At 49.7% G+C, this 136,510-nt stretch overlaps 10 protein-coding genes and 3 long non-coding RNA genes across 34 annotated transcripts; 6 read left to right on the top strand and 7 right to left on the bottom strand.

Moving 5' to 3' along the window:
• Positions 1-4,203: 4,203 nt before the first annotated feature.
• On the bottom strand, positions 4,204-5,623 carry DEFB125 (defensin beta 125). The gene is made up of 2 exons (XM_084512920.1): positions 5,494-5,623; positions 4,204-4,454 (listed from the first exon to the last, which is right to left on the bottom strand). Exons 1-2 carry the CDS (start codon positions 5,552-5,554, stop codon positions 4,333-4,335), a joined length of 183 nt encoding a protein of 60 aa, XP_084369046.1. The 5' UTR covers positions 5,555-5,623; the 3' UTR covers positions 4,204-4,332.
• On the bottom strand, positions 4,327-45,480 carry LOC311433612 (gallinacin-12-like). Of its 6 annotated transcripts, none has more exons than XR_014690862.1 (6): positions 45,380-45,480; positions 12,714-12,906; positions 11,350-11,466; positions 11,131-11,264; positions 10,248-10,645; positions 4,327-4,454 (listed from the first exon to the last, which is right to left on the bottom strand). XR_014690862.1 is itself a non-coding variant. In XM_084512914.1 (6 exons), the coding sequence occupies exons 4-6, from the start codon at positions 11,433-11,435 to the stop codon at positions 10,497-10,499; spliced, it is 369 nt and encodes a 122-aa protein (XP_084369040.1). In that variant the 5' UTR covers positions 11,436-11,466; positions 12,714-12,906; positions 13,769-13,862; positions 45,380-45,476; the 3' UTR covers positions 10,193-10,496. The 6 variants fall into 6 exon arrangements, 5 of the variants coding, with proteins under 5 accessions (XP_084369040.1, XP_084369041.1, XP_084369039.1 ...); XM_084512914.1 differs by lacking the exon at positions 4,327-4,454 and adding an exon at positions 13,769-13,862 and having other exon boundaries at positions 10,193-10,645; positions 45,380-45,476; XM_084512915.1 differs by lacking the exon at positions 4,327-4,454 and adding an exon at positions 13,769-13,862 and having other exon boundaries at positions 10,193-10,645; positions 12,714-12,833; positions 45,380-45,476.
• Positions 15,742-19,706, bottom strand: LOC311433617 (gallinacin-11-like). The gene is made up of 3 exons (XM_084512921.1): positions 19,416-19,706; positions 18,348-18,476; positions 15,742-17,382 (listed from the first exon to the last, which is right to left on the bottom strand). The coding sequence occupies exons 1-3, from the start codon at positions 19,471-19,473 to the stop codon at positions 17,255-17,257; spliced, it is 315 nt and encodes a 104-aa protein (XP_084369047.1). The 5' UTR covers positions 19,474-19,706; the 3' UTR covers positions 15,742-17,254.
• Positions 39,986-42,616, top strand: LOC311433614 (gallinacin-10-like). Its single transcript, XM_084512918.1, has 3 exons — positions 39,986-40,118; positions 40,351-40,483; positions 42,244-42,616. The coding sequence occupies exons 1-3, from the start codon at positions 40,061-40,063 to the stop codon at positions 42,257-42,259; spliced, it is 207 nt and encodes a 68-aa protein (XP_084369044.1). The 5' UTR covers positions 39,986-40,060; the 3' UTR covers positions 42,260-42,616.
• A 3,182-nt stretch (positions 45,481-48,662) lies between the features above and the next one.
• LOC311433615 (gallinacin-9-like) lies at positions 48,663-50,488 on the top strand (the record flags this gene model as incomplete). Its single annotated transcript, XM_084512919.1, has 2 exons — positions 48,663-48,819; positions 50,355-50,488. Exons 1-2 carry the CDS (start codon positions 48,762-48,764, stop codon positions 50,486-50,488), a joined length of 192 nt encoding a protein of 63 aa, XP_084369045.1. The 5' UTR covers positions 48,663-48,761.
• Positions 50,489-53,507: 3,019 nt separating this feature from the next.
• Positions 53,508-58,517, bottom strand: LOC311433926. 4 transcript variants are annotated; one of them, XR_014691057.1, is made up of 4 exons: positions 58,368-58,517; positions 55,546-55,633; positions 55,131-55,264; positions 53,508-54,112 (listed from the first exon to the last, which is right to left on the bottom strand). It is a non-coding gene; the product is annotated as an uncharacterized lncRNA (long non-coding RNA). The 4 variants fall into 4 exon arrangements; XR_014691058.1 differs by having other exon boundaries at positions 55,546-55,636; positions 58,368-58,464; XR_014691059.1 differs by lacking the exon at positions 58,368-58,517 and adding an exon at positions 56,923-56,981 and having other exon boundaries at positions 55,546-55,636.
• LOC311433925 (gallinacin-7-like) lies at positions 57,144-61,663 on the top strand. The gene is made up of 4 exons (XM_084513642.1): positions 57,144-57,278; positions 60,679-60,764; positions 61,136-61,262; positions 61,536-61,663. The coding sequence occupies exons 2-4, from the start codon at positions 60,707-60,709 to the stop codon at positions 61,549-61,551; spliced, it is 201 nt and encodes a 66-aa protein (XP_084369768.1). The 5' UTR covers positions 57,144-57,278; positions 60,679-60,706; the 3' UTR covers positions 61,552-61,663.
• Positions 61,664-65,604: 3,941 nt separating this feature from the next.
• LOC311434840 (antimicrobial peptide THP2-like) lies at positions 65,605-68,850 on the top strand. Its single transcript, XM_084515340.1, has 4 exons — positions 65,605-65,658; positions 66,901-66,979; positions 67,798-67,918; positions 68,622-68,850. Exons 2-4 carry the CDS (start codon positions 66,922-66,924, stop codon positions 68,635-68,637), a joined length of 195 nt encoding a protein of 64 aa, XP_084371466.1. The 5' UTR covers positions 65,605-65,658; positions 66,901-66,921; the 3' UTR covers positions 68,638-68,850.
• Positions 68,851-82,149: 13,299 nt separating this feature from the next.
• LOC311433346 lies at positions 82,150-83,590 on the bottom strand. The gene is made up of 4 exons (XR_014690694.1): positions 83,511-83,590; positions 83,251-83,341; positions 82,833-82,941; positions 82,150-82,306 (listed from the first exon to the last, which is right to left on the bottom strand). It is a non-coding gene; the product is annotated as an uncharacterized lncRNA (long non-coding RNA).
• Positions 83,591-88,309: 4,719 nt separating this feature from the next.
• On the bottom strand, positions 88,310-104,085 carry DEFB108B (defensin beta 108B). Of its 13 annotated transcripts, XM_084512381.1 has the most exons (7): positions 103,944-104,085; positions 102,645-102,883; positions 102,385-102,475; positions 101,961-102,072; positions 99,252-99,342; positions 98,827-98,938; positions 98,141-98,296 (listed from the first exon to the last, which is right to left on the bottom strand). In XM_084512381.1, the coding sequence occupies exons 1-5, from the start codon at positions 104,080-104,082 to the stop codon at positions 99,306-99,308; spliced, it is 618 nt and encodes a 205-aa protein (XP_084368507.1). In that variant the 5' UTR covers positions 104,083-104,085; the 3' UTR covers positions 98,141-98,296; positions 98,827-98,938; positions 99,252-99,305. The 13 variants fall into 13 exon arrangements, 2 of the variants coding, with proteins under 2 accessions (XP_084368507.1, XP_084368508.1); XM_084512382.1 differs by having other exon boundaries at positions 102,385-102,472; positions 102,645-104,085; XR_014690684.1 differs by lacking the exons at positions 98,827-98,938; positions 99,252-99,342 and adding an exon at positions 101,305-101,440 and having other exon boundaries at positions 98,141-98,160; positions 102,645-104,085.
• Positions 104,086-107,911: 3,826 nt separating this feature from the next.
• On the bottom strand, positions 107,912-110,451 carry LOC311435292. The gene is made up of 3 exons (XR_014692039.1): positions 110,276-110,451; positions 109,437-109,523; positions 107,912-108,027 (listed from the first exon to the last, which is right to left on the bottom strand). It is a non-coding gene; the product is annotated as an uncharacterized lncRNA (long non-coding RNA).
• A 7,313-nt stretch (positions 110,452-117,764) lies between these two features.
• XKR5 (XK related 5) lies at positions 117,765-122,420 on the top strand. The gene is made up of 7 exons (XM_084514254.1): positions 117,765-117,861; positions 118,312-118,495; positions 118,581-118,762; positions 119,416-119,625; positions 119,735-119,904; positions 120,132-120,243; positions 120,850-122,420. The coding sequence occupies exons 1-7, from the start codon at positions 117,804-117,806 to the stop codon at positions 121,905-121,907; spliced, it is 1,974 nt and encodes a 657-aa protein (XP_084370380.1). The 5' UTR covers positions 117,765-117,803; the 3' UTR covers positions 121,908-122,420.
• A 1,691-nt stretch (positions 122,421-124,111) lies between these two features.
• Positions 124,112-135,291, top strand: TRAM2 (translocation associated membrane protein 2). 2 transcript variants are annotated; one of them, XM_084514258.1, is made up of 11 exons: positions 124,112-124,389; positions 129,535-129,598; positions 130,321-130,430; positions 130,661-130,777; positions 132,175-132,233; positions 132,706-132,790; positions 132,909-132,979; positions 133,313-133,417; positions 133,637-133,795; positions 134,564-134,761; positions 134,938-135,291. In XM_084514258.1, exons 1-11 carry the CDS (start codon positions 124,270-124,272, stop codon positions 135,170-135,172), a joined length of 1,323 nt encoding a protein of 440 aa, XP_084370384.1. In that variant the 5' UTR covers positions 124,112-124,269; the 3' UTR covers positions 135,173-135,291. The 2 variants fall into 2 exon arrangements, with proteins under 2 accessions (XP_084370384.1, XP_084370385.1); XM_084514259.1 differs by having other exon boundaries at positions 124,113-124,389; positions 134,589-134,761.
• Positions 135,292-136,510: the final 1,219 nt, after the last annotated feature.

The raw sequence follows: 136,510 nt of genomic DNA, 5'->3' as shown, positions 1-136,510 counted from the left end.
CTCCAGGCCAAGAGCCACAAGCTTTTGTCAGTGTTTGTCTTGGAGCCCTCCACCGGCTCCATCCCTGCAGAGAGCTGAGCTGCGTGGCCCCCGCGCTGTTGTTCCTCCACGTGGCGCTCCCGAAAGAGCCCCGAGCGCCTCGCCAAGGGGATGAAGTCATTTATTTACGCCCGGACAATGCGTTTCGGGACATCAGCGCCGACCAACTGACACGCTTCTGCTCTGACGTGGACGGGGAGAGGTCAGCACGGAGCAGCCTCCGTGGCCGTACCCTTTCCCACAGGGGCATCCAAATAGGACATCCATTTATTCATGGTGCCAGGGCATTGCTGGCAGAAACACAGGGCTCTAACAGGCACAAGGGTCTCCGTGGTGCCTGGCTCCCTTCTCCTTCTGCAGAGATAAGAAAACCTTTGTAAGACGTGATTCTCGGTGCGCAGAGCCCATTCCTTTGGCTCTCAGGGGAGCCAGGGAGGCCAGAGGAAGCGGAGAGCTTTGTGCTGTAGGTATTTGGATGGGAATGGGAAAGGCTCTCCCAAAACAGCAGCCAGGTGTGGAGGAGCCCCTGAAGGTGACCCAGATTTTAAAGCATTCCTGGTTTTTCAATCTCTATTTGATTTTTACTCAAAATGTTGTTTTACTCAAAATGCAAGTGGAAAAAACATTTTTTTTATATATATTTCCATCTGGAAAGAGAACGCTTCAATGTTTACATTTATGCCCTACACCTTCAGCGCTGTCACCCCAAATCCCCTTTTTCCTCTGGAGTGGGGTCTCCAAAGTGGGTCATACACAAGACAACCCATTGGGGTGCAGGAGGAAAATATTTTCACACCATCAATAAATAAGATACTATAATAAACTTAATGCTTATTTCATCTCATCCTTTTTTTTAAAAAAAAAAATTCTATTTTCATGTGTTTGACAATGTATACAATATAGTAGCGCAGTATTATATGAGTATTATATGTAGATAATTTCATAAATACAGGAAAATATGTATATTGGAGGTTCATGCTCAAAAATATTTTACCGATGGGGTGCACAGTCAAAAACATTTGGAGATTATGGCTCTGTGGGGCTTTCTCTCTCCTAAAGCTGCAGCTCCCATGTCCCAAAGGCCATTCCCTCCCCACAGCAGTGTTGTAGGAGAGAAGCAGCATAGTCTGAATTTGGGTTTATCTAAAATTATTTCTTTATTTTCTGATCAAACCCCAGTTATGGAAGAGAGAAGAAGAATGAGTGGTGTTAGGGTTTATTGCTCTTTTATGGAGAATGAAGGTTTTCTGTCCCAAGATGGAAAAAAATTGCCAAAATCCTTCGGAGAAGGACCCGATGCTCCATCTCAAAACCATTTCCATGGTAAATCTGCAGCCAGCCCTGCCTGAGAGCACCTCCAGCCCCAGTTTGGGCAGGGGACGGATGCCACCACCTCCCTCCCTCCTTCCACCCGCAGGGCTTGGCCTCCTCCTTTGCTGCCAAGGGATCCTCCTGAACCCTTCACAGACAGTCCCGTAGGATTTTCCAGGTTGCCTGCCCGGAACAGGAGAGGTTAAACCCAGCAGGAGCAGGGCGACAGGGCACAGAGGCGCTTTCTCCTGGGCTGATAGCTGGCTCCATCCTGCTGGGAGCAATTTCCCGGTGCGGCTCCTGCCAGGAGCTGCTTCCAGCAGCGAGCACACACACTCACATACACTCACACACACTCACACGCGTCCATCCGGGCGTGCTTCTCACAAGGCTCACATTCAGGCTCTCCCCACCTCCTTCCCCTCGCAGCCCCGGCAATCGGCGCGCTCCCCGAGATCTCATCCTGCCCCTGATAAGGCGCGGAGGCGGCTGCGAAAGGAAGGCTCCCAGTTGCTCCCGGCGCCAGGCTGGGTAGAGACAGACGCGTCCAACCCTCACCTCCTCCTGCAGTTCCTTCTCCTCCTCAGAGCCAAAAACAAATGACATCAGCCCCTCGTGTGTGTGTGTGTGTGTCCCCAGCATCCCTATCAGCCCCACGGAGAGGCGAGCGCATGGAGGAGCGAGGAGGAAGAGGGGGGGGAAAGAAGGAAAGAAGAAGGCTGGAGCTGGAAGTTGGTTACTTTGGCAAGCGGACAGAGTTCTGCAAAACCTCACCGGCCAGACTTCAAAAAGGTGGAAAACTGGAGGCTCGCTGCCGGCAGGTCCCCTTATCGGGGGGAGCCTTATCTGCTCGATGGGGCTGATGGCTCGAGCCAGCCGGGGCGGCTGCTAACCTCTGGCTGAGCTTTCCGAGATCCCTGGGGAGCTGCACCGTCACTCAGAGGAGAGCAGAGGAATCCAGGAGATGGGACCACGTGAAGGCACGGGTTGTGCAGGCAGTGGGGTGAGAAGAGCCAGGCTGGGGATACTGCCAGCTCCGGAGCTCATGGGCACCCCGTCCCTCCTTGATTTAATTTGCGATGGTAGGAGGAACTCAGCTCCAGAGCTTCAAGCACAGAGTTTAGACAGAGGGGAAGGTAGGGAAGATCTCCTCAGGTGTCAACCAGTGCAGCCCAGTCACTGGTTTCACTGGTTTCCTTCTGTTTCCTCTAGGACAGGACTGGTTCCTCGGGCAGATAGCAGAGTGTGTTGGCCACTCTGGGCCTCTGCTGTGGGTAGCTGGGGGTCTCGCAGCCCCAGGAAGCTTTGGGGTGGAATTTTGGCCACCCCCAGATACCACACGTGGTGTTTCCAGGAGATGAACCTTCCAGCTTCTCTCTCAAGGAGACTTTTTATCCCTTGGTGCCCTCTCTCCTCACACCTCCAAGACATTTCTGGTCTTGCTCACCCTGTGTCACCTCTCCTAGATGATGCCCTGCTCCTGGGAGTCCTGCTCCAGAGCACATCGTGGAGGGCAGTTCCCCATCCTCCCATCCTTCTTAGCACCATCGTTGCCCACATTTACTCCCTGATATAAAGGGACCTGGCTGTGACCCATTCCCAGTCATACTTCCACCCACCAGCTCAGCATATGCAGGAGAAGAGGCAGCTCCTCGTGGTGTTAGGATATGGTCTGAAATACAAAAAAAAAAAATGTAATTTTTCACCTCCTAAAACTCCCTGCATGGATGAGAGGTAGGTAAAACTCTGCCCATGCTTCCAGCCTGTGCCAGATGTTCCTCCTACAGACACAACCCTGCCACAGCGTGGACCCAAAGCTCCTCCACCAGGCAGTTTCCACGCAGACATCATGTTTCAGGGTGGAAAAGGGAAAGTTTAGTCTCCTTTTTTCCTTCCTTTCCTGCTGCAGAAGCAAAGGAGCAGGCTGGGGCTGCCACCTGCTGTCACCAAGCCTGTCCTAACCCTGCCTGTGCTCCCTGGCTGAGGTTGTGGTTTGCTGGTCTCCTTCTCCTCCTTCATATCACAGAATTTCTAGGTTGGAAGAGACCTCAAGATCATCGAGTCCAACCTCTGACCTAACGCTAGCAGTCCCCACTAAACCATATCCCTAAGCTCTACATCTAAACGTCTTTTGAAGACTTCCAGGGATGGTGACTCCACCACTTCCCTGGGCAGCCTGTTCCAATGCCTCACAAATTCATGATAATTCATGATAATTCATGAGCATATCCATCACTTCTCCTCTGGGATGAGTTTTCTCATTTTTAAAAAAAAAAAAATATTATTTTTTAATTATTTTTTTTTCCTTCTAAGCAAACAGCATTTCTTCAGCTATTTAATTACCCCCCAAAAGGAGTTCTTCATAAATGTCAGCATCCAGAGGCCACCCAAAGCCCTGCTGGTGGCCTTGGTCCTCTTCTTCTGCCCCCCGTGCGCACAACCAGGCTCAGCCTGGAATGTCTCCTGCCAGCAAATGAAGGCAAAAATCTCCTTTTGGTTTTGTCATCAGCCTCACGGGGAGTTTCTCTTTTGATGTAAACCTCCCCCTGTGCAAGCAAGATCTCACGTGAGAGCTGCTCCATGCAGAAACAGAATCGTGGAATCCCAAAATCATGGATAGAGCAGGGACAGTGATGGATAAAGGCTGTGACAAGCAGTGACACAGGCCAGGAGAGAGCTGGAAGGACACCGACCTCCCCGTGGTGCTCTGCCACATCTGCAGACGCTTTGGCCACCCCGGTGCACCCCATCCTCCCTCCGTACCTCCGTGTGGGCAAAGGAACCAAACCCCAAGCATGAGGCAGGACAATCCATCTCAGGGGGGAACGCAGCCGCACTCCAGACTCAGGAGGATATAGAAAACCAAGAGGTTTATTGGTGATGGACCAACCCAGCTGTGGATGTGGATGGCAGTGTCTGAGAGCAGCTCCTAGGGACGGTTTTGGTGCCCAGGGTGCAGGATTTGTCCCAGTGTGGTCGCCCTCACCTGCAGCAGCGCAGGCGGCCGTTGCTGCAGCTCCCAGCCCAGCGCTCCATGTGGAAGCAGAGCCTCCGGCAGTGCCCGTGGTTGTGCCTGCACTGCTGGCTGTCCGAAAGGCCTCGTGCTGCAGGGGAAAAAGGGATGGAGACACGCTTAGGGGATCTGGGAACCCACACAGAGCCCCCCGTGGTGTCACTGGATGTGCAACCAGAGCTTCTGGTTAGAACCAGGAGCTTCAGCTGGCTTCGTGGTGAAAGGGCATGAAGCAACAGCTCCTTACACCAAGCCCAACAAGTCTCCTTACAGCCAGCCTAGGAGAGTCAGGGGAGGCAGATCCCTTGGGCAACACCAACTGTCAGATATGTGGCTTTTGGAGAAGGTGTTTTATCCACTGGATTTATTATTATTATTATTATTATTATTATTATTATTATTATTATTATTATGTTAAGTTTCCCTGTTTTGATAAAGAAGGTGTATGCTGCTTTTCTTTACACATAGCAGGAATACCAAGTTTGGGGTTTCTGGAGGGATGCACCAGTGGGTACTCACCACCAGCGTGGGCAAGCCCTTCCCTCTCCTCCTTTTATTCTTAGGACTTAAGTTAATTAAATGAGAGTGTAAATACACAGAGAAATGAAATCTCCTTGGTTATCAGGGTTGGTTTCCACAGCAGCTACACCATCATAGTCCTAGTGATACCATAGTGACCCTAAAGCCCAGCCAAAGCTTCTCTATTCAAACAGAATCCCATAAGAAAAGAGAAAAAAAAAAAAAAAAAAACTTTCAGATTTTCCCCCCACTTCCCTTCCCCAGAAAGATGCCTTTTGGTGTCATGGGGTTCTCCTTGTTTTGTAGGGGATCAGGCTTGTGCCCTGGTCAGGAGCAGAGCTCAGGCTCCTGGCTTAGGCTCAGCATTTTGGGGAAGGTTGTGAGAGGATGGAGAGGAGAAGACATACAGCCCATGAGCCTGGGACACCTGCATCCAGGAACTTCATGGAGATAATTTCAAAAGAAATTTGTTCCTGGGAAGCAAGAATTAGGTCAGCCTTGACTTGGTTAGATTTGAGGACCCTGTCCTGTATTTTTCTACCTGGGGGTAGGGAGCTGCCTTTCCTCTCCTCTCCGTCCTGCAGAAACCCCTGCAAATATTTCATCCTTACCGGGAACATCCTGGAGGAGGAGAATGACAATGATTGCAAAGAGCAGCTGGAGGATCCGCATGGCTGAGTGTGGGTGGGTGTTCCCTGTGGGGAGGAGTGAAGGGCCGTAAAGAGATAAAGAAGAGGGAAAATCCTGGATTTATAGGGCCGGGGGGTTGTGTAACGCTGCTGGACAGGAGGGAACTTTGTCAATCTCATGTGCATTTCAACACGACAGCAAACAGTGGCACTGGGATGTGCCCACTCCTGGACACATCATTTTACAGGGGGGGAAGAAGAAGGAAAAAAAAAAAAAAAAAGCAGAATTTTGTCAGCAAACTGCACCGAGCACTGGGGAGGCTGCTTCTGGTTGCTGCTGGAGCCAGGATGTTGGGGCTGACCAAGTCTGGCTCTTCTTGTGTTTGTAGGCTCGAGCATGAGATGTTGAAAACCCGTCCAAGCATGTGCAGGATCAAAGTATTCTGCCTTTTTATTTATTTATTTATTTTATTTTAATTTCCAGCTCCCAGTCTCTGTGCTTAGCATGGACAAAATCAAGCGTGAAAAAATCCAGAGTCTCCTCCCTAGCACTCCCTGACAGCACAAGGTTGGCTTGAAAAGCATGAGATCCTTAAAAATCAAAGGTCTGTTTGCATTTCCCAACTTCTGGGCTGCAAAGTGATCATTGGCAAAGCTTTTGTTTACAGCTGTCAAGAAAAATAGCAATTCCACATATTCCTTTCTGGATTCATTAAATAGGAAAGCTGGAGCCTGTCTCTGCAACGAACAGGAGCAGGAGCTTTAGGAAAAGCTTGTGTATCACAGCTCACCCTTGGTTTGTTTTAGTTCTCCAGGTCAATTCCAGGAAATTAGTAGACGTGGGACCTGAATTTCAACTTCAGCAAACAACACAAAGCAAACAGCAAGCAGAAATCTCCCATAAACAGAAAAGAAAAAGGGAAAAAAAAAAAAAAAAAAAAAAAAAAAGTGGAAGAGGGAATAAAAACCTTATCAAAGATTCTTTTTACAGCAGTGAAGCAGCAGAGGGCATCACTAACACCTTTGCAAGTCACTTTGATGGCCTTTTATTTGCAGGCTGGGTGCAAGTTGTAAAACTTGGGCTGCTTTAATGGAACGAGGATCACCTTCACCAAACAATGCAGTAAGGGGCTCTTTGCCAGATGGACTTTGGGTGATGGGACACCGAGCATTTAAACAGCGTGCCATGCAAACTGGCCACGTGCAACCTGGAGCGAGATTTGGGAAAAGAGAAGAGGGCCCTGGAAGTCTTGGGGTGCGTTGCACGTCTGGTGGCACTGCTTGGTGCCTGCAGCTGCGGCGAGTGTGCTTTGGGAAAAGGAGCCAAACCCAGCCAATACCAAAAAAAAGCAGATTTCCCCCAGAAACCAGGGGCAGGAAGTCTCTATCCCCCAGGAGATGGCTGTGACAGCAGCTGGGCTTGCTCCCTCCTGCGTGGTCCTCACGCCGTGCTGGCCTCAGCTTGTGCTGAGCCTCTCCCACCCTTCCTTGCTCCCAAACCTGCCACCAGATGGTTCTTTTCAGAGCCCAAAGCGCACAAAAGAAGGTTTGTGCTCAGTGACATAACTTTGCTCCTGGGTACCTCAGGGGTTTCAGGGCTGGGGAGGAGTCAGGTCAATCCCCATCCTCTCCAGGGCCCCATATGGGAGGGAAGTCTCCACTGTCAGGACCTGGAGAGCCTGGGCTTTAAAATTCAGCCTGGGGTATATTTACAGCAGTGCAGATGACCACAGCAGTGAATCTGCAGGACCAAATGGTTCAGCAATTGGAAGGTCTCCTGGAGCCCAAAACCATCTTATGATGCCTCCCCATCCCCCTTTTTCACCAAACCCTGAGAAAAGGCACAGGTACAGCACCTCAGAAGAAGTGATCATAAGCTCAGTTTGGGTTCAGATCTGTCCCACAAACTCTCCATGGCCATGTGCAGGATTTCATTACAGACCACAATGGCGTCCATCCTCACCAACCCAAGGGGCCATCCACCTCCATAACAACAACCACGAGGGAAGGCCTCAGTACAGAAAGAACAATAAATCTGTGACCTTTATCTGAGCTTTTCTTCCACTCTCAGACTTTTCTTCTCTTGGGAGAGAAGTTTTATATGGTAAATTATCACACTGTCATGAAATCAATTGCTAAATTTGGCTTCCCCTGGTTTCCCCATAGGTATTGCTCATGACTAGGCCTTGAGCAGTAAGGCCTCAGCACGTTTCAGGAGACTTTTCTGATCCTCTAGATTTCCCCTAAACCACCCAATGCCAATCCTACTTTGCAAGAGATGCTTCTGGTGTGAACCTCTGCCCAGAGGGCTGTCGTGCCTCCTGTCCACCATGAGCCTGCTGGAGATTTTGGGGGGATAATGCCAAAATCCTATGCATGCTCAGGCCTACAGACACATAGTCACACAAAACGTAGAATCACACAATGGTCTGGGTTGGGAGAGACCTTAAAGACCATCTAGTCCTAACTGCTTGCCTTGTGCAGGGATGCCACCCACCAGTTCAGGTTGCCCAGGGCCTCATCCAGCCTGGTCTTGAGCACCTCATGGGATGGAGCATCCACTACCTACATCCAGAACGTGTAGGTCTTCAAGTCCATGAGACGTCTAAGCACTCAGTGAAGTTAGTGGAGATCTAGCATTTATTCCAGTTGCCTAAACACAGACACCTATTACCATTTGGGATGCTCTGGGGCACCTGAGACATCTGTACTGGGCTTGTAGGTGTGGTGCCAGACCTGTGTCCCCAGGACGTGAGGAGCTTGCCCACAAGTATGAAGCTCACCTTGCCCACACAGAACTCTGTTTGACCATCGTCCTGGTGCTGATTACACAGCTCTGTTTAACAATGGCATTTTAAGAGCAGGATTTCTTTTCTCTGCCAAACAAACACTGCCGTGTTGCCTGGGAACAGCAAACAAATTCCAGTGAGTGGGACTTTCAGGCCACATGCTGGGAGCTAACATCTCCAGTTATTCAGGAGGCTCGTGCTGGTCAACACACCAGGCATGAGGGTAGGGCTCTACCCTGGCTGTCCACGTGGCTGCAGGTGCCTTTTTCTTCCTTTGGGTTACAGGGTTACATCCTGAGGGTAATCAGTTGGAGCAACATCCCCTACACTCACACCAAAGCATCTTATACTGCTGCTTAAGCAGCTCCTCATGGGCTGGTGACTGGGTTGTGCTGTTCTCCACACTCCATCTCTGTCCTTGGTCCTTCTTCTCTCCTGTCTGCCTGTCCATTCATCTTATTTATCATACAGAAATGACAACAATTTATTTATTTATTTATTTATTTATTTTGGATCATCTCTGGCCAGAACAGTGAGCAAAGGAGCACACAACTGGGGGAGAGTGGGATAGTGCCCTTTAGTAGCAGCTTGCATTTACTGTCATGTTACTGCCAGAGGTATAACGCTGCCTATAAGCTGCCTGAATACTTCCACCTTACCTTAATCAAAATTTGTCTGGCTGATTGCTTCAAAACCTACTGGGTGCAGGCAGCCTAGCGTCTGGCAGGGAGATTCACAGGATGAGCTGCATGAGCTCATCTGCTGCACTTTCTTAGGAAAACAGGCTATAAATATGGTGGCTAGCGGTCCCCAGATAAGAGGCGCGAACCACAAACTTTGTGGATGAAGCTGAGAAAGGAGCTGTTTGATTTGGAAGGGCGCCTCGATTTAAACACCCCTGCCTGTGCCGTGTCCACACAGCAGCGCGTGCTGGCGAGCCAGGCTGGAGTCGGTCGGATCTGGGGAGGAATTTGGCTCCAGGCTCAGCCCCATCTGTTTTCAGTGGCGGTTCCCAAGCCAACAGCCGGCACTCCTGTCCGTCTGTCCAGCCACTGGGAGCACCGGGGGAGCTCTGGCGTCTCCTCAGCGTCCCGGACCGTGCTCTGCCTGTGCTGGGATGACCCCAGGAGAGGATCCGGGCTGCTCGTGAATTCATCCTCAAGTCAGATGAATTCATCGTTGGACCTCTAGTGATGGGTCCTGACGCTGGTGAGGTCAATGGGAATTTTCCTGTTTGATTCATCCCAGCAAGAATTTCATCTCCCAGGGAGGACTTTTCCCTGGCTCTGGCCAATGCCTCAGCTAACTGGCATAGCTCCCTCGTTACATCATTGTTTGCTTGCTTTCACAGAACTGATTGACCCAGAGGGAAGTGATTTTACCTGGAAGGAGAGACCAAAAGCAATCTGGCAGACGGGGGGATCAAAATTTCACTCTGCAAAAACACAGAAGGGCCACTAGTGGATCTGGAGAGCTAATGGATTTTGGCTGATGCAGCTTACATGCAGAAAGCTGCATAAAATCTTTTTTTTTTTTTTTTTTTTTTTTTTTTAATGATTGCATCAGGTACAAACATTCTAATTGCTTTGAGATGTTGCTGGGTGACTACAGAGAAAAGGAGGAGCACCAGAAATGCAGCCTACAGGTGAGGAGAGCAGCCAAGGGCAACACTGCATTGCTTTCATATCCCTTCCTCCACTTCAAACAACCAAGCCTGGAGTCTTCCTTCTCTTGCTGTTTTGTGGAAGAAAGATGAACCTAGGACACCCCTACCATAGCTGTTGCACTGAAAGTGATGGAGAAGAAGGATTTGTCCCCTCCTGGAGAGTGGCAGAGCATGTCCCCAGCAGCAGCTGCGCTGGGTGCCATCCGCAGTCACAGACAGGCACTCATTCTGCTAAACCTCAGGTTTATTGTTTTGGAGTAAAGAGAAAGGCAATTCCTCACCTGGGCATGACAGGTAACAACCAGACGCCAAAGAGGGAGGATATATAACCTGGGCGGCTTTAAAAACTCACAGCAAAAGGGAAAAATGATGTGTTGAGAAGTCCACGAGAGAATGCACAGCCTCAGGGAGCTGGAGCAGGGAAACCACAGTCGTAGAAAGGCACAGCATTTCCTCCCCAGCTGCAGCCTGTTCCTTGTCAGCAGAGCCTGCAGCTCTCCACGTGCTGCAGCTTGCTCTTTTGGCCACCTTCAGCTCTTTGCAGTGGTTGGTGATAGACTTTTACAGCAGAGAATGATGGGCTCAAAGCAGTACTTGGCCAGGTATTCACCAGGGATGCAGTTCCCCACGCGGCACAAGCCCCCTTCGTGGTTACAGCTGTCCGGTCCGTGTGTGTGCCCTGTGGAAAGAAGCAGAAAGGTGGTGGGAAAATGCCTGAGCTGGCAAGGTGGGAAAATAAAAGTTGGTGGAGCTTCCCAGGGCACCGTGTGCCTGGCCAAGCCAACGCCGGGAGTGTGCACGGAGCCGGGCATGCATGACTGCAGTGAGCGCTGCCAGGATCCCCATCCCAACATCAACTGCAACCTCAGGAAGGGAAGAAACATTCTCCTGGAGCATCCAAAAATTGAGCCCAGAGCAGAAGGCATTTCTGAGGATTCCCTGGCTGGTCTGCTCCCAAAGAGGCAATGCATTGTCCCATATTTGCATTACCCCAGGGGATTAAATTTCACATTTTACCCTTTTACACCCTATATCATCCAGAAGCCTGAGGACACCTTCCCCCCTCAATACCTCTCTCGTTTTGATTTGATCACACAGCAAGGAAAGCTTTTTTTCCTCTTCCCAGCTACCTCTGCCTACCACCCTCAGCCTGCCTGGTCTTACCGTGAGCGATCAGGGAGATGAAGATTAAAACGAGCCCGAGGATCCCCATCGCTTGGGTTCTGCTGGAGAGCAGCAGGGCTGAGCAGGGGATTTTGCAGAAGCCTCTACGTGCTGTAGGCAAGCGGGATGGCATCCTGGAGGAAGGAGGGAGGGAGCAGGCAGGAGTTAATTATAGCCCCGTGACATTCCCTGCTCAGCAACCCTCCGTGTCGCTCTGACCTGGTGCTGCGTCTCCAAACAATGCTGCCTTGCTTCGTGCTCACCGGCAGTCGGCTTCCCCGTTTCCCCTGCCTGGCAGCTGGCATGTGGGGCTGGGAGGCTGCCAGCTGTAGACAGCTATGTGAAAAAAAAAAAAAAAAAGTAATTGTGAAAAAGAAAAAGAAAAAGAAAAAGAAAAAGAAAAAGAAAAAGAAAAAGAAAAAGAAAAAGAAAAAGAAAAAGAAAAAGAAAAAGAAAAAGAAAAAGAAAAAGGAAAGGAAAAGGAAAAGGAAAAGGAAAAAGAAAAAGAAAAAGAAAAAGAAAAAGAAAAAGAAAAAGAAAAAGAAAAAGAAAAAGAAAAAGAAAAAGAAAAAGAAAAAGAAAAAGAAAAAGAAAAAGAAAAAGAAAAAGAAAAAGAAAAAGAAAAAGAAGGAGAGGAGAGGAGAGGAGAGGAGAGGAGAGGAGAGGAGAGGAGAGGAGAGGAGAGGAGAGGAGAGGAGAGGAGAGGAGAGGAGAGGAGAGGAGAGGAGAGGAGAGGAGAGGAGAGGAGAGGAGAGGAGAGGAGAGGAGAGGAGAGGAGAGGAGAGAAGAGAAGAGAAGAGAAGAGAAGAGAAGAGAAGAGAAGAGAAGAGAAGAGAAGAGAAGAGAAGAGAAGAGAAGAGAAGAGAAGAGAAGAGAAGAGAAGAGAAGAGAAGAGAAGAGAAGAGAAGAGAAGAGAAGAGAAGAGAAGAGAAGAGAAGAGAAGAGAAGAGAAGAGAAGAGAAGAGAAGAGAAGAGAAGAGAAGAGAAGAGAAGAGAAGAGAAGAGAAGAGAAGAGAAGAGAAGAGAGAAGAAAAATAACTAAACTAAACTAACTAAATAAATAAAAATAAACAAAACAAAATGCAATAAAATAAAATACCATAAAATATATTAAAAAAATATGCAGGGTTTCTTCTGTCCTTTGCCAGCAGCCAGTGAAGTGCCCAGGGAGGTGCTTTGCTGGGTGGCAGCAGCCTCCTGGGACAGGCTGCTGAGGAGCTGCAGGGAGGAGAGCCTAGGAGCGATTCCTTTTGATCCGAGCCCATGTGAATATTTTCTCCAACTGAAACCTGGCCATGATTTTCCTGCCAAAAAGGCCACCCCAGCTCTGGCTTCCGAGGAATTTGGGAGGCTTCGTTCCTGAGTGTGTTGACCACACAGCACTGGTGGAGGTGGTGGCCAGTTAGCTCATCAGTGCTCCACTTGATGGGAATTATGTGACAGATATGTAGCTCTGGCTATAAAATCAGCATGCAATACTCCAGTTACCCTGTGCCTGTTCTGTTCCTTCAGCTTTGTTCATGTAATTGTTCCTGTGAATGCATCCTAAAACAGAGAGCTGAAGGATCCAGGTTAAAAATTACCTTTTCCATCAAAAAAATGTAGTTCAGATGCACTCAGAAGAGTCCAAGCGTGCTGTCCTGGATTGGTAGCCACAAGGAGCCTGATTTATGTCACTGGAGATGCCCAAATTCCGGGGATTTCTGCAAGGCAGTGGCAGACAGGACACTGAAAGCCCAGCATGATGGCCTGGGACAATTCAAGTGGCACCAGTGCCTAGGTGGGGGCAACAAAAGCCAAGAAGGACAAAAGACAAATTTTATTGAATCTTCTAAGGTCAAATGGGTTAAAACACCTTGTTCAAAGGCTGATACAAGGCAGTCAAGTGCTAGAACACCCCTCATTTTCTTTATCCATGTGCAGGAGAAGAGGGTACACATCTGAGCATCTCTTGTGGCTGAATGTCGGGCCAAGGGTTGACATGGAAGGGGAAAGAAAAATTGCAGCCTTCTCAAAAATAACTCCCACACTTCTTTTCTTTTAACCTCTAGGGCTCTCAAGTCATCAGGAAAACACAGGAACTTACAGCTCCATGCGTGCTCAAAAGCTTTGCTGAAGCAGGGCACAACTGTTTGCCCAAAGGTACTTCTATCCTCTGGTTATTTGTGCTTCAGGGTTTGATTTGCAAATGATTTCCCCACTATCTTCCTTTCCATCTCCAGTTTGACACAAAACACATTCATCAATCCCCTCCCCTCCAGAGCACCCTCCCCAGAAAGGAAGGATCATAGATGAAAAACACTGGAGCATGGCACAGAAACTTCACAAATAACACCCCAGCTGCACAGTCGTGACAGTGTGCCCACCTCTTCCATGCAAGGAATCCCTCTGGACTCATTTACTTGTGTCCCTAGGCCACCCATTCCATGTCAGTGTGGATACCCTGTCCCAAATCCCAAACTAACAGTGGGATTTCCCTCCACACCATGCTCCATAATGTACGTGGAAAGAACAACACCTCAACCCACAAGCCAAAGTCCTTGTAGGACAGCTGATTCCCCTGGAGAAGAGCTGGGTGTTCTCATCCCTCAGTGCTTTTGTGGACCTCGTTCGGTGTCTCAGCCATGTTCTTACTAACCATGGGTGGTGGGACATGGTGGGGACCTTGGTGACCCCATCCTGTCTCCATACACCTGCACCATGCTGGGATGTGCATGCTTCCAACAGTGGAACTAAGGAGAAGAAATGAGAAAGGGATCAGAGGCACAAAGCAGAAGGAGCTCAATGTCCCAAAACCCTTCTAGCAGGATTTTTTTTTCTTCAGTGAAAGCAGAACTGCAATGTTTCTCAAACCCAAACCAATGTCTCAGGATGACTTTCCAACAGGTGACCCATCAAGATTCTGGACCTGCTCTCCTGCTTGGTGTTGTGGCCTGCAAACAGCTCAGCAGGGCTCTCAGAGCCACTACTATTGATTGATTCAGCATTGCTTTAATCCTCCTGCCTTAGAAAAGTCACGTAACTCTAATAAGTAACTAATAAGTTGGCAGTGTTTGTGGCTGGTGTGTTGTGTGATGAGGGACGTATCTAAGCAGGCAGAACCAGGCAACAGTCCAAACCAGGCACAAGTGTAAACGTGTACAAACAATTGGTTGTGGTCCAAAATAAAAAAAAAAAAAAAAAAAAAGAAGAAAAAAAAAAAAAAAAAGGAAATACTTCATCACACCGCCTCCCAGTCTTAGGGGAAAGGAGAAAAACACCTTCCGAAGCTGGGCCTGGGAGCTAAAATTCATGGCTCTGGTGGTTATCTGATTGTCTGAGTCAGTAGAGAGGAGGTTCCTGGCTCAAAGAACTGCCTGGTTTCCACAGACCATCAAGTATCTGTCAGCAAAGGGTTTTCTCAGCTTGCACGGGGTTTTAGAGACACTGCCTGGTGAGAGGCAGGCAGCCAGGGACAGCAGCTTCCGACAGTGCCTCAGACGTACTCACTGACACACTTTCCTCAAAAACCTCAGTTTCTTGTGAACTGAAAGAAAAGAGGCTCCTCCTGCCCACTTCTGAAGCAGACGAGCCATCTGCAGCCTTGCTTCTTGCTCTTGCTTCTTCTTCCAAGACTCCTCCAGGAAGAGCTGCTGACATTTAAAGCTCCTGATATAACTCAAATCAACTGGTGCAGGCAGAACATAAGCTTGTTCTGACGTCTCCTACATAATACTTATATATTTGTGGCTTTTTTTTTTTTTTCTCTTGAGGGATTTTTTTTCCTCTCTGTGTAGCTGTATTAATTGCTCTCCTTGTTTAGCCAAAAATAAAAAGAGCAGCCCAACTCCTTAAAAAAATGCTGAATAATTTCTAAATCTTTCTTCCCCGTTACTAATCCATCCTAGATTAAAAAAATTGTGGCTTTGGGAAAGGTTCCACTCTTTCCAGCTGCAATACACACACATCTGCCTGATTCATGGCACAATCTCGGGGAATATATATATATAATATATAATATAATATAAAACACATCTTGAGCTGCCAGCAATAGACTTGGCAGAAAACACCCTCAGAGGTATTAAAAGAGTGAAAAGAATTCCTTGAGGAAAACAATTAAATGAGAAAATCAATTACATTGATTTAATTTGAAGTGATTAAACCCTTACACCAGCTGGAAGCTTTCTCTGGGCACCAATGCAAGAAGGGTGTTTGTAGGGTGGACACATGGGACACCATGTTTTTAGGAGGATGCCATGGGTCTCTGGATAGTAATGAGACACTGATTTGGGCTGAGAAAGGCCATAAATTTCCAATTTATTATTACATATAAGGGCATATTACCTGTGGGACACTTCTTGGAGAGGAGATATATGCATATGGCTTGTGTCCAGCTCACTGGACTGATTCAGCTTTGGAGACTGGCATCTGTATGCACCCATGAGACTTAAAATTTATCTTGATTTACATCTTCCTCACTTACCTGTCTGTCTATGTCTTCAGAAAGCTTTGGCAGGAAAGAAATACCAGTCATATTAACATTTGGGACCAATACACAAGCACAATCAAGTGGCATTTTTTTGGCAGAGAAGCAGGAGTTTTCGTATATAGGGATAAAGCACAGTGAAAAAAAAAAAACTTATAAGAATAAAGAATGTTGTATTAATTTCCACATTTGTAATCAGTGCATACACAGTTTTCTTTTCAGTACTTCCTTGTAAGAAATATTGCTGTGACTGAGTTTCAGAAGCATTCACAAGGCATGAATTTCAAGAGTGTTTGTTCAAAGATTTCTTCAAAAATACATTTTTATTTGACAATAAACCACAAATACTTGAGCTCTCAGGTAATCAGGAAGGGCGTACCATATGAACAGTATGGAATGGATTTGAAATATTCCCAGCAGGTGAAGCAACCCACAAAATACATCTGTATTAAGTAGAAAATGGACAGCATTCAACAAAATCACAGTTCCCTTCTACCAAGCCTGCATGTGTGGTATTCCTATGTCTGTTTAGGCAAACTTACATGGTTTCCTTTTTACACAGATTATATATTTCCATTAAGCCCTGTGCAAAGAGGTTTAGGCCTCTAAATCGAACTACAGAGCCAAAAAAAAAAAAAAAAAAAAAAGTAGTTATTGCAATAGCAACACCAGCGTGAGGCAGTCACAGAAAAGTCACTGTTCCTATTTCTTTAACAGAAGGAAAAGATTTCATCGTCACAAATGGTTGTCTTATTCCTGATACAGAATTATGCAAGGAGGCTTTGTCTGGAGCAAAGACGGGATGATCCTATAACATTTTCTGAAGAATAGCTCTCTAAAAAAGGCCAATTAAATCAAGTTTGCATCTGCCAGCACAGTTCTGCACAAATGACTGTAATGACCCAGAACGTGTGGGCTTTTTGCTCTGCAAACATAGGTTGCATCCTGAGAGGTGCTGAGCTCCCAAAAACCCTCTTTCCCAACAAAGGGCTGGAAAAGAGCTGAGCACATTCAGTATTTCCCAAGAACTGTCTAACTGCATCCAAGGAATGAGACCAAAGAGTGCATCTTGGAGGAAGAGGCCAACCAAAGGCTTCCAACCACAACAGAGCTGGGTTTTCCCACCACAGCCCGCTCCAGAGACAATGCCTAGCCCGGGATCCCTGGAGCTACTGAGCAGGGATCACCCTCGGTGCTGAAACTCAGAACAGCAGCCTCAGGAAACCTCAACGTGCCAGGGGCTTTGCAGGCAGAATGATGGCAGATGCCTTCCAGAAAGCTGCGAAGTCCAAGCAGGCAGGGAGCCCAAGTGCCGTGCTGCAAGCTGCAGGGCAGGACAGAAAACGGAGGGAGGTCGAATCTAGATTACGAGGGGATGTGGTTTCCAAGGGTGTAACGGCTATGCTTCTGTGGATTTCTCTGCGTGGGTGTAAGGCAGAGATGTTCTGCCTCTTTCTGAGCATTTATGTGACTGTTACACTCTTTGTTTAATATTTATTGCCTTCGTTATATAGATTAAAAAAACACGTTGCCTGTAAGTAATTATACACTTCATATGTTGAGAAAGCCAGACAGCTTTTCTATAACACCAGGAAGAAAGCTTGTTTGTTTTCTTGTCCATGCATTTCTGTGGTTTTCTGCAGTTCTGTGAGGTCTTTATTACATCTCTTTGCAGCACTTCCATCCTTTGCGAGGGCAAAGTCCCAGCTGCCCTCGCAGACATTTGATTTTTGGAGGTACGCAATGGCCCCCTTCTTCTTGACAAGTATGGAGGTTTGATGTAGTGTCTGGAATGAAAGGGATTTAAATCAAAACAGAAAACATAATTGCATCACTGTCTGAACCACTGGCACACTCATACATGGAGAGAATCATGAGGTTCTAGTTCCTATGCCTTCAAATGTAAAGACACAAAGGAGAATGGGGTTAATCAGAGCACGTCTGAAAGAAGAGGAATTTGTGATCTACCAACTGGGAATAGAAACAACTGAAGAAGGGATATTAAAAACTTATGAAGAAGATGGCTGCAGAAAGATTGTTTGTTCTATTTGCAATACAGAATAAAATCAGGAAGGAAGAGGTTTTAAAACATACAGAAGAAATTTGTAATTTAAAAGGAAAAAAACAGTAAGGACTCTTTACCAAAAGGGTTGTTAGACATTGGAACAGGCTACCCAGGGAAGTGGTGGAGTCACCATCCCTGGAAGTCTTTAAAAGACGTTTAGATGTAGAGCTTAGGGATATGGTTTAGTGGGGACTGCTAGTGTTAGGTCAGAGGTTGGACTCGATGATCTTGAGGTCTCTTCCAACCTAGAAATTCTGTGATTCTGTGATTCTGTTACTTTTAAACATGAGGGTGCCTAGATCTAAAAATCCTGAGCTGTATATTCATGAAAGCCAGGAGAAAGTATAGGAAAGTGTAATTATACCCTTGTGGTGCTCATTATTCTCATTTTGCAGCCACACAAACTAACTGTAGAGGAGCTTCCACCTCTGGCCATGGTCAGATACAGGATGCTGGATGAACTTTAGGTCAGACCAGCACAGCTGGATATAAAGCATGTATAGACGTAATGATATTCATTGACTAACGAGGGGCTCCAAAATAAGCAGGTCCAGAAAGGATTAGAGAAAATTACACAGAAGAGGTCAGCTGGGGCCTGTTAAACCCAGCTGTGTGGATGCAGTCAGATGGCCCCCAGCTAATTTCCTCTCCAAATGCTGCCTGCCCAGGCAGGGTTTCCACACCTACCTATGCAGCAGGTTTTCTGACGTTGAGAGCAAGTTCCAAATGCAGCAAACGGCAGTGGGCAGGCTTTTGGTTGGAAGCAGAAACCATGGTAGCGAACACAACGTAAGGTGTCTTTGGGCAAGCCGAGACCTACGGGAAGAATGGCATTCCCAGTTGTGCTGCAGGATCAGTCCATTTCACATGGTCTTCCTCCTGCTGAAACCCCATGGACCCCTATTAGGGGTCTGATACAAATACCCCAAAAGCACAAGACAGATTCTCCAAAATTTCTGAGAAGCCTCGTGGACCTCACAGGACTCCAAGGAAGGCCTTTGTACAACCAGCGAAAAAGATAGCTGTTGTTTCTGATCATATCCTGACCTTGATCATATCCTATCCCTGTAGCAAGTAGGGACAGCTCAGCCTTCAGATGCCCCTTAGTTCTGGGACTGCAGTGCTGCAGGCTGGTTGTGGAAGGGACAGCAAGGTGCTTGTATGCCCTGAGATGTACCTACACCTTACACAACACCCAGTGTTGGGATCTGGTCCAGTTACAAGGGACAGCAGATTTGCCCAGTTCCTTCCTTTTTTTTTTGAAAGCTTTACCCCAAGAAGGGGGAATTTCCTTCAATATGAAAAGAAGTTAGGCTAGAAGCACAATCAGTAAATGAATTGGTGCAACAGAAGGGCTGAGGAAGGGGAGCCAGCATATTCACAGAGCCAACACAAACTTCTCTGGTGTAGTTCAACCTGAGTAATACAAGATAATGCTTCTATCCCTTTCCTACGGTACATAAAGGAGAGGACTTGTGACCCTGGGTTATGAAGAGACAGATCATTTCCATGGTGCCTTCTTTCAGCTGTTCCACCAAACGCCATAAAGAAACTTCAAGAAGTTTTGAAAAGCCAGCAACCCCGTTGTGGTTTAACCCGTGCCTTCCATCAGAAAATTCTGGTTTGGTATCTGGTCACTTTGGCTTCATCTTTCCCTTCAGTTCCAGGACTAAGAAATAGGGAACATCTCTAAAAGGAGCAGCAACAAGACTCTGACCTCGTAAATGCAAACCCCACCTGAGTCTTGCCCCTTACCTGGAGCAGCCTGGAAGAGGAAGAGGAGAACAGCCACGAGGCAGGAGAAGAGCTCCATGGCAGGAGGTCCCAGCTGCAGGGGACAGGACCACAGCACCAGAAATGTGGAGCAGGGCAGGAGGGAGCACTCCTGCTTTATAGGGCTGTGGGAACAGAGCTGGCTGTCCAGGGACCTTGGCAGTGGTGAGGGTAGAAGGCGGGCCACGGAGCCACAAGTACAGCTTGACCGCTGCACGCTGCTAAACCCGAACAATGGCAGAGGGGCACAAAAGCAAACTGAGAAGTAGCTACACCTCCTTACCAAGCCACCAAGAAGGCTGCTTCTCAATATCAGCCCGCTCAGGGACGTTCATTATTTGTTAACCTCAAAGATCAAGGTGGTTGGGAATGGACCACCTGGAGAAAACACCTCATCGTTTTGGTGTGAGAGGACACACCCGGGAATAACAGGAGATTAATGATGATATTGGCTATAGGAGAGGACCCAAGATGCTGCTGCAGTGTTTGCAGTCCCCTTTCATCAATAACTAATTTTGTATGTAATTAGCCTAGCCTGTAATTAAAATTTGAACCAACTAAATAACCAATTTTCTTGCTGAAAATATTAGTTGGCTTGACAATCTGGACTCAATTCCCTTGCCCAGATGCATAGGCCTAGCTCCTTTGGGCTGCTCTAGGGTTTCAAGACTTCTCATGGGACTACCAGCTAAGACACAGAACCTCTGGGACAGTCTACATATGACTATGGGGCAACTGGATGCCATTCATACTGCCTAAGATTTGTGTGGCCAAATGCCTGATAGATTCAGACACCGAGATATAAGCACCTACATAGAGCTGAGTAAGCATTATTTAATAATAAGCTTCTCCTAGGCTCCTAACTCATTCAGGACATCTTGGACCCTTTCCTTGAAACAACAGTGGTTGCCTTGCACCCTCCCTGGTTTATCTTGGAAATCCTGGAAAATCAAGATGAGCAGAGCAATCTGAAGATGTGAAAAATGGTGAAATGCACAAGAAAGTGAAGATCTTGACAGATAATGATGTCTCCTGTATCCGGTGCTTGCTCGTTTTGCTCTCAGACACCTTGCAAAACACCCAGATGGTGAGTTAACCTATCCAGGTCAAGCTAGCACACATCACAGGGCATTTTCCATCTCCACTCTTATTTCACTTGGAGCAGGCACTTGAACTCCAGCAGAATGTAGAAGAACTGAGAAGAACTTACACCTCAGAGGTAGAGCAGCAGGTCGGTAAGGAAAGCTGCAGATTAGTTAAGGTTCGGGGGTTTACACTTGGATTCAACCTGGAAGTGTTGAGCATCATATGGAAAACGTGTCAGTCAGAATGCAGCAGCCTTTCTCGGCAAAGCCCGTTTGGTTTTATGATGCATTTAGGTGAAATCATGCAGAAAATGGCAAAAAGTCTTCCCAGGGAGGAGTCAGCGTGTACCACTGTTCTCTCAGGCATTGCTTCCTCAAGTCCAAAGCAAACTCTTGACGTGTTGGAAGTGGTCAGCACCACAGGATGCTGTAGCTATTGCTGAAGCTGTTCAACCCAGCATGCTTGTGCTGGTCCCTTCCCCAGCACCTAGTGTTTTAGGGATGCCCATATGCCAGGGTGTTTGCCCACTGACTGCTCTAAGGTGCCCTGAGGAAATGCTTTGTCTTTTTTCTGTTGACAAATGAAATGTGTGTTTTGTTTTGGTTTGTTTTGGTTTGTTTTGTTTTGGTTTGGTTTGGTTTAGTTTGGTTTATTTTATAAAACAGTGCCACCTACTTGAGCCTGTACGTGATATTTATGGATGTTGTTCTGACCCAGTGGCCTCGATGTCAACAATAGCAGCCTTCCCCTCCATTAACATGCATTGTTCTCTGCCTTTCTGGCTTCTTTCTTAGCTTTTCACTTCAGATTCGCAGGCACCATTGGGTCTCCTGGGCAGCCATGTGGCAGGAGGTCTGTCTGGGTCCCTTGCAGAGAGAAATGGATGAAACAAGGCTGAAACTGAAACTGAAAGGATGAAACTGATGGGGAAATGTCAGCTGTCTTGGATTCTAGTGGAAGGGAACATCTCAGCTCTCAGACAAGATCCAACATTGTATTTCATCAGGCTGGAACTGGAATCCAGACTTCCAGTTTTGCAAACTTATTTTTAAAATTGAAAAAAAAAAAAAAAAAAAAAAAAAAGTCAATGTTCTGCTTAATTAAGGAATAGAAGCATTTACCTTTTATTTTATTTTATTTTATTTTATTTTATTTTATTTTATTTTATTTTATTTTATTTTATTTTATTTTATTTTACTTTATTATTGTTTTACTTCATTTTTTTCCCATGGGAAATGAAGGAGAGGTACAATACCTCAAGTGTGTTAATCATCTGCTGGAAGAGGAGTGCTTTTCATACATTTAAAATCCTTCCCTATCACATCTACCAATTGCATGTGAATGTGCTCACTGTCAGGCTACAAGCTTTTGTACAATCCTGGTCCCCTTCAAATTATGACCATAATTTTTATCCTGGGGGAAAAAAAAAAAAAAATCCTCTTTGGATTTGGCACTAAATTAATTTGGGTAAATATTTGGAAAAATAAGCTGAATGTCCAGCCTGGCCTGGGGAAGGATGCTCGTTCACTGAGCAAAAAGCATCTCCTGCCTGGCTCTGTGGCTAGTGCAGTCCATGAGCTAGCTCATGGCTCCCTCTTGTGGGAGACTTGAGTGGGAAGGGATGGAAAAGGTCCTGGGTAGGGCTTGCTCAGGCTGACGGGCAGCTCCACGCCTCCTTTCTCTGCCTTCTGCGTTGCTAATTTAGAGGAAACATCTGATAATAGGTCTGGAGAGCAGGGAAGAGGTTTGGTTTCAAACACCGAGCTTGATGGAGTGAGTTCCCCACGTTCAGGACAAATATACAACTAGAATCTGAACTCGTTATAGCTTTATATAACTTTATATAGCATACAATTTCATAAAACCATGTAACTACAGTAATAATGGGAGATATGCTGCTCAGTGCACAGGTAGACACCTTCCTTGCAGGCACATTCAGGTGTCTAAGGCAGAATCCCACCCCAGCAGATGTTCCCCTAGCCCTTCGTGCCTTGCCAATCAATGATACCTTTCACAGTTGGAAATAGTCACCACATGATGCCAGTTACTTCATTTAAAAATTAAGATAATATTCAAAAACTTGGATAGGAAGGGTTTCAGACAGTGTTTTGCTCAGATTTATTTTTTTTTATATGAGAGCATTTCCATGTAGACTTGTACTAGTCCATTTGGACTAGATCTTGGAGGTCTTTTCCAACCCTAATGATTCTAGGATTAGCCCAGGTGAGAATGCTGGGATTTGTTCCCCCACAATTACCCGCTAATAGAAATACAATCAAATTCGGCAGTGGTCTTTTCCTCCAAATTAATATTCTTTATCTACTGCATTTATACACAGTACATACAAACTGTGGACAAGAAGCTCATGGACTGTACAAGTCAAGCAAACTGCTTTAAGCATAGTTAGAGAACTGTATCCATTGCAGAAAATTTATGTGTCTATTAAACTATCACTTATAACATTCCAGTAAATTTGGGATTCATTTTTATTTGCTTTTATGACCTTTCTCTCATTATTTTATCCTCATTCACCAAGGATTTACTGAAATGGGTCATTCTTAATAGCTCTGATAAATACTGCACTGCATCAAAACTTTTACACTCAAATGGTTTATTTTCTTTAGAAAGAAAAATAAATACTAGTAGCTGTGTCAGAGATTTCGTTTGAATGGTGTTAGCATGAGTTCTTGGAAAGTAAGAACTGACTGCAAACATGTCAGAATTTGTGACATTAGGCTGAAGGCAGAGTGATGGGAAATGGTGAAAGTGGTGCAAAACAAAGATGGGTTGAACAGGAAACACCACACTTTGAAAGAGGAAAGGTATGGGGCTGGGAAAGACAGAGGTGCTGCTGCCCTGCCTCTATCCAGTCCCGAAGGAGGTTCAGATTAAACAGGACATGTGAAAAGGATGTTGCACTTGCTATTTTTGAGAAAAATGCCTGATGGCTTTCTGATAGAAAAAGGTCATATTGTTGGCAGAAGGCATGACAACGAAAGGCAGTGAGGTAGAGCACAGGTTGGGTTCCCCACCACTTCCAGAGGAACACCAGGACAGCTGGATCCCCACCACTTCCACCATGGCAAGGTCGTAGGCAAAATATTAGGTCGAAACAGGCAAGAGTCAGCCTTGCAGTCTCCTGATCCCAGCCAGGTATTGTTCATGGCACCACCAGATCATTCTGCCCATGGTCACCTCAGGAAGGACATCGACACCATCCCAACCTCATGATGAGCCAGGGAGCCCCAGCCCAGCACCCTGACCTCGTGGCGCAAGGGCAGCGCGTCTGACTCCAGATCAGAAGGTTGTGTGTTCGAATCACATCGGGGTCAGCCCTGGGCAATGCTCCTCACCCTCTCTATTGCCTCCACTTTTAGGGATTCCTGCTTGGCCCGGGGGACGTCTCCCCTAACTCCTGGGCAACCCACGCTGGCCTGGCAGAGCAGCGTGGGGCAGCACTGACAGGGCCGGGCACTTCTGAGGGGCTGAGGGCACTGTCCACAAGGGGAGAAGTGGTTTTATCCCAGTGCCTCCTCTTCACCAGGATTAAGGGGGAGGATGTGGGGACCTCTAGGCTTTACCTCAGAGACTCCATGAACAGTGTGGGGTCCAAAAACTGTGTCCACACGCAGTAAGGATGTAAAGACAGCTACGAAGAGTCCACAAGGATCTCCCAAGGGCAGACCCATCCTGGACAACGTGGCAGGTTTCTTTGAGAGGTGATTTCTGCAGCAGGCAGGAGGGGACAGGAGAACCTTGATTCTCCTCACCTCGCACAGGATGGCCCCACAACGGCACAGCCTTGAAGCAGAACCATGAGGTGTCCAGACAGGGTCATGGACAGCAGCTGGGTGCCCAGCAGACATTCTTCCCTGCTTGGGATGATGCTGAGGGACTTGGTGATGGGCACTGAGGGGGTTTTACACCATGAGGGACATGGGTGGCCCAGAGGGGGCACAGGGCTGGCAAAGGGCTGGGGCCAGTGGCGCAATGGACAACGCGCCTGACTACGGATCAGGAGACTGCAGGTTCAACTCCTGCCTGGCTCGGCACTTTTACTCTGCTCGTGGTCCCCCTGCTCCATCCATCAGGGTCTTCCTCCTGCTGCCTCTCCTCCAGCCTCATAGGCTTCTTCTCTGCAGGGTAAGAGCAACATGGTAGCCTTCTGCCCTGCAGACCCTTATGGCAGAGCTGGGCATCCCAAAAGGAGAAGAGCTGGGCCCAAGGGACACCACAACAAATCCCACAGTAAAATGAAGATCCCTCCTTAACTCTTCCCCTTCAGGCTGAACTGACGCAGCACACACTTTGTTCTGGTAGATGACATGCTCCAGGCCCCATCTGCCTTTCTGGCTCATCTCGGGCTTGCTGCATTTGTCAGCGCCTTGCCAAGTCCTGTCTGCAGCACAGATGGGACCCACAGGGAGCATGGCGAGGCCACCTGCCCACAGGGACACCCCAAGTCCAACCGTGGTGTGACTTAGCCACCAGCCTCACCTGGGTGCCAGTGTGCTGCCCTTGCACCACCAGGTCTGGATGCAAGCACCCAAGCATATCAGAGCCCTCACCCCTTGCCCACAGTTACTCGTTAGCCTTCAGCTAGTTTTTGCTCAGCGGTGCTCAGTGGGAAAGCGGAGCTCATGATGAAAACAGAGCCGCGGAGACCTCAGCAGAAATTCTGTCATCCCACAGTACCAGCAAATCACTTTGCCAGGCCTAAAGTGCCCCGAGGAGTGGTTGCTGTTGAAGCACATGGCACTTACAGCTTTGACATGATAAGTTACAAGATGATGCTCCCATGGTACCGATGCCAGAGAGATGGGCAAAAAGCCTGAAGGATCTCAGGAGCAGAGCTGCCCCCTTGCACCTCCAGAACAGCCAAGCCTTCTCAGGGCGAGCCAGGCAGGAGTCGAACCTGCAGTCTCCTGATCCGTAGTCAGGCGCGTTGTCCATTGCGCCACTGGCCCTTGCCCCCAGCCCAAATTGGGCCCCCACCGCATTTTCTGCACCATCTGCTGGTGGGTGGAGGGAACTGGGAAGACCTCACCTCCTGGCTACTTCCATCCCCACTCATGACGGCCTTGCCTTACCCACCTCTGAGGGTGAGGGCAGCATCCATCCTGTCATGGTGTCTGTGCTGAGTCCTCCTAAAAGTTTGCTTTTAGTTCTCACTGCTCCAGTCTGTTAGCAGTAAGTACTAAATTACATTAATCTCCCTTGTGCTGAATCTGTTTTGCCTGGAATGGTGAGTGATCTCCCTGTCCTTATCTCAACCCACAAACCTTTTATTTTCATTGCATTTTCTACCCTTGTTCTTGTGGTGGGGGAGAAGCCCAGAGAAAAGAGAGAAAAGCCAGGAGAAGGCAGACCACGAAGGAGAAAGCAGTGCCTGTCACCATCATCATGGCCAGGATACGGAGAAAAGGAAAATGCCGAGCCAGGCAGGAGTCGAACCTGCAGTCTCCTGATCCGTAGTCAGGCGCGTTATCCATTGCGCCACTGGCCCTGGTCCTCCTGGGGTCCTGGGACCCCCATTCCTGCAGGGGATCTGCAGAGGGCTGGGGATGGGATGGGGCTCAGGGAGAGCCAGTTGGCCCCTACGGAGCACTGCTGAGTGAAAGCTAGCTGAAGGCTGATGAGTAACTGTGGGCAAGAGGTGCCTGGAAAACAGGGTGAGACATTGTGTTTGAGGGGTTATGGTCAGGGACTGAGATGGGACAATGCCATGCAGTACTGCAGGCTGGGTGACTGAAATCCCCAGACATACAGGGTCCTGGAGAAGAACAACTTGGACAGGAGCCAGCAGTGTGTCCTTTCACCTCTGAAGGCCAACTCCATGCTGGAATGGGATGTTAAGAGCAGTGACCCCAATTCCCTCCACCCACCACCAACACACCCAGGTGGTGCAGAAAGCAAAGTTGGGGCCCAATTTGGGCTGGGGGCAAGGGCCAGTGGTGCAATGGACAACGCGCCTGACTACGGATCAGGAGACTGCAGGTTCGACTCCTGCCTGGCTCGCCCTGAGAAGGCCTGGCTGTCCTGGAGGTGCAAGGGGGCAGCTCTGCTCCTGAGGTCCTTCAGGCTTTTTGCCCATCTCTCTGGCATCGGTACCATGGGAGCATCATCTTGCAACTTATCGTGTCAAAGCTGCGAGTGTGTGACCTGCTTCAAGAGCCACCACTCCTCAGGGCACTTTAGGCCTGGAAAGGTGACTTTCTGGGAGTGTGGGATGCTGACACTGATGCCGCTGAACATCTTCACTGACATACTCAGGAATGGGGTGGGATGATCTCATGACTGACACCAACAGGGACGACTGTCATTCACAGTGACCTGGACAGGGAGAAGGAGTTCAACAAAGGCAAATGTGATGTCCTGAACCTGGGATGGGACAATGCCATGCAGTACTGCAGGCTGGGTGACTGTCCGAAAACCCTGGACATGCGGGGTCCTGGTGAAGAACCACTTGGACAGGAGCCAGCAGCGTGTCCCTTCACCTCTGAAGGGCAAATCCATGCTGGGTTGGGCAGTTAAGATGGGGCAGTACCCCCAGCTCAAGATGAGGTGTTATTGATCCCTTCCAGCAGTTCTGAGACCATTCTGGGGCATTGCGTCCAACACCAGCCTCCACAGTCCAAGGCACAGACAACAGAGATCAAGTCTAGCTTCATGCATTCCCCTATTTTTCTGCACCTCTTTGAACTTTCCCCTAACAACTGCTTTTTGAAGCCCCTATCACAGGGATTAACAATACCCTGCAGAGAAGAAGCCCACAAGGCTGGACAAGAGGCAGCAGGAGAAAGACCATGATGGATGGAGCAGGGGGACCACGAGCAGAGTAAAAGTGCCGAGCCAGGCAGGAGTCGAACCTGCAGTCTCCTGATCCGTAGTCAGGCGCGTTGTCCATTGCGCCACTGGCCCCAGCCCTTTGCCAGCCCTGTGCCCCCTCTGGGCCACCCATGTCCCTCATGGTGTAAAACCCCCTCAGTGCCCATCACCAAGTCCCTCAGCATCACCCCAAGCAGGGAAGAATGTCTGCTGGCCTCCCAGCTGCTGTCCATGACCCTGTCTGGACACCTCATGGTTCTGCTTCAAGGCTGTGCCGTTGTGGGGCCATCCTGTGCGAGGTGAAGAGAATCGAGGTTCCCCTGTCCCCTCCTGTCTGCTGCAGAAGTCACCTCTCAAAGAAACCTGCCACGTTGTCCAGGATAGATCTGCCCTTGGGAAATTCTTGTGGACTCTTCGTAGCTGTCTTTACATCCTTACTGCGTGTGGACACAGTTTTTGGGACCCCACACTGTTCATGGAGTCTCTGAGGTAAAGCCTAGAGGTCCCCACATCCTCCCCCTTAATCCTCGTGAAGAGGAGGCACTGGGATAAAACCACTTCTCCCCACTGCCCTCCTTGTGGACAGTGCCCTCAGCCCCTCAGAAGTGCCCGGCCCTGCTGGTGCTGCCCGACGCTGCTCTGCCAGGCCAGCACGGGTTGCCCAGGAGTTAGGGGAGACATCCCCTGGGACAAGCAGGCATCCCTAAAAGCGGAGGCAATAGAGAGGGTGAGGAGCATTGCCCAGGGCTGACCCCGATGTGATTCGAACACACAACCTTCTGATCTGGAGTCAGACGCGCTGCCCTTGCGCCACGAGGTCAGGGTGCTGGGCTGGGGCTCCCTGGCTCATCATGAGGTTGGGGTGGTGCCGGTGTCCTCCCTGAGGTGACCATGGGCAGGGTGCCCGTACATCCCTCTGAAAAGCTGCCCCTACCTCTCTGATAGGTCTTGCACTGTCCTGAGAAACCCCAATTGCTGGAGGAAGTTTGCATGGGAATAAAAGTGAGGGCTCTGAGCTGGGTGGCTGTACACAGAGCTCCCAGGAGCTGTGGGGTAGGCTGAGTCCAGGGTCACCTGGCTTTGATGCCATCATTCACCCTATTTGGTGTATGCGAGAAGAGAAGTTGGTGTTACAAGATCCTGTCTTGCTGATCAGTTGGTCTGGGACAGCCTTTATTGGGGCAGCAGCAGAGCTACCCCACTGGGTCTGCAGGAGACACCACATTTCTCCTGGGAGAGGCCCTACAGGGATGCTCTGGGCAGTGATTGTGTCATATTCTCATCTCCTTTCTCATTTAAAGCCCTCCTTCCAGGTTTAACAGATCAGCTGGCAATGATGCTCCCACTCCTTCATCAGATCAAAAATCCCCTTCCATAAAGGAGCATCCTTTGGCCACAAAACCAGAGGCATGGGATGAAGTTTGAGGGGGACACCCCTCATCCCTGACCTCGTGGCGCAATGGTAGCGCGTCTGACTCCAGATCAGAAGGCTGTGTGTTCAAATCACACCGGGGTCAGCCTGTCCCACCACGGTGGGGTGGTGATTTGGGTTGGGCATCCCACAGACAGCTTGTTTTGCCCTCCTGGTCCATATCCCACAGCCCTGGTGGAGGGCAGAAAATGAGCTGTGGCAGAGGTCTGTCCTTGCTGGCCAGGTGTTAGGAAGTATTTGGGTAGCTTCAGCCTTCCCTCGCCCTATATTTGTTGGACATCCCAGCCGTGGTGCTGTGTCTCAGCACTGATTCTCCTGGCCCTGATAACCCTCCACAAGGACAAGTGCATTTGCCTCTAGACGAGGCATTTACAAAACGAATTACAGAATCACAGAATCATTAAGGTTGGAAAAGCCCTCCAAGATCACCTGGTCCAACCATCCCCCTACCACCAATGTCACCCACTAAACCATGTCCCTAAGCACCACGTCCAACCTTTCCTTGAACACCCCCAAGCCCAGCATGCAGACTCCTGATCCTTAGCAGGACATGTTAACATTGCAGCACTGGCATTTGTGGCCTTGACACCTTATGGGAATCTGACTTGTGGCTGCAATTTATATTTTTTGCCTCCCATCTTTTCAGTGAAAAAAGAACAACTCTCCCTGTTTCTCCCCATATGTCAGGTGTCCAAGTCCCCCACCACCTTGGTGGCTGTCACTGGACTTGCCCCACTGTGTTTTTCTTCTGATTGTGTCTTTCTGTTGACTCTTGAAACATCAGGCTGTGAAGAAACAAAACCTAGCTATTTGGGACTAGTCATCAGGAAGGGCAAATCTCTGCTTACTCTCCTCCTGGTCCCCCACGCACTTCTTGATGAGGTGGACAAAGGGCTGGAAAAAAAGCCCTGGATAGAGGGCTGGAAAAAAAGAAGACGTGAAGCTGTTGGAAAACACGCCCATAGTTATAATTCATTAAAAACAGCTGAACTCTTTTAATGGCTCATTAAAAGTGAACTTTTAAAGGCATAAACAGGGAACACAATGAAAAGAAACAAAGGAGCCCTGAGACAGAAAACAAAGGGTAGAAAAAAAATGAAAACAGGAATTTCCCCAGCATCCACAGCAGGTCCAGGCTGCTCTGTCTGTGCCAGCATCAGGCATATAGCAGGAAGTGAAGTCTGACAGTTTTGTGTCCTGCACACAGAGAAGAACATTGACCCCAAGGTCTCTGGGAACAGCACAAGTGTAGGATTCACCTAACAAAGCAGTCTTGAGCTCACATCCCTAATGAACTCAGGAATATTCCTGGTGTTTTGGACAGAACATAATACTGGACTAACATCTTCAAAAGTTCATATAGGCATGAAAATGCCCTTTAGCCAGGGAGGAAGATCAACCAAGGCAATCTGGTAGATGGGTGCATCCCAAAAAGGCATTATGAGTTAGCCCTGGTAGGCAGCGAAACACCACACAGGCATTCACTCACTTCCCTACTGCCCCCAAAGGGTGGAAGAAGAGGAAAGAAAGAGTAAAAACAAGAAAAAATGTGGATTGAGACAAAAAATGTTTAATAATTGAATAAAGAGTGGAAGAAGAGAGAAAGACAATGGAATGAAGCAAGACAATCACTCATTGCTGTAGACTGATGCCCAGCTAGTTCCTGAGTAAAAGATGGCTATCCCCTAAGGCCCATCTTTTCCAATTTTATTGCTGAGCATGATGTTATATGGCATGGAAAGCCTCTTTGGTTAGTTTCGGTCCTCTACCTGCTTGTGTCCCCTCCAACCTCTTGTGAACACCCAATCTATTCTTAGAGGGGGACAACGTGAGGCTTTGGGGCTGTGCAAACTCTGTTTGGTGACTTGGGGGATGGAGGCAGAAGGGAAAATAGAGAGTCCTTAGGCTTAGACCACCCCACATCTCAGCCTCACAGCTCTAGAGAGCCCCGGGGCTGCACCAAGCCTGACATTGTTTGGGAATCCCATCCACAGGCAAAAGACACATGAATCTGATGAAACAAGGATGGCAAACTCCTTCTGAGTGTCTCCACTGTTCCTATCCCTGTGCCAAAAACCTGGAGTGTGCACCCTCCCTCATTTTTCTGATGAACCTAGACCTAAAGGCCCCTGCTCCATGTCCCAGAGCTATTGATGCATCACTGACGGGTTGGGTGAAAATTCCTTAGTGGCTGTCCTCCAGATGTCGCTACCTCACTGCTGTTTATGACCTTGGCTCTTCCAACAACAAATGAGCAAGGAAAACACACAAAGGCTGCGGAGATGGCACCTAGCTGTGGATGGTCTGCATATAGCCATGCCATAGGGAGAGTGGCAGAGCTGGAACCTGTACATGTGAAACCCTGTACATTCTGGCTGCTTTTAAGACTTTTTAAAGTCTTTGTTTAAAAGATAAAAGTGATCTGAGTCACTATTTAGGCTAGAGCTGGTTGGTGATGAGGCTTAATCAAGGGGATAGTTTATCAGGCAGTAGAACTTGAGGTCTCCCATGCAAGAAAAGGAATTATTGGTTACTTAATAACTTAATTATTAAATAATATTAAGGCTCTTTGATTTTTTCTAGCTAAAGCTCTCCGGCTTGCATGAACAAGGAAATCTTTGAGGTAATATTTGATGGGAAGGTGCGAGGTGAAAAAGCTTACAAATATTTTATAAAAATGTAAATCCTTATACCAAATGCTGTTTCAGGTTATATCTTCATTTTCCAATGCAAATCCAGTTCTCAGAAAATCATGATCATTCCTACTGAGGTCTGCTATTACAAAACAGTTTGCTCTAAATATTGATATTCAACGAGCTTGGCTGGAGTTGTATGTGAAGCCTGAGTCCAACTTTCCTGACTTGGGACCCCTGCTCCCAGTACTAGATTGGGTTCAGCTCTGGATTTTCTTTGTCTGGTGAAAATGATAGCGTAGAAACTTGAAATATATTGTCAGGCAGCAAGGATTTTTTACACCTGTATAAGTATCTGTGCCACTTTTTTGTCACGGGGCTATGCTCACTTCCATCACGACCCCATAACTGCACTGGAAGCTGAAGTTTCATTTTCATTTCCCTCTGCTCTGTTGACTGAAGACACACGTTTGAGTTGAGGGCAAGGTCAAATCTCCCTGTTAGTGGTCAAGGTCTGGTCAATTTTGTTGTGCTGGACCTCTTCAAGGACAAAGATCCTCCTGATTTTGGATGGAGGCCAACTTCTGGGAACAGTGTCACTAAAAGCTTCTAAAGCCTCTTCTTTCCTTAGCATCTGAATACTGATGGAGAAGCAATGGAGGAGTGATCCAAATCCCAAGCTTTGGGTCTCTTGTTTTCCCTGAACAGGCCAAATAAAATACTGGTTTAAGTCTCATGCTTTACAGTAAGCTCAGTTGCAAAGGGGAAGAGCTGGTTGCCACATTCAGCTCTGGGGATGAAGATGTTCCAAACAATCCTTTCCTGTATGTTTTTGTTTGTCCCCTGCTCACAGTGCCCCAAGATTTCCAAGTTTCTCTGCCCATTTGATAACAGGCATATTCACAAGGACTCCTGTTTCCACGATGAGTTATTGGAAGAGCCACAGCCCAAAGCATTCAACATAACATTCACCCAACCACCACTGGTCATAGGGATGCTGCATTCAGCTGAATTTCTGGATTCATGATGATTTTGCAGCTCTAGCTGCTCAGAAATACCTGCCTTGTTTTCCGTGGATTTCCAAAATGACCAGCCAAAATGACAAAGCAATTCTTTTTAATTTCAGAAGCTTTCTATTTATTATTTTCTCAGGTGCTCTTTCTTGCATTATTATGCTCACCTTTAAGAGGCGTTCAGAAAACAAATTCAGAATTACCAGCTCAGGATCAAGCAGCCTTCATTCAGCTGGCACGATGGAGATGTCCATGGACCTCACCAATGTGTGAAGGAAAGCAGAAGACTATTCAGATACTTCCTTACCACCTTTGCCAGTGTGCTCGGTAGGGAACAGACGATATCAGAGCCATCATCAGTGAAGCATTAAAGTAAACAGGAGGAAAGATGATGCACATGGTAGATCCAGATCTGAGCAAGAGCAAAGGCAGCTCAGAGGACTTTGCCTTGCAGGTCCTACCTGAGGAGCAGTGATCCATGGGGCTGTGAAGAGGCATTGCATTTTATTTTTTTTTTCTGTAAGAGACAGTTTTTTTTTGCATTAATTTTCCTGTAATTCCATACCAGAGCCAAACACCTACGCGTGCTCTTTGTACCAACGCCCACGAAGCTGTGTGCAGTGCCCCTCTGAAGGGGCAGAGATGAGGGTGGGTGAAACCGTGCCGTACACCCCTAGCAAAGATGTGGGCGTGCAAACTGCACGGGGGGGGCTCTTGAGCAATGCAGCCCTGCCTGCTGCTAGCAAACCCTGGCCTTCCAAAGGTCATCCATCGCCTGCCGGCATCTGGGCTCATTACCCAGGAGGAATCCCGTCCTAGGCGGGGGGTTGAGGTGCTGCTGAAGGCTTGGTTTCTCAGCAAAGTCATGCTCAGGGGAGTGTGTCATGCTCAGGGCTTTGGGTGGCTCTGCAGAGACCTTTATGTGGCTGGAAGTGCCCCTCTTAGCTACCCTGGTGATGGGGCTGAGTCCCTGCAAATGGTCTCGAGTGTTTTGCCAACTTCAGGAGATGAAAGTCAGGTTGGTTTGGCCTGTGGGAGGAAGCAGGAGCAGGGAGAAAAAGAGAGGGCAAAGTGGTGGGGAAGCAGCATCCGTGGATGGGGAGATGAAGGAAGGAAGGAGGCAGAGAGCAGATTTCCATGGCACTCCCAGAGGCTGATAGATGCTGATCTGTGTCTATCTCCAGGAGATATGTAAGGGACAGAGACAGCAGATATCAAGGAAATGGTTAGGGTCCTGTTCCCAACCTCTGAGAAATAGCATAGTCCTATACTGAGCTATTTTCAACCCACAAAGTGTACATTTCCAGCAAGAAAGTGACTGAAACTAGCTGCAATGCCAGAAAACCCTCCCCAAGTCAGCACTCGCTGCTTATCCCCTGACCACAGCCATCACCATGTGTCCATCTCTGCACTTCCAGAGCACGTAGAGGCCTAATGCAACCAGCAGCAGGGGTAAAATCCCTCTTTGCTTCACCTGGGCTACCACTTTGCACAGAAAGATCTTAAGACAGCATTTGAGAAGCACACGCTTTGGTGATGAAGGCACAAGGATGGAGGGCTTGGTCTCCAGGCAGGTGTTCCCCTTTCTGTTCCTGTCCCCAGCAGATGCAGGCCCCTGGAGAGGGGAAAGCAAACGCTGCATCCAGCCCCCGTGCACCTTGTGCAATGCACTGATTTGTTAATTGGACATTGATTATGCACCTGATCACGTCATGGGTTGCATAACCACGGTTTGCCTCTGACATTGACCTCAGGAGATGGGAGCTGCTTTCCAGGGGGCTAGAAATGAAGTAACCAGGTAAAGTGAAGTGCATAGATACTTCATCTAAGGAAGTCCTTCATGTGGCTTGTTTTCGTTGTTCCTTGAAGGATAATACTTCAAGGCAGCTTTTCTAAATCCATGGATTTGTTGTCTGTTAGATTGGTAATGATCCTTCACAGTGCCAAAGAAGGGAGGCAGAGACCTGAGACACTTGACTTCCAGCATGGGATTTAGATGCCTCTCACAAGCACCTCATCAGGTGCTTTTTTTTTTTTTTTTTTTCTTTCATGACAGTGGCACCCAAGCAGAGACAGGCATGGAGAGGGTGCACAACTGCATAATTTAATCAGGATGCCAATCTGCGTGAAAGATAGTTAATTAATCCCAAATAAAGCACAGGGAAGACTTCTAGCAGCTAAACAAAGAGGTGTTGCAGACAGCTGAGCTATGGGTAGGTAGAAGGGAAGTGGCTGCTGGAGCAGCTTGTTAAAACTCTGCAACTGGTAGATAATATATATATATATAAATAAAGAGTCAATATAATTAGTAGCACAAAATATAATTAGTAGCACATACAGATTGAAAAACTACTTATACAGGTAAGCAGAACCTTTTTCTAGGTCCTGAGATCCTATGGTGTGGAGTGGCCATAGTATCGTGCACCTGCCTTAGCTGCCAAAACAAGGTTACCACATCAGACTGCCTGCCGGAACGGCTCCTAGCCCAGACCTATCACTGAAACAGCCCAGGAATTTTTGGCAGAGAGCTAGCAGAGGTCAAAACTGTCAGGGCTGTTCCAATAATTTAATATTACGGATGATCAGGTTTCAGTGCTCATGTCCTGACACTATTTAATCTGATAGTGCAGACACAGACAGGTCAGCTGAATCACTGTCCAGGCTCCACTGACTGTATTAGCCACACCTCAGCAGATTATAATGAGGTTTTGGACATGGCAGACACAACAGGCTTGTCTATTACCCACCAAAATAACCACACGTACAGGTGAAGGTCGATGCCATGCTGACCTATCTGATATACGTGACTCTGATTCTTGTGGCTACAGCATTAGCAGCTTCCTCCCTAACTAGAGATCCTATGGATTTTCTTTTTGATGACAATGGTGCAAAAATGAGCAGAAATCCTCCTGGTAGACCAGAGGAGCAGTCCTTTGGTGCTGCATGGAGAGAAGAATTCAGACACCACTCACTGCCTAATGAAAATGCTTCTGGTGTTTCATTTTCTAGTCAAATGCACACTAATTCTTAACATTCATATTTTTGGGCTACTTCTTAAGATACCATCCACACAGGATCCTTAGCGCCTCCAGGAATCTCCCTTTTGCACAGACTTTAGGAGCACAGAGGACATTGCATTCACCATGCCAAATTTCAGCACCAATGTGTACATGTCTATTTGACTGACTCACTGTAGGGGTTGCAACATGAGGATGTATGCAACGGAGATCAAAGCAAACAAGGGCAGCCAGGCTGCTAATAGATAATAATTGACCAGGTTCCCAGACCTCAGCACGTCAGTGTCCTTGAACCTTACGTGCACAGGTGGCTTCCAGCCTCTTCTGCCCACCTCAGATCTGTGCCTTTTTGATGATGCTAGGAAGTCTCTCACCCATTGGGATTCTTTATTTTCTCTTTGCTATGCTTTTCTTCCTCTAGAAAGTTTAAGGAATTTCTCTAATAGAGGACCTTTGCTCTGAGCCTTACAGAATTATAAAATCACAGAATGGTTTGGGTTGGCAGGGACCTTAAACCCTGCCTTGTTCCAGCCCCCTGCTGTGTGCACAAGCCCTGCCCCAAGCCCAGGCTGCCCCCAGCCCCATCCAGCCTGGCCTTGGGCACTGCCAGGGATGGGGATGAGGAATATGCACCCATCTATCCACGTGAAGTGGCATAAAATACTCTACTGATAAGTTATATGTGGGAGTATTTTGCTCAAGAGCAAAGTGTATCGAGCAGAGTGTTTATACTAATATGGATGAAGCTACACCAGACCTCATGTCCTCATTCTCATCATTCCCTTAGCAAGATGGTCCCAAAAGGCACCTCACGGGATGGGAAGTTAATAAATGGACATGGCAGTGGTCATAATGATACATGGATTTGCAGGCTGGTCGGTGTGAGCTACTCCTTCCCCTATCTATGTGTTATATGCCTACGTGTGAAGGGATGTAGATCCCTATAAAGGCATCCAGGTAGAGATGCAGAGTGAAAATCTCTTAGCACCCTGCACCTGAGGTCATCTACACTGCCAGAAAGATGGCTGTAAATTTTATTGACAATAACATCCTATGAGGAAAACTGTAAAAGTAGAACAATCAGCTACAAATGTAGGGAAAACTTAGTGTGTTGGTTGAAATTGCCCTATGTGCACATAGCGATGGTGATGAGAGGAACACAGGATCTCAGTCTTGTTCAGTCCAGTTCTTTTATCATTTTTCCTAAGTCTTGGAAGCTTCAAAGGTCAAAAAGAACAAAGCATTATCAAAATGCATTAATTTACTTCACTTTTGACCAATAGACTATGAAGCACTACAAACATAAATCACTCTGCATGTACTGTAAGGATTTGTGCTGTAATTAGGAATGTAAGGAGAATACTGAAGTGTGTGTTAGCATAAGCTTGGTGTTAGTGGGACGCAAATATATGCTTTTCTAAATAATCACATGCCTGTGTGGTTTTAAATACATACTCATAGTTAAATTGGCAAAATCAAGACTTATCATTGCCCAAATACATGTACCTCTTTATCAATAACCTCTCCCAAAAGCACAATGGTTCTTAGACCCTAAAAAACCCCCATCCCAACATTTTACTAGTCATTAGCTTCTAAGCTGTGCTTGAGAGGAAACATTGATGAAAAAAGCAACCGACACTGTATACAGTGCTTGTTATGAACTACGTTTAGCTGGAGGTAGTTTGTCATCCAAGGAAGGAAGAAGAGGAGAAAAATACCTGCCTTGCAGAAGGGGGGAAAATCTGCTCAGTCACTCTGTGCGAGCCTTTATCAGGACAAGATGACGTTTGCAAGGGCTGTTCCCACCCAACAATTCAGATTTTACTTGCAGTGATGTCTCTGAAAAGCTGTGCTGCCAGGGCAAAATTCAACAAAATTGGATTGAACCTAAATATCCATCCGTACCTTATGGATTTACAAACTTAAACCTATTTGTAAATGGAACAAAATAAAGAGAGCACCCTTCTGAGGTGTTGCTCCCTTCATGAGCATCCAGAGATCTCCATCTGAGGATGAACCAAGTCCTTTTGTGCTTAACTGCTGGAGCAGAGGTGAAGGAGCTTGTGCTGGGTTAATCTGACCATCTTGCTGATCTCAAAGACAAAACTAAATGTCTTCAGAGCATTGCATTTCTTCCCTGTCTCTCATTAGCTACCAATATTTTCATCAAATTCTTCATGTCCTGCTTGCATTGCATTATTCCTTTGTAAGATTTTAAGTGAAGTCCCTTTGAACTATTTGCCTAGGCTGATTCCTCTGGGGCAGGCACCTCCTGGAGTTCCCAGCTCCTGTTGGGAAGTTAAAGTTCAACAGAGATCTCTGTGGGGCTCCTTCCTGGCCCTGACTGCCTCAGGGCATAGCTCCGCTCTCACAGCATCGTGTCCCAGCCCCAGGTCCCTGCTGCACAAATGATTCTGCTCTTCGGGCGTTTTATACAGGTTTGGCCTGGTTTTAAGCAACCAGCTTGCACCTGTCTTTGTTTTTGCTAGGTGCCAAAAGTGGTGGAATTTTCCTCCTGAATGACATTCGCAGGCTGTGCCTGTGCTGGCGAGGCTTAAAATGGTGCTCGCTTTCCTGGAGCGCTGCTTTCCTTCTGAAAGAAATAAGGATTTTCGGCAAGGTCCATGAATACTCTAGCAATTTGCACCCCTGAGATTTTAAGTGTTTGACTCTGTAATAGATTTAGCTTGTTCCACAGGTGAAAAATGGTGCAGCCCTGAAAGCAAGAGGAGCGTGTTCAAATGCTGCACGTGGCAGCAGAGTTGTCACCACCTTCCCCACTGCCACGTTCTGATTTTGTCTGCAGAGAACTTGACTCACCCCTAATATGAACCCCCATCCCTAACATAAACCTCACAACGCTGTCAGCCCCTCCAAATGCAAGACAGACGGGGGAAAACCCACATTTCAACAGGTCTTCCCCATTAAAAAAATATATATAAATAAATAAAAATAAAAGTGGGGGTGGGATTTTGCTGGTTTCTTCGTGTTTATGTTGCAGGCAAGGTGTCTGCCTCTCAGCTGTTATCACAGGGTGTCCTTCACCCACTGACAGCTTGCTGGAAGAGAAAAGACAGGAGTGGCAAAGCTCAGACCCCTGCTCTCCTCTCCAGTAGAAACGTGGAAAGCTGGAGGGTTGCTGGCCAAAAAGGGCTAATATCCAAGGCAGTGGTATGCAAAAAGAACATTCTGGGGTATTTGGCAGTTCCTGGTGATTAGATTTGATGGCTGAAAGAGCAAAATCAGTGTTTATTTTATTGCTCTTCTCTGTGTTTGCAGGTAACTCACCTTGCTGTTACCTTCTTAGCTTGCTAGTTAGCACGTAGGTTAAACGTAGGCATCAGTAATGTATTCAACATGCTGATCCTTCTTAGAACAAACGTGCCATTAACTTCCACTTAAATCTAATAAATGAAGCAATAAGGAAGCAAACCACTGAAGCAGAATGCCAGAAGTAGGAACTGAAGGAACGCCTGGGCGTTGATGGGGATTAATCTATTCATGCATGGCAGTGTATGGACAAGGGGTAGGGGCTGTGGCTGCAAAGCTGCTGCAGTAGTTTGGCATCTACAAACCCAGGATTTCATGAAGAAGCTTCAGTGCTTTGATCCCCTAAATGATGTTTCTCAAAAAATTCACAGCCCCTGGGATCAGGCTCTGAAGTGAAGCCCAAGATCTTTCACGTCTGAGTTTTCTGTCTGCCCATTTCACCAAAACTCAGCATTTTAAAAGTCAGTGTCAGATCTGCACCTCTCATACGGCAAACTCAGCTTTGCCAGGGCTAAAGGTAGACCCTGAAAGGCCCTCCAGGAACTCAGAATCAGTCACTGGCTCCATCTGCTGCTACCTTTTCTCTTTGAATCTGGAAATCACCTTCCCTTCAGTCCAAGGAGAGCCAGCCCATCTGTATCAGCCATGAAGCTCTTATGAATCCAGCCCATTCTCCCAACATTTTGGGGCAATTAGAGGGGAAACAAAAAAGGACATCAAAATCTAGTAAAAATGCAAGGCACTCAAGGTGGGATATGAGTGGGAACTAGAGGAGGTAGAGACCTTTGTGTCAGCTCTCTGCAGACACCTTGGAACTTGTATAAAAGCAAAACCACATCAAAACTCAAATATTTCCCTGTGCTTTCTTCCAGTTACAGGGTTGGGGAGACAAAATGCTCTGTGACTAGCCAGCAAATGACAGACCCAGAGCCAGTGCTGGGGCTGGGCTCTGGCAGTGCCTGGCTCCCAAGACACTGCACGACTCATCCCCGTGCCCTTGGTGCAAACAGGTCTGCAAAAGCTGAGCAAATTGGTGCAGCCTGGTGGGGCTTGGTTGGTGGTCCCATTACACAACTGGCTGACACAGGCAGTGGAAATTCACTGCTGCAGGTTGCGACATTTTTGCTGCACATTTCGCTGCAGCCTGCGATAAGGGGGATAGCCAAACTGCTTGCCAGGAGGCTGGGCGAAGTTACTGATTGACAAAGGGCTCAGCCATCAACATTTCACAGCCTTTTCACGGGCCCTATAAATACCGGCTGCATTCCCTCGCCTCTTCCTCAGACAAACTTCATCCCTTGTCGGTCTTTGAGGAGCTTCGCACGGGCACGCAATCCACAGCTGAGCCATGAGGATCCTTTACCTGCTCTTTGCTGTTCTCTTCCTCCTCTTCCAGGCTGCTCCAGGTGAGATGCAAGCTAAATCCCACCAAGAACAAAAGGGGATGCAAGCAGAAAAGTGTGCGTAGAAGAAAAAGCAACGATGGGCAAAATGTGATGCTGTTGGGCTGGTACCCAGCATCCCAAGAACATCTGTGCTCATCAGAGCTCTCCTCCTTAAAATGAATGATTTATTGTGTATTTATCCTTAACGTTTTAAACAAAAACCTGAGATCTTAACATCCTCCTCTTCTCACAGGTTCTGCTGATGCACCTTTTGCAGACACGGCGGCATGCAGGAGCCAGGGGAATTTCTGCCGCGCCGGGGCATGCCCACCCACATTCGCCGCCTCGGGATCATGCCATGGGGGGCTGCTGAAATGCTGTTCCAAGTACGTGCTGCAGGGCTGAGGGGTGTCGGGGGGCATTTTCCTCCTGCCATTTCTCCTCCTGTTTCCTTGAGCAGGATACAAGTTTCTGTGGGTCTTGCAGGGCAGTTGTTTGAGAGAAATTTGGAGTTAGGGGGGCCACATATATGTGTGTTTAAGGAGATAATTAATTTTAATGGAAAATATTTATGAGGGTAAAAGTGCAGGAGAGCCAATATTTCCCATAACTCAGTATTTTTTACTTTATTTTTATTCATTCTTTTATTTTGAATTTTAATGGGAAAAAAATAACTTTTTAAAGGAGCTTATTAGGAAAATATCTCACAGTACTTTCACTTATCAGAGGGAAAAATGTGTCCTCCATCCCTCTGTTCTTTTCATTTCCAAAATGACCTAGAAATTCAATTTGAAATACAAAAAACATCTCTCCTTCCTCCCATAATTGTGCACCTCTTAGGTGAAGATCAGTGAATTTGTGGGTAGGTGGAGAAAAATTGCATGGATATTTCACTTCTTACTTTGGAGACCAGTTTCTAATAATGTCTGGAGCTTCCCTGATTTAAATCCTTTTAAATATGCATTCGGGGAGTGCAGTTTAGCTTAGGATAAAACATACTCCTTGGGCATTTTAGTTCTTACAGCAGTTTTGTTTAATTCATTGCCATGTGATGATCATTGTCCACTGCAGCAATTATCCCACAGACTGAATTCAGTTGCAAATTAGGAAAGGTTCCTGTGTCTTTTGAGAAAATAAACAGTTAGGGACTCAGATCCTTATTTTTCTGAGATTTCCAGGGTTCCTTATTCTGTTATTTACAGACTTGTCAGGGTTTAAATGTTCCCAGCAACTGAGGAGAGTGCGATGAGATGGCTCCAGGGAACAGCTTCATAGCATTTGCCCAGCAGATGGAGGTCCTCAGTTGTTAGGTTAGCACAAGCTTGCTCAGACGACAGGCTCAGTGGTTTCAAGGAACCCAAGTCACACCAATATTAGGATGTGTTCGCTGCCGTGACATCAGTGATAAGTAAGGAATTCACTTAGGAATTTGGGAGAATAAATGGTGCAGATGCAACCAACTAGTAGTTGGTTTTACAAAGGAATGATTTGATTCCTCTTGTCTCCATGAAAGCTTGTTCCCTTTAGGAAACATTTTCTACTGATATCAAACAGACTTGTAAGAGCAGATGGGGGATTTCCAACCCCGAATATCTGTAAGAACATCTGTTAGGCCTGCTCCAAGGAGAATTGGGGCTGGGAAAGGAACAAGACCTTCTGAGTTTGGTTTCAGCTGTAATTTTTCTGCAGAAATTCTCTTTCTGGGAAGAACATCCCATCTGTGATATCAATGGATGCTAATGTTCAGGATTAAATATCTTAATATTAATTAATGTCTTTAATGTCTATTAAATATTTATCATGTTGTTAGATTTACAGTTGGGTTGATTCACTACAGTGGCCAACAGGATATTCTGATATACAACATCATTATTTTTTTTTTTCTAGCTGAGGGTTGAACCTACTTGAAAACAAATATATGAAATACAGGTTTGACTCAGTAGACTAAATTGTGGTGTTTAATGGCATTTGAGATGCCCTGGAGTATTTAAAGCACATTTATAGGTCTGGCTGATATAGCACATGACCGAACCCACCCAGTACATTTATTCTGAAAGGTAATTGTAATTAGCAACTTTAGAGTCTTTTAGAGATTATGCTTCGATTCCACTTCAGCAAAACAACAAGAGCCTTTGTATCCTTACAGGATTTTGGCAGAGTAAGAAGAGAGGGCTGGGTCAGCACCCTCGTACCAGCAACGTCTCCACTGCCTTGAGGAGGTGATTTTGATGGATTCCTCCTCCGTCTAAACCTGCAAATGAGCATTCCAAGAAGCTTCCAGAGGGCACGTCCTGTTAGCACACTGCTTCTGGAGATCCAGGTGTTTCTTTGCTGAAGTCACTCCCTTTTTTTGCTTTTAATTAATACACAAGCCACTTTGGCACCTTGGCCACCTATTCCAGCCTACCTCACAGGGATGTTTGGTTGTTCAATCTGTTCCTGCAGCTCTTGGAGCATGTGAAGCAAAAAATATATTATTATTTTATTCACACACAAAAATAAATGTCTTCTTAAACCAATAACTATGATCTCTTATTGTTGCTAGCAGCAACTTTTTTTGTTTGTTTTGTTTTGTTTTGTTTTTCTTTTAATCAAGGCTTGTAGAGTCTAGCAATGTCTTTAAACAGATCAGCCCATGAACTTTCACATATTCTGAAGTGGATTGGAAAAGGTGAGAGCTAAAACAGAAGTCAGCTTTGATAATGGGACCAAAGTTGTTGGGAGGACAAGACTGAAAGCTGAGTGTGAAGAACTGTACAGGCATCTCTTGATAGTGGGTGGATGACAAAATGACAATCAAGAAGGTCTTACACTGTTGCAAACATGAAATATGACTGCACAAACACAATGATGGGGTCTGAACTATCTCTACCCAGAAATGAAGTTTTGGATGATATATAAATTATTTTCAAAAACATCAGACCTGTATTCATTAGTGGTCATAAAAGAAAATTAAAGGATATTAAAGGAAAATTACTCTAAGAAGAGTAATAGGAATAAAATCACTTATTATAATGATGCCATGTATAAACACATGGTGTATCAATAAATGATGATTTTCATGAAAATCAGGTTTCTCCATCTAATATAGTTTGCATTAGGTCTAGCCAGACCTCACTGCAGCCTTTCAGTACTTACAGGGGACTTGTAAAAAAGATGGAGAGCGAGTGTTTACACAGACTGATAGTGGTAGGATATGGGGGAATGGCTTCAAAATAAAAGAGGGGAGGTTTAGATCAGACATTGGGAAGAAATCCTGCCTTGGGCTTTAAGGTCCCTGCCAGCCCAAACCATTCTGTGATTATATCCTGTAGGAAACATGATTAAACACAATAAAAAAGTGATTAAGCACCCTGTCAGTCAGAAAAGCAAATCTCTGACAGATACTATGGCAGGAAAGATTCCTTCTTCTAAAAAAGACTCTTCTGGAAGAAGAAATGTGGCTTGGAGAATGTTACAAGGGGAGAGTTGTCCCATGCCTTTTCCCACACAGGAAGAAGGAGGTATAAAATGTAGGAGAGACTTTAAAGAAATACTCACAAGGAGCTCTGTCCTCCCAACACACACATACAAACAAAAAGAGAATCACTGCAAAAGGCTTTGTGTATGCAAAACTGACTTTTTTTTTTTTTTTCTTTTTTTTTTTTTTAGCACAGTCCCCAGCAGCAATTCCCATACATAATTCAAGGATATGTCAGACTATCCCCAGTAGATATTTTGGATATGGTTTCTCTGTGTTTTGGAAAATGCAGATTTAACCACAAGATCTACAGTGCTAGAGTACAAACCCTAGGTTTTTTTTTCATTGCATCCTCCTACAGTTACAGACTCACAATAAACTTCTTTTCTCCCCCCACGTCTAGTCATGGAAGCAAGAAGTCAATTATTTTGGAGTCAATTTCTTATGTTCTTAAAGGAGGATGGGGCAAGACAAGGCTGATTTCACCCAGGCGCATTAGAAAAAAATAAAATAAATAGGATTTTCCAGGCACTGGAGCCTACTTTTAGGCAATTTACTTGTTCTCTGAATCTGGGTCATTAGTTAGCTAAAGAGATTGTTCTTTACCCACAGCTGTAGCCTTTTTGGGGGGGTTGAGGTGGGTTGATGGTGGGTGGGTGGGTAGGGGAGGATATAATCACTTTAAAAAGAACCCCAATCAGAAACACAAAGGAAATGCAGAAATCAGAAGAGGTCAAATTAACACGGAGGCTATGTGGCTGTGTATTTCCTTCCTCTTGTCTTAACTTCCCCATCAAACAATCCTGTCTTGTTAGCCTGAAGAGGACAGGACGTCCAACTTTTCCCCATTACTTTGCAAAGATACTGTATGAGACTTCTTATTCAGGAAAATAAACAAATAATTGAAATAAAAACAACCTCTTGATTTCCCCCGCTCTGGATATGTCACATGAGGTTAGACCCCTTCTGAATTAACATCAGCAACAGGACTGTGCTCTGTCAGTGCTAAATGACACCACAGGGCTACATATTCCACCTATTTCTATGGTTTATCAAACAGAAAAAGCTTAAGAACATAGCGGTATCCCATGTTTGAATTCACCTCAAGTACTTTTTCTGGTTGGAATAACCTTACAGAATATCCAAACAATCTTCAGACAACTTTATTATTATTTGTTTTCCCCAGAACAGACTCATCTCTATTTTTAGATAAGATGGTATAAAGAAATTACAAAGTCTTCTCAGCTGCTACACAGGACCTCAGAAAACCTTTTGTTTGACCACCTGAATGAAGGACTGGTTTTCAAAATAATGATTGTCATAGGGACTTCCCCAAAATCTGCTGATGAGTGACTTCTCCCACTCACAGCTCTCTTCCATGGTCGGAGATGCTCCCGTGGCTGATCTTGGGCAGGCACTTGGGGCAGTGGCCTGGATACCCCCACTGAGACCTGGTTTCATGCATGAGCAGCCTCTACCGAGTGCTCCATGAAGGGGAACGAACACCCTGTACCTTCTGCCCACGGCCACCTCCTCTGTGCCTGGCTGTGTCCGTGCCTCCTGCTGACATTTCTTCCTTGCCCCTTGCTTTGGGATGGGGAAACTCAGCTTGCTGACTGCTTTTTATTTACTCCTAGGCTGCAAAGGATTTTGTCTAAACTGATTTTGCCTGTCTGCTCTGGTAGATTAGTTGCCCATCAGTTGTGATTAAAAGCAGAGGCTATTTCAGGTCTGGAGACATTTGCACTCCCTTGTCCTACCTCTCAGAAAACAGACTAAAAGTGGAAAATTCCCAAGATAAAAATAAAAACAACAAACCTACCAAGTTCCTGAAGGAATGGTGAGTCGAAAGGATGAGGTTACTTTTTCTGGGTGATGATTTTGCCTTTTTTCACAAGGGCAGGTCCTGTGTATACTCCCCCGCCTGCTCCTTCACTACCAGGTCAAATATTAACCCTAATGCACACCTCGGGAACGACGGCTTCCCATCAGTAGCAGCTCCACTGCCTTCCCTTTGTGCTGGGGGCTGCTTGCCAGCAGCTTCCCCTGGTGCCAAGGAGAAGGAAGAAGCGAGGCACCTCACCCAAAATCCCTTTCCCTGTCCCAAGCCATTTTTTGGGGGGCTGTTATGGCCCTGGTGTACCTACCTCCCAGTGGAGGAGCCAGTGGTGAGGAACATGGAGCTGTTCCCCCTTTCTTTCCCTCTCCTGATGTTGTTTTTTTTGGAGTCCAAAAAGCATTGAATAGCGTCTAACATGCTGACCCCATCAGGGTTTGCTCAGCAGTCTCACTCCCCCAAAACCAACACCCCTGGAAAAGGTAGGAGAAAATTTATTCAAGGAGAACACAAGTGCATTTTCCTTCTCCATTAAGCCTCGTGTTTTTGCAACGTGATGGCAAGCACCTTCACCCTTGGGGTCTTGTTTTTTGCATGCCGTGTTCTATGAACACGGACTGCCCCTTTCTTTTCCTCTGTCTGATGCTCTGCTATCAGAGATGAAGCTGTGTGTGTGTGTGAAACTTTAAGCAGGTGCACAGAGTATTTTGTTTTGTGGGGCTGCATTCATACCCTAGCTCACAGAGCAGATATCAGAGGGCTGGTCAGTGCTTGCTTAAAAAAAAACTATTTCAAGACATAGCGTGTGAGTGTTTTAACATAAAAGACCAATTTGGAGGAAAACAGTGGAGAAATAACAGAGGATTCCTTCCTGATTTCCTTCCTGAATCAAAAAAAAAAAAAAAAAAAAAAAAAAAAAAGGAGGCAATGCAGAGGGGTAGGGGCATAATTTCACCTTATGTACCTCTCATCTCCATGGATGGGACTGTGAAGAACCAGCTGTGAAGGCTGCAGCCTATTTAGGAACCTGTGCCTCTGCCTCAGCCACAGCTCTGGGCAGTGTGTGCAGACATACGTGCCCTTTCCATAGACCACCACTGCCCACCCCAATTCTCAGAGCTCCCTGGCAGAGGTCTGGAACTCTGTTTTCTCATCGTGTTTCCCAAAAACATCACTACAGCAACATATTGGGTCAACCCACCACTGTATGTCCAGGGGATGTGAAGGGAAGGAAATGTAGGCTTGATAGCCCAAGCATCTTCTTGATGCTTTGCCCAGTACATGAGACAGGAAGATTTGAGACTCCCTTTCCTTCCCTTGGACCTCACGGGGTCATGGCAGTGCTGTCAGTCCTACCTGTCCCACCAGCATTACATAATTTCCCAGTCTCTTGGGCAGGAACAACAGCTCGTGAAGCAATGAAGGGAATTTGTCCACTTTGCCACTTGCCTCTTTGTTTTTCTCCTCAATCTCCTCATCTGCCTTCCACTGTAAAGAAGAGCTTTGCTTGTTTCTAAAATCCTATTCCTGACATAGCAAACCAATGCGTTTTTTTCACAAGCTGAAGCACCCACTTCATGCCTGACAGCCAATTTCTGGCACCTGGTTTGCCAGACACAGAAGTCCATGCCCTCTGTGCTCAGACATCACTGAATTCCTGCTGCTTATTCCCCATTGTTTCAGCTTGCTGCTCGCACAGAAGCAGTAAAAAATTAAGCACCCTCCTGACTTGATTTCATTAATGATTCTTGGCTTATGCTGTTTGCAAAAAAAAACCCACACGTGCAGTTCTCGTATGCCTCAGGAGTGGCAATTCTGGGAGACAAGCACAAATATTAAGAGTGCTGTACAAAGCTCTGGTGAAACTTCCTCTGGTCCATCCTATAGATGATTGGTCCACCACATGCATGAGAAAAAAGGAAAAGAAAAGAAAAGAAAAGAAAAGAAAAGAAAAGAAAAGAAAAGAAAAGAAAAGAAAAGAAAAGAAAAGAAAAGAAAAGAAAAGAAAAGAAAAGAAAAGAAAAGAAAAGAAAAGAAAAGAAAAGAGAAGAGAAGAGAAGAGAAGAGAAGAGAAGAGAAGAGAAGAGAAGAGAAGAGAAGAGAAGAGAAGAGAAGAGAAGAGAAGAGAAGAGAAGAGAAGAGAAGAGAAGAGAAGAGAAGAGAAGAGAAGAGAAGAGAAGAGAAGAGAAGAGAAGAGAAGAAAATGAGATTTATTTATTTTCAGATATAGAAAAATGTTACAAAGTGATAAGAGATGTGAAGACATCACACACAATTAGACACAAGCAGACCTGATATGCTGAATCTTAAGACAGGGAGATGTGATTCTGTTTATAACCACATCAGGAAGGTGACTAGCCGCAAGGGAAAATGTTATTAAAATGAAGTCATTTGGGGCAGAGAATGAGTAGGTCTGAGGTCTCCACAGAGGCATCGGAAGAAGGCTGAAACCATCAGTGGGGTCCAGGAATTCAATGCTGGTAGCAGCAGTGAGCACACAGCCTCACTGTTTTCAAGACACAGTTGGGTGCTGAAAGGGATTTGGGATGCAGTCTCCCATAATAAGGTGACACAATGCACAGTGGTCTTCCTTCTAGTTCCATCTAGTGACTTCATCTTCCAGGCTTTTTAAAAATTCATGGCAAAGGTCTGAATTATAAGATGTAGATAATAATTGAGCTTTGAACCACGCAAGGAGAAAATCTGGGAGGACAGAGGTATTACCGTGCTGCAGATTTTATGGGCAGCGAGGGGGAATGTCCACAATCCTTTCAATCCCAGTTCCTCCAGTTGCAGCCCTACAATTCCCATTCCAGTGAGGACAGAAGCTCTGACCCACTCCTCCATAAAAAGAGGAGGGTCCATTGCCTCCCAGTTCAGTGCAGCCTTGCTACGCTAGCAGTGCCTTGGGGCTGGGGAGAGGACAGTCTGTCACAACACCATGGCCAAGAGCCACGGGGCATCAGCAAATCTGCATGGTTTACAGTGTTGTGGGTCACGGAAACCCACCTCTCTCCTCCTCCAATCCTGTGTCCTGCCCGGGTGCAGCCCACCAGCTGGCACCAGGCAGGCAAGCACAGGGTGTTTTGGCTCCTCAGGTCAGCTAACATGGTTTGGTCATCGTTCAGGTCAGGCATCTTCGAATGTGTGGGGTTGCAACATCTTCATACATCACCAATCTCTATAGTGATAGGGCAATGAACTCTCTGTTCTACAGACAACCACTTCTCCACCCCCTAATTGTCTGCACTGCTCAATCCCAGAGCCTTTATAAGTACGGGGAGTAACCATCTTCTGCCTCATTCATCAGCTTCCGTCCATCCTCAGGTATCTTCACGGCTGCAAAGGCTATCCCCAGCTGGCAATCATGAGAATCCTTTTCTTCCTTGTCGCTCTTCTCTTCTTCATCCTCCAGGCTGCTCCAGGTAAGAGACAAAAAAAGCTCTGCTCTTGGGCTCTGAGTGGACTTGCAGAGTCCACTTCCCCAGTTGTAGCCCTAATCTTTAACTTATTGAGTCAAGGTCCTTGATAGTCTTGCTGGTGGTCTCTCTCTAGCCCCATCCATCCCGTGTCCAGCTGTCTGATGGCATGACAGCAAAAAGATGTTCCTCTTGTGTATTCAGGCAGCTCTGTAGAGCTTAAGACCCAGCAATGTGTCTCACACTGTAATGTGAGAGTTTTCTCTTCTCACATTCACACCTGCACCTTCTCAGTGTGTGTTCTAGATTAGCAGCCCTGTACTTTTTGGAAAAAAAAAAAAAAAAAAAAAAAAAAAATTAGTTGAGACTGTGGGGCTTTGCCTGAACTCTACTGAAGATGTGCATTAAATGGGTTTGAAGCATATGCATCATTCCAGACTGTTATGGGGTCTTCAGAGAAATTTAATCTTTCCCCACTGTTTTCAGCAGACTCAAATTTGTACTTATATTCCTAGACCAGCAAATGCCAGTCTACTCAGTGAAGGGATGTAGGATTGCTTAGACCAAGAGCAGGCACTTGTAGGAGATCCGTTTAAAGAATACAAAAAGAACACAAATTGAATTTCTGCCTGAACATCCCAGCTGGAACAAGTAATGTTTAACCTGGAAACTCTCTGAACCCACTCTTGGGGCTAGCACTTTATCTGGGATAAGCCCAGGCAGCTGCCCAGATGAAGATGGACCTGAAGAGTTTGACAATACCTGGGCATTTGGTTCTTCAGTTCTGAACATATCGAGCATGGTAAAATCAGCATAACACCTAGCTAAAACCATACACAACACTAGTGACAATAGTCACTGGCTTTAGTTTATATTACATACTGAGCAGTATCAAAAAATCTAGTTGGGAATTCTAGTCCCACTGGTTTGGCTGTGATTAAGATTTACCTTTTATGACTTTTTTTTTGCCAACTGTTTTAGTCTTACCATATCTTACTTGGCAACTCAGTGCACAGCTTTCCTGTGAGCATGCAGAAAGCTATTGAAAGCAGCAGATAATGATAATGAATCATAAATATGCTTTGCATTTGCTGAAAAAGTCTGAAAAGGTCAAATTAAGACATTTTAATTTGAATAATATCACATTTTGGGGGTAATATGAGATTCATTTCAAGGTTGTTTTTTTGTTTGTTTTTGTTTTTATTTTCTTTCTGTGTTTCCTATGTTTTTTTCACATACTGTAGTATTCCTGTGTGTAACTGGAAAGACAAGCACATGTCTCCAGGAGAAATGCTAAGGAAGCTAGAAGTTATCTGTCATTGCTAATCAAGTAGACTGTCTCTCCAGACATTACAGCCCACTGTTCTAGCTAGTTTGCATTTTATATGGATGTAAAGACCTCAGTTACTCCAATCACAAACCTGCATGCCAAGCGCTATGTCATGATATCACATACTATGCCTGGTTAATTTGATGCTGCAACTCTCCTTATCCTGAGACTTGACAAATGAACATCAATTTTCCCTTGATTTTTTTTTCAGCTTACAGCCAAGAAGCTGAAGACACCGTAGCATGCCGGCAAAACCGTGGCTCCTGCTCTTTTATTGCATGCTCTGGTCCTCTGGTTGACATTGGAACCTGCCGTGGTGGGAAGCTGAAATGCTGCAAATGGTAAGATGAATTCCTCCAGTGCAATGCTCATGCAAGTACAAATAGATTTACTGGGCTTTCATTCTCTTTGGCATGCAGGACACCTTCTCCTGCTTCTTATGTCCTCCAAAAAAGTTAAAAACAAACAAACAAACAAAAAACAACTCTAATTGCTGGGCTTTTGGCTGATAACAGAAAAATGGAGCTTTGTGGAATTAAACAGAATATTTGCTGTTCAGGCAGCACATAGATCCGTGGAGCTGATACTGAATTAGCCTTTCTCAACCCTTAGGAAATTTAGTTTCAAAGGAATGTCCTGTCCTGCCTCCTTCATCTTTGAAGCCACTGGGCATTCTATATTATTCGGTCTCTGGTGCACCAAACGGCTTCATGTTTCAGAGATGAAATAAAACATAACCAAAGTGAATGTTACATTTCCTGTAGGTAGCTAGAGAAGCAGCAAAGAAAAATACCAATCTGCTTTCTCCGAAAAAGCCACAGGGAGAATTTGGTGATGAGCAGGGAAGGAGCTGGAGTTTGCCAGAGCTGGCTGTCTTTGCAGCAAGAGGGCTGTTTTCTCCCTGAGTTTTTTGCTTTATTGGGTCAAAGGGCCAGGTATTAGATGAAATTAGACTGTAGGAGATCTTCCACCCTGTAGAAGTACAATATTTTTTCCTCTGCACCTTTAGAAAGCTTCTGCACCTATAGGAGCTGTGCCATATGGAATGATGCTGTAATAAGTCATGGTCCAACTCTGCAGTTGGTGGCATTTCATATCAAAGGAGCTTTTGGATATTATAAAACTGTCGTTGCTGTAGTTTTTGCTTTGTTTAATTAAGTTTATTTTTAATTATTTGCCTTTATATTTAATTGAATTGGCTTTCTGTGAAACATCTTGTTGAAGGATACAACAGAAGTGAGAGGCCTTGTCACCCTTCTGAGGTCATGGAAGAAAGGGAGAGGATCAACCTCTCTTTATTCCTAACTTAGTTTTATTCTTAAGACATATGTCAGGCATTTGGGGTCAGCAGCAGCTGCAGCCAGCAAACTGTGGTGTGTGCTGAGTGGGAACATCCACACCCTCCATTTTATCTGGTTGTCCTTACGGCCCTTCTACTCAGCTCTGGGGAGGCAGCACCTGGAGTGCTGGGACCAGTCCTGGGCCCCCAGCACCAAGAGACCTGGGCCCAGTGGGGTACCCCCAGGGTGCTGCCGTGCTCAGAGCCCCCATGCTGTGAGAAGAGGCTGTGAGAGCTGGGGCTGCTGGGCCTGGAGCAGAGGAGGCTCCGGGGGAGCTCCCCCATGGCCGTCAGTACCCGCAGGGAGGTGCGGAGAGGCCGGAGCCGGGCTCTGCTCAGCGGTGCCCAGGGCCAGGCCCAGAGGCCCCGGGCCCAGCCTGGAGCCCCGGCGGCTCCCCCTGCCCCTCAGGCAGCACTGCTGGGCCCAGGGGTGCCCCGAGAGGGGACAGGGGCACCCAGGGGTGCACCCAGGCTCAGCCACACTGTGATTATGTGAGCACAGAGCAGAGTTCCAGATCCCAAGGATCTCCTGTTGTCTAACCACACATGTTACCAGATTTCTACACCAACCTGAGAGGGGAAATTATTATTTACTTGTTTGGACAGAGACAGGCAGAATAGCGAAGCACTTCATTTCTTTTTGCAGGACACCCAGTTCCTAAAACTGACACCTCACTGACCAGGCAGACAAGAGCTCTGGGAACCTGAGACATCTCCAGTCTTCTGATATCAACGGATCCCAGCCTTGGTGCAAACCCGAGGAGCCTTTCCCATGGGGTGAAGACTCCTGGGAGCACGAGAAGATCTGAGGAGGAGTTCTTGTAGCCATGATAGAGATTTGCAGCTTCAATTCTAATAAAAGCAAGACACTGTGAAACCACATTGCTGACATTTGCTCGTGTATGTCAGGGTGGTTTTTGTTGTTGCTATTGTCTATAAAAAAAAAATCAACTTGTAAATGAAACTTATTTAACTAAATTAAGTTAATTCAAGTGCATGTGTCATTGAGTCCTGTTAAATCATCCTGCAGAGTGTCTGGGTTGCAGCAGTCTGTGTGTGGCAACACATATGTCAGTAAATCATAAACCAAGGTGGGGTTCAGAAGTTATCCAGTTCTCCATCACCTGCCAACCCAGCGAGAAGAGCTGGAAACAGCAATGCAGAGAAACCCTAGCATGGCAGAAGGCCAGCTTCTTTAGGTCTTAAAACTGCCTCGCCACAGCCTGTCTGAATTTAAGAAGAGATTGGACTGTGCACTTAGTCACATGGTCTAAACTTTTGGGTAGACCTGTGCGATGTCAAGAGTTGGACTTGATGATCCTTAAGGGTCCCTTCCAACTCAGGATATTCTATGATTCTATGATTCTGCTCCTGTTACGTTTATTTGGTCTAGACAAGCATCACATTAGTGGGATCCTAAAAAGCCAAACTATTTACCACAGTGCTGTGCTGTCTGGATGCATGTCCGTCATCCTGAGCCTCACCACTTGCTGTTATGAGGTATAGAAGTGTGCCTTGCTTCCCCTTCCCATCCCCAGCATCCTTGAACAGAGGGCAAAAGGATTTGAGATGAGGGAGGGCTAAAGGAATCCGTGCTTTCCATCCCATCAGCTTCTATGAGCATTTTATATGTAATATAAAATATTTTATATATAATATTATATATAATATATATAATACATATATATTATATAATATATAATATATATATAATATATATAATATATAAAATATTTTATATATAATATAAAATTTTATTATTTTAAAATTTTAAAATTATTATAAAATTTTATATTTTAATATATTTATATTTTGGACTCCCATGTGCCCCGAACATGGACCTTTTGTTCCAGCATTTTACTAGCCTAATCACAGTGTGTTTGGGGAAATTATCCCTGACTGTTGCTAGCTAATCTGATAAGGAAGAGGCCATGCTCCTGTCTGTATATGGGTTTGGTTTCCTGGAGAACTTTACCCCATATCACACTAATCCTGGCCGAGATGGGAGCCAGATCTTCCAGCAAAAGCACAAACCAAGACAATTCCTTGCAGGTATAAGGACCAGATGCAAGTCTTCTGGAGCAAGTTTATTAAAATTTGTAGAGATATGTAGATTATGGAATTTGAAAACCTCAGCTGTGCATTCAGTCTCTCCTGGAGACTTTATCTTTCAGTGCTGATCCCATTATTGCTACTTTTAAATATAAAATAAAAAAACATGAGCATCTGTTCTGCAGGCCAAGGCGAGAAGCTGTTCTGTGTCTTCTGATGGGGACAGGCTTCTCTATGCTGATAATCTGTGCTCTGGGATGCAGTGCAGTTTTGTTAAGAAACTATTTTATTTTAGGAAAAAAAAAAAAAAAAAAAGAGTATTTTCTGGGTGGTCCAAGGATCACTTTCAGAGTCTTTTCAGGCCATTCAGTTTGTTTGCTGAGGTGTTTGTTGTCATTATTCTGTTGTTTGTGTTTTGGGGTTTGTGTGTGTTTGCATATGTGTGTGTGTGTGTGTGTGTGTGTGTGTGTGAAAACCATATTTTCAGCCCCAAATTCCAGATTTTCTAAAGGGATGATATCTCTCATTGCCAGAAGATCTGCTTAGCTGGTCTAAAACACTGGAAAACACTAGTCATACTGCAAAAGAGAAAAGAAACTTTCAGATTTTGTTCTTATAACCAGGAAAAGATTTGAATAATAATAAATAAAATAAATAATAATAATAATAATTAATTACTAAAAAACAATAAAAAACAGAAAAAGAAGGAACTGACAGCACCAAGCACTGAGAGCAAAATTGTTCCTGGATAACTCTTAATACTTAATTTTACTTAATAATAACATGCAAAGAAGCTTCTGTTCCTGAAGCTTCTTTTGCATCTTGAAGTCTCTGGAAGTATGGAGATACAGAATTTCTCTATATAAACCTGCTGCTTCCTTTTTATTTTTAATTTCTCTGCCATTACTATTGAACAAAGTTTAAATGAAAATGTCCGAACAAGGACTAGCTACAATATCTTACAGCAAAAAGAAACAGAAAATTAACTATAAGAAACAGTGGAAGCAGAGTGTACATTTACTTTTTTTTTTCTGTTTTGTATTAGAATAAATATGCTGGAGAAACTTGGAAATTCTGGTAAGGAATTAGATTATTATTTTTTTTTCCCTAGCAAGGGGACAATTACAGACAACATGACTTTCAGATTTTTCTTCTGAACATGAGCAAGTCCTGGTAGACTTTACTATATAAAACATGCAGGTTTCCTATGAACCTGATCCAAACATCCCAGGCCTCCAGACAACGTGCACATCCTATAGAGAAACATGTCCTCCAAAGCCAATATTGCATGTCACGAGGCATCTGGACCAGGTAATAGGAACTGCAGAGAAGAGTTAATTTCTTGCTAATTATTTATCTCTTCCAAAGAGTTTTGACTGTGAATTATCTTTCCTACAAGGCACTTGAGCTGCATCATTATTGACCCTGTGTGTTACACAGGGAGCAAGCGAGGAAACCTTTAGGAAATCCTCTGAATGTAGAGAGTCTCTGCTCCCTTGGGAGCTTTCACATCCAAGGGCAGACTGGATGTGTTAAAGTGAGTAATGAACCCATTCCCCCATGAAACACCCAGTCTTCATCAAATCCTCCACTCACCACAGTCCGACAGCAAGGGATCCCTTGCTGGCACCGTCCAAAGGCTCTTGTATTGGGTGGGGGGCAGTGGTCCGTGGAACAGGTACCCCCAGCCTGCTTGCATTGCACGGCGTTGTTAGGTGCTCGCATGAAACCTGTGAAAAGAAGCTGAGTCTTGATTTTCCTTCCCAAAGAAGACTAAGTACAAGTCAGGGCTGTATCATGACAATAATATTCCAGTCTGCCTGTGGTCTGGCCACATTCACACCGTTAAATTCTCTTCATGTCCAAAAGAGGGTCAAAAATCACACATGGAGTGTTTGACTACTACAGAAGTATCCCAAGATTTAAACCCATTTTATTTCTGTTTCTACTTTACCCTTTCCGTACTCACCAAATCGCCTCAGGGTTTCCTCTGCCTTTATGGATCTCTTACCTAAAGAGCTCTGGAGCACTAGGAGGAGCACAGCAAAGAAAAGGTAAATGATCTTCATGTCCGAATGCAGTGGCACAAGGTACAACAGCTACTAGGAAAAAGCACAGGAAAAGGTGCGTTGGCCATTACTTGACCCCAATATTATGTATGACATATAAGCCACAATTTGTAAATAAAAGTTGACATTTATGCAATTGAGTAAGTGTTCTAGAATCAATCTATTGAAATACCACTTTCTGAAGAAAGATATATTTTAAAGTTCATTTTAAAGTTTAAAGTTAAATATATTTTAAAGATATACTTTTAAAGTTCAGTTCATAAGATGAAGGAAATATATTTTACTCTCTTAAAAATTAAAAGAATAAAGTGAATATAGTGATTTTCTCTCCATTGCATGCAAAGACAGCCAACATCAATGCCTCCTACATTCGTATTTCATAGACCCTGAATGTTATAACTTACATAAGATATAAAATAAAATAAAATAAAATAAAATAAAATAAAATAAAATAAAATAAAATAAAATAAAATAAAATAAAATAAAATAAAATAAAAATCTTCCAAGTCTTATTAAGCAATTTTTTCTAGGTGTCTTTTATAACTTATATATAACATTGCCACATAAACAAAAGCATCAATACTTCTATTTACAGTTTTATTCTCTCTTTTTTTTTTTTTTTTTTTTTCCTTCTTTTTGAGCAACTGTTTTGGGTCTGGCTGGGACAGAATTAACTTTCTACATGAGAGCCTATATGGTATGGTGCTGCATGTTTGTGGCAAGATGATTAATGACAAAAGTGCCCGTTTTATTTAACTATCACAAATTTTGATTCAGGGATGTGTAGATAATGACTTAAACCATTCTAATTTCTCTGGATAATGAACACTCATAAACTTTAATTGTAGAAATAATAATAACTTTTGTAGCTTACAAAGCAGTAGCAAGTCCTTGAAAATATTTTAACAGAAAAAGCTGATATCTATCCCTTCTCTCCGTAACACCTCTATAACATACGCCAGCTGAAAGCCTCAAAGCATCTCCCCAGCATCAGTCCTTCCTGCAGGCTCTAATTAAATTTTGCAAATGATACAAACCACTATAATCATACAGAATCACCATTATTGACTACAATAATAATTCAAATGCATTGATCAAATACCAAGTATCATACTTTTCATTGTCCATAAGCTTATAATTAAGCTGCAGAAGCAGACACCTTGGAATGACAAATTTCATGTTAATAAGCAAAGGATATTTAAAAATATATATATATGTATTTTTTCTCTTTATCAATTGTCTTCAGCTCATCCTAGAGGACTTGAGGCACATCAGTAGGTAACACGTGGAGAGGGGGCACTCTGGCTGGTCTGTCCTACCTGGTTCTTCTTAGTGGGGTGCTCAGCTTCACAGGGTGATGCCTTGCCCCAAAACAACGGGGTTTATATATTCCTGCTGATGACAAAGCTGCCACAGACTGGCCAGCCAATGACTTGGGCTTCTCATGGCATTTCCCAGCAGCTGAAACATCACTTCCTAGAAGCCAACAAGCCAAATATGTTTAGGCCAAAGTGTTCCCCTGTGCTGCCAACACTGGGACAAAACCTTCAGCTCATGAATTCACAGAAGCACGCAGAATCGTGGAGTGGCTGAGGTTGGAGGCCATGTCCAGGATGGGCTATGTCCAGGTGGCTTTTGAAAATCTCCAAGGAGGGAGACTCCAAAACCTCCCTGGGTAACCTGTATCTGTTGTTATACTTGTTGGCAAATTTACTTTAAATTTGTTAAATATGGTGATTAAACTATCTGCTATTTTAACTCCTGTATATTGTTATTGACTTTAAATATCAGTTTGACTACTCAGGATCATAAAAAGTATCAGTATTTAACCTATATCTTACTAATTAAGCCCAACCTGTACCTTAGTAATTAAATATACATAATCCAAGCATTAATATTGTATACCAGATATACCTTGACAGTTGTATTTCTAATTTACTTTTCTCTCTCTGAGATGCTTCAAGGGATATTGCAGCATTTAAATTGTGTTCTTCTTTTAATGACCACATGCAGGCACATATATATCAGAGAACCATAAAATTATAGAACCATAAAATCATAGCATTGTTATTATATTATATATATAAAGTCTGAGTATATTTATTTCATAATATATACGTATTCTAACAAATAAAGACTGATTTTTCTAACCTGCTTTATATTTTATCTTAGCTAAATAACATACAAATAGAAAAAAAAAAATCAGATATCCCAATCTATGATTTAGTCAATAACAGCCAGGATACTAAGTAATTCCTTGTTTAAAATTACACATATTCTTATAATGATGGTATTTCTTACCCTCTCATTTCTCTACAGTCCTCCTAGGACATTCACACTAATATGTATATATATGTGTGTGTGTGTGTGCTTTAAGCCAGCTGGTATTTAGAAGAAGAGTCCTTCCACATGGTCATGCTAACAAAGTTTTAGATATAAATGCTATATATACATAATATTCTTCTAAATCCCAGCTGGCTTAAAGCAGATCTTTGTATCACCAAAATGCCACAGACTCCTGTGCTCTGTGAACATTCAGGGATCGATTCGTTTGCTCACTCTTAGGCAAGTGCCACTTGGGATGTCCTTGTGTCCCTCCTGGCCAGCCAGGCTGCTCCACCAAGGCTTGGTCTTCTCTCTCCTGAACCTTGTCTGCGAGCCCCATCTCACGTAGAGAACTGCAAATTCCTCTGGGTGTTAGAGTGAAGGCCACTGAATTAAGCCCCTTGTGTCTATTTATCATTTCTATCCTGCTGTGGCTTACCTCTGATGTCGAGGAGTTCTCAGACAGCTTCAGGCCAAAAGGATCTTCCACCCTCTCTTTGCCATCCTCTTCTCCCCGTGTGCTCTGTGCAAATGACAGGAAGGGATAACAGACCTTTGGTACGATTGCCCAACGCTTGTCCTTACGGCACGTCCACAATTAGCAAGAATATCATGAAATCCAGCTGGGGAAATGTCCTGCTGCCTGTTCGGTGGCCTTGGCCGGCACCGTGGAAACCTGCCCAGACCTGACTTGGCCAAAAGCTGCCTGGAAATCACCTCTGCTGCCTGGTGTATTCTGCCACAGCACTGCATGAGCAGCACTAATATTTGTCTGTGCTTCAGGTTTTATTACAAGGCCAGGCTTCACCAAGATTTTACCCATGGAGATGGGGCCAAAACATAGATTAAATAACCTGAAGGTGGGCATCTGAGCTGCCTTTCCTTTTGGTCAACTCAAGCAACTCTAAATCTGATAGCTTTATAGCTGGCAAGGATCAGACCTCTTGCCTGGTGGGACACAGCACAGCACAGTCTGACTGCCAAGCTGACAGCTGCTGCATGCATCTGGGTCTTCCCACCATCCTTGAACTACAGAAACAAACTTCTCAAGGCATGGGCTATCAAGTCTGAAAGTTATCAAGCATGGCTTGATTTTTTTTAAGTTGCTGGCTCACGTGCAATGATTTGTTTGTCATTTTTTTAGGGGTGGGAACTTCTAGAGCAGAGAGTAGGATAAGCAAGGGCACATCCAGAGGAGATGGGGTAGCATGAGGGACTGGGAAGGTTCCCAAAGAAACAAGGACCAGATAACCTGAGAAATAAATACGAGGCTGGCAGGCATGCTGGTTATCCTGCCAGAGTCTGGACAACCTGAGAAAGATTAAGTGAACGTTTGTATCAGGAAGGACACTGAAACAGCTAAGAAGCATCAGTAGAAATGGAAATGTGATCCATTATGATGGTATATGAAAGGTTGTATGCATTTAAGTTAAAATTTCATATACTACTATGCAATAAACTGTTAACTATACAACTAAGAAGCCGAAAAGAAAGCAGTGCTCATTCTTTTATTGACATGGACAAAAGACAACCAGGAAAGATGAAAAGGACAAAGTATTATGGAGGCACACGATGGCCATGCTGCTGTTGCAAGCTAGACAATTAAGTTGCACGCTGAAGGCAGAACAAAGACCCTGCAGGACCTAGGCAGCAGTCATTGCGTGTTCCCAGGTATTTCACATAACCCTGTGGCTTAACGTCTCTTACAAAAAGTGAAATGCTCTAAGATGGATTGCACCAAGATCAGGGGATTTGTGGTCAAAGCAGTTCCAAAGCAGTGCCTCCTGTCTCATTGGAAGACACCGAAGTGCAGAACAAAGCCAGCTGGGAAAGGCTTGGTTCATTGGCCCGTGCCTGCTCTGGCAGCAACCCCAAATTTTATATAAAGAGGCATGTTTGGGTCTAGGGCATCTGCTGGAGAAGAGAGACAGAAGGCAGTGGTGAGTGATCCTGCACCTCCTCTGCTGGTACCTCCTCCTGTGCCTTGTCCTAGACAGGCACCATCACCTCCTTCCCCTTTTCCACTTATTTTGCTTTCATTCCTCTTCAATCTAATGAGTATTCAGCACTCATTAAGCCCTCCCATCTCATTAGTGCAGTGAGTGTGGCAATGTGTGTGTGTCCTGCAGGACCACGGGTGGCTTGCAGGGATTGTAGGAGGTACCTGTCTTTGCTGACCTCCAAAGGGAGTGGAGAGAGACCCAGAAACATCCACTGTAGGCATTGCCTCTTGAGCTACGTATCTTGCCCAATTTTCAGTCCCTTTTGGGCTGAGTTCAAGAGATAAATAAGTCCTTTTCTGACTTTCAGAAGGATGATGGTAGTAGATCCAGTCTCTGAACACTTTGTGAACTACAGCAGGGTTGAAAGTGAATAATTCATGGGTCTGTGATTGTTTCAGAGTAATCTGTCCTGTGCCGTACAGATCTGGAGTATCACTTATCAGTGCAAGAAGACCAATACCTCTAACAAAGACAGAATACCAGGACAATTTAAGTTGAAAGAGACTGTGGGGACTTCTTGTCTGAATCCCTGCTCAAAGAAGATGTGGTTAGGTTGGGTTAGAGGTCCATTTAGGAAGGTTTTATATGTCTCCACGGATGCAGTTTCCACTGCATTCTTCATTCAACTTCACTGTATTTTATAAGCCTCTGGGTTTTGTCATGCATGGCATGTTTTAAGAACTCCCCCAGTCAGGAGGGAGCAGGCCATGTGGTGAATTTTGGTCTTGTGGTCTCTGTTCCTTGCAGATAAGGACTTCACAGCTCAGCAGTGGCCATGAGGATCCTTTACCAGCTCCTGGCTGTCCTCTTCATGGTGCTGCAAGGGGTGGCAGGTAAGCTGTGACCTTGGCAGGCTGGAGAGCTGGGCCTACAGGAGTGCCAAGAGGTCCACCAAGGAGAAGCCCAAAGTCCTGTCCCTTGAGGAGGAACAGGCCCAGCACCAGGACAAGCCAAGGGCACCCAGCCCAAAGTAGCTCTGCAGAAATGGACCTGGGGAGACTCCTTGGAGATCTCCCCGAGCCCAAGGACATGGGGCTGGGCACCCTGCTGGGGAAGGGGGGAACCGGGGCACCCAAGGGTGCCCCCAGCCCCAGCCATGCTGCAATTCTGTAATTCTGAGATGTGAAGAGGAATTAGAGAGGAAAGTGCATCCACTTCTGCTCACCTGCGAGGTAAGCAACTATTCTTTTTTTTTGCCGTGCAGGTCAGCACTTCTTCCCTAGGCCAACCGACCCTTGTGTACTCCAAAATGGACTCTGCTTCCCGGGGATATGTCGGCGGCCATATTACTGGATTGGAACGTGCAGTAATGGAGGTTCCTGCTGTGTGAAGTACGTGAAAGTGCAAGGCATCCCCTCAGCAGTGACTGAGATCCTCCTGGTATTTTCTCCTGAGTGACATCTGAGAGGCACAGCTGCTGACACCATCTTCTCTCACTTCTCTGACACCAGCTTTGCTGGCACAGAGGGTCCTCGGGGGGCATTCACATGCCATGGCAGCTGATCTTGTGGTGCCGTGACATAAAGCAGAGAGATCCTCCTAAAATAACATTGCAGAAAACCTCCTGGTGGGTAACCTGAGACTGTCTCTTTTTCTCCATGCAGGGGATGGAGGCACTGATGACCACCTGGATTCTCCTTGGAAATCCTTTCCGCATCTACCTAGTGGCCTCTCAATCACACTGACCCCATCACTCCTAGTGGCACCAGATCTTGCTCCCACAACTTTCCTTTGCACTGAAGCAAACAACAGCATCTGCGAAAACATAAATTTGGACCAGGCCTCACCACTGAAACCGTTTCTTTCCTCCCTTTAATAAAATTACTTCTGATGGCATTCATATGGTTGAACTTTGGCTGTGTTTGGTGGGAAAGGAGGGGATTTTTCCTAGGAACGCGTGGGCTACAAGCAGTAACACACAGGTGGGCTGGTGGCTTGTAGAGTTTGCGGAAAAGAGGCTGAGGTGAAACATCACTCTCTACGACTACATGAAAGGAGGCTGTAGTGAGGTCGGTGACAAGGGCATGAGGAAATCAGCTTCAAATTGTGTCAGGGGAGGTTTGGATTAGATATCAGGAAGAATTTCTTCACAGAAGGAGGGTTTAGGCACTGGAACAGGCTGCCCAGGGAAGTGGAGATGCCCCCATCCTTGGAGGCTTTTAGGAGACATGGGGATGTAGTGTTTAGGAACATGCGTTAGTGGTGGACCTGGTGGTGGTGGGTGATGGTTGGACTTAAAGATCTTTAGGGTGTTTTCCAGCCTTAATGATTCTATGATCTAACACTTATGTCCTTCCACACCTGGAGGAAAAGTGAGGACATTTTATCCTCTGCCCCCCAGTGGCCACATCCCTAGAAGACTCCTGCAGTGACCATGGTCAGGAAAGAAACCTGATTTCTCTCTGTGCTGGGTGCTAGTGTACAATAAGTACACATTCCAGTAGTTTCAAAGCTGCTTTTTCAAGGCATTTTACTATTTTGGACAGAAACCTGTCAGAAACATGTTTCGTTCTTTCTGTCTGTTTTTCTCTGTCATCGTTGCCTACCACTGTAGAAAATGCCAAGGTATCTCCAGCTACTTCCTTCACTGGGCCTGGAGGCATTTGAGACATTTTGTTCCTGAGGAGACCTCATGGAAGTGAAATCCAGCAACATTTTGGATGACATCAGACCCCTGACAGGACACAAATTAGAAAAGAGGTACAAAGAGGGGACAAGGACACTAGCAAACACATTCCCACTGTGTGGTCCTTACTGCTGGCACAGTAGCACCAAAGGGCTGGACTCTGCTCCTAGCTTGATACCTTTAGCTGTCAAATCAAAGAGAAGATGGAGTGGGATCTGTCCGTGGAGATTTTAACCTCATATTATGATTTCTCCCTGGTTAATCAAGATAACTACAGGATCATTAAATTCATTGTCTTGGTTAGATAGTTTTAGTGCACTGATCAAACCTTATAACCACATACATAATTGTTGCTGAGATGATCTAAACTTGTCTCAAAGCTTTATCTGTTAGCTATAATGCAGTACACCCATTACAGATGCACTTATAAATACAAAACACCACCTAAATACTGGCTATCCTCCACTAGGTGGATCTCCTTTGGTAGTACAACAGCTGGTAACAGCTTTTTCAGCTAATCTAGAGGAATCTGAATTTCTTTAAGGTACACTCCACAATTGCATCAAAATGCATTCCCCTCCTATGCAATGGTTATGCCTTATGGCAAGAATCCAGTTCAACACACATGAAGGAGGTTAAGGGATGCCATCACCACACAACTGAGGAATATTGCTTTGCCTGTACCTGAATACAATGACCTCAAGATGCCTGGAGCCTTCATTGCAATGCACAAACTGTCCTCTGGAGGTGAGGGGTGGAACAGCAGTCAGGTATTGGTGTAGCAGCATTTGAAATGAGATTTATTAAATATTTTAATATTTTAAATAATAATAATATTTCATTAAATAATTTATTAATGATTTCATTAAGTAAATTAATTAAAATTGATGCTATAAAAAGCCTCCTTAATATTTTCTACTTTTTTTTTTTTTTTTTTTTTTCACCAGAAAACTATTAGGAGCCAAGTTTGGAATTATCCCTTCATTTTACTCCTAACTGCTTCAGGTTGAGTAACAGTTACAGTTGGTAGGCAAGCTAACCACAAAGTCTTGGCAAGTTGTGAAGCAACTACATGTTATGCCATTTTCTTTCCCTCCATTTTCTTGCTTTATGGTCAGAAGCTCATAGACACACCGGGAATTGAACTATCGTTTTTTTATGCTGAAAAAAAAAAAAAAAAAAAAAACAGTTCATTTTCAAAAATATGTAGAAAATAAAAAGCTACCTCATTCATATCAGGATATGAATTTCAGGGAAATCATTTGTAGGCATATTTTCATGTGTATCTCTATGCACATATGTGTATTTATGTACACTTAAAAAATAGATATCAAAGTATTGAAAAAATGACCATATTCATAACTAAACTGAGGACTCAATAATAAGTTAAATATTTCAGTTTTGAGAATAAAGGATCTATCATCCATAGTGCCATTTGCAGATGGATTTTGGTCTATTAGATATACCTGTCATTGAAAATAGCAAATGTATCATAACCTATTATGATATAATGCAGGTGTCATATTAAAATGATACATAAACAATGTTTTGTTGACTGAATGGAGGTGCAAATTGAAATATGATATGAAAAAATATTTAGTATTGGTGTCTTTAGATAGCTGCTGGGTACACCAAAGTCAACAAGTGACTTGGTGTGGTGGAAGATTAGTAAATAGGAAACGATCCACACACCTTAGAAATGGCTGATGCTCCTCAAGTCTGTTGTATGGATTGACAGATTGAGTTTGGATTGGATTTTGCTTTTGAATAGAACAATAAATGAAAGTAAATTTGAATGGGTGCTTGGAGGCCCAGCTGCACTTTCAGAACAGGGCCAATTTCAAAGATTGACAGGATTGCTTATGGCCTTGCCTAATTGAGTTTGAATATCCACAGGTAACACGATACTATAAATTTGCTGGGACCGCATTCAAGTATTTGACAATCCTCATTTTGACAGGTTTTTAACTTTACATCTAACTGGAATTTCCCCAGATACAATTTGTGTCTGTTACCTCTCCTCACTGTGAACCTCAGATAAGAGTGTGGCTCCATCTTCTCCATAGCTACCATTAGGTAGTTATGAAAAAAATTAGATTCCCCTTTAACTTTTTCTCCAAGCTGAACACAGATGGGTCCCTCAGCCTCTCCTCATAGTGCTGATCCCCCAGTACAAATTTTCCAGGTTTAAAAGAGAAAGAAATATTGGATGCACACTATAGGACCTGCTGGTGGTGTAGCCCACACTAGGCACTGCAGTACCTTTAGAGTACCTTTGGAGTACCTTTAAAGTAAAACATCTTGTTCGCTTTCCTCCTAGGGAATATAATTTGCTTGCATGAAAACCACTGTGCAACCTGACCCAGCATAATATCACAGAGGACCATCAGGGTATTACTTCAAAACTATACTAATGCAAATGAAAACTTCACTGTGGCTGCTTCTCTAGGAATGTCAGTGTTCACCTGTGAATAAACAAGCAAGACAGATGTTAGGAACTTAAATATATATATATATAAATGAAGATGTGGAAACAAAGGAATAAACACAATTAGGCACTATACAAATCCAAGATATATTTTGGTTATTGTATGTGATTGCAGCTAGACTATTCCCAAAGGCTCTATGTTCTTATATTCTGTATTTGTGGAACAGAAAATAAACTAACGGGGAGAGCACACAGATGCTCTGTATTGCAGTGCCTTCTGTTGCTCCCAACTAGGAATGGTTCGACATATGTCCCAAGATGTTTGACACATACCACTGTGGTTTAACGCATCTTACACAAACCGGAGTGTCACAAGAAGTGTTGCATGCAGAACCTGGGATTTTCCAGGAGCAAATCGTCAGCAGGCTCAGATGCAAACCCTGCTTTTTGACTGGGAAGTGAGAAGCAACTCGTTTCTGGTTGGATTAGAAGTCACCAAAAAGATGAGTCCCATTTTGATTGGCTCGATGTACACTTGGTGGAAAGAAAAAGCAATCGTCACTACCTATAGCAGATATGTTATAAAAGAGGCTTTCATCCCACAACTAAAGCCCCGTGGAGGGAAGGGACCAAGAAGAGCTTTTGTTTGGCCTTTGGGGTCATCTAGTACCTGGTAAGTTCTCAGTTCTTTTCAGTCTTTCTTTTAATATCTTCTGTTGTTATGTGTTTTTTTTTTGCTTTGTTGTTGTGTTTGTTTTTGTTTGTTTTTGTTTGTTTGCTTGTTTGTTTGTTTTTACAAACAAAACTCTGCTTTATTAACCTAAATTTATTAACCTAAATTTTTAAGTTACTAAAAATGTTAATCTACACAGTTACACAGGTTGAGTAAGCAGTTCAAATGTGAGCTAATATCTACTAGGCTTTAATAAAGATACTCTGCTTATTAACTTCTAGGAAAAAATGGGTCTAGGTCAAGTTGTTTTAAAGAGTTCTGCGGGCCAGAGAAGTTGCTGACCGCTTAGGCACAAACCAGAATATATTCAGTATCTATTTTAAGGACTTTATTTCATTTTCAGAATTAAGTTAACTTTATTTATTTCTCCTGATATTTTCAAATATTCAGAATTTGGAGTGGACTTCTGATACTAATTGCAAATCCCCTGTGGGCTACTCTCTGCCATTCTGTTTGCAGAAATACAATATTCTGTCACAACCTCATTTCCCTGCCTTGCTTAAGAGAAAATAATTTGTGCTGGATCAGAATGCCAAGATATATGATTAAATACCTCCTTCCTATCCAGAAGCCCCTTCTAGGCTAACTTATCCCATTTTACAAATATTGGTTACATTAATCATTGACTGTTTTAATGAAATCTTTGCATGTTTGTTTTTTTAAAGTTTCAGTCATTCTAGAATAAAACTGGTGATTTTGAGCAAATAGCTTTTAGCTGCTATTTCTTGATAAGTTTTAAAGTTGCAAAATGAATGTTTCTCCTTGAGGTCTCTTCCAACCTAGAAGATTCTGTGATTCTGTGATTCTTGTAATTTTTAAGCTTGTCTGTGGGATCACCTCTTTCTGCTCAGCGTTGTTTATTTATTAGATAAAACATTTAACCAAACCTAAGGTCACGTCTGCATTTTGGCTAAGGACTATTTGCAAAATTTGAGAGGAAATCTGAATTATAATAATTAAATAATCACATATCCCAAAAGCATGTTGCCCCACACATCTTTCCTTTTCCCAGAAATGCTCACACAGGAGACTTGAGGCCACATAGATATTACTGGGTATGTTTGAAAGTTTGAAGAAAAGGTAATATAAGTGCCATTTTGATTAATACAATGTTTGTGCAGTTCAGAGGACAGTAGGTTTGAGGGCTGTCTGTCACACCTTTCTCGGTCCTCTTCCTTATAGTGGCTCAGCAGATCTGCAGCCATGAGGATCCTTTACCTGCTCTTCTCTCTCCTTTTCCTGGTGCTCCAGGTTTCTCCAGGTAAGATGAAAAAGGAAAAAAAAGGATGCTAGGAAGGGATTTTTGTGCACCTGAAGCAAGCTTCCTGGTGCATTTTAAGCACTATTAGTTAAAATTACTAGAAACCCAACAGGAGTTAATCAAATACTCAGCTTCGTGCCTGTGCTGTCCACATCCCCTCTGAAAACTCTTTCCAGGTTTGAGAAATGATGATTGCTGACAAAAACAACAATAACAATTCCTTCTTGCTGGTGTCTTCCTAAAATGTTTGTGCTAAATGTTCTGGAGTTAGACACTTGATATTCTGTGCTGGCCATGGTTTTTGAACAACAAAGTGGTGCATATGTGGGCAAAAATGAAGACTGGCCATCTATTTTTGGATAGGAACCAGTAGTGAAGCCTCTGAGGCATGTCTCTGTTCCCTAAGGCAAAGGACAAGGAGCCAGGAGGTCTGTGTCTTTCCCAGCCTGTGCTTTAATGCTGGAATTTCTGCCTCCATGACCAAGTTACAGGGTTGGGACTGTGGGAGACCTACCCCTGAGTGTTCAGCAATGCCACATAGGCATTTGTCAGTATGACCTCCTTCCTTAAAATGCTGTCACTGGAATGCAGAAGAGTCCATGTAAAAATGGACACATAGAAGGACATGGGGAAGGATTTGTAAATCTGCTTTGAGAGCTCTTACCTGTCCTTTCCACACAGCCAAATCTGGGCATCTGTCCTTAAGGGCAGTTATTGGTGAAAGCAGCTCAAAGAATGGGAAGTCCTGCTGGCACCAAGACTGCATTCGCCCTGCCCTGCAGAATTGGAGGGAAGTAACTTTGTTCTTGTTGTTGCAGGATTGTCTTTGCCCCAGCGGGACATGTTTCTGTGTAGGAAAGGCTCCTGCCACTTCGGAAGATGTCCCTTCCACCTGACCAGAGTTGGAAGCTGCTTTGGGTTCCGCTCCTGCTGCAAATCGTGAGTTTGACGTCCAGTGAGGTTCATCCAAAGCAGACAAACATGTTGCCCATGTCTTTAACCCCAAAGTGCCATTGAATGTTCAGATCGGACATAAGAAAAAAAATAATATGTCATGAGGACCGTCTGGTCTTGAAGTAGGTTTCTAACAGAGCTCTGTGGTGCTCTTTCTCCTGAGATGTGCTCCATGATGTGCCTCAGCAAGAAGGGCAAAGTATAGTCAGAGATGTCAACCACGTGCTGCCCCAGCTTGCTTTGACCCCTTTATAGCTCCTATGATGGAGCAAAATATCAGGGTTTAATATTTTCAGAGCTGGGTTGTTGTGGTGCTTGGGGAACAAATAGGAATTCAGTTTTACTGCAGGGTGAACAGAGATCTGAGTGTTATCAGATGTGTGCAGAAAAAAATGCAACTATGTCATAAAAAGAAAATCTCAGACAAAAGATAACATATTCTTTTTTCACTCGGGAATGAACGTGTTCACCCCAATATCAAGGGACAGTAATTTAATTCCCTGCTTTTCCTGGAGCAATAGGAAAGCACCGCTCCCACTCACAGGTGTGAGAGCACAAGGCTGCCCCAGCCTGACTTGCACCTGGCATTAGGTATTTGGGAATGTATATACCCAGGAGGAAAATATGCACGGACTGCGATTAAGTAAGGAAGGAATGCAAATACATTTTTTTTTCTCTCTTTGTGCAGGCCATGGGATGTATAGAAACTTTGTGGACTGTTCATTCAAGAGCTATGAAAATTTCTTCCAGGAACTTTCTCTGAATCCCCTTCCTGCTACAACCAGTGGATCCTGCTACAACAATGTCTCGAGCACCTCTTGTTTTTAATGCAAAAAGCTTTATGATATAGAGCAAATCCAAAGGTATTCTGCATTGCCTTGCCTCCTTTTGAATAAATTGCCATTGCGTAGCATTCACATTGCTGAAACGTGGGTGTCTGTTGCATGGGCTGAGGGTGACAACTGTACCTGGGTTTTGATACACAAACCCCAAAGGTTAGCAATTTACAGTATGCCAACTGCTCCTTATTTTTTTTATTATTATTTTTTGTATTTTTTTCTGAGGAATGTAGCTGTCAAGGGCCAGACGGACAGACTGAATTCTTTAGCCTTAAGTAGAGAGAGAAACTGGCTGGAAGAACTCAGCTTCCCTTTGTGGGAAGGTACTCAGAAGCCAAAATTCTTCAAAACAAACAAAATAAAGCAAAACAAAACCAACAAAAACATGCAGAAACCCTTTCTTTTCTTTTGGGAAAGAGGAATAGAAATAACTAAAAAAAAAAACAACAAGAGACATCCATCATGTATTAAAACGTCAGCACATGGGACTCAGTGCTGTGGCTGCTGGAAGCTGCCTGTGAGCATCCCTAGAAAGATGTAGGGCTATTTTTTTATTTTTTATTTAATAATACAACAGGTTCAGACACTTCTTCGCTCTCCAGAAGTTGTTTGTCTTGCATTTTCACAGCAAAAGGTGTAAGTTTTGCCTTTTATTTTTCACCTGGCCCTCTGAGAAGATGCATAAAAGCCAATAGCTGGAAAGTTATAGCTTTTTCCTGTCTCTCTTCATTATTTCCTCTGCCACCCCATGACACGCTGCCTCCAGTTCTCAGTTGGGATACACACATTTCTGACACGCTGCTTGGGAGATGATTTTGTTTGTGTGCCAAAATCACAGCACTTATATGTCCCATGACTTTCTTTGCACTTCTTAGGTGGGAACAATCATATCCTCAGGCGTCCCATCCGACTTCTAATCCTCTGTGGTATAATTTCTTATGTAGTGATATAAAAACTCATATCCTGTTTGGATTTTTTCCCCATCATTTCTGTATTGTAGCCAAAGGCTGGGGCTGTCATGCCAAATTCGGGTAGCATGGTGACTAGGGCAACTCTTAAATAGGACAAGGATTCCTTTCTCCTTTTTCCCCATTGGCCTTGCGACACATGCTAGGAAGCAAGTATGGGAAGTGAAAAGAAGCAACACCCCTCAAAAAATATCATAAAATATCATAAAATAAAATAAAATAAAATAAAATAAAATAAAATAAAATAAAATAAAATAAAATAAAATAAAATAAAATAAAATAAAATAAAATAAAATAAAATAAAATAAAATATTCCATGAGAGCAGAGCAGAGGGGGAGAATCCCCTCCGTCGCCCTGCTGGCCACACTGCTGCAGCCCAGGGGTGGGTGGTGTGGTGTGCTGTGAGCACACAGTGCCAGCTCATGACATAATTAAGAGAAAAGAGTAAAACATAGCAGCCCTGGGGATGAAAGCAAGCCCAGCACTCTGAATTAACATAGAGAAAAGATGCCGGAACAGAGAGAAAGCCATGAAACTGTGTCTAAAAGTATCAGGGTGATTTCAGGATAACTCATAAGTTTTGCTGGGAAATGCAAGAGTGGAAAAGAATTATCTAACTAAAAACAAACAAACAAAAAACAGTTTTTACTATTTAACCAGCAGATAAGCAGAATAATGCTTATTTAAATGCTTACATTCCCTCGAGCAGCACCACTCCACAAGGTAACCTTCTGCGGTTAGGTCTGTGGACGAAGCACACACCATGAACATGAAGGACAAGAATTGTGGTTATTTCACAACACAGGGGAAGTTGGTGGGCAGCCAGGCACTAGCTGTCAAGGTTTCCCTTAAGTTCAATTCAAGCAGAAACTTCTTTTTGGTGACTTTTCAAGCCTCAACCTCCATCTTGACACAAGTCTGCTTTTTGAGTGTGGTAGGAATGCAGACATATCATTAAGAACAACATATAGATGCAGTTGTTTCCCGTCCTGACGAGACTGAAAGTCCCTCCTAGGGAAAGTCCCAAACCCTGGTGCCCCCAAGTGCAGGATTGCCATCTCAGGAAAAATGCAGGTAATGATCTCAACCCTTTATGAGGTTCAGCTGGCTGTTTTCAAAGCCAGGATTCACATGGAGCTGCTACCTGGCATTGAATCACACTGCTGCATGAGAAGCAGCTGTGATAAGCAGGACCGTCTCAAACACCACTGGAGAAATTCTTTTAAGCTTGAGCCCTTTGCTTCGTCCCTTGCTTGACAGGAGATTTACATTAAGGGTGAGGAGGAAATCCTTCACTCAGGGGGTGGTGAGGCACTGGCACAGGTTGCCCAGAGAGGTTGTGGATGCCCCATCCCTGGAGGTGTTTGAGGCCAGGTTAGGTGAGGCTGTGAGCAACCTGATTGAGTGTGTGGTGTCCCTGTCTATGGCAGGGGGTTGGATCTGGCTGATCTTTAAGGTCCCTTTCAACCCCAGCCATTCTAAGATTCTATGATTGTATGATATTCCCTCCAAGAACAATAAAGGACACCTTGTGGGCTGCCTGGAGGATCAGACCTCTCCGGAAGGGATGTGGGGTTGAGAGAAGGATGGGTTGAGAGAAGCATGGGGACACCCGTGCCCAGCAGCACCAGCACAGGGCTCCCGCTCACCCTCCCCTTCCTCACCCGCAGCAAACAGCCTGGCCCCACAGGGACTGCCAGCCCCGGCGTCCCCACAGCGCTGGTGGGGAACAGCAGCCCTGGGCATCCTCTGGCACAAGGACACGCTCACGCTTCCCACCAGCTGCAATGCCAAACTGCACGTCTTTATTCGAGCGGGGAAAAGCAGCCTCTGGCCAAACCACAGCAGGCCCTTGGAACAGGATGTCAGGAGCTGTTTCCAGGAGTGAGAAGCGAGGGGGACATCCTGCTCACAGCATTCAGGGCATCAACCCCATATCCTGTACAGAGAAAGCAGAAAGCTTATCACCTCCTTGAAACTTCTTCCTTTTGTCTCTCTCCTACCTTCTCTCCAAGGACAAACAAGTCTTGAGACTCAAGAGTCAAATGCCCAGAGGCGAACTCATGGCCTTACTGCTGATGGCTTCAAACTGTGCCCTCCTTAGTGCTGGTTGCCCTGACTCTGAGTCTTTGCAGAAGCATCAAGAACAGGACTGTGTCCTTCACCATCCCCAAGGGGCAACCATAACCCTTTGCCAGCAAGGTAGAGTCCTCTGCAAAGGCTGGGCAAGCCTTGTGGGGCTGAGCAGAATGGGGAGGTGCTGGCTAAGCTTAGGGTCCTTCAGCCCCACACAGACTGCAGGGATGGGAAGGGGAGAGGACATCAGGAGCCATTTCCAGGAGTGAGAAGCAAGGGGGACATCCTGCTTTGAAAGTCCAGCTGTTCAACTGAACAGTCTGCAGAAAGAAAACACACTTTGAAGTCACCTGCTTTTTTGTTTCCCGTCTTTTTTTTTTAATCTCCCAGTGCGTATCACTTCTGGATAACAATGGCAATGACGTTTCAAGACTAATCCCAATGGAGATAATCAGTTTGTATGGCAGATGGCTCGTTTGCAACCTTGTTTACAAGGATTTGCAGAGACATCAGGTCCTGTGCATCATGCTACCAATTGGACAGCCTTCATTCTTTTCTTTCATTTCTTTCTGAAAGCCCCCAGGTCAGGCAGCCCCATGGAGCTGAGGGGAATGGGGAAGGTGCTGTCTGTCCTATGGTTCCTCCTGCTCCTCACAGGGCACCTTCTCCTTTCCTAGATCCTTCCACCTCCCCTGGCTTCTGCCCTGGAGTGTGTATAGGCTTGGGGCTTAAACACAACAGCAGCTATTTCTGCTATCACAGTTGCAGCCCAACTTCATCTCCAATCCCAAAGCTTACTTTTTGCAGCAAAAGAAAAATCTTGAACATTTTCCTGAGATAATAAAGGGGAAAGAGCACTTCAGAAATCCACAGAAGCCCTTTTCTCGATGACATTGCTCCTTGTTTCGCGGAGCCAAGGAGGATCCTGCACAGAGCAAAAGTTAAAGAAAATGAGCATGAGATACCTATAAAAATTGTGTGTGGCTCTAGAGGGGCTGATACTGCCCATGGATCTCAGCCAACCATGTGCACAAAGCACCAAACCCCAAATCCCAGCCATTCATCAGAACCATCCCCTCCTAATCTTTACCCATCTCTGGCAAATCACTTCCCAAGGACACAGAGAACCCCATTCATGCGAGTTCACATCTCACCCCAACTGCCCTCTTCTCACCTGCAGCACCTTGGACCAAGAGGAGGATGAAAGGGAAGAGCAGGTACAGGATCCGCATGGTTTGCGCCTGTCCCAGGTCTTCACAGAGCTGCAGAGGGGAGACACCAAGGCAACTAAGAAAGGGCATGGAGAAGGGGGCTTGGAATTAGAAGATCTTTAAGGTCCCTTCCAACCCATTCTGTGATTCTACGATTCCTCACAGTTCTTCCTGGTGTTTTCCCCAAAACACAGACTAGAAGACATGTTTAATTGATGATATTTTATTCAAAACAGAATCTACTGAAACTCAGATTATAAGGAAAGAAAAATAACTTTTAATATCTATAGTCCCTCAGGACTTTCACAGGGCATGTTTGTCTCCTGAGCAGAATTAAACAATTTTCCTGCAATACAGAATCAAGGGGTGACACAAGATACACTTTCTAGCACAGTCAGCAGGTCAGAAGTACCACTAGTGCATTTCTTCTCTCACTTCTGTCTCTTCTTAATCAAATGCCAAAGCAGAGATGGTTTGCACATCAGGAGATGCTTGTATCAATTGTCAATGCAATTCCTGTAGTTAGGTCAATAAAAAAACAGGCTCTGGAACTCAGAGAAAAGTTTGCACCTGGAGATGCCACGCTATATGAATGGCTAGTTGGTGCTATACACCTCAAGCAGTCCAAAGCTGGCCACTGAAACCACCCCGCCCTATCACCTCTGCTTCCCCAGGCTCAGGAAGGTCATCCCAGCTCAGTTAGGGACTGCAAAACTTCAACTCATGTTCATTCCCAGGTTTCTCAGCAATAAGAAGACTCCCCAGCCTCATATTTACTGCTATTGCTCTCTGCAGCCGAGCCCCAGGGAGGAGCAAGAAGGCAGGAAATTCTTGATGACCGAAACAGTAACACAATTCAACCTTTTGAGCTGACTGAAGCCTGAAAGGATGGAAAATATATTTTGCTACCTGGACTTTTTCCAGTAAAGTCCCTGTTCCAGAACAGAAGGTGTTGGGTGTCTCCTCCAGCATCAAGGCACCTTACCAGTCTCCCTTTCAGTTAGGAAACCCCAGCTCCAGCTTCCACATGCTCTGGGCTCCAATACTCATATGACTGTTTATTTTCCTTCCCAGCCTCCACCAGTTCTCATTTATATTCACAGATTCTTCCAACAGTTTGCAATTTAGATGCTTCCAGGAAGATGGATTTGCACAGAGAGGCTGAATGGCATCTTTCCTGAAAGAGGCCCTGGAATTACTTACCTGATGATGGGTTTGGTTCAACAGGAATTACGTGCATCCAAGGAGTACTGCTTTGTCCCAGACCCCCTGGTTTTATACCAGATGGGAGTTGGGCTTTTTTCTGCTGCTGCCTCTGTCCTTGGCCAATCAGCCAGTTAAACCGTGGGCATGGTGGGATCGTTCCTCATCCCTCCCTACTGCTAAGGTGCCTGCTGGGGGCAATCAACATTGCAACAGCAATCTTCACCGTTATCCTCATGCAACACCTCTTGTGACACTCCGGTGCACAGCAGACACATGGGCTGTAGTGGTTTGTTGAATTTTTTTCAGGATGTACAAAGCAATTGGTTGGTGCAGACAGCAAGCAGCAGTCTGATCCCAGAAGAAAAAAATCCTTCTTTGCCTCCTTCCATCTGCTTAAACACATCAGCTTGTATGTGATGTGCAAGAACATGCAGACTATTGAAAATCCTCTCACCTGCAGGCATTGCAAGAACACTTTCATCTGTGACAAGATGTCTGTGCACCTGACGTGCCAAACTTTCTGTCTAGTTACTATTCAAATAGAGAGTTACACCAGGATATGTGATAAGGTCAGTAAACTGATCAACCCCATCCATCTGCATCTGTTCCTAGCCCATTCCTGGTGAATAAACCACTGATGCCATGGCTTCTGCAGCCACACCATGGGACAAGTGGCAGTCCTTGCACGGAAGGAGGGAGCTGTGCTGCATGTTCAACTCAGTGATTGCCTCTCAAGGTGTTTGGAAGAGCTTTTCTGGTCTCCTGAGTCCAAGGGTATACCTTTTGGGAGTTTTGGTGGGAGATGTTGGTCTCTGGGTCTTTTCTCTTTGCACACCACAGAGATGCCAAGTCATAGAGGCAGAATAACTGTAAGGGTGTACAGAGGGGAGTGTCAGTTCCTCCATGGGTAATCATCAAGGCCTTTTCCAATGCAACAAGGGATAATAAGAAAGGGAGGCAGTTGGTTACAGTTGCGGTTGAGGTTGGGAGAAACCTCTGGAGGTTCCTTTCTGCTACAGCAGCCCTCCCCCTAAACAGGGTGCCCAGCCCCACAGCTCTGGGCTCCGGGAGCTCTCCCAGGAGCAGCCCCTGGCCCCTTATGGGACAGCCTGTGCCAGGGCTCCGGCACCCCTGGCCCCAGCAGTGCTGCCTGAGGGGCAGGGGGAGCCGCCGGGGCTCCAGGCTGGGCCCGGGGCCTCTGGGCCTGGCCCTGGGCACCGCTGAGCAGAGCCCGGCTCCGGCCTCTCCGCACCTCCCTGCGGGTACTGACGGCCATGGGGGAGCTCCCCCGGAGCCTCCTCTGCTCCAGGCCCAGCAGCCCCAGCTCTCGCAGCCTCTCCTCACAGCACGGGGCCTCTGGGCATGGCAGCAACTTGGTGGTCGTCCATTGAACATGCTTTGTTATTCCTAGGTCTCTCTGGTGCTGAGAATGTGGGAACATTCATTCCAGCGGAGTTATCTGATGGAGGACTTCTAAGCTGAGGGGCAATCACCAGAAACAACCCTCCCAGCCACACTAATTGGTGGGCTAATGAGCTACAGGCACCACTTCCAGAAAGGCTGAACCTTATTGCTGATAAGGTGTGAGCCAAGGGTCCCTGGGCAAGGGAGAGTGTAGAATCACAGAATCATTAAGGTTGGAAGAGACCTCCAAGATCATCTGCTCCAAAGGGCTTGGTGCTGGGGCCGGTCCTCTTAAATATTTTCATCGATGATCTGGACGAGGGCATCGAGTGCACCCTCAGTAAGTTCACAGATGACACCAAGCTATGTGCGTGTGTCGATCTGCTTGAGGGTAGGAAGGCTCTGCAGGAGGATCTGGATAGGCTGCACTGATGGGCTGAGGTCAACTGCATGAAGTTCAACAAGGCCAAGTGCCAGGTCCTCCACCTGGGGTGCAATAACCCCAAGCAGAGCTACAGGCTGGGAGATGAGTGGTTGGAGAGCTGCCAGGCAGAGAAGGACCTGGGAGTGATGGTTGATAGTCGGCTGAATATGAGCCAGCAGTGTGCTCAGGTGGCCAAGAAGGCCAACAGCATCCTGGCTTGCATAAGAAACAGTGTGACCAGCAGGGCTAGGGAGGTGATCATCCTCCTGTACTCGGCTCTGGTGAGGCCGCACCTCGAGTACTGTGTTCAGTTTTGGGCCCCTCGCTACAAGAAGGACATTGAGGTGCTTGAGCAGGTCCAGAGAAGGGCGACGAAGCTGGTGAGGGGCCTGGAGAACAAGTCCTACGAGGAGCAGCTGAGGGAGCTGGGCTTGTTCAGCCTGGAGAAGAGGAGGCTCAGGGGCGACCTTATCGCTCTCTATAGGTACCTCAAAGGAGGCTGTAGCGAGGTGGGGGTTGGCCTGTTCTCCCACGTGCCTGGTGACAGGACGAGGGGGAATGGGCTTAAGTTGCACCAGGGGAGTTTTAGGTTGGATGTTAGGAAGAACTTCTTTACTGAAAGGGTTGTTAGACATTGGAACAGGCTGCCCAGGGAAGTGGTGGAGTCACCATCCCTGGAAGTCTTTAAAAGACGTTTAGATGTAGAGCTTAGGGATATGGTTTAGTGGGGACTGTTAGTGTTAGGTCAGAGGTTGGACTCGATGATCTTGAGGTCTCTTCCAACCTAGAAATTCTGTGATTCTGTGATTCTGTGAAATGTCCCCCTACCACCAATGTCACCACTAACCCATTTCCCCAAGCACCACATCCAACCTCTCTGTGAACACCCCCAATGACGGTGACTCCACCACCTCCCTGGGCAACCTGTCCCAACACCTGACTGCTCTTTCTGAGCAGAAATGTCTCCTCATTTCCAACCTGAACCTTCCCTGGCACAACTTGAGGCCATTCCCTCTGGTCCTATCTCTGGTTACCTGTGAGAAGAGGCCGACCCCCAGCTCCCCACCCCTTCCTTTCAGGCAGTTGCAGAGAGCAATAAGGTCTGCCCTGAGCCTCCTCTTCTCCAGCCCAAACACCCCCAGTGCCCTCAGCTGCTCCTCACAGGACTTGTGCTCCAGGCCCTTCCCCAGCTCCATAGCCCTGCTCTGGACATGCTCCAGGGCCTCAAAAGTTCCAGGGCCTCCAGTGCAGAAACCACAGAGCTCTGCAAAGCCATGGGGTCTGCAAGGGAAGGGGGAGCAGGAGGAACAAAGGGAGGATATGGAGAAAAGTGTATACATGTAAAAGGGCCGGTTGTGTGTAAAATGGGGCCAGTCAATGCGCTTGTCTGGCCTAACCCTGCTCCTGATCACCACACTCTGTCCAATCTTATATTTCCTCATTAAATCTTTTATTAACTGTCTGCTTATTTGCACTGCCTCTCCCATGTGTGTGTGTGTGCTGAAGGACTGCGTGAGGAGCTACGTCTGAGACCTAGAGGGTGTGCGTGAGTGAACTTAGAGCCGGCTGCTGGAGTCAGGCTGCTCGTGCAGGCCCTGAGGTTACTTTGGTGCCAGCTGCTAGAGCCAGCAGGGTCCTGGTATAAGCGGGTGAGTAGATTACCCGTGAAGCAGATTAGGGGTCTAGGCAGGTTCTGGATGGGCAGAGGGGCCATGTCCATCAGAAGACCCAGAAGACACAGTTTTGCTAGGACAGCTTCTTAAATAGTAGATTAAGTTCCTTTTTGTGGTATGGCAGCAGTTTGGTGCCAGTTTCCAAAGACAAAGGATGCAGTGTGTGTGTCCAAAGATGTGTCCAGCAAACCACAGCAGCCTCTTTCACAAGGTGGGATGACACAAGCCCCAGGGCTGAAGGCCTGGGAATCCTCCTCAAAGCTGTCAGAGGAGGAAAGCGATTCCTTGTCCTCTCTGGCAGGGGGAGAAAAAAGTACTCCTTGGCCAGACATCCTGAGGTGTTAGCAGCCTCTCCCGCAGGCTGCTGTGGGATGGTGGTGAGTATCTCCCACCCAGGTGCCATGAACATTGCCCCCAGATTCCCATTGGAAAATTTCCCTTGGCTATTGAAGAAAGGGGAGGACAGGCAGCCCCAGGGCATGGGAACACCCAGGCCACTGAAAGGGGGGTGGAAGCCTCCAAATCAGCACCAATAAGGTTGAGGGTGAATTTTCAGAGCTCACACATACATGGGCAAACACGAATGTGCAGTCAGATCCATCCTCTTGGAGCACAGTCCACATCCCCTTGGGCAGAGACAGCACCACCATAGCATACAAGATCACTTTAGCACCAAGCAGCAGGACTGTGAGTCCTTGGCACTCGTGGAAACATGGGTTGAGCACTCATCCAATGAAGAAACTACTGCCCACCACAGAAAGGGACTGAGGTTGAAGTACACTGCCCAATTCTGCTTGCAGCCAGTACTGTTGGTGCCCGTGGCTGCCTGGGACAAGGGACACCCATGCTCAGCAGTACCAGCACAGGGCTCCTGCTCACCTTCCCCTTCCTCACCCGCAGCAAACAGCCTGGACCCACAGGGACTGCCAGCCCTGGCGTCCCCACAGTGCTGGTGGGGAACAGCAGCCCTGGCCACCCTCTGGCACAAGGACACGCTCACGCTTCCCACCAGCTGCAATGCCAAACTGCACGCCTTTATTTGAGCAGGGAAAAGCAGCCTCTGGCCAAACCACAGCAGGCCCATGGAACAGGACGTCAGGAGCTGTTTCCAGGAGCAAGAAGTGAGGGGGACATCCTGCTCACAGCATTCAGGGCATCAACCCCATGTCCTGTACAGAGAAAGCAGAAGGATGGCACCAGCTTGAAACTTCTCCCTTTTGTCTCTCTCCCACTCTCTCTCACCTCCTCTCCAAGGACAAACGAGTCTTGAGACTCAGGAGTCAAATGCCCAGAGGCGAACTCATGGCCTTACTGCTGATGGCTTCGAACTGTGCCCTCCTTAGTGCTGGTAGCCCTGACTCTGAGTCTTTGCAGAAGCATGAGGAACAGAACCGTGTCCTTCACCATCTCCAAGGGGCAACCTTAACCCTTTACCAGCATGGGAGAGTCCTCTGCAAAGGCTGGGCAAGCCTTGTGGGGCTGAGCAGAATGGGGCGGTGCTGGCTAAGCTTAGGGTCCTTCAGCCCCACACAGGGCTGCACCCACACATCCAAATCCACAATCCCCTTCCTTTCTGGGCCTCTCCTGCGGAGCACATTCTGATGCTAATGGGTATGTGTGGAACAGGAAAAGTACCATAAGAATCATTTAAACAGACAAAGGAGGAATCCATTTCTACAGCCAGATCCTTACCTGCTGCAGCAAGGAACGATAAGTGAACATCTCCCATTACGTCTTTCAGGGAAGCGGCAGCCCCCTGGACGACAGACCCCACCTCTGATGCTGCAGAGGGCAGAATTCCCTGTTGCAATAGAAAGACGTGCACAGAGAAGCTATTGTAAAGGTAATTGCAACACAGAGCAGAGCACTGGCACACCTTGCCCCAAGTGGTTCTGGAGTCAACCTGCTTGAAAAACTTCAAAAGCCACTTGGAGAGACTCGACACAAGGAGGTTTTGGGAAATAAAGCTGAGACACCAGGCTTCAACAAGGGACCATTTTCTGTGCCAACCATTCCACCAAGCCAACATCCCCCTTTGGCTCTCTCCAAAGGCAAAAAGATCCCTTTGAAGGGCAGAGCCGTGCTAACCTCTGCCTTGTTGATGGGAGCTCTTCCAGAGACAAGCGCAGAGCAGCAGCTGGACACAGGCTTGTAGCCTGCATCCAAACCCCATCCTGACCACACAATAAGCCGGGCCTTTCTTCCTCAGCTCTTTCTGCACCCCACTTCCATGTCCTCTTGCAAAGACACTCAGAAAGCTTCCTTTCAAAAGTCCCTCCTAACCTTTGCATCACTCCAACAAGTGGCATTGCTTCCCTGGACACAGAGGACCACACTGCCACAGGTCAACACCTCATCCCATCTCCCTCCTTCCCCTCTCACCTGCAGTGCCCTGGAGAAAGAGGAGGAAGAAGGGGAAGAGCAGGAACAGGATCTTCATGGCTGATGCCCGGAGCAGGTCTTCACGGGGCTGCTGCAGAGAAGACAAACCAAGGTGACAAGGACCTGGGGGAGAAGCCCAGGTGGTGCTGCAGCAGCCTGGGCACAACTCTGGGGAAACCAAATAGGAACTACATCCAGCTACAGGAAAAAGATGTTTTCTCACTGTTTTTCTTCAGAAGAGTTCTGAGGTGTGCACCTACCTGATGCAGGTCTTGGGGCTCAGGCACAATGAGAGCCAAGGGGAATCCCTCGTGTCCACGTGCCCATGCGGCCAGAGAGTGCTGCTTTGCCCTACACGTGAGGGTTTTATCCCGCTGCTGGTGGGTGGGAGCTTGCCTTCCTCCTGCTGCCGCCTCTGCCCTTGGCCAATCAGCCAGTGACCCATGGGCATGGTGGGGTTGCTCCTCATCCCTCCTGGCTGCTGAGGTGCCTGCTGGGGCTGTTGCAATCATCACCGTTATCCTCACGCAACACAGCTTGTGACATGCAGGGGCACAGCACAGAAGGCTTCCCTCAGGCGTCCTCACATATTCTTGGTGATATGACATGTTGGTGTCCTGTGGCAAGGGCTTGGAAGTGGGGGGATGCAGGGCTGGGCTCTGAGAGAAGAGCCCCTCAGCTGCCCCATGTCGGCCAAGAGCCAGCTCCAGCTGACTCCAAAAGGGACCTGCTGGTGGCCAGAGCTGAGGAAATGAGCGACACTGGTTGTGACTCTGTCATGGCATGGAATCATTGAATCATTTGGGTTGGAAAAGACCTCTGATAACATCAAGTCCAACCCAGAAATGAGCACTGCCAAATCCACCATTAAACCATAGAATGACAGAATCATTAAGGTTGGAAAAGCCCTCCAAGATCATCTGGTCCAACTATCCCCCTACCACCATCATCACCACTGAACCATGTCCCCAAGCAAAACATCAAACCTTTGCTTGAACACCCCCAGGGACAGTGACTCCACCACCTCCCTGGGCAACCCGTCCCAACACCTGACTGCTCTTTCTGAGCAGAAATGTCTCCTCATTTCCAACGTGAACCTCCCCTGGCACAAGTTGAGGCCATTCCCTCTGGTCCTATCTCTGGTTACCTGTGAGAAGAGGCCGACCCCCAGCTCCCCACCCCTTCCTTTCAGGCAGTTCAGAGAGCAATAAGGTCTGCCCTGAGCCTCCCCTTCTTGAGAGGAAACACCCCCAGTGCCCTCGGCCACTCCTCACAGGACTTGTGCTCCAAATAACTTGGGGTACATGAGGCCCGGCACGGCAGCCGGTCGAGGGAAGGGATTGTCCTGCGCTGCTCTGCCTGTGGCTGTTACCTCTATAGCACTGGGGGCAGTTTGGGGTGTATCAGGCTCAGAAGGGCACAAACCTATTGGAGAGTGTCCAAAGGAGGGCTATGAAGGTGGTGAAGGGTCTGGAGGGGAAGGCGTGTGAGGAGCAGCTGAGGTGCCTTGGTTTGTTCAGCCCACAGCAGAGCAGGCCGAGGGGAGGCCTCATGGCAGACTGCAGCTCCCTCAGGAGGGGAGCAGAGGGGCAGGCGCTGAGCTCTGCTCTCTGGTGACAGCGACAGGACCCGAGGGGACGGCATGGAGCTGGGACAGAGCAGGGTGAGGCTGGGGGTGAGAGAAAGTTTCTGCACCCATAGGTGATCGGATGCTGGAACAGGCTCCCCAGGGCAGTGGTCACAGCTCCAAGCTGCTGTAGTTGAAGAACCGTTTGTACAATGCTCTCAGACATAGGGATTCGTTTTGGGTGCTGCTCTATGGAGCCAGGATTTGGACTCAGTGGTCCTTGTGGATGCCTTTCTACCTTTGTGCTGGCGCCCATGGCTGCCCGGGATACACAGCACCTTCCTCACCCGCAGCAAACAGCCTGGCCCCACAGGGACTGCCAGTCCTGGCGTCCCCATGGCGCTTGTGGGGAACAGCAGCCCTGGGCACCCTCTGGCACAAGGACACGCTCACGCTTCCCACCAGTTGCAATGCCAAACTGCACGCCTTTATTTGAGCAGGGAAAAGCAGCCTCTGGCCAAACCACAGCAGGCCCATGGAACAGGACGTCAGGAGCTGTTTCCAGGAGCGAGAAGCGAGGGGGACATCCTGCTCACAGCATTCAGGGCATCAACCCCATGTCCTGTACAGAGAAAGCAGAAGGATGGCACCAGCTTGAAACTTCTGCCTTTTGTCTCTCTCCCACTCTCTCTCACCTCCCCTCCAAGGACAGATGAGTCTTGAGACTTGGGAGTCAAATGCCCAGAGGCGAACTCATGGCCTTACTGCTGATGGCTTCGAACTGTGCCCTCCTTAGTGCTGGTAGCCCTGACTCTGAGTCTTTGCAGAAGCATCAAGAACAGGACTGTGTCCTTCACCATGTCCAAGGGGCAACCTTAACCCTTTGCCAGCATGGAAGAGTACTCTGCAAAGGCTGGGCAAGCCTTGTGGGGCTGAGCAGAATGGGGCGGTGCTGGCTAAGCTTAGGGTCCTTCAGCCCCACACAGGGCTGCACCCACACATCCAAACCCACAATGCCCATCCTTTCTGGGCCTCTCCTGCACATTACGTTAGGCAGATGCTGATGGTTAGGTGTGGCCTAGGAAGAGTTCTGTAACAATCTTTTGAGTGGACGAAGGAGGAATCCCTTTCCTCAGCTGGTACCTTACCTGATGCAGCAGGCTTGGAAACCCGAACATCTCCCAATATGTCTTTCAGGGAAGTGGCAGCTCCCCACATGACACCTTCCCCCTCTTATTCTGCAGAGGACAGAATTTCCTTTTCCAATAGAAAGACATGCACGGTAAGCCATTGTAAAGATGATTGCAGCACAGGTCAGAGAACTGGCACAGCTTCCCAGACAGGTTCTGGAATCAGCCTGCTTAGAGATCTTTGAAAGTCACATGCAGAGTCTTCAAACAAGGTGACTTTGGGACACTGTGCTGGGTATCAAAACAATTTCTGTGCGAGCCATTCCATAAAGCCAACATCCCCCTTGGGCTCTCTCCCATCCCTGCACAGGACAAAAGGTCCCTCTGAAGGACAACCTGTCCACACCTCAGCCCATCTCCCTCCTTCCCCTCTCACCTGCAGTGCCTTGGAGAAAGAGGAGGAAGAAGGGGAAGAGCAGGAACAGGATCTTCATGGCTGATGCCCAGAGCAGGTCTTCACGAGACTGCTGCAGAGAAGACAAACCAAGGTGACAAGGACCTGGGGGAGTGCCCCAGGTGGTGCTGCAAAAGCCTGGGCACAACTTTAGGGAGACTGAAGAGGAACAACATCCAACTACAGGAAAAAAATATTTTCTCAGTGTTTTCCTTCAGAAGAGTTCTGAGGTTTGCACCTACCTGATGCAGGTCCTGGTGCTCAGGCACAATGAGAGCCAAGAGGAATCCCTCGTGTCCACGTGCCCCTGCGGCCAGAGAGTGCTGTTTTGCCCTAAACGTGAGGGTTTTATCCCGCTGCTGGTGGGTGGGAGCTGGGCTTCCTCCTGCTGCCGCCTCTGCCCTTGGCCAATCAGCCAGTGACCCATGGGCATGGTGGGGTTGCTCCTTCTCCCTCCTGGCTGCTGAGGTGCCTGCTGGGGCTGTTGCAATCATCACCGTTATCCTCACGCAACACAGCTTGTGACACCCGGGGGCACAGCAGGCATGCAGCGTGCCGTGTCTGGAGGGCAATAGCAGCATGGGCACCCTGCAAGGAGAAGAGGGCTTCCCTCAGGTGTCCTCTGATATTCCCGGTGATACGACGTCTTCAGATCCTGTGGCAAGGGCTTGGAAGGATGGGGATGCAACGGCTGGGCTCTGAGAGATGATTCCCAGAGCTGCCCCGCATCACCCAAGAGCCAGCTCCAGCCGACTCCAAAAGGGACCTGCTGGTGGCCAGAGCTGAGGTAACGAGCAACACTGGTTGTGCCTCCATCCTAACAGGGAATCATTGAATCATTTGGCTTGGAAAAGACCTTCAAGATCACCTGGTCCATCCATCCTGTACCACCAATGTCACTCACTGAACCCTGTCCCCAAGCACCACGTCCAAGCTCTTCTTGAACACCCCCAGGGACGGTGAATCCACCACCTCCCTGGGCAACCCGTCCCAACGCCTGACTGCTCTTTCTGAGCAGAAATGTCTCCTCATTTCCAACCTGAACCTCCCCTGGCACAACTTGAGGCCATTCCCTCTGGTGCTATCACTGGTTACCTGTGAGAAAAGGCCGAACCCCAGCTCCCTGCACCTTCCTTTCAGGCAGTTTCACAGAGCAATAAGGTCTGCCCTGTGCTTACTCTTCCCCAGACCAAATACCCCCAGTGCCCTCAGCCGTTCCAACCAGGAACTGTTTTGCAAATGCCATGAGGGAACATGAGGCCCGGCACTGCATGCCAGTTGAGGGAAGGGATTGTCCTGCTCTGCTCTTCCTGCTGCTGCCTCACCTCGGGCACTGGAGACATTTTGTGGATCCTCTGTGTGTTAAGGGCATAAATCTAATCGAGAGTGCCCAAAGGAGTGCTATGAACGTGGCAAAGGGTCTGGAGGGGAAGGCGTGTGAGGATCAGCTGAGGTTCCTTGGTTTGTTCAGCCCAGAGCAGAGCAGGCCGAGGGGAGGCCTCATGGCAGCCTGCAGCTCCCTCACGAGGGGAGCGGAGGGACAGGTGCTGAGCTCTGCTCTCTGGGGACAGCGACAGGACCCGAGGGGACGGCATGGAGCTGGGACAGGGCAGGGTCAGGCTGGGGGTGAGAGAAAGGTTCTGCACCCAGAGGTGGTTCGACACTGGCACAGGATCCCACGGTTGCCAAGCCTAATAGAGTCCAAGAAGTCTTGGGACAATGCTGTCATACATTGGGATTGGTTTTGGGTGTTGCTCTATGGAGCCAGTATTTGGACTCAATGGTCCTTGTGGATGCCTTTCTACCTTTGTGCTGGCGACCATGGCTGCCCAGGAAACAAAGCACCATCCAAACCCGCAGCAAACAGCCTGGCCCCACAGGGACTGCCAGCCCCGGCGTCCCCACGGCGCTGGTGGGGAACAGCAGCCCTGGGCACCCTCTGGCACAAGGACATGCTCACGCTTCCCACCAGCTGCAATGCCAAACTGCACGCCTTTATTCGAGCAGGGAAAAGCAGCCTCTGGCCAAACCACAGCAGGCCCATGGAACAGGACATCAGGAGCTGTTTCCAGGAGGGAGAAGCAAGGGAGACATCCTGCTCACAGCATTCAGGGCATCAACCAAATATCCTGTACAGAGAAAACAGAAAGCTTATCACCTGCTTGAAACTTCTCCCTTTTGTCCCTCTCCCACTCTCTCCCACCTACTCTCCAAGGACAAACAAGTCTTGAGACTCAGGAGTCAAATGCCCAGAGGCGAACTCATGGCCTTACTGCTGATGGCTTCGAACTGTGCCCTCCTTAGTGCTGGTTGCCCTGACTCCGAGTCTTTGCAGAAGCATCAAGAACAGGACCGTGTCCTTCACCATCTCCAAGGGGCAACCTTAACCCTTTGCCAGCATGGGAGAGTCCTCTGCAAAGGCTGGGCAAGCCTTCTGGGGCTGAGCAGAATGGGGAGGTGCTGGCTAAGCTTATGGTCCTTCAGCCCCACACAGGGCTGCACCCACACATCCAAACCCACGATCCCCTTCCTTTCCTAGCTTCTCCTGTACAGTACATTCTGCACATGCTGATGGTTAGGTGTAGAGTAGGAAGAGTTCTGTAAGAGTTATTTCAAAGGACAAAGCAGGAATTTGTTTTGTCAACCATGGACTTTACCTGCTGCAACAGGGTACGATACGAAAACATTTCCCAATCTGTTTTTCAGCGAACTGGCAGCCCCCATAACGACAACGTCCCCCTTCTATTCTGCATCGGATATCATTTCCTGTTGCAATAGAAAGACATGCAAAGAGAAGCCATTCTACAGATAATTGCAAGAAAGTTCAAAGCACTGGGATGGCTTGTCAAGAGTGGTTCTGGAGTCAACAGGCTTAGAGAACATCAAAAGGCACACAGAGAGGCTCGAGACAAGGAGGCTTTGGGACACTGTGCTGTGATCAAATATGAAACCACCTTCAGGACCAGCCATTCCACCAAGCCAACATCCCCCTTGGGCTTTCTCCCAAAGGCCAGAAGATCCCTCTGAAAGACGCGCCTGTGCCAAGCTCAGCCGTGCTGGTGAGAGCTCTTGCAGTGACAAGATCAGAGGAGCAGATGGACACAGGCTTGCAACCTGCACCCAAACCCCTTCCTGACCACACAATAAGCCAGGCCTTTCTTCCTCAGATCTTTCTGCACCCCACTTCCATGTCCTCTTGCAGAGACACTCAGAAGGCTTCTTTTCATCAGTCCCTGCTAACCTTCGCATCACTCCAACAAAAGGCATTGCTCCCCCGGACATGGAAGACCACATTGACACAGGTCTACACCTCAGCCCATCTCCCTCCTTCCCCTCTCACCTGCAGTGCCCTGGAGAAAGAGAAGGAAGAAGGGGAAGAGCAGGAACAGGATCTTCATGGCTGATGCCCAGAGCAGGTCTTCACGGGGCTGCTGCAGAGAAGACAAACCAAGGTGACAAGGACCTGAGGGAGAAGCCCAGGTGGTGCTGCAGCAGCCTGGGCACAACTCTGGGGAACCCCATTAGGGGCTACCTGCGCCTACAAGAAAAAAATATTTTTTCAGTCTTTTTCTTTGGAAGAGTTCTGAGGTGTGCACCTACCTGATGCAGGTCCTGGTGCTCAAGCACAATGAGAGCCAAGAGGAATCCCTCGTGTCCACGTGCCCCTGCGGCCAGAGAGTGCTGCTTTGCCCTAAACGTGAGGGTTTTATCCCGCTGCTGGTGGGTGGGAGCTGGGCTTCCTCCTGCTGCCGCCTCTGCCCTTGGCCAATCAGCCAGTGACCCATGGGCATGGTGAGGTTGCTCCTCGTCCTTCCTGGCTGCTGAGGTGCCTGCTGGGGCTGTTGCAATCGTCACCGTTATCCTCACGCAACACAGCTTGTGACACCCGGGGGCACAGCACAGAAGGCTTCCCTCAGGCGTCCTCGCATATTCTTGGTAAAGAGGACGTCGTAGGATTCTGTGGTAAGTATTTGGAAGGAGGAGGATGCAGGGCTGGGCTCTGAGAGAAGAGCCACTCAGCTGCCCCATATCAGCCAGGAGCCGGCTCCAGCCGACTGCAAAAGGGACCTGCTGGTGGCCATTCCCTCTGGTCCTATCTCTGGTTACCTGTGAGAAGAGGCCAACCCCCAGCTCCCCACCCCTTCCTTTCAGGCAGTTGCAGAGAGCAATAAGGTCTCCCCTGAGCCTCCTCTTCCCCAGACCAAACACCCCCAGTGCCCTCAGCCACTCCTCACAGGACTTGTGTTCCAAATAACTTGGGGTACATGAGGCAAAGCACTGCAGTCGGTCAAGGGAAGGGATTGTCCTGCGCTACTCTTTCTGTGGCTGTTACATCTCGAGCACTGGCGGCAGTTTGGGATGTATCAGGGTCAGAAGGGCACAAACCTATTGGAGAGTGTCCAAACGAGGGCCATGAAGGTGGTGAAGGGTCTGGAGGGGAAGGCGTTTGAGGAGCAGCTGAGGTGCCTTGGTTTGTTCAGCCCAGAGCAGAGCAGGCCGAGGGGAGGCCTCATGGCGGCCTGCAGCTCCCTCAGGAGGGGAGCAGAGGGGCAGGCGCTGAGCTCTGCTCTCTGGGGACAGCGACAGGACCTGAAGGAACGGCATGGAGCTGGGACAGGGCAGGGTCAGGCAGGGGGTGAGGGAAAGGATCTGCACCCAGAGTTGGTTCGACACTGGCACAGGATCCCGCGGTTGCCAAGCCTAATAGAGTCCAAGAATAGAGTCCATTGTCCTGGGACAATGCTCTCAGACATCGGGATTGGTTTTGGGTGTTGCTCTGTGTAGCCAGTATTTGGACTCAATGGTCCTTGCAGGTGCCTTTCTACCTTTGTGCTGTCACCCATGGCTGCCTGGTACAAGGGACACCAATGCCCAGCAGCACCAGCACAGGGCTCCCGCTCTCCCTCCCCTTCCTCACCCGCAGCAAACAGCCTGGACCCACAGGGACTGCCAGCCCCGGCGTCCCCACGGCGCTGGTGGGGAACAGCAGCCCTGGGCACCCTCTGGCACAAGGACACGCTCACGCTTCCCACCAGCTGCAATGCCAAACTGCACGCCTTTATTTGAGCAGGGAAAAGCAGCCTCTGGCCAAACCACAGCAGGCCCATGGAACAGGATGTCAGGAGCTGTTTCCAGGAGCAAGAAGCGAGGGAGACATCCTGCTCACAGCATTCAGGGCATCAACCAAATATCCTGTACAGAGAAAGCAGAAAGCTTATCACCTCCTTGAAACTTCTCCCTTGTGTCTTTTTCCCACCTCCCCTCCAAGGACAAACGAGTCTTGAGACTCAAGAGTCAAATGCCCAGAGGCAAACTCATGGCCTTACTGCTGATGGCTTCGAACTGTGCCCTCCTTAGTGCTGGTAGCCCTGACTCTGAGTCTTTGCAGAAGCATCAAGAACAGGACCGTGTCCTTCACCATCCCCAAGGGGCAACCTTAACCCTTTGCCAGCATGGGAGAGTCCTCTGCAAAGGCTGGGCAAGCCTTGTGGGGCTGAGCAGAATGGGGCGGTGCTGGCTAAGCTTAGGGTCCTTCAGCCCCACACAGGACTGAACCCACACATCCAAACCCACAATCCCCTTCGTTTCCTGGCTTCTCCTGCACAGTACATTCTGCACATGCTGATGGTTATGTGTAGAGTAGGAAGGGTTCTGTAACAGTTATTTCAAAGGACGAAGGAGGAATCCGTTCCGTCAACCATGGACCTTACCTGCTGCAGCAGGCTTGGAAAGATGAGCATCTCCCAATATGTCTTTCACCGAACTGGCACCTTCTAAAACGACAAATTCCCCCTCTTGTTCTGCAGATGAGAGAATTTCCTGTTCCAATAGACAGACATGCATGGTAAGCCATTGTAAAGATGATTGCAACAGGGGTCAGAGCACTGGCACAGCTTCCCAGACAGGTTCTGGAGTCAGCCTGCTTAGAGATCTTCAAAAGTCACATGGAAAGGCTCGAGACAAGGAGGCTTTGGGACACTGTGCTGGGGGTCATAACAAAACCACTTTGTGTGCCCGCCATTGCACCAAGCCAACATCCCCCTTGGGCTCTCTCCCATCCCTGCACAGGACAAAAGGTCCCTCTGAAGGACGACCTGTCCACACCTCAGCCCATCTCCCTCCTTCCCCTCTCACCTGCAGTGCCCTGGAGAAAGAGGAGGAAGAAGGGGAAGAGCAGGAACAGGATCTTCATGGCTGGTGCCCGGAGCAGGTCTTCACAGGGCTGCAGCAGAGAAGACAAACCAAGGTGACAAGGACCTGAGGGAGAAGCCCAGGTGGTGCTGCAGCAGCCTGGGCACAACTTTGGGGAAACCAAAGAGGAACTACATCCAGCTACAGGAAAAAGATGTTTTCTCAGCATTTTTCTTCAGAAGAGTTCTGAGGTGTGCACCTACCTGATGCAGGTCCTGGTGCTCAGGCACAAAGAGAGCCAAGAGGAATCCCTCGTGTCCACGTGCCCCTGTGGCCAGAAAGTGCTTCTTTGCCCTAAACATGAGGGTTTTATCCCACTGCTGGTGGGTGGGAGCTGGGCTTCCTCCTGCTGCCGCCTCTGCCCTTGGCCAATCAGCCAGTGACCCATGGGCATGGTGGGGTTGCTCCTTCTCCCTCCTGGCTGCTGAGGTGCCTGCTGGGGCTGTTGCAATCGTCACCGTTATCCTCACGCAACACAGCTTGTGACACCCGGGGGCACAGCAGGCATGCAGCCTGCGGTGTCCGGAGGGCAATGGCAGCACGGGCACCTTGCAAGGAGAAGAGGGCTTCCCTCAGGCGTTCTCTGATATTCCTGGTGATACGATGTCTTCAGATCCTGTGGCAAGGGCTGGGGAGGATGGGGATGCAGGACTGGGCTCTGAGAGACGATTCCCAGAGCTGCCCCATGTCAGCCAAGAGCCGGCTCCAGCCGATTCCAAAAGGGACCTGCTGGTAGCCAGAGCTGAGGTAATGAGTGACACTGGTTGTGCCTCCGTTATGACATGGAATTGTTGAATCATTTAGGTTGGAAAACCCCTCCAAGATCATCTGGTCCAACCATGTCCCCAACCACCAATGTCACTCACTGAACCATGTCCCTAAGCACCACATCCAACCTCTCCTTGAACACCCCCAGGGACGGTGACTCCGCCACCACCCTGTGCAACCCGTCCCAACGCCTGACTGCTCTTTCTGAGCAGAAATGTCTCCTCATTTCCAACCTGAACCTCCCCTGGCACAACTTGAGGCCATTCCCTCTGGTCCTATCTCTGGTTACCTGTGAGAAGAGGCCGACCCCAGCTCCCCACCCCTTCCTTTCAGGCAGTTGCAGACAGCAATAAGGTCTGCCCTGAGCCTCCTCTTCCCCAGACCAAACAGCCCTATGCCCTCGGCCGCTCTTCACAGGACTTTTGTTGCAAATGCCATGAGGGAACATGAGGCCCGGCACTGCAGCCAGTCGAGGGAAGAGATTGTCCTGCTCTGCTCTGCCTGCTGCCACCCCACCTTGGGCACTGGGGGCTGTTTGGGGCTCCTCTGTGTCAGAAGGGCATAAATCTATTGGAGAGTGCCCAAAGGAGGGCTATGAAGGTGGTGAAGGGTCTGGAGGGGAAGGCGTTTGAGGAGCAGCTGAGGTGCCTTGGTTTGTTCAGCCCAGAGCAGAGCAGGCCGAGGGGAGGCCTCATGGCGGCCTGCAGCTCCCTCAGGAGGGGAGCGGAGGGGCAGGCGCTGAGCTCTGCTCTCTGGGGACAGCAACAGGACCCGAGGGGATGGCATGGAGCTGGGACAGGGCAGGGTCAGGCTGGGGTAGAGGAAAAGGTTCTGCACCCAGAGGTGTTTCGACACTGGCACAGGATCCTGCGGTTGCCAAGCCTAATAGAGTCCAAGAAGTCTTGGGACAATGCTCTCATACATTGGGATTGGTTTTGGGTGTTGCTCTGTGTAGCCAGGATTTGGACTCAATGGTCCTTGTTGGTCCCTTTTTACTCAGGATATTCAGGGATTCTGTGATTCTGTGATCATGGTCAATATTCATCATTTTCTTTCTCATTTCTACAGTGTCAGAAGAGCTCTAACTCACAGCACTGGGAGAGCACAGCCCAGCTCCCAGCACAGCCCCTAGCAGGCAGGGCTCCAGGATGCTGTGGCAGGATAAGGAGGAACACGGGGCCACCAGAACAGGTTGGGTGGGCAGCCCTGGCCATGCTCAACAAGGCACAGCCCTCTGCACATAGCCAGCACTGCTGTCACCCATGACTGCCCGGGACAAGCAACTTCTGTGCCCAGCAGCACCAGCTCAGGGCTCCCGCTCGCCCTCCTGTTCCTCACCCCCAGCAAACAGCCTGGCCCCGCAGGGACTGCCAGCCCCGGCGTCCCCACTGCGCTGGTGGGGAACAGCAGCCCTGGGCACCTTCTGGCACAAGGACACGCTCACACTTCCCACCAGCTGCAATGCCAAACTGCACACCTTTATTTGAGCGGGGAAAAGCAGCCTCTGGCCAAACCACAGCAGGCCTGGGGCAGGATGTCTCCAGCACACGGATGCCCTTGCAGCCAGCAGGAGCAGTGCTGTGACTCTCACAGGCACTGCACGGGGAGACTGTGGGGATGGGAATGGGAACAGGACATCAGGAGCCGTTTCCAGGAGCAAGAGGCGAGGGGGACATCCTGCTCACAGCATTCAGGGCATCAACCCCATGTACTGTAAGAAGGAAGCAGAAAGCATGACACTGGTTTGCAGTTTCCTTCTCGCGTGCTCCCAGTTGCTCCCACCTCCTCTGTTATGAAAGCTAAATGCATGGTGCAAAAGAATGACACATCGGTCTTGGGAGCTGGAACTTTTTCAACCCCCAAAAAGATAGTTTAAAATATATGAGGACTCTTCCCTCCCTTCCTGGGACTCTCCCACAGAGCATAAATGCAGCAGAGTTTTTACCAGGTATTGACTAGAAAGAGTTCTGTAACAACCATTTCAATGGAAAAAGGAGGAATTCCTTTCCTCAGCCAGGAACCCAGACCTTACCTCCTGCAGCAGGGAGCTAGAGTTGAACATCTCCCAACAGGTCTCGTGGGGAAGCGGCATCTCCCAAAGGTACAGATTCCCCCTCTTCGTCTGCATGCTTGGTGGCTTCCTGGAGCCAGGGAGAATCACAGACACAAAAACAGTTGAGGTGATGATTTGGGTGAGTTGTGAGTGCTTGCAGAGTGTGTGCACTGACACTCTCCATGCACTCCAGGCCAGCATCTGGGCTCATCATCTTTAAGCTTGGCGTATGTAGGTATTCCAACACAAGGTGTCTCACCCAGAAGGGCTCTTTCACACCCCTACAGGTGCACACAAGAGCAGAGAGGGAGGAGGACCAGCAAGAAGACCAAGGGAGAGGCGTGCTGGCTGCCCAGCTGCGTGTCCAGCTTTGCCTGGACCAGTGGATCTGGCAAGTGGGGCACTCATCACAGCCCACAGCCCAATCCCTGCTGCTCCATGAGCTTGAGGGACCTCCGATGGAAAGTCCTTACCCAGTCCTCATAGGGGTCATGCCTCGAATAGAGGGGGCTTTGGGACACTGTGCTGGGTATCAAAACAATTTCTGTGCGAGCCATTCCATAAAGCCAACATCCCCCTTGGGCTCTCTCCCATCCCTGCACAGGACAAAAGGTCCCTCTGAAGGACGACCTGTCCACACCTCAGCCCATCTCCCTCCTTCCCCTCTCACCTGCAGCGCCCTGGAGAAAGAGAAGGAAGAAGGGGAAGAGCAGGAACAGGATCTTCATGGCTGATGCCCAGAGCAGGTCTTCACGGGGCTGCTGCAGAGAAGACAAACCAAGGTGACAAGGACCTGGGGGAGAGCCCCAGGTGGTGCTGCAGCAGCCTGGGCACAACTTTGGGGAAACCAAATAGGAACTACATCCAGCTACAGGAAAAAGATATTTTCTCAGCATTTTTCTTCAGAAGAGTTCTGAGGTGTGCACCTACCTGATGAAGGTCCTGGTGCTCAGGCACAATGAGAGCCAAGAGGAATCCCTCTTGTCCACGTGCCCCTGCGGCCAGAGAGTGCTGCTTTGCCCTAAACGTGAGGGTTTTATCCCGCTGCTGGTGGGTGGGAGCTGGGCTTCCTCCTGCTGCCGCCTCTGCCCTTGGCCAATCAGCCAGTGACCCATGGGCATGGTGGGGTTGCTCCTTCTCCCACCTCAGGCTGCTGAGGTGCCTGCTGGGGCTGTTGCAATCGTCACCGTTATCCTCACGCAACACAGCTTGTGACACCCGGGGGCAAAGCACAGAACGCTTCCCTAAGGCGTCCTCACATATTGTTGGTGATATGACATGTTGGTGTCCTGTGGCAAGGGCTTGGAAGTGGGGGGATGCAGGGCTGGGCTCTGAGAGAAGAGCCCCGCAGCTGCCCCAATTCAGTCAAGAGCCAGCTCCAGCCGACTCCAAAAGGGACCTGCTGGTGGCCAAAGCTGAGGAAATGAGCGACACTGGTTGTGCCTCCGTCATAACAGGGAATCATTGAATCATTTGGGTTGGAAAAGACCTCGGATATCATCAAGTCCAACCCAGAAATGAGCACTGCCAAATCCACCATTAAACTATAGAATGACAGAATCATTAAGGTTGGAAAAGCCTTCCAAGATCATCTGGTCCAACCATCCCCTTACCACCATTATCACCACTGAACCCTGTCCCTAAGTACCACGTCCAAGCTCTCCTTGAACACCCCCAGGGAGGGTGACTCCACCACCTCCCTGGGCAACCTGTCCCAACGCCTGACTGCCCTTTCTGAGCAGAAATGTCTCCTCATTTCCAACATGAACCTCCCCTGGCACAACTTGAGGCCATTCCCTCTGGTGCTATCACTGGTTCCTTGTGAAAAGAGGCTGACCCCCAGCTCCCCACCCCTTCCTTTCAGGCAGTTGCAGATAGCAATAAGGTCTGCCCTGAGCTTACTCTTCCCCAGACCAAACACCCCCAGTGCCCTCAGCCATTCCAACCAGGAACTGTTTTGCAAATGCCATGAGGGAACGTGAGGCCTGGCACTGCATGCCAGTCGAGGGAAGGGATTGTCCTGCTCTGCTCTGCCTGCTGCTGCCTCACCTCGGGCACTGGAGGCAGTTTGGGGCTCCTCTGTGTCAGAAGGGCATAAATGTAATGAGGAGTGCCCAAAGGAGTTCTAGGAAAGTGGCAAGGAGTCTGGAGGGGAAGGCGTGTGAGGAGCAGCTGAGGTTCCTTGGTTTGTTCAGCCCAGAGCAGAGCAGGCCGAGGGGAGGCCTCATGGCGGCCTGCAGCTCCCTCACGAGGGGAGCAGAGGGGCAGGCGCTGAGCTCTGCTCTCTGGGGACAGCGACAGGACCCGAGGGGATGGCATGGAGCTGGGACAGGGCAGGGTCAGGCTTGGGTTGAGGGAAAGGTTCAGCACCCAGAGGTGGTCGGGCACTGGAACAGGCTCCCCAGGGCAGTGGTCAGGGCACCAAGGTGCAGGAGTTGAAGAACCGTTTGTACAATGCTCTCATACATTGGGATTGGTTTTGGGTGCTGCTCTATGGAGCCAGGATTTGGACTCAATGGTCCTTGTGGATGCCTTTCTACCTTTGTGCTGGCGCCCATGGCTGCCCGGGATACACAGCACCTTCCTCACCCGCAGCAAACAGCCTGGCCCTGCAGGGACTGCCAGCCCCGGCGTCCCCACTGCGCTTGTGGGGAACAGCAGCCCTGGGCACCCTCTGGCACAAGGACACGCTCACGCTTCCCACCAGCTGCAATGCCAAACTGCACGCCTTTATTTGAGCGGGGAAAAGCAGCCTCTGGCCAAACCACAGCAGGCCCATGGAACAGGATGTCAGGAGCTGTTTCCAGGAGCGAGAAGCGAGGGGGACATCCTGCTCACAGCATTCAGGGCATCAACCCCATGTCCTGTACAGAGAAAGCAGTCAAGCATGGCACCTGCTTGAAACCTCTCACTTTTGTCTCTTTCCCACCTCCCCTCCAAAGACAAACGAGTCTTGAGACACAAAAGAGTCAAATGCCCAGAGGCGAACTCATGGCCTTACTGCTGATGGCTTCGAACTGTGCCCTCCTTAGTGGTGGTTGCCCTGACTCCGAGTCTTTGCAGAAGCATCAAGAAGAGGACCGTGTCCTTCACCATCTCCATGGGGAACCATAACCCTTTACCAGCATGGAAGAGTCCTCTGCAAAGGCTGGGCAAGCCTTGTGGGGCTGAGCAGAATGGGGAGGTGCTGGTTAAGCTTAGGGTCCTTCAGCCCCACGCAGGACTGAACCCACACATCCAAACCCACAATCCCCTTCATTTCCTGGCTTCTCCTGTACAGTACATTCTGCACATGCTGGTGGTTAGGTGTAGAGTAGGAAGGGTTCTGTAGCAATTCTTTCAAAGGACAAAGGAGGAATCCGTTCCGTCAACCATGGACCTTACCTGCCGCAGCAGGGTTGGACAGATGAGCATCTCCCAATATGTCTTTCACCGAACTGGCACCTCCCAAAACGACAAGTTCCCCCTCTTCTTGTGCAGTGCCAAGAATATCTGGCTGCAATAGAAAGACATGCATGGCAAGCCATTGTAAAGGTGATTGCAACAGGGGTCAGAGCACTGGCACAGCTTTCTAGAGAGGTTCTGGAGTCAGCCTGCTTAGAGATCTTTGAAAGTCACATGGAAAGGCTCGAGACAAGGAGGCTTTGGGAAACTGTGGGGGGGTTCAAAACAAAACCACTTTGTGTGTCAGCCACTGCACCAAGGCAACATCGTCCTTGGGGTCTCACCCATCCCTGCACAGGACAAAAGGTCCATCTGAAGGACGACATGTCCACACCTCAGCCCATCTACCTCCTTCCCCTCTCACCTGCATCACCCTGGAGAAAGAGGAGGAAGAAGGAGAGGAGCAGGAACAGGATCTTCATGGCTGATGCCCGGAGCAGGTCTTCACGGGGCTGCTGCAGAGAAGACAAACCAAGGTGACAAGGACCTGGGGGTCAGCCCCAGGTGGTGCTGCAGCAGCCTGGGCACAACTCTGGGGAACCCCAGTAGTGGCTACTTGCGCCTTCAAGAAAAAGATATTTTCTCAGCATTTTTCTTCAGAAGAGTTCTGAGGTGTGCACCTACCTGATGCAGGTCCTGGTGCTCAGGCACAATGAGAGCCAAGAGGAATCCCTCGTGTCCACGTGTCCCTGCGGCCAGAGAGTGCTGCTTTGCCCTAAACGTGAGGGTTTTATCCCGCTGCTGGTGGGTGGGAGCTGGGCTTCCTCCTGCTGCCGCCTCTGCCCTTGGCCAATCAGCCAGTGACCCACGGGCATGGTGGGGTTGCTCCTTCTCCCTCCTGGCTGCTGAGGTGCCTGCTGGGGCTGTTGCAATCGTCACCGTTATCCTCACGCAACACAGCTTGTGACACCCGGGGGCACAGCACAGAAGGCTTCCCTCAGGCGTCCTCAAATATTCTTGATGATATGACATGTTGGTGTCCTGTGGCAAGGACTTGGAAGGATGGGGATGCAGGGCTGGGCTCTGAAGAGAAGAGCCACTCAGCTGCCCGATGTCAGCCAAGAGCCAGCTCCAGCCGACTGCAAAAGGGACCTGCTGGTGGCCAAAGCTGAGCTAATGAGCGACACTGGTTGTGCCTCCATCATGACAGGGAATCGTTGAATCATTTGGGTTGGAAAAGACCTCTGATGGAAAAGACCTCGGATATCATCAAGTCCAACCCAGAAATGAGCACTGCCAAATCCACCATTAAACTATAGAATGACAGAATCATTAAGGTTGGAAAAGCCCTCCAAGATCATCTGGTCCAACCATCCCATTACCACCATTATCACCACTGAACCATGTCCCCAGGCACCTCGTCCAACCTCTCCTTGAACACCCCCAGGGAGGGTGACTCCACCACCTCCCTGGGCAACCCGTCCCAACGCCTGACTGCCCTTTCTCAGCAGAAATGTCTCCTCATTTCCAACATGAACCTCCCCTGGCACAACTTGAGGCCATTCCCTCAGGTCCTATCACTGGTTCCCTGTGAAAAGAGGCCAACCCCCAGCTCCCCACACGTCCCTTTCAGCCAGGTGCAGACAGCAATAAGGTCTGCCCTGAGCCTCCTCTTCTCAGGACCAAACACCCCCAGTGCCCTCAGCCACTCCTCACAGGACTTGTGCTCCAAATAACTTGGGGTACATGAGGCCCGGCACGGCAGCCGGTCGAGGGAAGGGATTGTCCTGCTCTGCTCTGCCTGTGGCTGTTTCACCTCCAGAACTGGGGGCGGTTTGGGGTGTATCAGGCTCAGAAGGGCACAAACCTATTGGGGAGTGTCCAAATGAGGGCCATGAAGGTGGTGAAGGGTCTGGAGGGGAAGGCGTGTGAGGGGAAGCTGAGGTGCCTTGGTTTGTTCAGCCCAGAGCAGAGCAGGCTGAGGGGAGGCCTCATGGCGGCCTGCAGCTCCCTCACGAGGGGAGCAGAGGGGCAGGCGCTGAGCTCTGCTCTCTGGGGACAGCGACAGGACCCGAGGGGATGGCATGGAGCTGGGACAGGACAGGGTCAGGCTTGGGTTGAGGAAAAGGTTCAGCACCCAGAAGTGGTCAGGCACTGAAACAGGCTCCCCAGGGCAGTGGTCAGGGCACCAAGGTGCTGGAGTTGAAGACCCATTTGTACAATGCTCTTAGACATAGGCATTGGTTTTGGATGGTGCTCTATGGAGCCAGGATTTGGACTCAATGGTCCTTGTGGATGCCTTTCTACCTTTGTGCTGGCGCCCATGGCTGCCCGGGATACACAGCACCTTCCTCACCCGCAGCAAACAGCCTGGCCCTGCAGGGACTGCCAGCCCCGGCGTCCCCACTGCGCTTGTGGGGAACAGCAGCCCTGGCCACCCTCTGGCACAAGGACACGCTCACGCTTCCCACCAGCTGCAATGCCAAACTGCACGCCTTTATTTGAGCGGGGAAAAGCAGCCTCTGGCCAAACCACAGCAGGCCCATGGAACAGGATGTCAGGAGCTGTTTCCAGGAGCGAGAAGCGAGGGGGACATCCTGCTCACAGCATTCAGGGCATCAACCAAACATCCTGTACAGAGAAAGCAGAAAGCTTATCACCTCCTTGAAACTTCTCCCTTTTGTCTTTTTCCCACTCTCTCCCACCTCCTCTCCAAGGACAAACAAGTCTTGAGACTCAAAAGAGTCAAATGCCCAGAGGCGAACTCATGGCCTTACTGCTGATGGCTTCGAACTGTGCCCTTCTTAGTGCTGGTAGCCCTGACTCTGAGTCTTTGCAGAAGCATCAGGAACAGGACCGTGTCCTTCACCATCTCCAAGGGGCAACCTTAACCCTTTGCCAGCATGGAAGAGTCCTCTGCAAAGGCTGGGCAAGCCTTGTGGGGCTGAGCAGAATGGGGAGGTGCTGGTTAAGCTTAGGGTCCTTCAGCCCCACGCAGGGCTGCACCCACACATCCAAACCCACAATCCCCTTCATTTCCTGGCTTCTCCTGCACAGTACATTCTGCACATGCTGATGGTTAGGTGTAGAGTAGGAAGAGTTCTGTAACAGTTATTTCAAAGGACAAAGGAGGAATCCGTTTCGTCAGCCATGGACCTTACCTGCTGCAGCACGGTTGGAAAGATGAGCATCTCCCAATATGTCTTTCAGGGAAGAGGCAGTTCCCAAAACGACAAATTCCCCCTCTTCTTATACAGCGTAAAGTATTTCCTGCTGCAATAGAAAGACATGCACGGCAAGCCATTAGAAAAATGATTGCAACAGGGGTCAGAGCACTGGCACAGCTTCCCAGAAAGGTTCTGGAGTCAGCCTGCTTAGAGATCTTTGAAAGTCACATGGAAAGGCTCGAGACAAGGAGGCTTTGGGACACTGTGCTGGGGGTCATAACAAAACCACTTTGTGTGTCAGCCATTGCACCAAGCCAACATCCCCCTTGGGCTCTCTCCCATCCCTGCACAGGACAAAAGGTCCCTCTGAAGGATGCTGCTGTCCACACCTCAGCCCATCTCCCTCCTTCCCCTCTCACCTGCAGTGCCTTGGAGAAAGAGGAGGAAGAAGGGGAGGAGCAGGAACAGGATCTTCATGGCTGGTGCCCGGAGCAGGTCTTCACAGGGCTGCTGCAGAGAAGACAAACCAAGGCGACAAGGACCTGGGGGACAACCCCAGGTGGTCCTGCAGGAGCCTGGGCACAACTCTGGGGAAAACAAAGAGGAACTACATCCAGCTACAGGAAAAAGATGTTTCCTGGGCCCTTCTCTTCAGAAGAGTTCTGAGGTGTGCACCTACCTGATGCAGGTCCTGGTGCTCAGGCACAATGAGAGCCAAGAGGAATCCCTCGTGTCCACGTGTCCCTGCGGCCAGAGAGTGCTGCTTTGCCCTAAACGTGAGGGTTTTATCCCGCTGCTGGTGGGTGGGAGCTGGGCTTCCTCCTGCTGCCGCCTCTGCCCTTGGCCAATCAGCCAGTGACCCACGGGCATGGTGGGGTTGCTCCTCGTCCCTCCTGGCTGCTGAGGTGCCTGCTGGGGCTGTTGCAATCGTCACCGTTATCCTCACGCAACACAGCTTGTGACATGCAGGGGCACAGCACAGAAGGCTTCCCTCAGGCGTCTTCGCATATTCTTGGTGATATGACATGTTGGTGTCCTGTGGCAAGGACTTGGAAGGATGGGGATGTAGGACTGGGCTCTGAGAGACAATTCCCAGAGCTGCCCCATGTCAGCCAAGAGCCAGCTCCAGCCGACTCCAAAAGGGACCTGCTGGTGGCCAGAGCTGAGCTAATGAGCGATACTGGTTGTGCCTCCATCATAACAGGGAATCGTTGAATCATTTGGGTTGGAAAAGACCTCTGAGATCATCAAGTCCAACCCAGAAATGAGCACTGCCAAATCCACCATTAAACTATAGAATGACAGAATCATTAAGGTTGGAAAAGCCCTCCAAGATCACCTGGTCCAACCATCCCCTTACCACCATTATCACTACTGAACCATGTCCTCAAGCAGCACGTCCAAGCTCTCCTTGAACACCCCCAGGGACAGTGACTCCACCACCTCCCTGGGCAACCCGTCCCAATGCCTGACTGCTCTTTCTCAGCAGAAATGTCTCCTCATTTCCAACATGAACCTCCCCTGGCACAACTTGAGGCCATTCCCTCTGGTGCTATCACTAGTTCCCTGTGAAAAGAGGCCGACCCCCAGCTCCCCACACGTCCCTTTCAGCCAGGTGCAGACAGCAATAAGGTCTGCCCTGAGCCTCCTCTTCTCCAGACCAAACACCCCCAGTGCCGTCAGCCACTCCTCACAGGACTTGTGCTCCAAATAACTTGGGGTACATGAGGCCCGGCATGGCAGCCGGTCGAGGGAAGGGATTGTCCTGCTCTGCTCTGCCTGTGGCTGTTTCACCTCCAGAACTGGGGGCGGTTTGGGGTGTATCAGGGTCAGAAGGGCACAAACCTATTGGAGAGTGTCCAAACGAGGGCCATGAAGGTGGTGAAGGGTATGGAGGGGAAGGCGTGTGAGGGGAAGCTGAGGTGCCTTGGTTTGTTCAGCCCAGAGCAGAGCAGGCTGAGGGGAGGCCTCATGGCGGCCTGCAGCTCCCTCAGGAGGGGAGCGGAGGGGCAGGCGCTGAGCTCTGCTCTCTGGGGACAGCGACAGGACCCGAGGGGACGGCATGGAGCTGGGACAGGGCAGGGTCAGGCTGGGGGTGAGGGAAAGGTTCTGCACCCAGAGGTGGTCGGGCACTGGAACAGGCTCCCCAGGGCAGTGGTCGGGCACCAAGGTGCTGGAGTTGAAGAACCGTTTCTACAATGCTCTCATACATTGGGATTGGTTTTGGGTGCTGCTCTATGGAGCCAGGATTTGGACTCATTGTTCCTTGTGGATGTCTTTCTACCTTTGTGCTGGCGCCCATGGCTGCCCGGGATACACAGCACCTTCCTCACCCGCAGCAAACAGCCTGGCCCTGCAGGGACTGCTAGCCCTGGCTTCGCCACGGCGCTTGTGGGGAACAGCAGCCCTGGGCACCCTCTGGCACAAGGACACGCTCACGCTTCCCACCAGTTGCAATGCCAAACTGCATGCCTTTATTTGAGCAGGGAAAAGCAGCCTCTGGGCAAATCAACACAGGTGCATGGAACAGGACATCAGGAGCTGTTTCCAGGAGCGAGAAGCGAGGGGGACATCCTGCTCACAGCATTCAGGGCATCAACCCCATGTCCTGTACAGGGAAAGCAGTCAAGCATGGCACCTGCTTGAAACCTCTCACTTTTGTCTCTTTCCCACCTCCACTCCAAGGACAAACAAGTCTTGAGATTCAAAAGAGTCAAATGCCCAGAGGCGAACTCATGGCCTTACTGCTGATGGCTTCGAACTGTGCCCTCCTTAGTGCTGGTTGCCCTGACTCCGAGTCTTTGCAGAAGCATCAAGAAGAGGACCGTGTCCTTCACCATCTCCATGGGGAACCATAACCCTTTACCAGCATGGGAGAGTCCTCTGCAAAGGCTGGGCAAGCCTTGTGGGGCTGAGCAGAATGGGGCGGTGCTGGCTAAGCTTAGGGTCCTTCAGCCCCACACAGGGCTGCACCCACACATCCAAACCCACAATCCCCTTCATTTCCTGGCTTCTCCTGTACAGTACATTCTGCACATGCTGATGCTTATGTGTAGCATAGGAAGGGTTCTGTAACAATTATTTCAAAGGACAAAGGAGGAATCCGTTTTGTCAACCATGGACCTTACCTGCTGCAGCACGGTTGGAAAGATGAGCATCTCCCAATATGTCTTTCAGCGAACTGGCACCTCCCAAAACGACAAGTTCCCCCTCTTCTTACGCAGAGCCAAGAATTTCCAGCTGCAATAGAAAGACATGCACGGCAAGCCATTGTAAAGGTGATTGCAACAGGGGTCAGAGCACTGGCACAGCTTCCCAGAAAGGTTCTGGAGTCAGCCTGCTTAGAGATCTTTGAAAGTCACATGGAAAGGCTCGAGACAAGGAGGCTTTGGGAAACTGTGGGGGGGTTCAAAACAAAACCACTTTGTGTGTCAGCCACTGCACCAAGCCAACATCCCTCTTGGGCTCTCTCCCATCCCTGCACAGGACAAAAGGTCCCTCTGAAGGACGACCTGTCCACACCTCAGCCCATCTCCCTCCTTCCCCTCTCACCTGCATCACCCTGGAGAAAGAGGAGGAAGAAGGAGAGGAGCAGGAACAGGATCTTCATGGCTGATGCCCGGAGCAGGTCTTCACGGGGCTGCTGCAGAGAAGACAAACCAAGGTGACGAGGACCTGGGGGTCAGCCCCAGGTGGTGCTGCAGCAGCCTGGGCACAACTTTGGGGAACCCCAGTAGTGGCTACTTGCGCCTTCAAGAAAAAGATATTTTCTCAGCATTTTTCTTCAGAAGAGTTCTGAGGTGTGCACCTACCTGATGCAGGTCCTGGTGCTCAGGCACAAAGAGAGCCAAGAGGAATCCCTCGTGTCCACGTGCCCCTGCGGCCAGAGAGTGCTGCTTTGCCCTAAACGTGAGGGTTTTATCCCGCTGCTGGTGGGTGGGAGCTGGGCTTCCTCCTGCTGCCGCCTCTGCCCTTGGCCAATCAGCCAGTGACCCACGGGCATGGTGGGGTTGCTCCTCGTCCCTCCTGGCTGCTGAGGTGCCTGCTGGGGCTGTTGCAATCGTCACCGTTATCCTCACGCAACACAGCTTGTGACACCCGGGGGCACAGCAGGCACGCAGCCTGCACTGCCTGGGCAGGAACCACCCACCATGGGCACAGCAGATGGGCTGGGGGAGATCCCAGTAGCAAAGCATCCCTTAGAAGGATAAAATCTTTTTTTCTCCCTCTCCTCTCACTTTATTTAGTAATCAACTTGTGAGTGACATACTGAATCATGCATTTTATTTTTCTTTTCTCTATTGTTAACCTTACAGGAACAGTTTTGTGTTTGCCAGGCCAGGGTATGACAAATAGGACTCTATCTGTCTGATGGCTGCTGTGATTAACAGGTTGTGAGTAGAGGAACAGCAATGGGTGAGTCCACAGCTCTCCCATGGAGCTGAGTTCCATGTTCCAAGAGGGCTGTCCCAGTGCTCTGATGTACAAATGCTTTGGGACTTTCATCCTGAAGAGATGAAGGGTCTCGAGATTGGGTCCCAGCCTCGTCTTGCCCTGCCCTGCTCCCTGGCCCAGGACAGGGTTATCCTCTGCCCCACCAGCTCCCACAGGGACAGCCCCAAGGCAGTTCAGTTGCCACCCCCATGCCCCCCTTGAGATGAACCCTATGGGTCTGCCCCAAGGCTTGCCCACCGTGCTGCCCCACAGCCTGGCCCTAAACTCCTGAGTGGCCCCCTGGCCTGGCCACCAGTCCTTATTTCCTCTGGGGCAGGATGATTTCCCCCATCCCCCCACAGCATCTCCTTGGTGGCACAAATCCAGGCTCCACAGCCGGGGACGGACCCAAGGCCACCTCAGCCCCCAGAGTGGCGTGTCCCTTGAAGCAGCTTCACAAGAACAACGCAAAACAGCCACGAGGAAGAAGGGCAGGTCCCCCGCTATCCTTTTCCCCCCACTCATTCTTTTTGGGGCTTCAGATGCCCTGGGGGTGAGCAGCTCCGATGCAGTGGTGTTGTGCCCCCAGGGAGGAATGAGATGGAGAAAAGAGACACAGCAGCACACCGCTCCCCGGGACACACAGACTCCTCAGCAGTGGGATTACAGACTACCACCTTTTATTGGGGACAGAGAAGTGCTCGTGGGGCCATGGTCTGGCTGTCGAGGGTCATCGGTGCCTCCGGTGCGCTGCGAAGGCACAAGGTGGCTTCGAAGTGCCGCGTGGAGATGAGCGTGGGGAGCCCCAAGGGCCATCAGGGATACCATCGCCTGCAGGAGGAAAAGCCTGGCAGTGAGAATCCCAACTCTGTGGGGATTTCTCAAGGGAAATGCCCGTCTGCCTTTGGGGTTATTGCTGAACGGTGATCCTAGGGCTGGCGGCAGCAAGGGAAGGGCCCCCGCAGTCTCCGTGGGTGGTGGCCAGGTTGTGCTGGTGGGAAGTGCTGGAGGACACCAGGTCTCTGCAGCCCCAGCAGCATCTCCCAGGCTTGGGAACCCATGCCCTTGGGCTGTGTATCCTCCCCTTTCTCCATCAGCATCACCTCTAACCCCAACTACCAACGGGCAGCCCTGACCTCACCTCCGGCAGCAGAAGTCCTCCTTGGAGCAGAGGCCAATGCGACCGATCCCTGGAGGACACGACCTGTGGGAGCAGAAGCCCCCGCGGCGCTCACAGTCCTGGGGGGATCCTCGAGGAAAGGACAGCCCTACAGGGAGCAGGAAGAGAGCGTCTCAGCACAGTCCTGCTCCCTGCGTGTCCAACGTTTGCCCACCACATCTGTCTCCTGCCCTGAAGTCCCAGGCAGAAGGAAATGGGGCGATGTTCCTGGAATTTGGATGGGAGACGCTCGCCACCATCCCACAGCAGCCTCGGGGAGAGGGTCTCCAACACGTGAGCTGGCTCCCTCCTGGCACGAGGGAGGGCATCACGGGGAGAAGCAGGAGCTGCTTCCTTTCTTCTCCTCTCCAGGAGTGCTGCTGTGCCCTGGGGGTGCGGAGAAGGTGGCAGAATCATCCCAGGGGTGTGAGAGCTTTGTTGCAAGGTCCCTGCTTCAGAACCTGCAGCAGGAGCCTCCCCTTAAAGATCTGGGGTGTGAGGGACCCCAGCGGGGTTCTGCAGCAACAGGAGAAGACACACGATTCGTGATCATCAAATTCTCCATTTTCCCCACAAAATACTTACAAAGGACAAATCCTCCCCATCCCTTTTCATGCGTATCTTACCTGCTGCTGCCTGGAGCATCAGGAGGAGGACGGCGAGGAGGAGAGGCAGGATCCGCATGGCTGGGAGATGCCCCGAGGGTCACGGCCCTGCGAGAAGAGGAAGCAGGGCAGAGAGGGAACAGGAGAGCCCCTGCCCGTGGGTCACACAGCACCTGCAAAGGGACAGGACCGAGGATCAGGGGCAGCCCACCCGGGAGGAGATGCTGCTGGGTGCTGGCTGGGGGAGCCTCCTCACCTCTCTGCTTCCAGCAGTTTGATCCCAGCTGGTCCCACCACGTGGCAAAGGCCAGCGGCTTCCTCAGCCTCCCCAGCAAAGCTTCTGCCACGCAAGCAGCGTCCCCTGGGACTGCTGACACCTCAGGCTGCCCAGCCAAGAAGCATTTTTTTTCCTCTTCTCCCCCTGCCAGAGACGACAAGGAATCGTTTTCCACCTCTGACAGCTCTGAGGAGGATTCCCAGGCCTTCAGCCTCGGGGCTTGTGTCATCCCACCTTGCGAAAGAGGCGTTGGCTGCTGTGGTTTGCTGGACACGTCTTGGGACACACACACACACACACACACACACACTGCGTCCCTGTTTGTTAGGCCCTGGCAAGCGATGTGCTTTCCCAACACAAAGGAGCTCTGTGTTCCCCTCCTCAAGTGAAGCGTGCTCTCGCCATGCTTCGCTTGAAAATTGCCTGGGAAGAGGCCGCGCGGGGTGACATCTCCGTCCAGCTGGCAGCCCTCTGAAAAGACAAGCTGTAATTGTGCCTCTGCCACGTCAGGCTTTGCCGGGTATCATCTGTTGCTGGTTCTCAGCAGATCGGGAGTGTACTTTTATAACCCTGTTTCAGCTTCATCAGTCGTGTATAGATGTGTGTGTGTAAATAAATATATGCGTAAAAATGTACTCAGACATAATGTATGTTCACCGAGTGGTTACATCCGCACACCTTGCATCCCAACCCCTCATCATATTTCTTTCCTCTTTCCTGCCTGAATTTCTCTCCCCACTGAGGAGAGTTGCACCAGGCATTTGGAGCTGTGTCTCCAGGGGGACACAGCCGTGCTGCTCAGGAGCAGAGCCCTTTCTGTTCTCTTCCCAACCCCAAAACTGATCTAGTGTGTGTGTTGAAGAGGAACAGCACTGGGATGTAGCTAATTACCATCTTAATGAAGCTCTTTAAGGAGCTGCCACGGGCAGATTTTCGTAGTGATGAAGCTGCTGGGCTGAGCTCCTCACCTCCTGCTCCTTACAGATCGTGTCCTCCTCGTGGTGATGTCCCAAATCATCCTGACAAATCCCACCTGAAAAAATCCTGCATCTCTCCCGTGGTCCATAAAGAGATCTTTGTGTGCGGGGAGGGCTGCAGGGGCCCTGGGGTGAGCAGATCTCCTCTCCTGCACACCTTTGTGCCACGAACCATTGTGCCAAGAAGGACAAACCTTCTCCACAAAGCCCTCAGTCTTTGTGCAAAACATCTTGTGCCACTCACAGTTTGTGAAAGAAGCGCTCGGTTGTGCAAAGCTTCTTAGGACATCAACTGCAAATTGCTGGTTTGCTTCCATGCGGCAACTTCCTGAGGTCTCCATCCAGGGGAATCCCTGCGAGGTGGCCGTTGGCCCAGTTTCCTGCCCTGCACAAGGCTGTGGTTTCACTGGTGGCACTGAATCCCTTGCAGCAATAGCTGGTTTTGCAGGGAGGCCAGGCGCTCAGTCCTTTGTAGGCTCTTGGGTCGCTTCCCTTAATCCACGAGCCGTGGAAGAGCTGGGGTTATTCTGGCACGGTGCTCATCGGCCTAGGCTCAACCCATGGCTCACCTGAGTCATATTCAGGAGACAGCTGGAAAGTGCTGGTTGTGGACAGGCGTTTAGCTGAGGTTGCTTTGCTTTGGGGGCTGAAAGTGCTCTGCTGGGCCAGCTGGGCTCCAAACAGAAAGCTATTCACGGGCTGCAGCCTCTGAGTGCTGGGCTCAAGGCCAATTTATCTGCACAAGGATGCTGTTGACCGCGCAAGGCCAAGTGTGGAGGAAGAGGAGCTCACAGAGCAACCTGCACCTTCTGAGTTAGGGTTTAAGGTGGGGCAGGAGAAGCCTCTCGCAAGAGGAGTGGTTGAATAGCAGGGGTATTGGCCTTTCGTACGGGTTTTCTAATTGTTGAGCAATGTTATGGGTTTAGCATCTGACATGAATTTTGCAGATTGACTCCAAATTTATATATCCCAAAACAACCAAGGGTAAAAACAGGTTTTGAATCTTAAAATGATTAAGGAGGTCACCTGCCTCCTTTTGTTCTCCTGTCTCCTCCTCAGCTCCCGTAACGACTGCTGTTCTCGGCTCTGAAAGCTGTGGGCTAGGAGGGGGAACCCCAAATTTTCAGAACAGAGGTGCTTGGAAGAATCACACTGGAGAAGTGACTCCTCATACTCCCTTCGGAAGTGATCACTGACTCCAGCTTTGATCCCAGCAGGAGGAAAAATTATTTTGGTAAACTAAACCTTCCTGGAAGGTGTAACCTGTTTTCATAATTCTTGCTCAAATTTCTAAAGATGAGTAATATTTCCAAAGAAACAAATAATAACAACACACCTGGCAGCCACACAATCACCCTGAATGCTGCTTTTATTGAAAGAATGACCAATCTTTATTGAAAGAACAATTAGTACAATGGTGCCCTGAATCCAACGATGCAAGAAGAGATCATTCCCAGATCCCTGGAGATCCTGGGCAACTGGTCACACTACAACCTGCACAAAGGAAAGAATATTTCAAGGTTTTCAGGTCTGAATTGATGGGGAAAATCCCACCATACAGATGTTAAATGAAAATTTGGTAAGTCAGCTTTTCCCCACTCAAGTCTTAATCTTACCATTTACAGCAAGAATGCCCAGCACGGCACAGCCCCAGATAAGCATTCCCACGAGGGCATTTCCCAGGGGTGCAGAAGGTCCCACGATAGCCACACCGCATAAGATGCCTTGGAGGACGGGGAAAGTCTGTACCATGCAAAAAAAAAAAAAAAAAAAAAAAAAAAAGTGCCCAGAGTCCTAATGCAATGTCCAGAGGAGGGCTATGGGCAGCACAAGCAAACACATGCTTTAATTCCTTCTTCAAATACAAGAACTGTATCTCCAAGCCCAGGAAAGCCCTTAGAAACTCATAATTTAGGAACAGACAGCAGAGATGGGATAGAAAACATTTCTTAGGACTTCATCGCAATCAAGGACAGCTGCTCAGCTGGGAAGCTGCCACTTTTGGGGGCAGAATGATGAGGATTTATTTTTGTGTGCCTAGATTTCCACAGATTTGGCCTGTTATCCTTGCTCTAGGTTTCACTCAAGTCCAACATCAGGTCCTGATGTCTAGAGGTCCATATGGATGGCCACCATGTACAGCTAAACCCATCAGCACATGCAGAATGACCACTTCTATGCCAGGCATTGCCCGCTAGGTCTTGGGCCAAGCAGTGTAGCATTGCTCTTGTCCACGTGGTTACACTTTCTTCCCACATAAAATACAATATCCACATTCGGACTGCTTTTGGGAATGGTTTGTACTATTCCCACAGCGGTGTCTGGGTTTTACCAGTGACAGTGTTAGTTGTCGGGGGTGAAAAATTACCCTGGGAGCAGACTACCAATTAATGCAGCGTGTTCCCTGGGCCTGCCTGGTCTTTTCCCATCCTTACACCCCAGAGAACATTTACTATCCTATTCCCACACTGATCAACCCCAAACCTCTACTGACACTTGTGCTCATAGTGCCCTGCATGGTAATTTTGCCATTTTCAGGGATACTGTTTATAAACAGCTCCTTTTGCTGGACAATAAGGTGAGTTTGGGGTTCCAGCACCCTGTGGGTCCCCCCAACAAGCCCTAATCCCTCTCAAAACCCTTGTGGTTACACAGGATTCCCCACCAAGCAGAGAGTACCAGCAGCATTTTGACCTTGACTCATGATTTTCTGCCTCCCTGACCCAAGTACAAGGTCCTCAAGCATATTTGGAAAACACGGGACTCAGATTATTATTTTTTTTTCCATGTGGTTTAAGAATATTTGATATGGGGTGGTTTGTTGTAGGGTGAGCCAGAGACAATGAAAGTGCTCCAAGAGTTGGCAAGCTTTAATGGGGGAAATGGAGGCACTGAAGGGGAATCTGGGGGCTGCCCATCGTGCTTTCAACTCAGACTGGATTTTTGGAGGAGTAGCAAAGGCAATGAATGGCTGGTTGGAGTGCTTGCCTGCTAATTTCACGCATCAGCTGTAATCGGCCAGTGAGGTTTGATGATGTGAGTGAAGTTACTTTGCAGGAGGCAGCTTGGCCGCTTCCCAAAGGGGACAGGAGACCTTTATGAGCCACCAGTGTCTGCTTCTGTATTGCCCCTTGTTTTTATTTACACCTTACCTGCAGATGCATGAAATGCCATAAAGAGGAGTGCCAAGAGCAAGCAAAGGATTTTCATGGCAGAAGGCAGGTTGGGAGGTGCTGTCACTACAAAGAAATGACATCAAGACATTAATAAGAGTTTTGTCCCTCCACAGCATTTTGGGCTGAGTAAAACAATACAAAAATGCTCTTTGAGACCAAGAGTCATCTAGAACACACTTTTTTTATAACAACGTCTATGGTCTTAAGGGTTTCCTGGAGCACACACAGCATCATGGCACAGGAAGAAGCTCCTGTGCAGAAAAAAAATGGGATTTTAAACCCTCTTTTTAATTATTGTATTAATTAGCCAGTGTTTATCCTAGGTCGCTTGATACTGTGCAACTCATTGCAATAAATTCATTTTGCCTTACAGAAGTTAATTCAGAAAAGAAACTAAGACAATTTTAATGTATTTATACAAAGCAACACAAAGCATGATCTCAAGCTTTTCTGAAACAAAACAAAACAGAACAAAAAAGGCAGAGAAAGCTCCTTCACAGTTAGCTTAAAATCCAGCTTCTCCCCATTCTTTCTTAGAGGCTCTTGCTTTTCGTTCACCTCAAGAGCTACTTGATTTCCAACAAAATTTCGTCTCGGATCTCTATCTGCAGCCAACAAAAACTCTTCTTTCTTATTGATATTTTAAATTTCTAGAACTGCTTGAGCTAGCACTGGATAGACCAGAGTCACTGCACAGGTAAGGTTTTATAACAGTGTAACGGAGCTATACATGTAAGATGTGAAATCTCTACCAGTTTTCAGAAGGATAGAAGGTTAGAAGAGAGGCTGAATAACGAGAAGATTTTGGTCATTACCAGGTAAGAGCAGGCTCTAGGTTGGGCCAGTCCCGTGGATCGGTGTCAGCCACCCAGACACGTTAAGATGAAGGAGCAGAGCTTGGCTTTATGCGGTTTCTGGAGGCTGGTGAAGGATACTTGCTCTTCACAACCATCTGGGGGCCAATCAGAAGATCCCTACAGTTCTGGGGAGAATCAAGGCAGTCCAGCAAATCCTCTCTGTTAGCGTCCTCCTGTGAGGAACGGAGGTATTGCTTTCAAAATATCACGGTATTGCCTTGAGAAATATACTGAGCTTCTTGCAAGCCACGTTGGGCCACCTCCAGATCAGATATCTGGTGGGATTTAACCAGCACGTGTCCACTCAGATGGCCACAGATCAGATGTCTTTCAAAGGCATGCCCTTCATTCACATCCCCATGACATGGAAGGAAATCATAATCCTGAAGCTATCCTAAAGCTGCTGTTTAGGTAGGCTTTGTGGTTAGTGTGAGCAATGCCATTTAGCATTACTCAATTTAACTGCTCGATGAGTACAGAAGTATATTCTACCTGACGATCATATCTTTGCTTACCTGCATCAGATTTAACCCCAGGTGAAAAGGCAGAGCACTTCTAATCTCAGCCTCCGCTGTGGAGTGACTTCAACTAAATTTCCTGCTCGGAATGATCCCTGACTCTGCCAGCTTTGAGACCGTATCTGGAAATTGCTGGAAGAATGCAAGAGCCAGATTTGTGCCCGGGGAGCTCTGAGGATTGCAGAGTAAAAATGTTTGTGCTCCAACGCCCAGGTCCTGCCCTGCTTGATTCACTGCCAGAGCTATATGGCAGGTATGTTAGGAGCCGATGGCTAAATAATGGTAAGGTGTTGGGCCTAAGCTTGCCTTTGCTCTTATAACTTAAAAAAAATAAATAAATAAAATAGATTTCAATATATTGTCATCCAGCTATTTGAGGGATATGCAGTGATTTCCAGCTCTAAGTATTAATTTTGCCTTTTGCAGCATTGTGCTTTGGGTTTTGATGGGGGCAGTCATGTGCATCGGAGTGCTATCAATGAACTGGCCAGTTAATTCATCTACCAAATAAATCCCGGCAAGAATTTCTCCCTAAATACCCACAACTCATTAATGAGGAAGCATGGACTCTGTTCATTTCATTGCTTCCCGATGAGTTCTTTACCAAGGTAAAAAATAGGTCACCGCAGAAAGAAAAATAATAATCAGCTGGAATTAGGTTAAAAATAGCTGTGTTAAATGGGAAGTTAGCACTTCTGTGAAAATTCAGAAACGGGATTAATGAGCTGTTGTTAATATTACATCATTTCTGTTGTCAGAAGGGAAAATGTTGACAGGTTTGATTAACACTACTTTGATTAACAGAAATTAAAAAGATCTGCAGTAAGGAAAGGTGGGGGGGAAAGTGAGGAAGTAAACCAAAAATCTAGTAGTTATGAGTAAAACAAGAAAAAAGGGAAAGCTTTGGTTTTGTTTCTGTTTTTAACTTCTGCACCAAAATATTTTCAGTACTTCTTACCTCTACTGTATGCAAGATATTTTAAGCCACTGGTTTGTGGAAAACATTACTTGAACCACCCCAACATGATGTTTTACATCTTTACTGATGTTGTTTTCCCCTCATGCTGGTTTTCCAGGACCTTCCTCTTTGGTATGAACCCAGGTCAGCTTGAAGACGAAGCCACCCCTGGCTGAAGTTGTCAGAAAGGGACAGAAATTCACATTTACCCTTCAGCAGCTTTTGCTGGTCTGCCTTCTCAAGAAAATACTTGAGCAGGAGTTGCTGTCTTCCATGTTTTAAGGACTAGAAGTAAGGATTGTCATGCATTGTGATGCTGCCCATACCATACACCTGGAAGCATCTGCAAGGCTACACCAGTTTTCCTCAATTAATTTAGGGGACCAGGCAATGCTGCCCATTTTCTGTGCTCGAGCAGGGTGGTGTCACCACAGAGGGCCAAAAGGAGGCTTCAGGTCCTGCTGCAACCCCAAATCTGGGCCCGATGTGGTGGTGCAAGTGACCTTCTCTGAGCTGGGAGACCTTGGAGGCCAGCTCTGACGCAGACACAGAGGTTGTGCAACCCCCTGCTGGAGGACAGGAAAAATCCATCCCTGCTGTTACAGCACAGCCTCCTGGGCCTCTGCGATATCGCCAGAGCTGGGGAGAAAACAGTCTGCCACAAAACACCTGCAGCAGATTCTCCTGTAGGAAATCCTGTAGGAAAATCTGGTCGCATTTGCTCTTTTAGCCATAGATTAGGCTCTGAGAGTGATGAGTCCTTGTGGTAACACTCAGCTCTCATGCTGGGCCTGGCGCGTCTCACCGGGGCAAAAGTCCTGCAGGGCAAGGCCAAACCCGGCCTTCTGCTAACTCTTTGGTGCACATCCCCTAGAGAAACAGAGAAACTCCTTCCAGCTTTCGTCCTGCACAACTAAAAAGGGGTGTGGGGGTCACAGAGGCTGTGCCTGCCTCTCCCAGTGCACCCCTTGGGCTTCCAGGCCTCCGCACCTCGTGGAGTAGGCTCTGCTCCGGGATACAGAGACAGCATGTGTCAAATATGAACACTGAGTGGGCTCAACACCCAGTGAGAGACACCAGAGAGCAACCGAATTCACTAAATGCTCGATGAGTGGAGTGGTGAAAGGATTTCAGCCTGCCAGCAAAAGCCAAAGGCCTTGGAGGCCTTCAGCAGACACAGCTGGCAGAGGCTGAGGGACATGAGAGCAATCCCACAGCGACACCCTCCATGGCTTCCTCCTTCCCATGCATTTACAGAAATTTCTACTATTCCTTCGGGTATCTGTTGTAAAGGGATCTCTGCTTTCTTTTCTAGCCCTCATTGACTCCTATCAGAACCTGACCTGCCCCACTGTATGGGAGCTGCTGTTCTCTGTCAGCCATCTGTTCACCACAGCTCTTCCCTGTGAGAGCCTCCCCTGAGCTGCCTTTCATGCCCTGCAGGGATTTTTTCTTAGACCTCTTTGTTTTCTTTTCGAGTCAAAGCAAATATTTTGCTGAGGTTTCTAGCACAGCCTTTTTAACAGCTTACAGGCTGCCTGCAGGCTTCTTGCTCCCCCGGGTTGCTCCTTTTGGTGCTTTTCTCTATTCATTTTTGCTTTTTTTGAGATTAGATATTTGCATGTTAAATGTATTTGGTCCCACAACACGGATAAAACCAATTGTACTGTGGTAATTTTTGCAGAGCAGCTCTCCTCCAAGTAACTTTTGAATTAGGCTCTTTGCAACACTCACGACCAAATCCAGAAGAAACTTTTCTTGTGGGTACCAGGACCAGTTTTTTCAAGAATCAGCCTTTTCCTAATATCATCCAGAACCACCCCTCACAACAGCTCTGCTGCACCATCTGGAGGAAAGGGTCTACGTTCAGAAGATGTGACCTGCTCTTTGGGCCCATCAGGGAGGGCCTATTGCTTAATCCCATCTCCAAGGTGTTGACAGACACTTGCAGCTCGGGTGTGTAGCAAAACATGGGTTGAAACAAGTACACAGACAGGGCTCAACACGTCAGGGCCATCCAGGTCCATGTGACATCTCATCGGTAGCCAAGCCAAGACTCCCTTTGCCTCTGCCTCCCAATTTCTTATGCATGGGGACAGTGCTAAATGGTGTATGGGGTTGCACAGGTGGCTTTGATGCTCCCCGTTGCCCTCATTCACTGGCTGAGTGGTGCCTTCAACCCTCCCATCTTGTTAAGCTTCATATTATTACCCCCTTCAAACAATGAAGGTATTTCCAGTTCAGTACAACCCCAAATCTTACATTATCCTTCTTTCCAATGGAGGGAAGCTTACTGAAAAAGAGGTTTTCCGTATCTGCCCTATTGTAACCACAAGAAAGCAATTCAGATTTCTGGGATGTGGTCAGCGATTTTGCTCTACACAAAAGGATTTGGTGTCTCCATTTGTTGGTCACAATTAAGAATGATTTTGTATGCTCCTTTCTTAATAGTGCCTGCAGTTATTTTGGAAGGGGATAAACAATGTAGGACATCTCAAGATCTTCCTCCTCCTCCTGGCACGAGACCAGGAGACAATGACTTTGCTGACACTTCCCCAGTTCATGCCCTGGTTTCTTCATCTGTGCAAGACGAGTGGAGATTTTTGCATTCTCTTTAAAGCACTTGACTTCAATGATTATACAACCCCTACGGAGTCTCAACTACCATTATTCCTGAAAGGCAGCCCCGTGAGAGAATCACTGCAACTTTTTGGCATTCCACCAAATACCAGCTTTTTTTTTTTTTTTTTTTTTTTTTTTTTTTTTTTTTTTTTGCCATTGTTATTTCTTCTTCCTGAACTGAAGTAGCTAAAATTAACCCAGGTGGAAGAGCACGGCTTAATCAGAACAGCAGGTACCTTGTGTTTGCTCAGCTACCTCCTACGGCCAGTGCAAGCCCCAGTTCACGAGCACAAAGGACTTTCAAATCGCTAGATGGAAGGAGCGATTAAGGTTCAAATACCACCTTTGGGCTTGGGGAGCTCGGTTGTTATTAATGATTACTCCTTTGGTGGTGGCAACGTGCTGTGCAATAACGTCAGCTGCAGAGCGGAGGCAGGACTTGGCTGTGCCTGGAGAAGCTGCTACTCCAAAAACCAGTACAGATGGCTAATGAGATGTTTAAGTCATCTTTCTGGGCCGAATCGATCTGAACTCCCCAAATGTGGAGGTAACCAAACCTCCTCCGGACTTGGACCCGGGTAGGAAAATCCTAGAAAACTTTGTCCAGGTTTGTAGGTGCCCACCCGTGAGCTGTGGCTGGACACGAGGCCCACCGTGTGGTCCCAGGCCTCAGGAACCAGAGCGATCAAAACACTCCTCACCAATTAATGGCTTAAGAAGCTTGGCCTTAATACACATTCTTTATTAGATATTTACACAACTCAGATAATTTTCAGACCGGACTCTTTGGACATGGTGAATACATGTTAGAGGAGAGAAAAGGAGCACAAATCACTCCCATGCTGTAAGGCTGAGATATTTGTCAGAGTCTGGAGGAGAGCAGAAGACTTCAGTGTCCAGCCCTTGCTGCATCACAGCAGAGACCAAATTAGAGTTGGCCAGACCTGGAGAGGAGGAGCTGGGGCTGAATCAGACCTCACCATGCAGGAGCCAGCTGGATGAAGGTGGAGAGACAAATTTCAGGTGGAGACAAGGTGGGAGGAGAGCAGTGAGACTCCAAAGGCATCCCCATGCTGAAGCCCTTCGACATTTTGGTTGGCAGAAAGGGCAATGTGGAAGTCCAAGAGCTGGAAAAGGTTCCCCCAGGTTTCACTGTCACCTCTGAGGCTTGACTGGCACAAGCCCTCTACACCTCACACCCTCCACCTCTGAGGTGGCCATAACAGGGACCCCGTTCCCAAACAAACCTCTTAGAGGTGGGAACTCCACCTTGTGGAGTCCTCTTCAGGACACCCAGGTGGCAAAAGTGACTTCCACCAGCTCCAGGCGTAGACAGCACCACAAAGAGCAGCCAAGTAAAGCCGGACAACATTACACTGCGAGTGTCACTGCTGCTGACCCCACCAAAGCCACCAGCCCCGACATGGACCACGGATGGTCATCACAAGGGTATGCAGCACTTCGCCAGGCCATTGTAGCAGGTACCGATGGATCTCTTGAACAAGGAGCACAGCAAGAAGGAGCACTCGCCCTTGATCTTCCGACACATGACAGTGTCTGGCACTGTAATTGCAAAAAAAAAGCCTGTAAGCACCTTTCTTTGGATTTTCACACGTGAAGAAAGATTGTCCCCATGTTAACAGGTCTTTGTGCAGACACAAAGTCAACCTAAAAAGTGCCCGGTGGTTGTGTCTGCACTTACCTGTGGTAGCCTGGGACGCCACAAGGAGAGCAAGCAGCAGCAGGAGCATCACCTTCATGGCTTGGGCTGGCATTGGGGGTGTCACCCCAAAGCTGCTGAGAGCAAGAGACGCTGTGAGAGGAAGGAAAGGACCTGTTTATAAAGCTTTGGTTAATGCAATCTGCAGGGATTTAGCAATCGAATAAATAAAGTGCTTAAAGGATGTGCTCTGTAATCTCTAATTACAAATTCCCGTGTGGATAGATGGCAGTACAGGCCCCCACCCCAAGAGGAATTATCCTCTTAGCACTGACATCTGGCTCCCGTGCCCTGACCCAAAGCCCCGTCTCCTCCACCAGCAGCACGTACAGGCGGGCTCACTTCAAGGTCTTTGTACTCAAATCTCAATCAGACGCACCTTTGCCTCCAGAAGTTCCGATTCTGAACAGAAGGGAGCGTTTGTTCCCCAAAAAAATCCCAACGCCACATGGAGACTGAATCCAGAATCAGCCCCACCGAGCTGTTCTGCCTCTCAGTGCGGCTCCAGCAGCGCATCCAGCAGGTCTGGGCACATCTCGTGCTCCCGTTTCCAAAAGGGGTCAACACGTAAGAAAATCCATCACCACCCTCTGCTCTGAGCTCTGCTGGAGACCCGTGGGGGCTCCCGGGTGCTGAAATCCGGCAGAGAAAAGCGCGGCCAAACCAGTGGCTGGAAGGCAGCCAGCGCAACTGGGAGGAGGCTGCAAAACCGGGGAGGACGCTCAGCTCTGGGAGCACCTCAGCTTTGTGCAGGGCCCAGCAAAGATCAGCACTCGCAGGCCGCCAAGCGATGTTCTCTGGCCGGTTTCTTACCATGATTATCTCCACCTGCTCTCCAGGAGAGGCTTCGTCTTCGTGTCTTTCACCTTCCTCGCTCCCGTGGGAGCCCCCGCAGCTCCCCGGCTGCTGGATTTTGTTCATCTGGAAAAATCAGAGAAGAGAAGGGAAGGTCCCAGATCCCTCGGGAGCGGGGTTTGGCTCCTCGGCACATCCCTGAGCACACGCGGGGGCTTTGGTTCGTCGCTCACCTGCATGTGTCAAGGGGGGAGCTTACAGGGCACGGGCAGTGCTGGGGACCTGCAGAGAACCCGGGAAACGTAGCTGGGTGACAAACTTTGCTCCTTTTAATACAGCATAGTCCAGGGTGGCAAAGCAACTCATTACAATTTCCAAAAATCAACCAAAATATCCCCAAAGCATCAGGAAATGAGTGAAAGCCTCCAAACACCCTCACCGCCCCGGCAGCCCAGGGGATCTCAGAGCTTCGGGAGCCTCCTGTTTGATTTTCCAGAGGCACCAACAAAACCCTCGGTGACATTTGGACTTAATTAAGCAGCCGTCCGTCCGATGGGCGCATCCTAATTAATTTGTGGCTCCCCCTCGCACCTCCCGGCCGCCACCTAGCGCCCAGCCCCGCGGGGACAGCCGGGGGACACCGGGGGGGGGGCTTTGCGCGAGGGCGCAGAGATCTGGGGACACCGGGATGCTGCAACCCCCCCCATCGCCCCCAAACACTCCCCAATGCTCCGTGCTGCACCCCAAAGAGCCCGCGTGACGTCAGCAGCGTGACGTCACATCTCCGGGGAGGGAGGGGGGCATCGGGGGGAGGCGCTCCGGAGGCTTCTTCCTCTTCCTCCTCCTCCTCCTCCTCCTCCTCCTCCTCGCAGGATGCGCGGGGGCTTCCCGGGGCTCTCCCTGGCGCTGCTGGCTGCGGAGAGCGCTGCGAGTGAGTGGGCGCGCAGGGAGCGCGCAGGGAGCGCGCAAGAGGCGCGCAGGGAGCGCGCAGGGGGCGCAGGGGGCGCGCAGGGGATGCGCGGGGGGGATGAAGTGGGAGTAAGGGGGGAGTAAAGGGAGAAAAAGGGGAGAAGGCGCTGCGCCCCCTCCGTTCCCCGAGCTTTTTGTATCGGGACACCGCTTTCTCCCCTTTTTTTTTTTAAAAAAAAAAAAAAGAAATTGAATTTTTTTGAACTTTTTGTTTCTTTTCGAATTCGAATTCCGGCGCCCTTTATCTGAGCCCGCCTTCGGCCAAGCCCCTCGGTGGCGCCGGCTGCGCTGCTGTGACAAGCGGCCCAGGGGCTGGAAGCCCGAGATAAAGGCACGGGCTGCGGATCCTGGGGGAGGCTGCGGGTGGCATCTTTAGGGTGGCATCCCCCAGCACCCTCTCCTTTTCTCCCAGGGCTCGGCACCATCATCCACTACCTGTTGCGGGGGCAACTGAGCTGCTTTTGGCTCACCGTTGCCTGCCTGGCACCCGGCTGCGTGCCTCAGCTCCTCAGCACCCTCTGGTTCAAGGCGGATGGCCGCCCACCCGGCTGCGGGCTTCTCATCCTCCACATCCTGCAGCTGGGCCTCTGGAAGCGGTGAGATCCTCAACCCACAACCCACCCAGCCTCCCTACACCTGCCAAAAATCAGGGTGGACGTCCCACGGTGCTGCCCTTTGCAGGTATTGGGATGTTTTACAGCTGGAGGCGAAGGCGGGCGGCAGCGCCGGTGCCGGGGAGGTGCTGCTGCAGCTCGGGGACGTCTGCGTGCTGCGGCTGCTGGAGGCTCTGCTGCAGACCCTGCCTCACCTCCTGCTGCAGGCTTATGTCATCGTGGCCGTCGAGCCCGCCAGCCTTGTCCCCGGTGAGCGGGGAGCTCCCCAGAGGATGCTTCGTGTTGAAAAGGGGGGATAAGTTTGGGTGGGCGACATGTTCCCACCTGGCAGGGCGCAGAGCGGGCTCTGCGTGGAGAATTGTGCTGCAGAGCGGGTAGGAAGCCCTGATGCAAGGCAATCGGGGATAAATACGGCTTAAAAACACGCTGTGGTTGAGCCTGGAGGAGTTTCTGGGCTGACCATGGTTTTTCCCAGCTGGCACGGGCACTTCTTGCAGCGTAGGGAGCATCTCCGTGATACCTTGGTTGGGTTTGGATCCAACGCCCATTCCCTAGCTCTAGCCAAATCGTGGTGTGGTGTTAAGCATTTAGGGCTTGGGGGCTGTGTCACAGAAAAGGGGAATTTCCAGTTGTTTTGCAAAGGGAGAAGCTGGGACACGTGCGAGGTCAGTCTCCAAGTCGTGGCAGGCTCAGGTCCGACCGCAGCGAGCGGAGATGGAGCCTCGGGCAGGCACCGGCGCGCAGCAGAGACCAGATTTGGGATGAGCTGCTTGAAATCCTCCAGCAGATAGCATCTGTCTAGCTTGGATGGCTGCTTGATGGCTCCTTCAAGCAGAGACGGGGTCCTCAAGGTGGTCAGGTGTCCTCCGAGCCCCCTCAAGACCTCCCCTGTCCCCATGCAGGTGTCAGCGCCGGGCTGTCCCTGCTGTCCCTCTCCTGGGCCTTGGTGTCCTACAGCCGCTTCTCCTGCCTGCTGAAACCCGGCCACGTCCGCCTGCCGGCCGCAGCCCTGCTCTGCCTGCTGCTCTGGAGGACGGGGATGCTGGGGACCCGCGTCCTGGCCCTGGTGCTCTTCACCAGGCTCTATTCCTGCTGGGTTTTGGCTGTGGCAGGTGAGACCCACGCTCCTCAGCTTTTTCATCCCAATCCCTTAGGCATCTGGGGAGCCGCTCCCAGCTCCTCCGGGGCCGTTTTGCCCCTCTCGGTGCCATCCCCTCGCAGGAATCCGCTGGCTGCTCATGGCCTTCTGGCTGGTGGCCCAGCAGACCGACATCGTGGCCCAGCCGTGCCGCTGGAGGCTGTTCAATGCCCTGGTGGGAGCCGTGTACGTCTTCTGCTACATCAACGTCCAGCCGGGGGCCTCCAGGCACAGGGTGGCTGTGTTTTACCTGGTGAGTACCCTGGGGGGGGGGGGGCGTGGAAATTCTCTTTTATTTTTATTTTTAAGCACCGGATTTTATTTATTTACTTACTTAATAGGCTGGGGAAGAAGGGAACTTGCAATGTAGGCGCAAAATAAATCAGCAGCGTCTCGACTTAGACCTGGTGCTCGTCGTTTGAAGCACCCTGAAGCCCTCCGAAGGACCCGAGTGACTTTTCTCTCCCTTCTGCTCCCCAGGTAATGCTGGTGGAAAACACCCTCCTGCTGCTGCTGGCCACCGAGTTCCCGCAGGCAGAGGCGAGGCACAGCCTGGGCGTCACCGGGGCCGTCTTGTCGGGGTCTGCCCTAGGTAAAACCCCCTGAATTTAGCACCTGGATCGCGTGTTTGGAGAGCAGCTCGAGCAAACGAGCTGCAGTTTCAGTTGCATGGGGGAATATTTGCTTTATGTCTTCGAGCTTAAGCTTCTGGATTTATTTGGGTATCCCCGAATCCATCCGGAGTTTCATTTCTCAGCTTTATTGCTCAGTTTGGGGTGGAGGTAAGGAGGTGGCGTAATATCAGAGCGGTGAGGTTTGGAGCAGCCTCCTCTCCTGATGGGGAGTAAATTCGTGAAGAGATGGCTCTGAGTGGCATTGGGTGAGCTTTTATAAGCGAACAGTGATGGAGGAGGGGGTTTGAAGCTTCAGAGGGGCACAGGTACTCGCAGGAGGCATTCATGGAGCTGATGTCCCACAGGAATGGGAGGCTGCTGGTGCTGGTCCTCCAGGAGGAAGGTCGGGTACCTTAAAATGAGACGTGGAAGTGGGGTGAAACCCACTGGTGTCTCTCATTCAGGAGAAGTGGGATGAGATGAGGGGTGAAGGAGTCCTGCACCGTGCTCGCACGATGCCCAACCACAACCGCACCAAAATGCGGCCAGGATTTGTCCCTTGATGCTTTTCTGCTCTTTTGCAGGCGCCGCAGCTCTGGTGGTTTATTACAGCCTGCTCCACCCCAAGTCCGCGGAGATCTGGGAGGGCTTCCAGGAGAAATCCTGCCGGGCCGCAGCTGTGGGTGACGATCAGGATGCTGGAAGCAGCTCCCAAACGGGGCAAAGTTTGGGAATTTCGGGAGATGGCGAGTGCTTGGAGGTGGAAGGGACCACAACGGCTCCCGAAAAGGGGAACGGCTCCTCGCTCCTGCAGGTCGGAGGGTGCTTGGAGGATGCGTGGACAACCCATCACCACTGGCTGCTGGTGAGGCTGGCCTTGAAGACGGGCGACATGTCCCAAATCAACGCAGCTTTCGGGGATGGTGGCGTGGGAGAGGTGTACGCGGGCAGAGCCTGGCCCAGGGCAGAGCTGTGCCTCCCCACGAGGGAAATCGCTCCCGTGCGCCTCGGATCCGATCTGAGGGATGCAAAATTGGGGGTGGTGAGGAAAGGAGGAGGCAGCAAAGGCGAGGTCGGGGATGAAGCAGCACAGGAGGATGGAGCAGGGCAGGAGCCTGCTCCTCGACCTTCCACCTCCCCGCCCAGCAGCTCCTCCATGGTCCTGGACGAGGTTTCCTCCGTCTACTTCACTGCCAACGCCAGAGGCATCACCTCTGCTGGTGTGGTGACAGCAACAGCCACCTCCACGACCCTGCTGCAAGGGGACAACGAAGCCCGGCCTTCCCCGGGCTGCCTGGCAGGAGGAGGAGGAGGAAGAGGAGAGGATTCATCCCTCGGGATGGCGAACATCAGCCCCATCCTGGGCTCCTGCGCCCGTCGGCACCTGCAGAGCAGCTTGTCCCTCTGCAGGACAAGTGGCTGCGGGGCAGCAGAGCCCCTCGGGACCCCCATGGGGTGGCAGCACCTCCAGGACACCCAGCAGGGGACTGTCCCGAGCAAGCTGAGGCCGCCGTGCTTCACCTCCACCCCCAAGGCTGAGCCTAAACCCTGCTGCCAGGCAGATGTGGTCCTACACGGCGAGGAAATCGCCTCCCCTCCTGGAGCATCTCCTGCTTCTGGAGAGCCTCGGCAGCTGGAATAGCTTAAATGTCTGGGTTTGGGTATTTATTCAACTTATTTATGTAAAAAAAACCCTACAGGCAGCTGGGGCAGCCTGCCTTTTAGGCATTTGGGAAAGTCGGGAAAGGTGACCTCAAGCAAGTGCTTGTAGGAGCTGCGGGTCTGCCCTACATGGAGACCTGGCTGCTGTCCCCTGGAACAAAAACTGCTGCCCAAACTGTTTGCTGCCCAAAGCAGGAAACTTCTCAGGTTTTTCTCACTAAACCAGAAATTTAACGGGCTTTACCCCTCCTTCTGGGCAGAGCAAGCCCCAAATCAAGGCTCAGCGCTGCTCGGTTTTATTTTTTCCCTTTATTTGTCCTCCCTGTCCCATCCCCTCCTGCCAGGGTGGAAATTTGGGATCAGGCAAGATGAGGTTGGGAAAGAAAATGCATTCCCGGTTTGCCATCCTGCCCTGGTCCACAGAAGGATTTACACCATCCTCGCCGCTCTGATGAGTGATAAATGGATTTAACCCGCTGGGAATTGCCCCGAACAGCCTCAGATCTGGTTTAGCTTTAATCACAAAACTCACTTAGGGTCAGGAGGAGGTTGGGAGGGCCACGTCCTACAGCAAAAGTCCCACAGCAGCGAGCAGAGGGCGAGCAACCACCCCTCGGAGCAGCCAGGAAGGGAACGATGCTCCTTGTCCCTCGGCCACCAGAGGGAGATGCTGCCCAAGGCTTCCTGAGCAGGCACCCATGGGGTGGGGGGAGAGGGGTGTGTGGGACCCTCACCACCTCCACATCCCCTATGGGAGCTACTGGGGGTGAAACGGGGGCTCTGGGGTGCTGGGGGTGGCTCCTTCCAGCTCCCCAAACCTCCCCGGGTCTCGGGGGACTTTGGGGAGCCTCTGCTGGGGTTTCTCCCTCCACAGAAGGGCTGGAAGCTCGGCACGTCCCCATCCCCAGACCCTCCGACGCCCCGGGATAAAGGATTTCTGCTCGTTTGTGGCTGGCGAGCCCGATTTTCGCTCGCTTGGCTCTTCAGGAAACCCTCAGTTGTGCCCCAGTGCCACCGCTGCGGGGACGCAAGGAACGGGGCACAACGAACGGGGTGACAGAGGGTGACAATGCAGGGAGTGACCTGCGGGAACGGCCTGTGCCTCTGGTCACTCACCTGGAAAAAAAAAAAGGAGCAGGAACAGAGCCCGGGGCCCTCCCGGAGCCACAAACAATGCCCAGGGCAGCACCGGGGCTTGGGGACGCAGCCGGCACCGTCCCCTCCACCCCAATCCCCTCCTGGGGTGGTTCTGAGCACGGTCCAAAGAAAAAAATGGGTTGGAAGGGGGTTGCAGGGCACGAGGGGTGGTCGCAGCCCGTCCAGCAGCGGGTTTGGGGTCTGGCCTCGTCCACCCATGGGGATTTAAAGAGGGGAAGGTCCAGGAGCTCCTGCCCTCGGCTGCTGCTTTGGGTCAAGGCACGGCGCGACCCACCCAGCTCCGAGGTGATGCAAGGCCCTGAGCCAACCCCATAATATTTTACCCACAAAGCAAAAAAAAAAAAAAATATTCTCACTTCCAAAAATACCAAAACAGCTGAATTAGAGAAAAATATTTGCCCCCGGGTGCTGTTGGTTGTTTTTTCCAAGCCGTGACTCCGGACGGTTTTTGGTTCCCTTTTTGGTGCTTTGCCTGTTCCCGTAAAGGGCACGGGGAACCCGGGGGCTCATCAGGACCCTAATGAGGGCTGTGACTTAATGAGACCCACAAAGACCGTGCTTTGTGTGCAGGATTGGGGCCAGGGAACCAATTTTGTGGGATCGGGATCAGGACCGGGACTGCTCAGCTCCGTTTTGGGGGGATTTTGGGTGGCGAGGGGTCCGCGGGGATGCTGCGGGCGGAAAGAGCTGGCACTGCTGGAATAAGGGGGACCCTAAAAGCGGCCTTAAAAGAGGGGGGTGACACCAGGACACGCGTGGGGTGGGCACGGACACGAGTGGGCGCTGGGATGGGGACGGGGGGGCGCGGGGATGAGGGGCGCAGGGATGGGGGGAGCAGGGATGGGGGCGCGGACACGGGTGGGATGGGGGGACGGGGACACGGGGGGGATGGAGGGGACACGAAGGGGGATGGAGGGACACGGGTGGGGATGGAGGGCCACGGAGGGGACCCGGGGGGGGCCGTGTCCAGCCCAGCAGCCGGGGGTGGGACCGGGGAGGGGTTTGCGGGGCGGCGGCGCCTGCGCGGGGCGGCGGCGGAGCTCCGCGAAGTTGTGCGGGGCCCGGGGAAGTTTTTGGGGAGGCGGCTCCCGGTGCCCAGCCCCGGTTCCCGGGTGTGTCCCGGTCCCGGTGCCGGTGCCGGTGGCTTTCCCGGTGCCGGTGCCGGTACCGGTACCGGGCCGGCCATGGCTTTTCGGAGGCGAGCCAAGAGCCACCCGCTCTTCAGCCAGGAGTTCCTCATCCACAACCACGCCGACATCGGCTTCTGCCTGGTGCTCAGCGTCTTCATCGCCCTCATGTTCGAGGTGAGAGCCCCCCCGACGCCCCCCCCAAGGCTCCCCCACTCCCCACGGTCCCGTTTCCCACGCGTGTCCCCCCCCCCCCCCAGGACACCCGCACCCATCTCCGTGTGTCCCCCCTCCTGCTGTGGATGGGGCACCCTGGGTGCCCCCCACCCCATTACACCTCCCTCTAGGGGCTGTGGGGCAGGTCCCCGCTGTTTTTGGGGCACCAGACCCTCTCCATCCTCGGGGCACCCCATTAATCCTCGGGGCACCCCATTAATCCTTGGGGAACCCATTAATCCTTGGGGAACCCCATTAATTCCCGGGGCACCCCATTAATCCTCGAGGCACCCCATTAATCGTTGGAGAACCCCATTAATCCTCAGGGCACCCCATTAGTCCTTGGGGCACCCCATTAATCCCCAGGGCACCCCATTCACCCCCCACCACCAGTGGGACCCCTTCCCCCAAACCCTCCCAAAATGTACCCAGCCGTGTGCAGGACCCCACCGCTGCCTTTTGGGGTGCCCCATCCCCACCCCAAATAAAACCCTTTAGCACCACTGAGGCTCACGGGTCTCCGCTGGGTGCTCGCCAACCCCGCTTCTCCTTTTGGCTCCCCAAAATCTGCCTCCCCTGCTGGGGAGGGTCCCTGCCCCTCACAGCTCCCCGAGCACCATTGGCCTCCCGTCCCGTGCCCGGAGGCTGCCTCGACCCCTGGCCTCCTGCAAGGAAACCTCCAGCCCCGGTGGATGCTTCCAGGTCTCCTTTTGGGGCTTTTCCTCCACTTTGTCCCCTTTCCAGGTGCTTTTTCCAGGTGCCGTGGGACGAGCACCGCGGGCTCCTGGGCCCCCGGCCTCCCCTCGTCCTCCGCAGGGAAACTTTGGGTTGGCGAGAGCCCCACAAAGGCCGAGCAGCGCCTTGAACGCCGCCTCTCCCCCTGCTCCTTCCCTCTCCCAGCTCCCTTTTCTCTCTTTTATTTTTTTTATTTTATTTTTTTTCCTTTTTCCTCTCCTCTTTTCGGGGAGGAGACAGGGGAGGGCTGGAGGCCGCCGCGCAGCCTTCACCCTCTCCGGCCTCCCTACGTGGAGGCACCTCGGGTGGGCAGTGGCCGGAGCGGATCCCCCCTAAAACCCTGCCCAAACCCTCCCCTCCAGCCCAGTGCCACGTTTCAACAGGGAATCCGGGGACGGGAAAAGGGGTGGCCGGGGAGAAGGGGGGGAGCCTGGCAGAAGAGGAAAGGCTCCTTCCCCAGCAAATCGCAGGAGGAGGAAATCCATTTCCTTACCCCCCTCCCGATGGCAGCCCCCTCCTCTTGGCTTTTCTTTTATTTTTTTATTTTTTTTCCTTTTCCTGACTTCTTTTTTGTGTGTTTTTTTTTTTTTTCTTCCTGCAAAGGCGTTGAATGAGCTGCTGAGTGAGTGCGTGGCACGGATTTATGTAAGGGACGGCTCCTAAAGCTCCGCCGGGAGGGCCAGCGCCCGTCCCAAAACCGCCCGCAAATGCCCCGAAGTTGGGCAAAAAAAAAAAAAAAAAAAAAAAGAAAAAAAAAATCGCCCGGGTTGCATCTCCCACGAGGTTTTCTCTCCCCGCAGCTGCTGCTTTCGGGGTGCTGCTGCTTTTGTGGGATTTCAGGGGCCGTGACGCCCTGAGGGCTGCTTTTCCCAAAAATAACCCCTCTCCGATGCGAGCAGTGACCCCCCCCGGGGGGCTCTTGTGTCATTATCGTTATTATCACTGCTGTTATATTATATTATATTTTGTTTTCCTCCTGCCTTGTCTTCCCCCGGAGGAGAAATCCTGCTCTGCTCTTCCCCGGGCCAACCCCCCCGAGCCGCCCCCGCGGTGAGTTTGGGTGGCAGCTCGGCCGTGTCACCTCCCGGTGACATCCCCGGCCCTTCCTCCTCCTCATCCTCCCCCTGGTCCCGCTGGCTTCCCACCTTCCCGACGGCGGAAACGGCCGAGTCCTGCTCACAATGGGGCCGTTTCCTGCGGAGGGGAGGGTTTGTGGGGCACGCAAACGGGATTTTTTAACCTTTTCCCAGGCAGCCCCGCGCCGGGCGGGGTGGAGGGGATGCTCCAAGGCTCACCGAGCATCTCCCCGCCTCGAAATCCACCTCCAGCATCCTCTTTGGCTCACGACCTCTTCCCATTCCCGGCGGATCGATGGCACAAGGAGCCCAGTCCGCTTTTGGGGTGCTGCCCTGGCCGATTTGGGGACGGGGCGCTGGTTATTGGGGTGCCGTGCACCTTGTGCGGATGTGCAGGAGGGCAGTGAAAAGTTTCTGTGGTTTTTGTTGTTTTTTTGTTTTTTTTTTCGTTTTTTTTTTTTTTTTTTCTCCCAAACCGTTTTAAGTTTGGAAACGCGAAACAGCTGCTGTCCGTCTTTGCATATCTTTCGTTTTTTTTTTTTTCTTTTTCACCCTTTTTGGCAGAAAAATGAAACCGAAGCCGGGCTCGGCTGAGCCCCCAGCTGTCCAGCTCACGTCAGGGCGCACGGTGCGGGGCCGGGCAGCATCCCCACGGGCTGAATTTGGGGGAAATCGTGCCGTTTCGGGGGATTTCTCTATCAGATGCCACAATCTGTGCATGATGGGGAAACCGAGGCACGGTTTTAGGGCTCCTTCCCACCCAGAACCGGCTGCTGTGGGCACGTGGGGTCAGGGCTCAGTGTGTGCTGAGGGTATTTGGGGTTCAATATCAGACCTGGAAGGGCTCAAGGCTGCCTGGAATGGGGTCACAGGCCGGGATTTCGTGCAGAAGTGACTTTTCCCCGGCCGTGCTGGTGACCCCGGGCAGCGGAGGGGCTGTGAAGGCGGCTGTTTACCTTCCAGGGCTCTGGTCCAAAGTTTGGTCTCCGGTGTACATACGGGGCCCGGGTTGAGCCATCCCAGCTTGGGGGCTGATGTGGTTTTTCCTTCAGCAAACGCTCCGGCCGGTGGAGGGGAAGAAAACGGAGCAAAATCTCCTGATGGTGTTTTATCTGTAATTAGAAGTTGTTTTTCAAGCCTGGGAAATATTTTCCCAGCTTGGGCTGCAGCAGCTCCCCCGGCCTCCCCCGCCGGGGCTTTGGAGCCGCTTCCTTCCTCGGGAGGAGCTGGAACCCAAACGGGAGCGCGGCTGGGACCCCACAAATCCCACCGGGGTGAGGTTTTGGGGTGCAGGCAGCAGGGACAGGTTTTGGAGAGTTACCTGGTGCTTCCCCGGGGAAGGATGCTCGTGGTTGATTGACCCCAAAGGGTGCTGGTATCCCGAGGGACCTGGACAGGCAGGAGAGGGGCCATGGCCGCCAGGCCATGGGGCCATGGGGCTGGGCACCCTACAGGGGCACCCAGGGGTGTCCCCAAGCCCCAGCTGTGCTGTGATCCTGGGATTTTGGGGTAGGTGCTCGGATGCGTGCGCTCAGGGTCCCTTATTACAAGCAGCTTGCGTGCTTGTACACGTGAAGCTGGGATTTTGGTTGGACTCTTGTCTCATGGGGGAAAAAAAAAACATCAAAAAAGGGCCAGGGAAGCTTCGGTGCTTTGTATCAGAGACCAAACCCAGGTGATGTGCAGCTTTGATGCGTGGCTGAGGAGCAGCCCAGGCCACTCTGAGCATCCCACCTTCCCAAATCCGCCTGTTTTAAGCACATCCCTCGTGCCAGGCAGGGTGAGGAGCATCGTCCTCACCCCTTTGGGTTGCACAGGGGTGCCTGGAGCAAGCAAGGAGCGTAGAGCATTTCCCATATGGTCCCCACGTGGCTTGGCCAGACGAATCCCGCTCCCACCTTTGAAAAATTCCCTCACCAGGCTGTGGTTTCGGAACGAGCACCGCTGCAGGTCTTGTGCCTCTGAATAATGCTCGCCCTGCTCTTCCCGTTACCAACTTCTCCTTTCTCCGGCCGAGAGCTTGATGTGAGCTCAAAAAGCACCGCCAGCTGCTTCCCGAGCTGAGAAATCCTCAGCTCTGCCTTGCAGGGGAGCTGGAGGTGCCCTTTCTGGAGGTGCCCTTCGTGTCGAAGTGGTGGGGAGGATGCTCTGAGCCCTCAAAAAGCCCTGGGACTGCCTCCAAAGACTGCAAACAACGCTCCTGTGATGCCCACCAGCACCCACGGGGCTGGTTACGGCCCCTCTGGCTGGTTAGGAGGCTTCATCCCGGGGGTGCCACCTCTGGGTGGCAGCCAGACAGAGGCAAAAACCCCAAAGACATCCCTGCAGCATCGTGGCCAGCACTGAACCTATGCATTTACCTCGTGCCCTGCACCAGCTTGCCATGGGGTTTAGCTGCACGGTCCCGGCTGTGCCGTAGCGCTCCGGGTGAAGGAACTTCTCTTTCCTCTCCAGCAAGGCTCGCAGGAGCCAGGAGCGTCTCCGTAAGCCAGCCACGCGATGCATTTTTTCCATTACCACCCCAAATCCTGCCCCGTGGTCTCCTTCTCCTCGGGCACTTTGCGTCTTGTTTCTCCGCGAGCGTTTCGGTGCCGAGCTCCAGCCCCTTGCTCAATGCTCCTGGGGGTGGGACGGGAGCACTTGGCAAAGCCCCCGGGTTGTTTTTTCAACCCCCCCCCCCCACCTTCTTCCAGCGAGACGTGAAGCAATCTTTCCAGCTGGGTTTTTAACAGCCTGCAGCTCTCGAGATGTCTGGGGGAAGCGCAGCAGCGGGATGGGATGCTCGGCTCTGCCCCATCGCCACGAATCTTCCTGCTTCACGGCCAGGGCTTTTTTTTTCCTTCAACTAAAATTGATAAATGAAGAGCGAGCAGCGCAGCCCTGCTTTGCAGAGGACCCCATGTCTCATCCCAAGGGTTTTATTTCATTTGATTTCATCTGGGGGTTGAGAGAGGGACGGGGACATGCAGAGCTCGGTGAGGCCACGGCAAGGGTCACACATGGATGGGTGCTGCCAGAAGGATGCAATAGGAATCCTCAGTCCTCAGTAGGAAGCAGGATCTCCCCTCGTCAGGCTTTGCTGACTTCTCCAGCTCTCTCCCTCTTTTATCCACCCCTTTCTCCTTCCCAAATCCCCTCTCCCATCACCTGCTGCCTGCACATCTCCCTTCTGCCCCGCTCGCATCCCCTTTCCCAGCACGGTAGGAAAGGGGAACAAAGGTTGGCAGAGGAATTAATTAATGAATTTATCAATGAATTTGCTTTATCCCCTCCAACTCCTGTGTGTTTTTGACAGGTCACAGCCAAGACAGCCTTCCTGTTTATCTTACCTCAGTACAACGTCAGCGTGCCTACGGCAGGTAAGAGGCGCTGCTGTCCCCATGCGATTGTCCCAAGTCCCCAAAATGGGGAAGCCCCAAATCGGCTTCCACCGATGTAGGCTGTTTGGATCTCGCCTGGTGGTACAGAAAACTTGAAAAATCAGAAATAGGGGGAAGCAGGGCTCGGTCCCTGCTTGTGTTTTGGCTGCTGCCTCCCAGCCTGGCAGTGATTTGGGCACCGGCGTGGGCCAAAGGCTCGGGGCACAGAAAGCCGCCCCTAAGGAGAAGCTGAGAAATCATCCAGCTGATGATGAGGGCGGTTGGGATTAAAGAAAATAAGGCGAGGGGAGACAGCTGGTCTGCCCTGCACTTTCCTGAATGTCAGGGTTGAGGAACTCCAGATTAAATTGTGGTCTGCGCTCCCACAGAGCCCGGTCCAGACGGTTTCCGCTGCCTGTGTGCTGGGTGATTTATCCCTCCCTGCTGCCAGGAATCCCAGGGGCTCCGTAATCACCTTGCTTGGGGTGTGTGACAATCAGAGAAGAAGCTGTCCCCCCTCTAGCAATGATTTAACCCAGGCTGGAGCCCTTTTTCCCAGCCCTGCAGCCCTTGGCACAGTCCTGACCTCTCTCTGCCTCCAAAACGGACAGCCACAGCCGAGCTGTGTCGGGAATAACCCCACCCCAGAAGACTTAAGCCCTAGGAAATGTAGGAAATGGGTTGGGTTGGGAGATTTGACCCCAGGTTTGGTCTATCTGCAGACGGGGAGCTGGTCCAGTATCACTACGGGCTGAAGGACCTGGTCACCATCCTCTTCTACATCTTCATCGCCATCATCCTGCACGCGGTGGTGCAGGAGTATGCCCTGGACGTGAGTGTGTTTGGTGTCTTGGGTTGATGAAATATCTCAAATACCGTGGTGGGGACGTGGTCCTGCTGCAGTTAAACACAGCTCTGGTGTGATCCATGGGCTGGGGTGGCCACGTGTGAGCCTTCATCTCTGGGGGCTGCTTGGGACGGGGAGGAAGAGGAGGAAGGAGGGTTGTTGGCCCGGCGGCTCACGTTTTCTTGTTCCTTTTCTCTCCCTCGGGCCCATCCCAGAAAATCAACAGGCGTCTCCATCTCTCCAAGGTCAAACACAGCAAGTTCAATGAGTCGGGGCAGCTCGTCGCCTTCCACCTCACCTCCTTGATTTGGTGCTTGTACGTCGTCGTGACGGTGAGGGTGCGGTGCCGGCTGCACTTGGGGTGCCCCGGGTGGAATTTTGGGTGTCCGGAGCACAAAACTCCCATGGGAGCAAAGAATTCACGATCAGCCATTGGGCTGAGATGGGCACATTTTAGCAAAAGCTTAACCCAGGATCCCTGTGAGAAATAGGGGAAGGAATGGGCTTGACCTGGGGTTTGGTTCCTGTGATGCTGCTCATGGATCTGCTCACCCCACCGATTCCAGCAGGGCTGGAGAAGCAGCCTAACGACGAAGCCTTGTGCTGCTGAGAGCTCTTTTCCACGCCTGCAGATGTAAAAAAATAAAAATAAACACTTGGTTTTGGTCCTAAGCAATGTGATGGGGGAGTGGAAACATGGACAGGACCAGGGTTTGAAGGGGACTGCAGAACGGTAGCAGGGACAGAGGGTCCCCATGGGGCATGGGGAGCAGAAGAAGAAAAGCCTGGAAAAAAAATGTGCTGATTTTGCCCTGTGAAAGGCCGGGTGGGATGAGTTACTTTGGCTGCAGCTTGTGGGTCCTTCTGTGCTCGCTGACCTTGGAAGGGATTTGGGGCAAACGGGCAGATGTCCGTGATCCCTCTCTCGGTGAGGTGGCAGTGGTGGGGGACGCAGAGAAAAAGGGAAACCATGCAGTGCCTCGGGTTGTTTTGGGGATGTTTCAGCCCAAAACAGACGGGAGAAAAACTTGGAGTGGAATCGTTTCGTATTTTTTTGGAGAAAGGGAGGGAAAAACAACAGACGGCGTGGGGAAGATGGGCTGGATTTGGCAGTGTGAAGCAGTGAGGATGCTCTGCTACCGGTTGGGGTCCAGCTGTGGTCCCTGGCTTGGGGATGCTCGGGGAGAGGTCCTCTCCTGCTGCTTGGGGGTCCTGCCAGCCCTCCTTGGAGGACCTCGGCCACCTCCAGACTGGCATTTTTGGGGTCTGCAGGCCGTGTTCCTATCCTAGGCTGCATGGAATGGGACATCCTAGCAAAGCCCAGCGCAGCACCCCTGTGGCAGGAGCTGTGCTTGTGTGGAACAAGAGGGGAGCCCCTGGAATCCGCCCTGCAAAGACAGGGGAAGGCGTGTGGGTGGAGAATTAAACTGTGCAATGCATCTTGAATTATTTCTGTGGGTGTGTGAGTCCTTCCCCAGCTCTCCTGCAGCCCCTCAGGCCCGGGCAGGCCGCTGGGAGGTCTCCCCGGAGCCTTCTCCTCCCCAGGCCCAACACCCCCAGCTCCCTCAGATGGCTCCAGAGCAGAGGGGCTCCAGCCTCTGCTCCTTCTTGGGGCCTCCTCCGGGCCACCCCCAGTTCCTATTTTCACTCCAGCACTAACCCACCCCGTTGTACCCACACGCTGCCTTGATTTCCCTCGCTGAAGGCTCGCCTCTCTTCTCTTTTTCAGGAAGGATACATATCGAACCCCCGGAGTTTGTGGGAAAACTACCCGCATGTTTATCTTCCGTAAGCGCTCACAAGGGCATTTTGTTCTCGGGCTGACCGCTTCCTTCCTCTCTACGGTTTTCCCTGCGGCTGGGAGCGGGGTGCTGACGGCGCAGCGCCCTCCGCACGCATCCCGGGGGTGGCCATCTCCTTTGTGCTTGTGGGGAGGGTGTTCCCGGAGGGCTGCCTTCGTGAAGAAAGTCCTCACAGCTTGGTTATTCACCCTGGATGCCGCAGCACCTCGGGCAGGTTGCTTTGCTCTTTGTTTTTCCGTGGTAGAAACAAAGTGGGGGGAGAATTCTCCCTTCTGTTTTTTTTTTTTTTGCAAGAGTTTGGTTTGCTGAGAGCGTGGGCACAAAGCCCTGGAGAGAGCCCAGACTCAGCCAAATGGATGATTTCAGCCCAGAAATGATGCCTGTGAAAGGGGCATTGCCTGGTGTGGGGTGGCCGGGGATCCCCCCGTGCCCCTACAGCTCCACCCCGTGTCTTTTAGGTTCCAGGTGAAGTTCTTCTACCTGTGCCAGCTGGCCTACTGGCTGCACGCGCTGCCGGAGCTCTACTTCCAAAAAGTCCGCAAGGTGAGAGCCGGATCGGGACCCGAGGCTCTTCGCCCTCTGGTTTTAGGGCAAGTGGGATCCGGGAGAGGTGGGGACGGAGCGGGGCGAGGGGATTCATTCTGCTTTCTGCCCCTGCCAGGAGGACATCCCCCGCCAGCTGCAGTGCATCGCGCTCTACCTGGCACACATCGCCGGCGCGTACCTCCTCAAGTGAGTCCCTGCCTCCCTGCCCTGGGCTCGGGGCTGTGCAGGATTGGGATTTTTTTGCCCCAAAAGCTTCAGCCGGGGATGGGGGTCAAAGGGAGGAAAGGCGGCTGGGCTGAAGTTGAGCTTCTGGCTGCGGGATGGTAGACGAGGGGCTTTTATGGTGGTAAAGCTGCCAGTTTGGGCTGTTTCATCTCCTCGTTGCTGTGATGTTTTCGGGACAGGGATTTGGGGGAGATGGCCAGCTGTGGGCTGGTGCTTGCTGCAGCTATGGGATGGCAGATGTGAAGGACCAAAGCTGACCAGCCCGGTGATACTCATTTCTTTTCCCCCTCCTAGCTTAAGCCGCCTGGGGCTAATCCTCTTGCTGCTGCAGTATTTAGCCGAATTCTTCTTCCACATGGCCCGGCTGGTCTACTTCACGGACGAGAACAACGAGAAGCTGTAAGCGGGCGAGTCGGGAGGAGGAAGGGGCTGTTGAGCTGGCCGTGCTGGGCTCAGAGGTGGGATGTGCAAGGAGAGAGGTCTACAAAATGCTTCTCCAGCGTGTTGTGGCCTTGTGCTGCCATCAAGGGGCCATGCTGATGGAGTGACCTGCTGGGAAGGTGGCCGCGGGGCATGGAGGCTGCTCCTGCTGACACCTCTGCTTGCCTCCCCCTCCAGGTTTAACGTCTGGGCTGTTGTCTTCGTGGTCACCAAGCTCTTCACCCTCACCCTGTACATCTTGGTCATCGGCTTCGGGCTGCCGCGGGTGGAGAACCAGGCCCTCGAGCCGGAGAGGGGGAATCTCTTCAGCTTTCTCTTCAACAACATCCTCTTCAGGTAGGGATGTCCCCCGCCTGCTCCCTCTTTGCATCGTTTCGCGTGGCTGCTGGCATGTGAAAACCTCCCCCGTCGTGTTCCTTGGTTGTTCTCCCGGCGTGGGTGAAAAAAGCTGAGTTTGGAAAGCCCAGAGAGGATCTGAAACCCACTCAGGGGAAAGCCCTGGTGAGCAGGGAAGGTGTGCAGGCAGCCAGCAGGGGTGAAGGCTCCTGAGCCACGGCAGCAATCAAATTAAGCTGTTAATTGAGGGAAATAACCTGTTGTAAAGGATGAGTGGAAGCAGGCACCGTAGGGAAGGACTCGCAGGTTCTCCCTTCTGCACCCGTAACTGTGCTCATGGGGATGTGGTCAACGGAAAGGAGTTTTTCCATCTGCTTGGCTGCGTTTTGGTGCTTGGCTGCCTTTTGGTGCCTGTTGATGTGGGGAGCAGAGGAGGGGATGGGTTCCCTGTGCCTTGCCATCTGCCCACCGGGGCTGGGAGCCCTTCTCACCATTCAGCTTCACTTCCAAAATCGCTAGGACTGGTGCCTGGCATCCATCCAGTCGTTCCCAAGCTTTTTCAAGCCATGGGTTACACCTGAGGATTTGGGGGACTCCCCAAGCACCCTTCCAACCTTGTAGAGAGCAGCTGGGGTTGGTTTCCCCTGGCAAAGATGGGTTGGACGATGCTGGTCGAGGTGACCACCCACTCCTTGGAGGCCCTTGGCCAACGCTGCGGGTCGGAGGCCGGGTTTGTTGCGGCCCTGCTCCTTTTTTTTTTTTTCTCAGCCTGCCTCTTCTCCGCCCTTGCCAGAATGAGTGTGCTGCTGTTGGTGTGCCTCTTCCAGGCCTCGGTGATGTGGCGCTTCATCCACTTCCAGCTGCGGCGCTGGCGGGAGTACTGGCACGAGCAGAGCAGTCGGAAGCGAGCCGCCGCCGCCACCGCCGGCGCCAAGCAGCAAGCCAAACCTCTCAAGAGGGACTCGGGTGAGCATCAACGGGCCCTGGGGTGGCACCGTGTGGAGCTGTGTCCTTGGTACCTGCCTCTCTTGCTGAGCATGAGGCGATGTCCCAGGAACGCCGTGGGGCAGCCCCGAGAGGGTTTGAGGTTTGGGGCCGTGTGGGGTGAAGTAGGGTGATGTTTTCTCTCTTTCCATCCCCAGGTTACCACGAAAACGGAGTGGTGAAGGCGGAGAACGGCACCTCGCCGCGAACCAAGAAGCTGAAGTCGCCGTAAGGAGTGAGGGGAGCTCCTGGGGAGGAGGGCGAGACACCAGGACTAAGGGACCAGCCCGGCCTCCCGGGCCTCGCGAGCGGCTGGCACACACAGGTCGTCCTCCCAAGGCGTCTCTCGCTCCCCTCCCTGCCTTTCTTGCTCTCTCGAACCGTTTGCAATAAAACCAAAAAGGTCCCCTTCCCCTGCTCCCTCCCCCTCGTAGGAGCCTTTTCCGAGCCTCCTGGTTTTGCCTTCCTCGTTTCCACCGTAAATAAGCGTGCAATTTTGGTTTTCTACTTTAGTATTTGGTTATTTTGTTGTTCAAGTCATTTTTTTTTGTTGTTGCTACAAACGCATTGTAGGTGGTTCCGAACATTATTATTATTTTTTTTGTTTCTACAGCATGCTTCTCCCCTCCCTCTGTGCTGCTTCCCCGAGCCCCCGGGTCAGGGCCGTGCAGTTTGAAGGCTCCGCGTGTCTTTTATGGGAACAGGCTCCTGGGGAAAAGCGTTGGGGCTCTGTGACCCTGAGGCTCAGGGTGATCTCAGCTGAGGGTTGTCTCTCCTGGGGCACACCTGGCCAGCACTTGGCACGTGCTGCGGGCTGTCGATGCTGCAAATAGGGACCAGGGACTGAGGGAGGAACCTCAGTCGTGTCCTGTCTCACGATGGTCTTGTGGTTGAGGAGGGTTCCTCCAGCTCCTGGTTTTGAGCTAATATTGGAGATGTGGGCAGCAGGGAAGGGAGAGAAGATCCCTCTTCCTATAGGACCCGCGTCCTAGCCTTTGCTTGCCCCAGCTCTTCTGGTACAGCCGGGTCCCTTTTATCCTCTTGACCGCCCCGTAGTTGTTTGGACCTCCCAGCAGCGAGAGCTGGGCTCGGGGTGCCGCAGCTCGTTGTGCCTTGTCGTGGGGCAGTGATATCCTCAGGTCCAGGTGGAACCTGGAGCCCTGCCCCGCTCTGAGCTCCTGTCAGCCTCGTGTGCCTCCTGGACCTGGTGTTCTCATGGCTCGTAACCACGTCCAGCTGAGCAAACTGGCTGCTGCAAGGGGGTTTTGCGTTTATGGGACTGTGCCCCTCGTGCTATCGCCGTAGCCTTCCTCGTCCCTTTCGTAACGGTCCGGCCGTGCCATCTGCAGCCACCAGCTTCTCTTTGTTTCCAAAGGATACACGGCCTGTATCCACCCAAGGTGCTATCAAATGCAGGGTTTCTTCCAAAAAATACCTAGCCCCTTCGTCCCTTTCTGAGCTGTGAATGAGGTGACGTGGAAGGGGAAGGAAGGGCGGCTGCAAGGAGCAGCTCGTGCAGTAGGAAAGGCCTGACCTGTGGGCAGATGGAGTTGTCTCAAACCTACCTCAGAGGCCAGCTGTGGCTGCAGACCACTCTTCCCTCTTGCTCCTGCCCGCTGCCACCCGTACGTCTTGGCAGGAGAAGCCCAAATCCCACCGGCTCGGTCCCCTGCTGCCTCTTTGCCGGTGGGCAGCATCTTCTGCCCGGGGTTTCACGGGGCACCGGGCTTC

Source organism: Aythya ferina (assembly GCF_964211825.1).
Source record: "Aythya ferina genome assembly, chromosome: 3".
Taxonomy (NCBI): Eukaryota; Metazoa; Chordata; class Aves; order Anseriformes; family Anatidae; genus Aythya; species Aythya ferina.
This window is presented reverse-complemented; position numbering and strand designations above follow the sequence as displayed.

Bases quoted from the DNA above. Each gene is read 5' to 3' on its own strand.
- DEFB125 (XM_084512920.1), bottom strand. From the start codon at position 5,554: ATGCGGATCCTCCAGCTGCTCTTTGCAATCATTGTCATTCTCCTCCTC. The intron at 4,455-5,493 runs GTAAGGATGAAA...TTTCCCCTGCAG, and splicing joins CCTCCTCCAGGATGTTCCCG to CACGAGGCCTTTCGGACAGC.
- LOC311433612 (XM_084512912.1), bottom strand. From the start codon at position 11,435: ATGCCAGCTGCCAGGCAGGGGAAACGGGGAAGCCGACTGCCGGTGAGC. The intron at 11,265-11,349 runs GTCAGAGCGACA...TCCTTCCTCCAG, and splicing joins GTTTGGAGACGCAGCACCAG to GATGCCATCCCGCTTGCCTA. The intron at 10,646-11,130 runs GTAAGACCAGGC...TTCTTTCCACAG, and splicing joins CATCTCCCTGATCGCTCACG to GGCACACACACGGACCGGAC.
- LOC311433617 (XM_084512921.1), bottom strand. From the start codon at position 19,473: ATGGAGCTCTTCTCCTGCCTCGTGGCTGTTCTCCTCTTCCTCTTCCAG. The intron at 18,477-19,415 runs GTAAGGGGCAAG...TTCTTCCCGTAG, and splicing joins CCTCTTCCAGGCTGCTCCAG to GTCTCGGCTTGCCCAAAGAC. The intron at 17,383-18,347 runs GTAGGTGTGGAA...CTTTCATTCCAG, and splicing joins TCAGAAAACCTGCTGCATAG to ACACTACATCAAACCTCCAT.
- LOC311433614 (XM_084512918.1), top strand. From the start codon at position 40,061: ATGAGGATCCTTTACCTGCTCTTTGCTGTTCTCTTCCTCCTCTTCCAG. The intron at 40,119-40,350 runs GTGAGATGCAAG...CTCTTCTCACAG, and splicing joins CCTCTTCCAGGCTGCTCCAG to GTTCTGCTGATGCACCTTTT.
- LOC311433925 (XM_084513642.1), top strand. From the start codon at position 60,707: ATGAGGATCCTTTACCAGCTCCTGGCTGTCCTCTTCATGGTGCTGCAA. The intron at 60,765-61,135 runs GTAAGCTGTGAC...TTTGCCGTGCAG, and splicing joins GGTGCTGCAAGGGGTGGCAG to GTCAGCACTTCTTCCCTAGG.
- LOC311434840 (XM_084515340.1), top strand. From the start codon at position 66,922: ATGAGGATCCTTTACCTGCTCTTCTCTCTCCTTTTCCTGGTGCTCCAG. The intron at 66,980-67,797 runs GTAAGATGAAAA...TTGTTGTTGCAG, and splicing joins GGTGCTCCAGGTTTCTCCAG to GATTGTCTTTGCCCCAGCGG.
- DEFB108B (XM_084512381.1), bottom strand. From the start codon at position 104,082: ATGGCCCTTGGGGCTCCCCACGCTCATCTCCACGCGGCACTTCGAAGC. The intron at 102,476-102,644 runs GTAGGTGCACAC...TCTTCTCTGCAG, and splicing joins AGCACCAGGACCTGCATCAG to CAGCCCCGTGAAGACCTGCT. The intron at 102,073-102,384 runs GTGAGAGGGGAA...TTTCTATTGCAG, and splicing joins CTTTCTCCAGGGTGATGCAG to CTGGAAATTCTTGGCTCTGC.
- XKR5 (XM_084514254.1), top strand. From the start codon at position 117,804: ATGCGCGGGGGCTTCCCGGGGCTCTCCCTGGCGCTGCTGGCTGCGGAG. The intron at 118,763-119,415 runs GTGAGCGGGGAG...GTCCCCATGCAG, and splicing joins GCCCGCCAGCCTTGTCCCCG to GTGTCAGCGCCGGGCTGTCC. The intron at 119,905-120,131 runs GTGAGTACCCTG...TCTGCTCCCCAG, and splicing joins GGGTGGCTGTGTTTTACCTG to GTAATGCTGGTGGAAAACAC.
- TRAM2 (XM_084514258.1), top strand. From the start codon at position 124,270: ATGGCTTTTCGGAGGCGAGCCAAGAGCCACCCGCTCTTCAGCCAGGAG. The intron at 130,778-132,174 runs GTGAGGGTGCGG...TCTCTTTTTCAG, and splicing joins GCTTGTACGTCGTCGTGACG to GAAGGATACATATCGAACCC. The intron at 133,418-133,636 runs GTAAGCGGGCGA...CTCCCCCTCCAG, and splicing joins GACGAGAACAACGAGAAGCT to GTTTAACGTCTGGGCTGTTG.